The following is a 144,179-nucleotide window of genomic DNA, read 5'->3' as shown; positions in this document are numbered from 1 at the left end:
GAAAAAATTAAAATTTCAGAGCGTTGAGATATTTGAACGAAAAATTTGCTTCTTAGTAATTAGGTGTACAAAATGTTCTAAGAATCCCTGACTATTTTACACATATTATGTAATATAAATTTAATGCATATGAGGGAAAGAAAGGCAGTCTCTGTTAATAAATCTCTTTCTATTCCTTCTTTTGATATGAGGAATCAATTTAATTTATTTTAATTAAGCATTTTAATAATAATAATAATAATAATAATATCGTTTATTTGCAAGAATTACCGTTCCTTAAGCTTGTTTCTATAATCTCTAGTCTTTAGTATGTATATAGTAATTACAATTAAGTTTAGAAGGTACACGTCTGTAAGAATCATATTAGGCTACTTATGCCTGCTCATTTCATACAGACACCATCAAGGGTACAGCAGCTAATAGAAATATAAAGATTGTTAATATTAGTATTTGGTTTCAGGTCACAATCAACAAACTGAACAAGACAATAGTGTTTTATGGTGAGTAGCGTAGTAGGAGTGTAGACTGTGAAACAGCTGTTTTCCAGTTTTTATCTTCAACCAATCAATCTAATAAAATTATTAAGATGTAGATGGTAAATGATGTCTAATTATTATTAGTAAGTAATAGGCAAGATACATATACAATTTGCATCAACCTACCATCTGTATGCTTGTAATGTCTGCAAATAAATACATTGATTGATTGATTAAAATGATGAAACAGAAAGCAATGTTTCCGTTTGGGCCACCATTGGTCAACTTTTCTCTTTACGAGATATGTTGTGGCCCGCATGGTAGGGCTGCTGGAAAATAATCGGGACAAGTGTAAATATGTTTGACAAGTAAATAAATATTTTTTTTTAGGTGACGGACAATGCACTTCAAGTGAAAACGAGATAGAGACATCGTCAGAAACAGTAATATATGGATATCCTAAAGTCATTGGAGAGTATGAAATATCTTAAGCCTAGACATAAACATATTGTCTGTGAGCGTGAAAATTATAATGTATTTGAATTATTTTTGGCTGACACCCAAACACATTAAGCATATGGTCCATCTGATGATAAGTGACAACAGACGCCTACAAACAGAAAAGAATGTACTGCAAAGTGCAGCCCTGAGGAGTAACTTTTAAGCCTTATTGGATTGCAATTCAGTGCCTGTATGTGCGTAGGTGTCAAGTGCCTAATAATTATTTACATATTACACGAAACCATTAATTGTATCGTGTACTAGCGAACGCCTGCGATGTAAACTAAACGTTCCTCTTAATTAATGATAAAAATAGTTACGATCCGTTGCGTAGTTTAAAAGATCCAAGTTGGTTTATGTTAAAAATTTACGCATTTGCAAGTTAGTGTAATAAAGGGTGTTTTAAGGATCAAATAACCATCTCTCAAGGTCAGCGACCTGTTGGCATGCTGCACATGGCATGGCATCGCTCGTCGTTTAAGTGAGAAAATAAAATATATACCTACTTTCAGCATAAAAGTGAATCTAAAGTGAATTAAACGTAAACCTTTATACAGTCAGATAATTCGTCTTTTATTCATCATTAATCATTATATTTCGTCCATTCATTCCTCAGATATAATTTTACCAAGTAGTGGTCCTTTAACTTCACGCAACAACGCATTTTTCAGAGATTTATTTCCTTTACATCGGATTGTCAACAAACAAAATATTCAAATAACGAGTAGGTATAATGCCTGCTTACTATTACTACTTAAAGTAAATATGTGGTAACGAATAAAAATCAACCAACAGTTAGGATAGAAAATTTATTAATTAAGGCTTTCATTATTTGTAATGTAAAATATAGTTATAATTGAATTTTTTAAGATTTTGGTTTTAATGTGGAAAATATTGCATTGCTGTTTTTTAAATATATAAATTATTATGTATACACTAGAATGTTTCATTAAATCACCTTATCTATTAGTTTGAGGAAAAAGTTTCTTCTTATTTTATATAAAAAATCAATAGGTTTTTTTATAAAGTTTATTTACATTTGACTAATACATGTAGGTGCCATTTTGTTGGATATCTTTTTGCATTTTGTAGATAGGGACGTGATCCCATTGCTATAAAATTTTGGGATTTTGATAAAAAAATTGCGACAAGTGGTTTTGGCAGTCCTCTTGTGATGTTAACCTAATACTGCCCAAGGAAATACTGTAAAGACCGAAACAAGTGAAAATCTGAAGGTGCAAGGTCAGGACTATACGGCGGATGCTTTAACACTCAGCCAGCTAGCCAAACTCTCGTAATTTTGCTGAGTGGTAATAAAGAGTAACTTTCCCCAGAAATATCTCTCCCGAGTATGTATGTTGAAAAGAGATATTTTTAACTATTTTTCCACGATTTTCCGCATACACTGTAATTATGTCAAATCTGTCGTCAATGTATGATCTCGTTTCGATCAGTCATCAATTGATGGATTTCCGGTAAAATGTGTCGAACTCTACCATCAAACGAATAGGTGGCCAGAGGAAGTGCTAAACTAACCAAGATGACTCATTGAATTTGGACGAGTTGGCAAAAACACTTAGAGCACACATGTCATACATGTCTTATATAATATTAATTTATTTGTTATTCTCTAAACTTATCAGTAATATATCCCGGTAACGGCATTAGATACAAGACTTTGTTCAACACAATTATACCCAAAGAAAAGGCAAAGGAAATGCCCAAGTTAAAGTCCATATTGAAGTCGCCCATCTGGTAGATGTCACCTGCGAAGTTCTTTGCAGTAAACCTTTCCGCTAGAAAACTCTTTCCACTGGAATACCTGCAATCGTAATGGTTTTTTTATCAAATTTATTTATATATATATTTTTTTAATTCTAACAACGTTAATACAATATGAAATATAATACAAAACACTTAAAAATTTATTAAAAAAAATTAGCTCTCCCGTTGCGAGACATTTGAGTGTCCAAGCAACCGTTGGTCACAATGGTCAGGTCCTCACAATACGCGCCGTTTAAAGAACCACTGCCTTTTGTATCAGCCCGTTAATCCAGCAGTTATCGAAGACCATTAATGAAACTACTATTGGAACAATAATAGTTGACTCAACATTATGCACCAAGTTTAACTATTATTTATATTAACAAAACTACCATAAAAAAAGGGATTTTTAAAGGTGCACACGGAAGGGGTTAGAGCGATAGGACGTGGCTAGCTAGCTGGCCAGGACTGAGAGTTTCTGAGAAAATAGTTACTTTGGATTCTGTAACTATTTTCTCAGAAACTCTTAATGCGGAACTCTGTGACATTCTCAAGTATTTAAATAGAAACCAGTCAAAATAAAGTTAATACAGTAAAGGTACAATTCTATACCTGCAATTGTCGTTGGCGTGCGCGTTGGCGTTGGCGGTGTGGATGCCGCCGCCGGTGCAGTTCTCGCGCTCGCTGTAGGGCAGCGCGCTGTAGGCGGGCGCCGCGAAGACGTGCCGGTGCAGCAGCAGCGAGGCGTAGCGCGTATGCGTGAGGTACGTGAGGTAGTACAGCCACTCCTCGTAGCCGCGGTACGATCTGCACAGCACATGGGCAGTGGCCACAGTGAGGCTTTTGCTTACCTTGATATTATATTACTACTTAGGTCAAATCTAGGAAGCAGAACCACTACTTCTAAACTTGGAACTTAGACATTTTGAAGTTATAAGTACTTGTTCAGTTCTGGTGACGGCATATAAAAATTATATATAACTTGATGCTGCAGACAATAAAATACTCTCAACTCACTCAACGTTTCACTCCGAAGCATCTTCAGGAGATGAGTCTATAATGATTAATTGCGAAATTGACTTTGCTTTGACGCTTTTTGCGGACAACTGAGAAAAATAATAAATCATTCACTGTTTATTAAACAACATATAATGCAGACAACGGACGGGACACGACGTGACTTTGGCGTTAAAAGTCACACGGAGCACTAGCAATCGCGCTCGACTCGAATGCGTTGGCTGGGTGCGGGCGTTAAAATTAGTGTTCTGGGCGCTAACGGGATCGTCTCGCCCACAGTGCGAGCCTACGCCACGTCACCGTCCTATCCTGTCTGCTGTCTGCTCGAACTTTAATAGCACGTCACCTCAGTACGCCGCTGGCCAACATGACGTAGATGCAAGTGATGTAGATGTTGACGACGGCGGCCACGAGCCCGTTCTTGACGAACATCATGATGGCGATGGCTTGCTGCTCAGCGTACACGTAGCTCGACCACAGCACTAGCGCGCAGTACACGTAACCCAGCGTATCGGACAAGTCGCCCACTATCCTGGAAGCGAATTGGGTTTGTCTGGGCTATGTCTACCACCCTGCTTCTGCACCAAGTAGCATTGCGGTAATTCAATATTTTATATAGTTACAAAAAAGCAAAAGCCAATTGCAAATACTGTTGCCTATAACGAAGCAGCACTTCGATGTACATACAATTAACATTTTTTACAAAGTGCTTGCACCCTTTAGTTTCAGGCCTAAGCCTGAATTAGCCTCAAACCATACCTATCAATAAAGAAAACCAAATTAGTATCCTTCAGCGGTAGTTTACGCTGCCTAATTATTTACGTCATCCGGACTGTTTCGTTCTATTCACAAATCTAATAGGTTCAAATGTTAACCGCGGTTAGTTTCGTAGGATCTTAGAGAGTCACTGCACCCCAATGCAATGACACTTTGCTTCAACTAGCCTTCGAGTCCTCTTGTAGAGAGTTCAGTGCTATCACAAACTGTATCGTGATGTTTTTGAGATGCCATTAACTAGCCTACAACGTGCACACAATCAGAAAAAAAATATTTTGTTTATTTTCAGTGTACTCACGGATAGATAATAGCAGTGGCAGCGAAGGAGGTGAGTAAGGAGAAGGGCAGCGACACCAGGTTCCAGGCCAGCAGCAGGCTGGCACCGCTGTACAGCCCCTCCTGCGACTCCTGGTAGTAGCGCGTGCGGTACGGTGCAACTGCAAACAGTTGACGAGCGTTCTTTTACACTTACCCTGTTAGGAGTCGTATGGGTGTCAATGTTCAATCGTGAAAGCTAAATTAGAAGCACTTGCTCTCTTTGGTATATTTGCGTATCTTCGGTCACAGTGCAATAAGTAATAATTGTCTACTGTGAAGCTGATAGATAAATCTACCGAATCTGGGCTCATCTTGTGCAATCATTTTGCAAGTTATTATGCTTTGATTTGTGATTTATATGAAAGCCTGATTTAAATATCAATTTATACAAGGTATCGTCGCCACTAAGTTTAGTAAGGATTCTTGCGGTAAACAACAAAAGAGAATTGTTTACTTACAAAGGCAAATAGTATTCATGATACTGATAAAGTATGTCCCCACCATCGCGTTGAATATAAGCCCACTTCTGGTCACAAAAGCGCGTTGATAATCCTGGAAAATGATAAAACGAAAGTTTTAAAACAAAATCTAACTAGGTACCTATAATAAAAAAGGAAAAACCTGAATTCTCGAACGAAAGCCCGGGCGTACGTTAGAATGTAAATTCTGGATTAATTATTATTTAGAATACCATTTCAGGTTCATTAAATAATAATTACATTTCGTCGCTTCATTCTTTAGATATAATTTTACCAAGTAGTTTACAAGCAACAACGCACGTGTCAGAGATTTATTTTTTTTGGACCGGATATCAACAAACAAAATATTCCGCCGCTATGTCGCTGCAAACAAACAAACAGTAAACAAAACAGCGACAAAGGTAAATACATAACGGGATAAGACCTTGGATGGGGTGCTATGTAAACGCCACGCCATCGTCCCGTCCGTGCCCCCGTGACGTAGGTACCTGTAGGTTGTACTACATTTTCGGATATATTTTGTATGAAACGTAATTTTCATAATCTTGTCTCATCCCATCTCAATGAACACGTTACGTAAGCATGCAGCGAACTTATTTGTAGTTTTGGATTGATATTATGATTGGACTGACCTTCGATTCATTGTAAAAGATCCACAGAATGAAAAAATATATCGGCAACGTGAGCAATCGCATCGCCATCTGCTTGATGCCGTGACTCTTCACGTTGAAGATCGACGCCAACATTCGCCTGAGAGGTAGGATAAGGGGAATAAGACATTACGATACACTCACTGCCTATTACTCAAAGCTGCCTCTATTTGTTGGTAAGTCATCAGCCGAGGCGGTTACATATCGTGTGGTCTCAGGGTCAGGCTTTGGGCTATAAAATATTGGAATTTTCTTATTTTTCAAGATGTTCCCAGTAGCAACAGGGTTGTCGGTTCAGTTTGGAAATCTGTGGTGTTAGGTAGAACCCTGTGCTTCGAAGAGAACATACTAAAGGAGAGAGAAGGTTTTACCTAAATGAGGCTGATCATGATTTATTAACAAACAATAATTTCACCATGTAGGTATCTGCTTCTCTGTAAAGCTACAGGCACACACAGATATAGAAACGGTACATAATATTCCATCTTTTTAGTCAGGAGTTGAGTAGGATTTATCTTACAGGTACAGCATCCAAATAGTCCTAAACCCGCCCGCCTTGCCGTAGTTGAGCTGTATCTTGTTGGGGTTGATGATGCGGCCGTGCTCTGCGAGCTGGCCCTGCATGACGGCCTGCCCCTCCAGCTTGAACTTCTCCACCAGTGCCGCGATCTGCTGGTTGGACTCTATGAACCGCTCGCGGGAACGTCTGTCCACTGTCGAGAGGCATACTGGAAAAATAAGGCAAAGTTGTCATCATAATCAGGATCACCAGCTGAAACGTCCATTACTGGTCATTGGTGTTGACCATTACTGGTCATTACTGGTCATTTTTAAACACCACTGTTGTATCCAGCGACTTCCTGCAGCTTGTAATAAAAGAGGATGTACTCACAGTAATACATGAGAGGGTTCTCCAGCTGCGGACAGGGAAAGCCGATGCTGGCGAAGTAGTCCAGCAGGTTGCGCGTGGGGCCCGCGTACACCACGTCGCCGAGGCACAGGTACACCACTCGGTCCAGGAACGGGAACACATCTACAAACGTCGTCACTATCATCAGTATTTTTAATGCTTGCACAAGGCAGAGTCTCTACTATATGATATGGTGGCAATGACCAGATTCCGGTTGGAGCGCGCTTGCCTGGGAGATATCTATTGTCTCAGGGACATATTATGAGCTCACCATTCGGTGCAATACGGATTTATTATGTTTTAATAGGGTAAGATAGAATTATAATAGTTGTAAGGTTGGAAGGAAAGAAGGATAGTAATTTCTGAACTAAACAAGACACACCCATCGAGTTTAGACTCATTTGTCTTGACAAAGCATTAACAAATACTCGGAAAGCTTATTATTTTAATCAGTTATTATTAATTTATGATTTCAAGTAGTACTCATAAGTACCTGATCGTGGTTTCTCCATGGTGAGAATGATGGTAGTCCCGTACTTCTTGGCCGCGTTGGAGAGGATGGATACCACCAGATATGTGTTCAAGGGGTCCAAGTCCCACGTGGGCTCGTCCAGCAGCAGGACGACTGAAACACAATTACATCACGCATAAAATATTCAGTTTTTCTAAGTCTTTATTAAATCACTCGTCACTCCGCCATTTTGCTCAATAAAATAAAATATCGTTGCTATTCATTATGTTAATGTTTAATATTTACTATCAAAATTTTCGTGGTATGAAGTCAAAACTTGACAACATTCGCTTGGCGACTTTATATACGAACTACGATATGACTCTGTCTTGGGCCGCGAACTTTTTTCTCGCAGTTATAACATATCTACAGAAGTGATCCAATTGCCAAGCGATTTAGCGTTCCGGTACGATGTCGTGTAGAAACCGTAAGGAGTGTGGATTTTCATCCTTCTTCTAACAAGTTATCCCGCTTCCATCTTAGACTGCATCACCACTTACTATAAGGTGAGATTGTAGTCAAAGGCTAACTTGTAAAGAATAAAAAAAAAAAGATCAATCAACCGGACCGGATTCGAACCTATGCCCTCCGAATCGAAGGCAAAGGTCATATCCTCTGGGCTATGACGTCTCTCGTAGATCTGAGTATGACATCGAAATGGCCCTAAAGTAATTTATAAATCTTAAAAAGTGAATAAAGCTAAAACTGTAGGTACCTACTTGGATCTCGGATGAGTTGTACTCCTATCACCAGCCGCCGATATTCGCTCTTCGTCAAGCTCGTCACGCACTTGTGGGCCACCTGCAGGTGAGAACACGAGCGTTACGCAGGTACCTTCAGGGGAATCACTTATGGCTCAATGTGGGCTTGCGTGGCTCGCCTGGTTGACAACCTCGTGCGATTGGCATCGTTCACCGCGTCTCGCTACTCTTTGGTAGAAGGGACAAGCAGGAACTAGATTATGGAGTATATATTCTTTGAACTAGATGGTGGAGTTCCTCACACCTCCAAAGTATAATATTGACGGCCTCCGTAGCGCAGTGGATTTTAAAGACGAAGGTTCTGGGTTCGATCCCCGGCTGGGTCGATTGAGGTTTTCTTAGTTAGTCCAGGTCTGGCTGGTGGGAGGCTTCGGCCGTGGCTATTTACTACCATACCCGCAAAGACGTATTGAATGGTATAGTTCTGTCACATATCTCCTGAATGTCGCCCAACAGTTCCGGCAGGCGGCACCTCAGTTGCAAGTACTACCTGTTGGTTCCCATTGGATATTCTGTTGGAGCATACAAAGTCGCCTTCTGTGAGTTTGTCGAAATGAACCCACTCGGGGTTCTTAATTATGAGCTTGTTAACTTAGTGTGACTAAAACCAAGCTTGGTTCCACTAGTTCATTACATTTGATTCGTTCACTATTATGGTAAACACTAACTAGTTCAAGTATTAATAAATTCATACTCACTTGTGATAAAGCTAAATCAGCCATGACTTGCTTAACTTTTGATGACTTTAAGTATCCAGAAATCTGAAAAAAAAATCCTTTATGGCCCATATCTTTTTAATATTATAAATTTAAAAACATATTTTCCTAGAAAATAACAACGTCTTGCTTATATTCACATTCACCTAAATTTGAATTTTAATGGAAAATAGTAATAGGTACATAAGTAACTCCGTCACTAAGTACAAGTACATTTGTCAAGTACCACAAAAGCAACATAACAATCTAAAGCTTCACCTCAGCTGGGCCATTTTCTAACTTTGGTGGCTTTCATTTTCTAAAAGCAACTATTATTACACAAAATAAAACGTTTGCACAAGGTATTTTCATAAACATTTTGTAAAGCACTTTTCCTGTTAATTTTGCGACACAGAGTTTTTGTTGATTTTAGCTATACATATTGAGAACGCAAATCACCTTGGTGAGCGACAGCGCCAGCGTCTGCTGCACGCTGAGCCCGGGCAGCAGCTTGCTGGAGTGCCGCACCAGCGCGCACGTGCTCCGGAAGTACTCCTCCTCCAGGGGCTCCCCCTCCAGCAGGATGTGGCCCTTGGAGGAGACCCTGCGGCTGATTACATCCAGTAGAGCGCGTTTGCCACTTCCTGGAAAGAAGAAATATATATCATAAATATAATTATTCTATCTAAACATATGAATGTTACTAATTGGTAAAAATAAGAATATGATGAGATCTAAGATGAGGTGATCTTGCCTTAAAAATGCCTGTTCACCCTTTCCTTGATTCATTCATTATTATCATTAGCATCTTATCTGGCACTGATAATTGCAGAGTCAAACCCTAATTAACTATTCTATAAGCTCAGTCTCAGTTCCAAACTCCCTTTCCTAGAAGGAGTACTGCTACCTGCTGACCCTGGCATGTGGCAGTCAAGATGATGATGTAAAGTTGTACCTTTAGATCCCAATATGGCGGTGACTTCGCCGCTGTGAGTGAGGAAGGAGACATCCTTGAGGATCACTCCGGTCTTCACGTCTCCCGTCAGCCGCTGGAAGAAGCTGCCCGGCTCCACCTGCAATCGTACTAGTGGGATGGCTGCACACGAGACAGGGCGGCGCCGGCTGGTGCGTCGTGTGCACAGTACCGTCCCGTGCGCGCTCCGTGATGTGCTTCCGTAGCGTAGTCCGTACCCGTATAAACTATCGCGAATTTTTCAACGATATTTCAAATACGTCTCATCCCGTCCGGGATAAAACACGTTACGTAAGCGAGTTTTAATAAATATTGGAAATTGATACCTATTATTCAAAAATGTCACCCCTTATCTTAAAATTTTAAAATTAATAATCTGTAAATTTACGAATAGTAATTTTATTGAAGGCCATCTTTTGAACAACATCTGTCAAGTATCTGTAAGTGCTAATTTACACTTTGTTTTATTTACCAAAAATAAATAATTTTACAATTAATAGTAAATAATAAACAAATTAAAAATAAAATACAAACATTAAATATAAAAATAAAATATTTTTATGAAAAACAAATAATAGGTACGTTACTTAGTACCTAAAAAATGAACAATTTCCCGAGCCCCATACAAAGGACATCAACGGGCGCCGGGCGCAAGGAGCGCCACACACTGCGCCGGGAGACCCTCACTACGGTGCACTTATTAACAACAACAATGTTATTAAAATATCTAATAAAAAACATTATTTTATTATAATTGATAAGTATTAATTATATTATATAATGTATGTAATAGTTATTACTTCAATATTCAACTAAAAGAAAAATCCCTTTTTGCAGAATTGCTATCTCATTCCAAGCTACAAAATTAAAATTTAAAATTATCTTCCACAAATTAAAAAAAAATAACATGAATCAAATTATCTACACTAATATTATAAAGATAGGTTTAAATAATCACCACTATCAGTGAGTAGGTACTGCTAGGCGAGTGAAACCGCGGCAATCCGCTAGTTGCTAGTAAAACTAACTAGCACAAATATTTCACATAAGATTTAAAAGCTACGGTTTGAAGACAATGCTGGAAGCATTAATACGTAGGACTTACTTGGCCCGAGTGGAAAACATTGCACAGCTCCAAAGTATAATCACTACCGATCATCTTAACCCCGGAAAAACCTTTCGAAACAGAACAAAAGTGTAATAAATAAATACAATCACATCATAAAGTGATACAGCCTCCCTCAACGACTGATCGCAAACTAATCTTCCGCGCCAACTTCACGGCGCACCCAGCGCTTGCGGCGTTGCCTGTCGTGTGCTGCTAACTTCTGTAACTGTACTTGACATTACGTTTCACGTTAACTTGCAATTATGAACTTTATTTGTGCATGTTAAGATTGATTCTTGATGAGAGACAACGAACAAGTGACTTTTAAGGGGATGACTACCATGTAACTTTATAAAATTCGTACGATACCATTGTTTGAAAATCAAAATGTCTATGAATATTAGATCTGTATGCATTTTGCCGTGATATCCCAGTGGATATGACCTCTGCCTCCAATTACGGAGGGCGTGGGTTCGAATCGGTCCGGGGCATGCACCACCAACTTTTCAGTTGTGTGCATTTTAAGAAATTAAATATCACGTGTCTCAAACGGTGAAGGAAAAACATCGTGAGGAAACTTGCACACCGGAGAATTATCTTAATTCTCTGCGTGTGTGAAGTCTGCCAATCCGCATTGGCCAGCGTGGTGGATGGACTAATGGCCTAACCCCTCTCATTCTGAGAGGATACTCGAGCTCAGCAGTGAGCCGAATATGGGTTGATAAAGAAGAAGAGAAGAAGACATTTTACATCCCTAATACTACTACTGGATCTCTGATCTTTTCTAAAACCTATTATGATATTAGTTATAGTATTCGGAATTTCGAATAATAGGTACTTTTTCTGATAAATGTTATATAAGATGAAAAAAGTAGATACAAATTATGTTTATCACCTACATAAACTAAGTTTTCGTAGATCTTAGTAAGTAGAAATTTGCTAGCGTAGGTAGGTACTTACCTCATAGGTACGTAACACTCTTCCTTGCAGATAGTATACTTATCTAATGTACCTAATTAAGGTATTTAAATATAGGTGCAAGAAATTACGGATTTACAAATATATAATGTATTTATAAGTTTCCAAAAAGAAAACCTACTTATATATTATTAACCTACTCAAAATGACTTAAATTAAATTATATATACAATTACAAAATAAATGAGTTATGCCTAATTATAAAAAGCACACTCTTTAGTTAACAGTGATGATAAGTAGCAAAGTATAAACTTGCCCTTAATGATGAAAGCCTCATTTTTCCACACACCTCTACGCATCGCTGCAACACATATGCACCGCATGAACCTCAGCTGTGTTTCGTCCTTTTTATTCTTATGTAAATCCGGTGTACACGTGAGATGGGTATACTCAAAGTCATGTTCACACATTCCAAAGGTTAGTTTTCCTTTTCCCTCGTACCTCTCTAACTGTAGTTAGAAAAGGAGAGCGCGTTGCGCAGTGTCACTGACAGTTCAGTAGCGAGCGGTGCGGTCGCCGCTGTAGGCTATTCGTCAGTACAAGGTACCACCGACCGTAGATTGCTAACGAAACGCGGTTTTATAACGAACGAAGGCATTCGATTTTTGAATGTTACTTTTTTAAATATAATAAGGTGTTTTAAGTGTCGTCGGATTGATGTACTTTTTTATGTGATCGAGTGTTTTATGGTGTGCAGTGTTGTGCGCTTTGAACGTACCTAGAGGTAGAGGAGTCCCGTTGTCCGGCGCGAGTAGTTTACCAAGTAAGTTGTTGTACACATTCTGGTATTTGTGTAGGTGGTGCGAGGAGCTTTTATTGGTTGTTCTATGATACTAGAAAGAATATTAACGTAACAAGTTCAAAGGGAGACTAAAATGTAGCCAACTGTAATAAACTTCACTTATGTTTTAGCCTATATATAGTAGGCAAACATGTTACATGGCTATTTTTAGCCGACTTCCAAAAAGGAGGAGGTACTACATTCGGCAGTATGCATTTTTTATGTATGTCCAGTGATATTTCCGTCATTTGTGGACCCGATTTTGAAATTTACTTTTTTGTTTGGAAGGGTATAAATTTATTTTTTTGTTTAGAAGGGTTCCATATTTTTTATATCAGGATCTGATAATGAAATCCTAGAGAAATCGAGGGGAACTTTCAAAAATCGTAGAGACGGTTGGTGCGTTTGTTAGTTTATACATTATTTGTGTATACTCAATAATTTCAATGATATTATAATTATGTAAGTAACTAGGTATATTAGAAACTAACTCAATACAGATTGAAGTATTGTAACAAATTAAACATGAAGGCAGAAAACGTGCAACTTTGCATACTACGGGTACCTACCTAATTTAAAATCATGTTGGTATTGTTTTTTACCCGATTTTAAAAAAAGGAGTTTCTCAATTCGAGTCTATGTTTTTTTTAATAAAAAATATTAACTTGTATTATATCTAATAAAATTGCTCTAAGCTAATTAATTAAAATTATCATTTAAACTATTTTTAAATGACTAACTATTTATACCCCATAATTTTAATTTATTTGTTGATAAAAATTAGCTCGAAGTTCATTTATATTTAACTGTAGGTAGATATATATGTATTATGTAGGCACCTACCAAAATTAATATAAGAATGAACAGTAAAGCAGACAAAGCCGAGGGTGATCTAGTTATAGTGTACAAAGTGAAATGGTAATCATTGTTATTTGTTTATTAATTTACAGTTTGCGTTAATTTCGTTTCACCTTAATCATCATAAACATTTTATTGACTTTCTTTTTTTACCTGTTTATTATTGTTGCTGTGGCGCAGTGGAATGCGCAGTGGATTTACAAGACGGAGGTCCTAGGTTCGAATCCTGGCTGGGTACGATGTCGTGTAGAAACCGATAGGGGTGTGGATTTTCATCCTCCTTCTAACTAGTAAGCCCGCTTCCATCTTAGACTGCGTATCACTTACTATCAGGTGAGATTGTAAGCATAACAGAGGTGCCTAAGTTAAGAATAGTTAACTCAAATATGAAGGAGGTAATGGCTAGACAACACGGAGCAACGGCCAAGTGTGAGCAAGAGCTGAAGCAAAGCGCCGAGACAAAGGCCGGCGGTAACGACCTCAAGTGTGACCCGATGACCTCACGCTTCAGTCACAGTGAGTCAGTTTTGGGAATTCGCAGTCATCCGAGCGGATACATTCTAAAAGATCCGGTTATTCAGATTCCTGGTTGCGTTTACCTATCAACCTTACATGCAATTATTTTTATTTTATCTTTTTACTACCCAAAGCGCCTTGAAAACCATCATAAATTTTTCAAGTAATTTTATTTTTTGCGACTTTTGTCAAACATTGATTGATTTGATCGTTGCCAATGCCGTTAAATTTCGAGAAGGAGGTGAACCGTCGAATCCAACTCGGCTGGGCTGCATTCGGGAAACTTCGCGACATCTTTTCGTCCGAAATTCCTAAGTGCCTGAAGACAAAAGTCTTCGAACAGTGCGTGTTGCCAGTGATGACCTATGGTTCCGAGACTTGGTCGCTAACTATGGGCCTTATAAGAAGGCTCAGAGTCACACAGCGGGCGATGGAACGAGCTATGTTAGGAGTGATCTCTGCGTGATCGAATCAGAAATGAGGAGATTTGCAGAAGAACCAAAGTCACCGACATAGTTCAGCGAGTTGCGAAGCTGAAGTGGCAATGGGCGGGGCACATAGTTCGAAGAGCCGATGGACGTTGGGGTCCCAAAGCGCTGGAATGGCGACCCCGCACCAGTAAGCGCAGTGTTGGCCGACCCCACACCAGGTGGACTGACGACATCAAGCGAGTCGCAGGGATTCACTGGATGCAGGCGGCTCAGTATCGTGATGTTTGGAAGTCCCTACAAAAGGCCTATGTCCTGCAGTGGACGTCCATCGGCTGATATGATGAATGCCGTTAACTGTTCTTCGTGGGTTCATACATATCGTTGAGTTGCCAGTGCGAGTGTGACACGCTACCTCAGACCCACCAGCACCAGCGCCAGCACACAGCGCCAACATCACCGTCAGGTGTTCATTGGTAACAACCGGGAACGGTCTAACGTCTTCCAGGTACGCGAGCCTAACGCCAACATACCAACTCCGGGCTGCTAATAAAAACATGTCTGCATAGATAGAACTAAAGCGACTTAAAACTCTTATTACTGATTTTTTTGCAATTGGTTGCTTGCGTAACTGAAACTTGGGTCCGTTATATATTATACCCTGACCGAGGACCTCAAACCACGACTTTACGATTCGAAGCCACATGGACAAATGAGGCAGAAGATAATATACTAAATACTTGTAGGTACTAAAAAAGTACCAATCAAAGTAGGTATTTATATAACACTTGATTATTTACCTAACATAAATTAAACATTATGTAAAATACATGTATAAGTATTTGTATAATTTTGAATTTTATAGTTCAATAAAATCAGTTACAAAACAGCAATTTCGCTGTGAATCACACAGTTTATGAACTGATCGATAGCTATAATAATATTATCTAATCCTTCATCTATATGCAATATGTTATATGTAACAGATATAGAATATTTAAGTACCTAGGTAGTTTCTAAAATACGATTAATTAATTCGAATATAACCGACTGACTGGATACGACACCGGCGCAGTGTTGTACCTGCGGCTCAGGCTGCAGGCTTACCCCCTGACCTGCGGATCTTGGACCAAATGGCTTCAACCACGAAACGGGCACATTACCCGAGCGGGGAACACAAGATTCTTAGCGAAGTCTTCCGCGGGCAAGAGTTTCCTCAAGACTTGTACCCTGGACCCTCACCTGATCGGACTCAGATGTGATGACCCTTCTTCTTCTTCTTCGGCCTCGCCTTTTCCCGTTTATACGGGGTCGGCTTTCCCAATCATGTGGCGCCATTTTGTACGCTCCTTTGCGTCATCGTCTGTCATGCCCTTATCTTTCAGGTCCTTACGGACCTTCGTTAACCACGTTGTTGGTGGTCTTCCCTTCCCCCGCTTCTTAGTATCCATGGAAAGGCACTTTTTTACGACATGGTCATCTGGTCTTCGCATCACATGACCGTACCATCTCAGCCTGGACTCTTTTGCTTTTTCAGCTATTTCTGCGACCTTGAAGCTCCCTCTTATGTGTTCATTGCGCACCTTGTCCTTGAGTGTCACTCCTCCCGACCATCGCAACATACGCATTTCTGTTGTGTGAAGTTTCTGCTCATGGGTTTTTTTTAGAGCCCATACTTCGCTGCCGTATAGGAGTGCTGGTCTGACGGCTGTCTTGTAAACTTTGCCCTTTGTTCTTATGGGAATCTTTTTGTCACATAATACTCCAGTAAGCGTACGCCATTTAGTCCAGCCTGTTGATATTCTGTGAGATATATCCGCTTCAATTGATCCGTCATCCGAAAGTATAGATCCTAGATATTTAAACGTTTTCACTCTAGGCAAGCTCGTATTTTCTATCTTTATGTCTGCGTTGATGTCATTACGGTCGAAGTTGCAAGACATATACACTGTTTTAGTTCTACTGATGCGTAAACCATTAGTTTCTAGTGACAATCTCCATTGCTCTAAACTTTCTTGGATCTCTTGGATGTTATTTGAAATGAGGACCACATCATCAGCATATAAAAGGTTCCAAGGAGTTGGCCGTTGTATATTTGCTGTCAGATAGTTTATGACTGCATTAAATAGCAGAGGGCTGAGAGCGCTGCCCTGATGGACACCAACAGTGATATCAAAGGATTTAGACAATCCCGCTGGGCTTCTCACGCACGTTTTGACATTGTTGTACATGTCTTTAACAAGTCTTACGTAAAGTTCAGGGACACCATGAGCTCTTAAAGCTTGCCATATTATCGCCCTGGGTACGCGATCAAACGCCTTTTCCAGGTCGATAAACACTAGCCATAGATTTTGCTTATTCTCGCGAGCTTTTTCCATAACTAATCTGACAGCATGAATAGCATCAGTGGTCCCCTTTCCAGCAGTAAAGCCAAATTGATTTTCGGTTAGGAGGATATGACTGGTGAGGCGCTCACTGAGAACTCTTTCCCAGATCTTAAGGGTATGTGATGTTAATTTGATTCCCCGGTAGTTTCCGCAGTCACGAACATCGCCTTTGTTTTTATAGAAAGGAACTAAAATACTATTTCTCCAAGTATCTGGCATTTCTTCACTGGATAAGATGTTATTAAATAATTTAGTAAGCCATACCTCTCCATCAGCTTTTAGTGTTTTCCATATTTCAGTCGGTATTTCATCTGGACCACTTGCTTTATGGTTTTTCATTTTGCGTATCGCATTTTTGACCTCAGCCGATGTGATTTTATTGATGGGTCCTAGCGTCATTGGTTCCTTTGTTTCTGACTGTCGCGGGAATTCATCATTTAACAGATGATTGTAGTATTCAAGCCATCTATCACATATATCCTTATCATTTGTAAGCAATATCCCTTCGCGATTTTTAACATACTTGGTGGTTTGAAAATCTTTTGAGCTATTGTGCCTTTGTCTTGCTAATTTATATATTTCAGTGTCAGTTGCTAGTTCTAGGCGTGCATGAAGGTCCTGCTCTGCTTTATCTCTTTCAATAGCCACTGTTCTTCTGGCTGCTTTCTTGGCCACCTTGTAGTCCTCTCTGTCTTTGTCTGAACATGTTTTTTGCCAGATTTTGAATCGACGTTTCTTTTCAGCCACTGTTTCATTGGTTTGGTTGTTCCACCATTTTATATCTTTTTTGTTATTTAAAGCTCCTTTACTGATTCCTAATAGATTTTTGGCGTTACTAACACAGAAATTTTCAAACTTTGACCAGGTGGTATTCGGTGTCTCACAGTCACAATGGTTGTCACAGAAATAGCTCCTAATATTGTCTATAAGTTTACTTCCTTTATCACTGGGGAGGTTGTACCATTTTATTTTGGTAATTCTAGCCTTCTTTTGTTTAATAGGTGTTCTAAGTTTCATGGCTGCAAGCAATAGTCTATGCTGTGATGTTAGAGGTTCGCCAGGAATTACCTTACAGTCCTTTATTTGCCTGAGATTACGTTTATCTATTAAAATATAATCTATTTGGGTTTGTGCATTTCCACTTTTGTAAGTGATGAGATGTTCGTCTTTCTTTTTGAAAAATGTATTTACTATAGCTAGGTTATGCGCGGCTGCAAATTCTAGTATTGTAGTTCCCTCATTGTTATGGTTTCCAAAACCGAGCCCACCGTGTTGTTCCTCAAAGCCGCGCCTGTTGGCGCCCACGTGGCCGTTTAAGTCACCACATATAAGCTTTTGCTCTTGTGCTGGGATAGAGGATAAGACAGTATGCAATTCCTCCCAGAACTCCTGTTTTTCGGTTTCGGGACAGCCAGTTTGTGGCGCATACACTGAGAGAATGTTCAAACATGGCTGCTTGTCCAAGGCCAGTTTTACTGAGATGATACGATCACTTGGTCTACTAATATCAACTACTTTTTGGTTAAAGAACTGATCCAGTATTATTCCCACCCCATTTTTAGTATTCTCTTTCCCGTTATATATTAGTTTAAACCCCTTTCCTATTTGTCGTGATTTGGCGCCTTTCCATTTCGTCTCTTGCACACAGCAGATGTTTATGCGACGTCGATCAAGGATACTGCTTAGTTCTGCACTGCGTCCAGTCATAGTACCAATATTCCAGGTGGCAACCCTAACCTCGGACATTGTCACTAAGCTGTGTTTTGCTCCTTCGTCGCTTGAGGGGAACGCCCTAGGTTTTGTTGCAGCTCCATGTTCTTCGTCGCTTAAGGGGGACGCCCTAGCCTTCATCGTTACTTTAGTTTTGTTGTGCCTCATGATTGGTATGGTTGTTTTGGCTTATGTTTTACGGTCGGTTGCCACCTGACACCAAGGTCGTAATCTTCCTGGAAGACTTGAACGTTGCCGTTGGCCCTTGCGGGCTCTTCCGCCGCCGCTCTAATGAACGCTCCGACCTGAGCGCCCATCACAACCTAGGACCTCTTTCGTCGAATATGTCGACGGAGCTCCGAGGTTGGGTTTGTTAACGGAGTTTTCTCACCGGCCTTTTTGGTCCACGGGAGGTATTTTACATCTCCTACCCTTCAGCTTTCTTGCCAGCGGGCATTCCCCTATCCGCCACCTTGGGGACGCACTCTCTAGGGTTAAGGCTTCCCTGAGAGAACACACAATTATAGTGACCGTTAATATTTTCTAATAAAATGCACAAAATAATTTTCCATATAAGATCATACGACCTCAAACGTACGAAGTGTGTAACAAATAAAGTACTCAGTGGTAGCATACGTAGGATTACGAGTACCGTTCGCTTACAACTTTATGGTCGAGTTCATAAAAAATACTAAAGTAGGTCGCTATCATGTTTATTTACTAGCCTTCGGTATACATCGTATACCGTAACTGTCAACTTTCATTGCAATTTCTTGGATAAAGTAGATAATATCATAAGGATACATAATACAATGTGGGACAACCATGTAATATGAGGGACAACATTGAAACTGTAGCTTTCGCGTACCTACAACATGGACCTGGGTTAAGGATAAATTACATCGGCCGGCACACTGTGCCTCACTAATGTATTCCTCGTGTTCTTATATTTAATTTTTCATTCATTTTCTTCTATTCTTATTACTCTCTGCACTCTCCAGACTGTAAAGCCGAAGTGCCGCCATTAGCATACGTCAAAGTATCAGGACTACCTAAGTCAGTCAGTATCAGGCACCAGAGAAGCGTTGTTTCACAACAAAAATACCTCATGGACGATGCGCATCCAATCGCAAAGTACGGTGTAACAACCTCAGTCACGCTCGCAGCAGGTAAGCTACAACATGCTCCCGCCGGCTAATGCAATTGTGACGTTTGTACATCACTGCTGCCTACGCAACCTTCGCGGATTACAAGGATGTTTCCAAACTGGTCATACGTGGTTGGAATACATGCACGATAACGACAGGTTAATATAGATACATATACATCATTCGGATGTCATGTGATGGATCCGAGACTTTATCGCTAAGAGGTTCATTAGAAGGCTCAGTCACCGCTGGCAATAGAACGAGCTTCAATCGCAGTATCAAAATCACTGACATAGCTCGACGAGTCGCTAAGCTGAAGTGGCAATAGAAGTTCAATGAGGTTGGGTTCATGAGGTGCTGAAATGGCGACTCGTGTCTTAAAGCGAAGTGTTGGCGCGTCTCCATCTAGCTAGAACGACGGTATCAAGTGGATTGTAGGGAGCCATCCGCCGCTGGATGATGATGGCTCGAGGTAGAGGCAGTATTTACATAACTCCCTTCAAGAGGCCTATCTATATTTGCGCTCATGATCAGGCGTGAAGTTGCAGCCAAGCGCTAACCTAGTCAATGTAAAAACGGTCTCTGAATGGCAGAGCATTCCACACTCTCGCTGTTCGGGTTAGACACGTTAAACATTAACGCTAAAAGACTTTCCGTAAGGACTTCCGAATCCGACGATCATGTGCCGCATCAGTATAAATAGAGATAACATCTGCGTTGTTGGACTAATGTGTTATCACCTCACAGATGAGTATGTCACATCACACCGGTAATGAGCTGTCCACGAGCCGGGCTAGGACGCGCTGCGCGCCGGCCGGTGTCGTGAAGGCGACGTCGGGGCCTTGCGTCCGCGACTCAATGCCGGACAATTCGTTATCAGTTCCAGGCGTATTTGTTTTACACCAATATGACACCAAGCGTCACCAAGCGTTGGTCAATGTCAAACGTAACTACCTATAAATTATCCTTTTTACGAGTTACTTAAATATAAATCACGCCAAACTTGAAATGATTGATAAACGTGGATGAAGTAAGACTCGCAGTATAATTATGTTATTAGTATGATAATCAGGGTAAGTGAAGCTTTGTATAAATTAAGGTCCATCACACTTAAGAATTTAGCTAAAAAGTGTCCATTTGTAAGTTCAGTAATCTGAATCTGTAATCGATATATTATAGTTCTAGATATCTGATCATGGCGATAGCTTATAAAGCACCATCGATCACCTAACTCCAGATTACTACTGAAAATTTGTGAGAAGAAAGAAAAACGCAATAAGTCCGATGCGAACTCGCAAGCTAACGACGCTCCACTGTCGAGGCAGCGCCTGCTCAAATATTCCCGGCGCCGGTGAAGCCGGAAGCGGCGTCGCTGCACACAGCAAAGCTTCCGTCGCTGACACAATGCACGCAGCGGTTCTGGTTCATTGGACACTCATGCCGCCGCCGAATGCCCACCGGCTCTAATGTCAAATGAATGTAAATTATTGATTGCGTACGATCATTAACTCTAGCTAGCTCTAAACGTCACTGGATGGTAGCAAATAGCAACAATGGCTATTTGCTTGTGTTATTAAATGAATCCATCTCCCATTTGTAACTGGGTTTAGTCAAAAAGTTTAGGATGGAAATAAATGAAAGCACCAATCTTTAAAAAAATCTAAGTCAATTTTAATGACTAACTAGCTGACGCTGCGCGGTTTCACACGCGTGGTTCTCGTTTCCGTAGGAATACGGGGATAATATAAAGTATAGCCTTCCTCGATAAATGTGCTATTTAACACTAAATGAATTTTTCAAATCGGACCATTAATTCCTGAGATTTGCGCGTTCAAACAAACAAACAAACAAACAAACAAACAAACTCTTCAGCTTTATAATATTAGTATAGATAAGAGCCGAATACTAAATATCCACTGACACTATTTCCATATTGGCCTCTAACAAGCAATAAGCAACCTACCAGTACCCCGATAATAAATGTATCAACAATTAATAAACGTCCAATTGCTCCACAGTTTTTACGCGCCATTGTTAGTGTAGTAGCGAACGGTGTGAGATTCGTTTGAATAAATAAATGAATGGAAATAGAGAGTCGTACAGAATAATAGTGTGTGCTGATTGTGGGAACGGAGCAGATCAGACCGCGCGAGAGGGACGGAGCACCGATACGAGGCCTCAATGAGGTCACTGGAGTAACTCTTGACTCGTGCAGTATACATGTAGAGTACAGTAGTAGAGCTTTCTGTGATAGAGTTCGTCCGGAGGAGTACTACCGCTGTGCTTGTTTCTGCCGTCATGTGTTTCGTTTTGAAGAGCACAAGTGTCATGAGGTTTAACATCTAGCCTCTAAGTGGATGGAGTCAGGGGTCACTTATAGGATGTGTACCGCCAAGCGATTTAGTGTTCCGGTACAATGTCGTGTAGAAACCGAAAGGGTTGTGGATTTTCATCCTCCTCTTAACGAGTTAGCCCGCTTCCGTCTTAGATTGTATCGTCACTTACCATCAGGTGAGATTGTAGTCAAGGGCTATCTTGTAAAGAAACGTGTACCTTGCTAACCGTGTGAAATATTTCTTTGTTTATAGGCGGTGATAATCCATTTTCCGTCAATGATTACTATAAAAATTGATGTTATAAAAACTTAATATTAAATGTTTAAATGATATACCTACGTTTTTGTAAAAAAAAACGATCCTGCATTCAAATAATTTAGCTAGCACATGCATCCGAACATGAACAGCCAGACAAGACAGACAAACAGAACAGCAGTTATTGAGAAACCCGTATACATTTGAACGTGAACGAATACCCACGTATACGTGTACAGTTATAAAACAGAAATTCCTTTTTTAAAATATGAAGTTTTTAAAGATATTGGAACATTGGTGTTGAGAAGATTTGTAGAAAAATTCATATTAGGCATCCAAAATAAGTTAAACACCTACATTATTAATATAGTTGGATTAAGTGAGATATTTAAAACAATTACATTTACCAGTGAATTTTGTATAAAAATGAGTATTTTATAAAATAAAATGATTCTAATATGATAAACATATATATTTCGGTAAGGTTAATGTTCACGTTTTGCTAAATTCAACACGACTACACGCGCAGACCTCGTGCAGAACAACCAGTGCGGAAAATATGCACTTCGACGTTAGCAGCCGATCGAGAGTACTGGCGCCTTACCCACGTGGCACGTCGATTCTCTTTCTACAAACGCTAACGCTTCGAAAACGTACCTACAAAATGTATGGGAATGACAAATCAGATAGACAACTTTATCACATGACTTGTCGATAGCAAATGTCATTCCCATACATTTTTTAATTTTCGTAGCGTTTGCTATTGTAGAAAGAGAACCGACTTACCACATGGCTACTGGCCCACGCTACACTACAGCGCAAACGGGCCACAAATTGTGCTGATTAGTGTACCACATGGTGCAACTAACACTGTGCAACTGCGCGGCCGGGCGGAAAGCTATTGTTTTCCACACGAGTATTATCTGCGGATCCGAAACTGATTTGTGTTGGTGTCCGATTCTAATTCGCTTTTGTGCTGTATTGCTGAACTCTGAGCTACATTCGCTCATGTAGGTAACCTTGTCGGTCGTATTTCACTGACTATGGTATTGTTATTATCTGAAGAATCTGTTTTGGATATAAGTAGCGCAGTGTGAGTAGTCTGTAGAAGATACGAAAGAAAGCAAACATCAGAGTTATTTTTATGATCGTCAATTTTCCTCAATGTTGCTCGTATGTTTGGCTTATCTCATTCGAACTGTACAAAGATGTAGACTTACGGTATTCGGACCTACTTATTGCGTACTTAATACTGAATCTAGTTCAAACTTCAAAATGCATAAATTAAACGGCGCTGCATTATTCGGTTAGCAATGATCAGAGTCATTTCGTTCCATTAAATTAATTGTAACTTTTTCAATTGTAACTCGACGTTGTACGTAATTTGGAGCGTAATTAAAATGATGTTGGTTTAGTTTTAGTGAGTAGATCATAATCGGAACGGGACTTTAATTGTAATTCGGAGTGACTGTCCGGCAGCTGTAACGGTAGCGCAGCAGCAAACTATTTAGGACATGTAGTTGTAGGTACAGAAAAGTTCTTTGTATGATTTCGTTCAATTATTACCTATAGATATTAAGGACACCTTTATGAACAAACATTGCGTTTTTGAAGCACCTCCGCTTTGATAGCAGGCTCTCAGATATCTGATATGTACCTATTATTTTGGCCATATTGACATCCGCCTTCCCGATAGCTATAAATAAAAAGACAACGCGGCCGGCTCTTTTTGGAGGATTCTTGTCTGCTAGCAGACCTTCCACGGTTTCACCCGCGATGTTCTCATTCTCCAAGGAATACAGGGATAAAATATATTAAGTTTCTCGCTGATGATGAAGCTTTTCACTGGTGAAAGAATTTTTTAAATCGGTTTAGTAATTTAGATGTAACGAACAAGCAAGCTTATATTCGCATCTGAGATTCGCTTCTACAGTACTATTAAGAAACTTTGGCAGGCATCTGGGCTGTTGTAACAAGGCCGTCTTCCTACCTAACCTCAATGTCTAATGTCTACTAGTAGTCAATAGTAGATATAGAACATGAAGCAAAGCAGCCTTCCCCGTTACAAGGAATGCGTGGACCGTTACGGCAGCAGTCAGCACTTATATCATTACATCTGATCTAGTTTGCGATGTTACTCGCTCAAACTGTACCAAGGCGTTTGACTCATTACATACTTTCGATCTTATATTTAATTATTACAAAAACGGAAAATGGATTTCGTTAATAAATAAAAGATGGTTGGTAGGTACATACTTTACCAAGGATTCTTTGATATTTCATTGCAATTTGAACAAAAACTTTATTAGCCCGAATTTTAATATTGCCTTAAAATCAGCGACGATGTATATAATCAAACTAGCTGATCCTGCGCGGTTTCACCCGCGTGGTTCCCGTTCCCTTAGGAATGCGGGGATAAAATATAGCCTGTAGCCTTCCTCCATAAATGGGCTATGTAACACTGTAAGAATTTTTCAAATCGGACCAGTAGTTCCTGAGATTAGCGCGTTCAATCAATCAAACAAACAAACAAACAAACTCTTCAGCTTTATAATATTACTACAGAATACATATATACACAGGTATAGTTTGTGGCTGGTGCGTCGCCATCGCCTGAGGAAAGCGGTCAAAGAAATGATGCTACCAGAGAATTATAATGTACTTGTACCGACTCTTAAATCTATGGATGCGACACTGTCACGTGTCACCGCAAACGCTACGCGGCGGCTGAATCGTGTAAAAACAGAGACTAATGCACCGCGGAAATGACTGATTGTTCTCAAAACCGAGTGGAGGTTTTGTCGTGGCTAAAATCTGCTCATTGTTGAAGATTAACCTACTTCTGGGTTTTCTGAATGAAGTTAGTTGAATTCTATGTTAATTTTTATTATCTCTATAAAGTATTGCATATACCAAAATACACACTTCAGATTAGTCAAATAAGTCAGTATAAATGAATATCGAGGATAAGAGACGGTGCTGCAGAAGATTGCCAAAAAATTGGGAGTTCTGAAATTAAACGTAGTAAACTACAATAGGTACCTACCTACTTCAAGACTTCAGGTACATCATACTTCAGGACAAATATCGGATCCTGCAGCGTGTAATACAAGGCTGCATGGCAAGGAAGTCAAAGATCTAGCACTGACACACCTCCTGGCCCAAAGATCTGGCCCTGACACACTTCTTGGCTCAAAGACCTGGCCCTGACAAACCTCCTGGCTTAAAGATCAGGCCCTGATACACCTCCTGGCTCAAAAATCTCCGCAAGTACTACGGGCTGAGCAAGATTTCATTCTTCCGAGCTTCTTGTAAAGTTTGAATATCCTCCAATGGTCGCCGACCTCCATACAGGATACGGCACTTAAAGAAGAAGCAGATCAATTCTTAAAAATATCTTTAGTGTCGTATGAATAATAGCGGTACGCATTTTTGGTTAGGTTACAGTTTTTGCATCCGCCAAGCGTCTGAAGCGCCACATGTGATTAGGAATTAGGAATTATTATATTGACAACATTGACAGAAACAGAAAGTCGACCGACAACCAGGAACTTCTAATTGTCTAAACAAACCGTGTCGCCACATCTTGGACAACGAAAGCGAAACCAAAAACAATACAAACCGACGTACGAGCACGACAAAACAAACACCAAGATATACTTGAGTCTAAAACAAATAATTTTAATGTTTCAGTGACTCATTTCTCGATACATTTACATATTTAAAGTATTACTCACTCTATGTAGATATTTAATTATACTTTTGTAGTATTGAGTACATAATGCGATATTTATATTATTGTTGCATAACTAATTCTGTTTGTCGAGCCACAGTCATTAAATAAATGTTTACTAAATTGATTCAAGTACAATTTAAACGTTACTTTTGCTTTCATAGAATTTACCTACAACTGCGTGTGAAATTCTATGTTTATGTGGGTACGTAGTTTGTAACTCGGAATAGGTAGTCTTACTTCAAAAACTGTGGAACTAGAAAGTAAATTATGTTTCCATGAAATCCGAATTTTTGTTAATAGTAAAAAAAGTAATCTTTTTAAGCCGTAAAGTAAAAACGTTGGTTGGTTTCACGAAAAAAAAGTAAACATAGGCTGGAAAGAATCGAGATCGCTCCGAATACCCAAATACCAGATCGTAAGCCGCACCTTTAATCCGTTCGATTTTCAAATTGCACAAAATTGTCATTCAAGACGAGACGCTCCAAAGAGTAATAAACGTAAACGTTCGAAATTTGAATCGCTTCCAATGACATTGGCAGTGTGCCGACTAAGGTGCCGGCGCTTTCTTCGCTCGTATCAAGGTTGCTCCCACGCGGCTCGCAAGGTCTCGCTGAATCAAGAAAATTGAAGGACTTTTCCAACAAACTTTCTACCTCTTGTCTGATTTTATTTTCGCGACAAAAAGTATCCTATTTATCCTTCTTCTTTCTAGATTTAAGTTTGCTTGTATAAATAATGACGATTTATTAATGATTTAAAACACAAAAGGTACTATATCTGCTAATTTATAGAAGATATAAGGATATAAGGTGTCGCGGAATTTTTTGTTGAACTTTTAAAAGTACATAAAGCCTCCATACTTTAATTTGAATTTCACACAATGGTTAAACAGCGCCTGCGAATAAGTCTGTTTAAGAGAGGAGTTTTGGTCCGACTTGTAGCAAAAACTGTGATAGTCTAATATGATATAAAACATAGCATAGCAATACCCGATACGTATCATTCTAGCGTAGCATTACGTAGCATTCTACTGGTGAAAGGATTTTTGAAATCGGATCAGTAGTTCCGAAGATTACCCCTTTCAAAGAATGTTACGAACTTGCAAATTTTACCTCTTTATAATTTTCAGAGTTTGTATATTTTTGTGATTCAATAAGAGATTTAAGACAAATCAACAATGTTCACGATACCTTTTTTGAAGCAATGATATTTTTTGGTAGTTTTGTTATTTTTTTTGTAAACCTGACGTTTTCACAAAAGAAATGATAATATTGATTGTTACTATATAAAAAAATTGTTAAGATAAAAAAAAATCGAGGTTACTTCCCAATAGCGCTATTTTGTAATGAACTTCAATTCGTTTCTATCTCTCTTTTTGTAGAGTCATGTCGAGAAACAACGCCAACACAAAAAGTACCTATTTTGGGTAAAAAATATAATATTTAATTTTGAAGTTATTGTTTACAATAAAATCTACAATTAAATTAAAAAATGGCAACCCTAGTGTACGTACGCTGAGCTCATGCTGAGCTCGACCGTTGAGCCTCGATGTCCCCCTTTCGACTTTCGAATTCTGCGCGACATCACATAAATGACTAAAATATTATTCCACAGATTATTATTACTTTGAAAGTGAAAACAAATTATTAGCTATGGTCACATTACTCTTACTTTCAACACAATGAAACGACACACAACTAACACTAGCTTTTGTTTGTGTTGTTACATTTGACACCATTTGTTAACTCCCACCACGTTCCGCCCACGTTGGTTTCCCTTATTTACTAATTGTATAGCTTATGTTTATCTACATAGCCATTATTATTAAGCTAAAGTGGAATTAAATTTGAAATATAAGGAGTAGATATTACAATTCATCAATGAAGATAGAATCCAACAATCTCTTTGCCTAAACAGTGATTTATTACTAAAAGCATTTTAGTCAGGCTAACATACTCGCTTTCAGACATAATTTAGTGTAGCGCAATTCTATTTGATCATAAAAAATAATTTACGAGCTGATTCAATATTGATCAGTTGCGAGCGCCATGCTCGTGACCGTTAGTGGGCGCTCCGGCTGTTGCGCAATTGACGAAACAACCGTATTCGTCCAACTTGTGTACAGTTACACGCGCGAGTGCTGCGGTCGGCTACAGCGGGGCCATATGTATTGTAGCCGCGACAAATTGTACGCGGGCAGTGATCGTTCTATAGTACCTACATCAAATCATACACGATGCATTACACGCCCGCTGGACAACTGACTGCTTGATTACAGATTTTGACTTGCCTTTGTTTTAAGTGCCTCATTGGTCCCGTGGTTAGTTTGGCCACGGATAATTACGAGTCTCGGGTCAGCTCAGCAAAAAAAAAAGAAATAGTAGCTTGGGGTCGTTGTGGTTGGTATACACACCGTGTCTCGGAGAGAGGAGGAGGAGAAAGTGAATGAAAAGAGAGTGCACGTGTTGTGTATGCACTTGTGCACTATAATAAATTTCCTGCGTATATGGCTAGTCTCAATATGAATTCGGTCGAAAAGGAAATTCAAATATGAGGCCCGGCTTGTAATAAGATTATTGGATTTTAATTTGTATTCAATATAAGTAGCCCGAGGTATGGAAGCTGTTGTTACAACAGCCCGTCGATCGGTAATTATCTGACAAGTTCACTAAACCCCACCTTATTACAAGTGTAAATAATCTCCAAAATGTAAGAGAGAGAAGAAACTTTTGCCTTGTTGGCTTGGCATTGGCTGAACATGGCAATGAAAAATATTAAACATCAACGATTTGTAATTTGTTTAGATTCTTAGTCAATATTTAAAAAATAAACATTGTTCTAGATATGTACAGACTCAAGGTGGGACCAAGGACCTAAAACACGAGAAGTTATTTGGTTGGTTTCATATAATTGAGATCTAGGCTTTAAACAACAATAGGCTACATGTTTTCGGACACTGACAATCGTGAAGTTCAGCACAGTGTAACTGTAGGTACTCTGACTGTAGTCTGTACCGTAACCGTAAGATAACGGTGGCATCTGTAACCTTTTCATATTTCGTAGTGCGCGGAACAAATGTGTGCTTTTAGGTTCGCTCATTATTCACAGCAAAAAATTAAAGCAGATTTTGTCTAACATTGTGATATCATCGCAATGCCGAAAATAATGTATGTGAGGTATATAACACTCATTTATTTAAAAATAGCCTTTTTGATCGCATCCTGCTTTAAGCTTTATGTAAGCACCAGAGACTCGCCAAGAAAAATCCAACGAGACCAAACATGACTTTTGCCTTATTCACTTCCGAAGTTCTTATGTTATGAACATCTTCAATTATCATTGTGTTTCATTATGTAACACCAAAGTGACCACTAATAAACACAAACTCCTTGATATGTTGTTTAGTTTAAGAGTTTCAGGCCACCTTCTGAGTCCATCATCAAAAGAACTGCCATACTGTTGAAAAAGTGGTTCTAACGTATCTCCCAATATTTGGCTCATACATTCTAATAAGGGAAGTAACGAGCGTACTACGTACTACGAGCTAATAATTTGGTGATAGCTTTGTGACCTGCCTTCCAAAGTCCACACTATAATACCTAGTTACCTGCCGTACGTAGGTAGCTATAGTAGGAGCATGAGCTGACGAACTTTCAGCTATGATAAAGTGGAAATTACGAAAGTCACAAGACATCACTAGCTTTCACTGTAATATGACTACGAGCTGCACATGTCTGTCACTCGGGTCCTAGGCACTATTAGCGTATAGGCTGGGTATTATAAACTCATTTGCGCAACTCTCACACGCTCGGCTGTGCGTTTTGTCTGCAGTGTATAGTTTATTGTAGTCTGCTGCGATTGAGTTATTTTTTGTAACACTGCACTCAAAACATTAGGTACATTAGTTCCCTAACTGAGCCCGTAAACTTCGATATTAATTTTAGAATATGGATTTTTTTGATTTTTCCGATGTTCATTGAGGATTTCCCTATTCTTTTTCTTTCGATTGGAAAAAAGTAAACATGTAATGTTGCGATATTCAATTAAATGTTCCTTTATTATACTCTTAAAATATATCTAAATGATTAGAATGACTCATTGGCCGCTAAGTAACTCTACTGAAAGTATCAGAAGTGGGAAAGCATATCGCTCATTGCGCACAACCTCGGCGCCCGCTCCCACGAGGTTACGCGCGGCCAAGGTAATTGTGTCATCGGCGAGACTCTTTACTCTAACTAATCTACACTTCGTTTTTGATGTTGTAACACACAGACAAAAATAGAAATAAATTCCAAATCTATTAATTATCGTATCCATCAAATTTATCTCCTGGATGTTGACTTCTTTGGAGAACAACAATTTCCTGATTCCGAATTGTTGTTACCTTTCAAATATGACCTGTATTCTTCTTTCGTGAGAGCCGTGATAGCCCAGTGGCTCTGCCTTCGATTTGGAGGGCGTAGGTTCGAATCTAGTCCGGGGAATGCACCTCCAACTTTTCAGCTCTGTGCATTTTGGGAAATTAACGTGTTTCAAATCGTGAAAGAAAAACATCATGAGGAAACCTGCGTACCTGACCATTTTCTTGATTATGTGCATGTGTGATTTCTGGACCACAATCTGCACTGGACCAGCGTGGTGAACTATTGGCTTAACCCATCTCATTCTGTGAGGAGACTCGAGTTCAATAGTGAGCCGAAAATGAGTTGCTAATGATGATAACGATGATGATGATGATAATGATTCTCCTTTCTCTCCACTTAGTCGTAAAATTTTGTTTGAGTGGGACCGACAATAATTCGTGCAGAGATCGAACTCTTGACCTCAGGACGCTGAGTCCAGCCTCTCAATGAGATCATTATCGGAAGATTGCTTTTATGTCGATACTTATGTCACTGTAAAAATATTTGGGTAAAGGAAGATATTATTTCGAAACTGAAATATCTATTTACAACATAATCATAATGATAACATCTTAAATATTATTATTATTCTTGACCAGTCTGCGTTCGCGTCGTCATTTCAGTCAGTCAGTCATTCTAAAGCCTTTCAACACTCCATTACACGTCGCTCGGAACTGGAGCCATAAATGTTTATCAAATATGTGAACTGGTGTTACGTGTGTGTGCGGTACTGTATCAGCACAGACTATATCTCCGTCACAAGACACAACCCAACGCGTGCAGCAAGCGACGAGCAGTCCGTACGCAGTGCCAGCGCACAGAACAGTGTGAGCTTTTATAGGTTTCCGTACCTGAAGGATTAAGATGGGACCTTTTCACTAAGACTCCGCTGTTCGTCCGTCCGTCTGTCTGTCACCAGACTGAATCTCATGAACCGTGATAGCTCCCTACCAGAATATTGACTATCAGAATTTTTTAAAAAAAAAACATAATTTTCTCATAAACTGTAAGCTTTTCTTGTATTGCATAGGGTCTGTTGGATCTGTAAAAAAATGTGACTTTCATTTTGGTAATTTGTGTACACAAATGTTACCTTAGCAGTATACAAAATTAAATAACTTTTTATAGGCAATATCAAAACAATTAATCGCGGAATGTAATGAAACAATATGGCCCGACGAGCAAGTGCTGTGTGTGTGTGTGTGTGTGTGCGTGTGTGTGTATGTGGGTCAAGAGCCGGCGAGCATTTGTGCAACAGTTGCAGAAGAGCCTCTCTACGCTGTGTGCTCGCCGGGTGCCTCTGTGTGCACTGTATGTATTTCATATATTTGCCATACATTTCGTTAGTTTGTGTCACTAATTAGTATTGGTATCAGATGCTCTTAATAGTCACTGCGATTCGTCCGAAGGAAACGCTTTCAAAACTTTTATAGTGGAGCAACTATTCCTTCATACACGACTGTTACGTAACTTCGGCTGTTACGGAGCCTTTGAAAGAGATATTACTTATTAATCTTACAATTTGTGTCGATATGTTATGGACTATCCAACACAAAAACATTTTATTCTGACATATAAGGAAATTCTGTATTCACCCTAAATGACATAACTTGGGAAAACCTGCTGAAACGGTTTAAGTTTAAATTATTTGAATGCGCATTTTTAGGAAAGGTTTGAGTAAGTGCTTATGTTATTTCAAGGTAAATCCCCGTATTTAAATGGTAATGGAAACTACGCGGGTAAAAACGCAAAATTCTGCTAGTTTACAAGAATTTTCTAATAATTAATATTTATTCACAAAATTAATGATGAATGTTTGTATTATTTCTATCACCCAACTAATAAAAGATATGATGAGCGAGGAATATGTAGAGCGCTGGCAGATGAAATTGATAATAATTGATAATAATAATGAGTGATTACCGGCTACCGCCGAAGCGTTTAATCGTCGGCTTGTTATGAGATGTCAGTTCATTCCAAGTTATCGCAGAACTGAAGGAAATGATGTCTTTCTTTTTAGCTGAACCACTTAGTCACTTGGCGGTAAATCTCATTACTTGGTCTATTATTGCATTCTTTTTGTTGATTCATTTCCCATGTTCGGTCACATTATATATATAAAACTTTAATTACTTGACCGCTTTGTCTTCGTAAAAATATAAAAAACGCAAAAGTTTGTGTGGATGTATGTTTGGATGTTTGTTACTCTTAAACGCCGCAACTACTGAACCAATTTGGCTGAAATTTGGAACGGAAGTAGATTTTACGATGGATTAACACATAGGCTACTTTTTATCCTAAAAAATCCATGGATTCACGAGATTTACGAAAACCTTATGATTCTGATGGTATGAGTGTTTGTTACACTTGCACGCCTCGGCTACTGAACCGAATCGCCTGAAATTTGAAGAGATAGTCTGGAACACATAGGCTAATCCACACTATAATCTATCTCAATTTTTTTTTATCCCGAAAAAATCCACTGATCCCGAGGGATTTGGGAAAAAGTAAATTGCACGTGGACGAAGTTGCGGGCATCCGCTAGTATTAGTATTATATATATTACATGGTTCTTTATAATAGAAAAAAAACAAGAAAGTAAAATAAATAAACAGCCCGGCCGAGATTCTGTGCAGACATCGTAACTTGCTACAAGACGAGATGCAGTCAAGCGTTGACGTGTCGTCAAAAAACCATCCTAATTTCCCGAACGGTAAGAAGTGATGTATATCATGAATACATGTATCTAATCACTTTATTACGTCTCATTAGTGATGCATCGCTCGGCGCCGTGATTGATAGGAAGTGGAGTACTGCACTGCACCACTGCACGCAGATGTTGTTCACGAGAACGCAGTAGCGTTATGTCATACATATTACAGGTTTTCCTACTGTTATAAATCAGCAATCTCATATAAAAATTGTTGAAGTGTTCCAAACCGGGTAAAATACAATCTGCAATTAAATAAATTAAAATTGAAATTGAAAACAACAAGTAGAACTTCTGACTAGTGTACCTACCTGTGTACCTGTGTAATAATGTACAACCTTTGTTAAAACAAATATGTAGGTAGTGAAAGATATGTATTTAAAAGCAGTTTTTCTAAAAATGCTCTACAAAGAAGTTAAGTTTTATGTTTGTATTTCTAACAGATAAAGAATGCGCCCGTAAGTAACTAATCCTAGTTACAGCATCGAGTAATAGAACCTGCGAACTTTTAGTTTAATTTGGAAATTTGCTAAAAGATTGGACCCACAGATACACACCTACAGGGCAAGTTTAATAATAACTTGTAAAACTATATAGAGATGCTCTGGCATTAAACCGCCGCAAAAGCAGATTGAAAACCGAATCCTAAATAAACGGAATCCTAGTAATATACGGCAGCCTTGAGCACAATTAGGTACCTATATATTACGAACTACAGAATGTAGCAGACCCTGCAATGTTCGTCGTAGCTAGTAGGTACCTGTGACTGCCGCGACGCAATCAGCGCAATAAATGCTTCCTCTGCTGGATTTTTTTCTCACAAACTTAGTAGATGTCGAAATTAATGAGTTTTTAATAAACATGTACGATCCCGGAGGAAATCCGTTAACGTGAATATGCCTACGAATATGTCGTCAACCACTTCCACTACAACTAAATATAGTCAAGAATCGATTATGTTCAAAATCCTGTCATTCACTCATTAATTTAACCGAAGGTAATGGGTTAATCATTAAATAGAAGTAAATCAGGGAATAGCTATGCACAGTTACTTCGTCGGCTCACTCAGAATCATTTCCAGTCAGAATGAGAAGGATCAGTGCCGATAGTACAACGCATTCACCAGAGAACAAGAAACTATTTCTATGGTGTTCACCCACGAGAAGAATTCGAGAATATGTTAGAGCTTTCTCATGTATGAAGGTTCCTCACGTTGCTGTCCTTCACAGTTCAGCAACTTAAATAATGAATCGTTTATCTCTCACATATCTTCGTAAGTTCCAGAGATGCGCGCGGGCATTTATCAAATAAACCTGCAATCCCGCTAGTTGAATCTGTCAAAATGACAGAAAACTTGACGGCTGTTTTGTAGGGGTTCGTTACTCATTTACGGCTCATGGACGAGTCTAACTCAGAGATAGAGTCTGCAATAGTAGGGACATTGAATATTTTTATTTTCAAAATTTCCATTGAAAATGAACGTCGCTCGATGGAACCGTAGAGCGCAACTGGTTCTGTATACAAATAGAATATGAAAACAACAATACTAAGAAACGTGGTTTCTATTTCTTCAACCGTTTTTATTATTATTGTTGGTTTTTAATCCATTAAATATATTTCTTAGTGTAAGTTACGCCATCGAACTGGAAGGCCTCCAATTTGGGGCAATTTTCATTTTGTCGAAAACATTGAACATTTTGTGGCAATCTGATTTTTTAAGTGAAATATATTTCTTTGTTCTTAAAGTGTAATTTGAAACAATTTTTATATTAGGTTGTTAGACTAATTTTATGATTTATCCATTGAAACAATTTCTTACAATTTCAAGTTGTTACTCATAACCTGTCAAATTGTAAGAAACTCTAAATCATCATCATCATCATCATCATCATCATCATCATCATCATCATCATCATCATCATTAGCAACTCATCTTCGACCCACTATTGAACGCGAATCTCCTCTCTGAATGAGAGGGGTTAGGCCAATAGTCCACCACGCTGGCCCAATAGGGATTGGCAGACTTCACAAACGAATAGAATTAAGAAAATTCTCTGGTTTGCAGATTTTCTCACGATGTGTATTTTCACCACTTGAGACACGTGATAATTAATTTCTTAAAATGCACATTGCTTAAAAGTCGGAGGTGCATGCCCCGGACCGGATTCGAATCCACACCCTCCGGAATCGGAGGCAGAGGTCATATTTACTGAGCTATCATGGCTTTTCAAAGCATCAGATGAGCCATTTGCTATTACAATTAAAACTAAATTGGTTAAAAACGCCTCCTGAGTGAAGTCTTAGCTGGAGCGTTCACACACACACACACACACCCAGGCTCACCAGTAACAACGGAACCAACGTGCCAGCTTCCTGTCCTCTAGTGATTTACAAAACGTGATATCTGAGTGAAACTATTTTAGTAATAAAAGAACAAAATAAAAGCGAAAGTTGAGTCATGGGTAGTGTCATATAGTCGTTTGTTTGCTAAGCGGCGGCATTTGGCGTGTTGTGTGTTATGTGTGTTGTGTGTGCTGTGTCGTGTGCACAAAAACTGGCTGACCCAGTGTCAGCGACTGTACCGGTGCGCGCCGACTGCGGCGTGGGGAAGGAATTCCGCTCCTGAGAGCTGGTTTGACCGCTGATGTACCGTTTTTAGCCGAATTTTGATGAGATATATAAGATATACCTCTTAAAGATTCTTCTAATATTTTATAGATGAAAATTTTGTATTTTAGTACGTAAAGAATAAACTCACAACTACCGGACCGATTTGATAAATTCTTTCAGAATTGTATTAGGGTTCTGGTGATGAAGACCAAGTACTGTTAAGGAAATTCCTCGACGGTTCATAGTAGCTACTTTGTGTTTGAGCTAGATAAATTTGTATTGATGAGAAATTTCCACCTAGATGGGTTGTGCTTGTGACTGCATTAGGGATCTGCTAATGAAGACGAAGGACAGTTAAAGGAACTCCTCATGGGTTAAGATACATGTCACGTTTTTTCGGATATTCATATTGTGCATGGGGAGTGAAATTCTGTATGCGAGTTAGGGTAGTATTTTAAAAATTGGGATTGTAGGTCCTTAGTACTAATCATAAGAAAAAAATGTTTTAGCTAATTTCTTAATATTTGCTTAATGTTTGCTTACACTCGGTATGTTGGTACTAAAAATGAAAAAAAAAATTAATAAAAAAAAATCAACCGACTTCTACACAAAAATTAATATACAATAATTGTGTTTTAGCGTCTTCGCGTGTATATTAATCACTAAATCAGACAAAATCGGTGTAGTCGTTAATCTTATATCGTACAAAATTTGAATAATAATCCCCTAAAAACTCGCAAGAAAGCCTATAATGATAAATATACATTATACATACAATATTAATATTTAATTTATTAAAAATAGCTTTTACTCATTTACGCACAAGTATACCTAAACATAAAGTAGGTAAGTGTGCAAATGGTGATATTATTCAGTGTGGCGGAATGTCTTTCGACCGGACGCGGCGCGCGGGTGTCGCCGCGCCGTCACTACGAGTCACGACGAGTCAACGAGTCAATATTTGTACAACACACTCATCTAACAGCCTAATTTATGCATCGGGCTGAGTTATAGAGAGTTATGGTTATAGTGGAGTTAGATAAAACAAAGGGCAAATAGGATCTGTCGCTTTAGCGGAATGTCATTGTTATGTTGAAGGCGGCGAGGCGGCCGAGAATGTTTTGTTTGTTGGCCCAGAAAACTGACAAAGATCTGTAAACATGCCTGTAATTCCTGTTGAGTCAAAAGAATTTTTGGGTAATTAATGCAACATAAGGCATTAAAATTACTTTTGGAAAATTATAATAAATTATTATGGTTCCTGACGTTATGATAGAGCATTTCGTGATAAATCTACTTGTAATTGGTAGCGGTGGCCTACTCGTAGTCATATAAGCTCAAGGCGTTCTAAATAAATCCTTTGCATCAATTAAATAATTTGCAATTGGATTTACTCTAACAATTCGTGCGGCGATATCCTTAACCCCTGTTTCGAGTTCTAGGTTGAGCTATGAAATATGTAAACGACCTAATGGTTTTAAACTGTTTTGTAAGGATAGGGATTTAATTTATATGTAGTCAAGGTTTAATCGTGTGTAGGTACATTGAAATATGATTAGTAATAATATTGAAAGGTCTTACTTTGTAGGAGTATATTCCATAGACGTAGCAACTAGAATTACTCGATGAGAGATGAAGTATATAAATGTTTGAAGCATTGCGTCACGTGCTGTAGGCGGCTGATTGTTGCTGTATGATTGTATTCGCTACTTATTATTGCTTACTCATATAATTTATGGGTTACATTGATATTTCTTACTATGAGTAGTTCATTACTTCCTTTAATTACTAAAAGTGTTTGTCACTCCGATTCAACGTTTCTCAAGCCTTGCTTTACAAGGGTAGGATATTTTGTATGAAAATGATTACTTTGATTTATCTAATGTTTATTATCTGTACGTCTAAGTAATGCAATTGCCTCGTTCGTCCAGTGGATCGCGTATGCAACTTTAGAATAATTCCTAGATTAGAGCTCTTTTCTCTTTTTCAAAATATTTTAGATAGATGGTGCAGGTGGTGGACCCGTGCTGGGTCTGAGCATACGAGTAGGTCTAGTCGTTATTCAATTGGTATAGAGTTGGCTCTGTAGTGCGACATTTCGAACTTCTGTTTAAGCTTAAAAGCATGCGTTGTGTTACTAGTACAGGCTTTTCGTTTAGTAGTTGTGGGGTGAGAGGCTACTGAGGGATCTCCGGAATGTTGGATTAAAACTCGTACGGATATGTTTATTATAAACTCGGAAATAGTTGTAATCTTTTTTTATTAAATTCTTGCCAGTTTTTAGATAATTATTACTTTGTGGAAACTTGTAGATGTTAATTTCTATCACTTACATAATTCTATAGATAGACCTTGTAATTCGATTTGTATATTTGAAAACGTCAAGGCTTCCTCCAAGAGCTCCTGCTAATGTCACACTAATCATAGTCGCAGTCATCATTGTCGCATTTCCTGGTACGTCGGTCGTCGTGCCGGCACCTACTGCGCTCGGGGTCGCGACATTCGCTTCCTTGAACATGATAATGATAAGTAATCTAATGAAATAACCACTTGCAAATCCTTCCTACAAAATTACCTAATTTACAATCAAAACATGATTGTACATAATTTTATGTCAAATGACTAGCCGGTCTGTACCTAGGAAAAGTTATACTCTCTGCAAGATAAGATACATCTATAGAATCTAATGAAATAACTATTGAAGTCCCGCGTAACGGAAATATTTTACCGTATGATTGGCTGAATTACTTATTGTTTGACCTCTTTTCTAATTTAATGAAATGATACTTTGTGTGAACGGACTTATAGATATGACGGAGTCACTGCTTATTGTTCTCAATGGCTAATGTCTGTAACAAAGTCATTCAGTTACTTAACACGTTTCCATTTGAAATAGGTAAATGAAAATGACCGAGGAAAATATTATCTACGACCTACTCTCCTCGCACTACAGGCATTTAGTTATAACCACAATGCGATACGGGCACTGCGCGTGCGCGGAGTGGAAATTAGCTAGCTTATGCAGCACCCGCGATAACCTGTAGGTAAGTAGGTAAAAGACAAAATACATTGTTAAATTAGAGCCAGTATTGTTGTCTCTATTCCTCTCGAAAAGTAATGTGTTCAAGCTCGATTTATTAGGTACTTACGTAAAGTTCGCGTCAATTGGTATCGTTTCCGTTACTAAGTATCTGGTCCACCGTCAGCAGGAAACCTTCGCCTGTAAACGAGGAACACGTCGCAGACCGAGCTAGGGAGTACGACGTAGTGTATCAAGCGTCTAAAAACATGCAAGACATTGGCGTGTGAAGATCCGACTTCTGATGTCTGTAATAAATTCGACTACCAACATATACTTCAGAGTGGAACAGCAATACTGTTTGACCACAGAATGGTTATAGAACTTCCCCAGACGAGCGCCATAATACTTCTACTACGAAAAAATATAAAAAGGACCTAAAGCATACACTAAACATAATATAAAATTAAAACCAGCTCCTATACATAGGTCAGTTTATGCGAAGTAAGATATCGGGGTATTGCAGCGTTAGTCACGTCAGAGTTGGTCTTTGTTCCACAAATGTGCGCGAGTTGTACAGAGGGCCGCACTCCGCGGTGCTACACCACCGGAGGGCCGGGCGACGACCTCTCGGCGCCGCGCGCATACCGCGGGGTAAAAATAGACCTCAGGCTTGCCTCGGCCCGCGCAGATTTGCTCGGTAGGTCCTTGCTCCACGTCCTAGGATCTGTCTACGTAATAGGTATGTTCTATAGTCTAGAGGCTTGTGGAAGTGGTGGATGTTATTGATTACACACGAAGTTTTAACGAATGGGTGCTACTTTCACTGCATGGAATGCTGTACAATAACATGCTTACACTAACATTGTCATTCTTCAACAAATTCAAAACAATGTAAACATGTAGTACACTCTCGTGTCTCGAAGCACGGTCTCGTTCATAGACCATCCTGTAGTGAACCATTAAAAGTTTGGCAACTATGAAGATGATAAGCTCGTCTATACCTACTGCCTACATTACAAGTTCTAAATTCCCTCTCTAATAAGGAAGGAACTGGTCATTTTAATAAGCAATGTAAGCACGCACACAGTCAAGGAATAAATAAATCACTTCCTGAAAGTGGAAAACAAAACTGATAACGTTCCAATCACTATCGGCCGAGCATCGCAAGACGTGCCGATAATCACAAAGGCTGTTATTAGACAATCAAAGGCTGCATTAATAAGTCACGCAGCTATCGGAGGACGTCCCGCGCGGCGGCGTGACGAAAGGCCTCGCGTAAGCAATACATAATCGATACATTTACATACAAAGGCCGTCCCAGGAGACAACTCTCGACACGCCAGTCGCCATGTACGGCGCACATCTCAGCCGCCATTTGTAGAAACTGATCTGACGTACAATGGCAATAAGTCGATTCGATCGATGGTTAATTTTAATAGCACGGAGGATTTTTCTATAACTTCATATTCGTCATTGATTGTGCAGAACATGCAGTTCTTTCTATAAATTCTTGTATAACTATTTCAATATTATACGCCTGCATATGTGAAACGGCTATTTCGATTTATTTAAGCCGCTGGATACGGGCGCCTCAATACCGCGTTATTTGGACTTTTTTACAAGAGGCATATGTGAAGCAATGACCGTTCAACGACTGATTATGATGATGATTATCTTATTATCTTATAAAACAACTGAGATTCTATTCGATATGACAAATTGATCCATGCGTCAGGTGACTCAAAAGCTGGTGCATTGTTTACTCAAAGGATAAGTCTTGCCATCAAGAGAGGTAACAGCGCCAGCGTATTGGGTACCTTGCCTCTGGGTGAACAATTAGATAGTGTGTATTTGTTATAATTATTTTAATTATTTAAAGCCGAGAGACTATTAATTAATATTACGAATAGATCCTTACACACACATGAAATTAGCGTTTTATCATACTGGCTCTTTGGTTAGGAATTCCAATTTCTCACAAACGCATCAGCTATTGACTGATGCGTTTGTGTTTTGGTTTTTTCTTTGCGTCACTCAGTTTACAAAATGGAAACCTTAAAATATCGCGTTCTTTACGAGTATTAGTTCCATCGTGTCACCATGCGATGCAAGAGCGGCTCGAAGGATTAATAATGTGACTTTAAAAAAATACTTGTGAGCGTTTGGTGGTGCAAACCGTGATGGACAAGCTAGCTGCTAAACTGCTGCTTCAGGACAATGTTAGACCACACACTGCACAACAGACGGCTACTAAATGCAAAGTTTAAACTAAAAGACTATTCTGGCTGCAGCATCAATTTATTCTATACTTTTTATTTAATAATTCAGCACATCCAATGAGCATCGGTCGAGTCGTTCGTTATTTCTCTCTTCGATTAGTTATTATCTATCTACAGGATAAATAATCACCAGATTACTACCTCCCGCTTATACCTACTTCCTGACATTAAAGAATGATTGCGAATGAGTGAGTCATTGATAAAAAGTTCGCGTGGTAATGTAGATTTTAATAACTCTGACACGCAATCTGAACCGGTTACCCTTGCGCGGATTCAGGTGAGGGTCCCATCGGCGCGCGGCGGAGGTACGACTGATTGTGAGCTTGTACTCGCGACTGGTGATGGCAGGTCATTGCTGTTTGTTGGCAACACTCAGCTGTGACTGCGGGGGCCGGGGGGACATCGACACCCGCGCCGCCACCTCTTAGTAGCTACCTCTGTTGAAGAAAGTTGCTAAATGGGGAATTATAATACACCTTTCGATGTAAATGATTTGTAAGATTAGTGAATTTATATTTTAAATACACAATGTAACTACGGGCACTAGCTGTGCTCATAGCGTTGACCCCGTTCCCGAGAATATCTAGATTGGACGTTGCCTAAGTGATTAATGATTAGTCCGAATTAGTAGGTAGGCACCTCCAGACTAGACATAATTTATCTCTGTGCTAAATTCGTTAAGCCTTTCGGGAATTATCAACTGACCCGACGCTGTGGTAGAAGATAATTTTTCCATTTAAAATCAAATCACCCTTCATCATCATCATGATCTGATTTTAAATGTCGACGTAAGAAACAGGCAATCTGCTTGTTCTACACCGTTTCTACAGGGACTTTCTTTTGTAGTACGCACGGTAGCTAACAGTTAACACTGCACATTTACACCATGTTTGCCTATTAATGCGGTCATTATGAAATAATGAGCCATTATGCATTGTCGTATAGTTTTATGTATAAATCGCCTGCACTTGGTGATTTAGTTGTATTGTTGTAGAGAATAGACCGAACGCACAGCGAAGGCATAAGTAATAGGTAGGTATAGGACACGTAATGCAGGAGGCAGTGAGATCGAAACCGGTTGAAATGCTGCTCGGAATGCCTGCGGTACCGCGGCTCGGTCTGCGAATGTGTGAGATGCAAAGTATCTGTAAGCACGGAGGCAAAAACCAGTGGGCGTAGATACGAGCACGTCGTAGGCTGTGAACAAAAAATCCGGCCTCAACTAGAGAACTACAATTTTGCAATACGATATGCTAATTGAAGAATTTTTACTGCAAAAATAACCGACGGTGGGTATGCATTTCTCGAGCGAATTACTTCGATGTGCTGCAGTCAATTTGCATTTGTAGTTTTTTAGCTAAACCGATATTCATAATTTAGCCGTAAATGTCAGCTAATGTAGAAAGTGCAAATATCATCGATATAGCTTGTTTTTTTTGTCTTTAAGGTTAAGACAGAGTAGCTCGTCTCGATGCAACTTAGTCGTTTTAATGTTTTTAATCTCTATCTGAAAGTTTCTGATATCTATCTATGTATACTTGGAACTATATTATATATTGCATATTGCAATCCACAGATTTTCCCGGGTTAACCGTGCGCCCAAATATTGGATATATCATACATAGGTCACTGTCATATTTATTTTAACCAAGCATTTTTGTTTCTCGAGCAAGAATATTTTACTCTTAATTTGGGCCCCCAACTAATTTTGATACTGGGCCCCTCCAAGGCACGCTTCTGTTACAAGTTCCTCAATTACAGGTGATAATAACATTCATTATTTATGTTATTGTGGAGGGGAGGTATCAGTGATGACTTGAGCTCAGTTGTTTGTTAGGCAGCATGGACACCGTCACGCTGCCAGTCACGCGTTACTGATTTTGTGCAATAATGTTTTGCGTTGTAATTATTGATAAAGTTTTGTGTTGTAATTATTGTTTATCATAAATTGTTTAACCTTAAAGGTTAAGGGTTTGGCAGGGAAGGTGAGTGTTTTCTGAAAGGATCCTTTAACCCTACTCTCAAGGTCACAAGTCTTGGGACCTGCTCGAAGTGTTTCCTCTACCACAAAATAATGGTACAATCGTAGTCGCTGCTACCCGTCACGGCACACCACACCACTGTTGACACTGCCCTTCTCCGCTCATGTCGTTGTTGCTCCGTACTCGGCCAAATTTGGAAAATGAGTGCTCTAGCTACTACTGATGACACTTCCATTTCCTACTATTGCGAATAACACTTCCATTTGCCTGAGCTCTCATCAACCGTCGCGCGACCTACGACAAGCGATATACAACAAGACGGGATAACCTAACTTATCACAATGGTGTCTATCACAAAACTAACAACTTTCTATCACATAACCTCAATAGCTGTAAAGTCATCTGATTTATTAAATAGAAAAGAAACTAAAGGCTAATATAATATAACAGACAAAAGTAAATAAAAAAAGCCTTACACCATTGACACACAAAAGGCTTTAATTTCCCGCCAGCAATGTCTGTGATGATTTCATTCCGAGCATGTGTGAACAGCGCGCTCCGGATCGGCGCAACAATGGCTCTCACCGCGTCTGCGCTCGGCGCTGAGGTCTGGTTCAAGGCCTGAAGTGCTGCGTATGAGTCTTTCCTGCTCATTGATTGTCACTAGGAAACCGTCTGAACAACAATTATGTGATTATGGCATACGTTACATGGCGTAAGGGAGATGGCATGCTGGTTAGATTGTAGGTGTTGAAACAATGCGTTAGGTTGTGCAAATGACCATGGATGTGGAATTCCTTATATGTCTTTATCGAATACGAGAGCTAGTTATCCAATAGGTACAATTATTATACCTTATAAGTAAATTTTTTACACTAAATAGGTATCAGTTGGTACGTACGCGGCGTGCAAAGCAAGCACAAGCACTTTGCCTGAGGCTGAATATTGGCTTATGATCTTGAATTCATTCAATATGCGGGCCAAAATTACTACAGACGAAAGAAAAACAATAAATGAAAAGAAAAGTTGCAACCAACATAAATTATGATAACAAAATATTACATTTATTGTAGGTACAATATAAGTAGGTATGTAGTTGCATTTTTAATAATCAATTCTCACTGTTTGTGTTTGTGAATGTCTCATGTCCGTTAAATAATTTCACCCGCCCAATATGTAACCAACAACTAATATTCTACCTACGGATTCTAACAATAGCTTTTAACAACCATCTTAATGAATTATACATTTTACAGAATAAAATACGTAAAAGGCAAAAAAAGAAAAAACATTATGGTTGAACATAATAATCAAATCGAAGTTGTCATATTATGATTTACGAATTAATTTATGACAAAGTTGTTTGGAATTTATCAGATCTGCTTTCACAAGATTAATAATAATTTGTTAAAGATAAATGTGAATGGTGATTATTTACTAATATAAGTTTCTAACTAACGAAACAAGAACCGTAGAGTTTGGGCACAGTAAATGGTTTGGACTCATTTCTTGCAAAACTTCTCATTTTTTTACGAAGACGATTAATGAAATTCTTTAAAAAAGTTGAACATGTACCTAGTGTAGGCTTAGGTACACTTTAAAAGTTCTATGTTTTAGCCCCTCCCCCCGATTAGCCATTCACCCGCGTTGTTTCTCGTTGCCGTGAGAATCCTATATATCCTAATATTATTTAATATTAATCCTAATATTAATATCATAAACGCGAAAGTTTGTGTGGACGTTTGTTACTTCTACTACTGAACCGATTTGTCTAAACTTTGGAATGGAAATAGATTTTATTTTGGATTAACACATAGGCTGCTTTCCTTATTTTCATCCCGAAAAAATACATGGTTCCCGAGGGATTTGTGTCGTGGATTTATAGTGTGAAAAATATTTTCAAAATCGGTTCAAAAGATCGGACCCCCACAATACCATAAATTTTACCTCTATAACATATTAGTGCAGATCCATTTTTCTCTCGTTGTTGTCATGTGCAGACCCACCTTTAGCAGACATCATTCGTTTCAATCGGTAAAGAACAATGGTATCCATAATCGAGTTACAGAGAATGCTCATTGACAACACTTTTCATAATACAACAATGGCGCGCAGATTGTGGCGATAGCTTCTGTGACTGTGCGCTGTTCGAGTCACTCACATGACGAAAGTGATGGACATGACGAAACTTGACATCTAACAACTACATTCATGAAAGCCAGGGTAACAATTTGGTACAAACAATGAAAAATTAAGTAGAGTCAGCAAATAAACTGCAACTATCGAATAGGTATCTACACCACGATACTGTATAGAGATAAATAGAAGGATATAAGGTTGTATGGCGATTCTTAACATTACGTAATTTATGCTTTTGTTCAAATAATTAAACATTTACAAACATTTCGTTTACAAACCGACAGGTATTAGGTTTAAATCTGGCTCGGGTCAGTCTGTGACTGCGTTGCGTCGTCACAATAACATGGTTTCAGCGCTAACTTGTTTTCAGATTATAAACATGTTCTTTTATTAAAATAATAATCGTTATGATTCAATATTATGAATAAAGTTAGCAAGTGACAGGATTTCCAAACTATTTAGTTGTTGTATGGTTAGGTGAACATACTCGTATGTCTCGTCACCACATGAATGCGATGAGCAAACTATCAAATTACACAAGTTGGCAAATATTTGTTAGAAATCAAGTTGCTTTGCTTATTATTTTAAATTGCTTTCCGCGCCTTTCTAGCGATATTGTGCACTAGTGGATAGCCGCGACTATATTTACTCAAGTTATTTTTGTGAGTACCTAATCTATGAGATAATAATATTATGAGTAATGCGTGATTTAATCAAAGTTGGTATTTCAGGAAGAAAACAAACAAAACTTCGAAATCGTACGAGTAAGAACGCTTATGTTGTTGCGAGTAGATAGTAGGTACCTATAGCACATTTATGTTTTCTGTGCCTACAGCTATGTACGAGTACCTGTAGGAACATTTCGTCAAACAATTATTTATAAACGATGACATTTATTGTTCTATTCTTCACGAGCAACACACTTCTTTGAATGAACTGGTGTCTGTCCGGTGAGGTGTATGTGAATTGTGAGCAATTTGTAAGTAACAAACAAACTCTCAGTTCCATTTCCCATTTATAATAACATGGGTTATGAGATATTAGTGATCAATTTGTAGAAAGTTACAAACCAGGCTACAAAAACATACGTATCCAAAATTTGAATAAGTAATATATTTTAATTATTGGTTTAGAAATCTGAAAGGTGAATATGATTTAGTTGATTGAATTTGGAAACCAATTTGAATGTCGTGTGTGTAAATTATTCAAGTCGATTTGCAAGCTTTGCGGCGTCCGTTGCCCAGTCACAGATGAAAGTGGAATCTATAAAGGATTTACAAATGTGGCGCTTCCATATATTATACCATCGATGAGCTCGATGGACTCTTCTTTCGTCGAATTAGAGCATACTCATTCCAAAGTAACTAAAACACTGAAATAAACAAAACCAAACTTAATTAATAAATAATAGGTGCCACCCAAAATATATTTCATATTTTTAAAAATAAAGTTGAAAAGTTCTTAATATACGAGTAGGGAGCCTAGTGTGTTATGCGACGTGCATTATTGGGTTTTCCAAAAAACTTACTTACTTAAGTTCTCTGATTTGCCAAAAAGTTGAAAGTTCACTCCCCAACTCCCAGACTTCCAAAGCTACATATAACGCAAATTCTCAATGTGTATTGTATATTATCTATAGTTATGTATCTACTCATATGGATTATATATGTTTTATTTATTTTCTTAACGCAAGGTATTACTTAGTTAGCAGCATTTTTAAAATACGTATAATATTGTAAAATCTAACTTATACTTGATTTGCCTAAATAAGAAATAGCCCGTTTCTCGATCTGTTATTTTTTAAATAAATATTTTAATGTTAATCATCTAAAACCAAATACAATTTGAATTCCTTTTTCATTATTCTATTGGCATGTGTGGGCAGCGCTACCTTAACACACGACAGTCGGCAGTCGGCAGTCGGCAATCAGCAGTCGGCAGTCGGCAGTCGGCAGTCGGCAGTCGGCAGTCGGCAGTCGGCAGGCCTCAGTCGGATGGGATGTGTGTTAACTGTTCAATGCCGAAAATGCTGAAGGTGGAAGTGCCACGGTCCGTCGGTCCGTCGGTCCGTCGGTCCGTCGGACTGCGGTTTAACATAAACGAAAGGTCGCGCTCTAATTTACGCGTAACACTAATTATGTTATAGAATGGTTTCCTTTATTTCACTGATCCGTACTAATAATAAACAAAAATTGAAGTTAGGATTGTAACTTTTTCACGACAGAACCGATTTTGATAAAAATCACTCGCTGGAACATGTCCGTTCCCTGTGCCCATTAGCCTCATGTGTGATGTTAGTAAAATAAATGAAAACTGCTATAATAATCTTCGAGCTCGTGCAAAGTTAAGTTAAAGTTAACATTAGGGCATTAATATCAGGGTAAGGACGGTCGTCCATCAACTGATAATTATGACGATTATAATGAACTTGACTACAGCGACTAGGATAATGCACGTCAAGGATAAGTCTTGTTACCTTCCAGCCCGATGTATGTATCTACAGTAAACGTGAGGTGAGCATTGTTGGCTGACGATCGGTTTGCTTGTTGCAGATGGCACGTGAATAGCATGTTCGCCACGGGGCGACCGGCGGCTGGCGGCGCTAACTCTCTCCACGCACTCATGGGATGACACAGGTAGGTAATTAACTCCACCTTCAGTGTTATAATGTTACAAATTGTTCGTTTATATAAAAACCTTGGATATTAATAAAAAACCGATTTAGCTAAAACTCCTGATTCTACTTGTGAAAATAAGAAATTGGAACCATGACGCTAACTCATGTTAAAATCTGTGATAAAGGAACTCCCTGTCGAACTCCGTTTTTCCCTGGGCATCCGTGCTTTAAGTACAACATTAGCTGTTGTTTCAGTGAGCAGCATGTCAGCGCTGGGCTTGGGCGGCGAGCGGCGCTACTCCGTGCCGGCGCACCCCATGCTGCACGACCCGCGCGGGATGCACTCGGAGGACCTGCACGCCTGGTCCATATACAGGTCAATGTCGTCAGCTAACTCTAAGTGCTTACTCGTATCGGGAACTCAAAACTGCATTGACAATTCGCACTATCGGTTACAAGAACTTTCGATTTGATTCCTCTTTCCTTTAATTTAGTAAAATGCATTTTATTGACAGGCAAAACCTGAACTCTGACTTCACTGACAGCGCCCTGGGCAGCACCGACAAGAGCCCGCTGCCGTACGGAAACTTCCAGCTGCGCGACACCACCGTGCAGTCTATCCTCTCTCACCCCCGATACGGACCCAAGTACGTGCACACCAGGCCCCGGAGCCGACTTGCACATCGATGCTCGTGCCACAAAAACTATCGCTTCGAAAACTAAAATTAGATGTGTAATTTGGCTACAAACCCATCATTTCTCATTTTTGTCATCATAATATTCTGGACGGTTCCTATGAAAGTGTTTAAGGAAGAGGTTTTGAAGATAGTTTTGTGTCCCAGGTCAGCGCTGGGCTCCAACATGTACACGTACCTCAAGTTCGGACTGCCGCGCGTGTTCCCGCCCAACCACAACGGCTCGCAGCGCTCAGGAACGCCCAAGCCGAAGACGTCCATCGGGAGCGGCATGAAACCTGTGCCGAGGTACTGGAACAATTATATTTTGACGTCTATCTTGCCATGCTTGTTTCTGTTGCCAAGCGGCATTGTCGTGTTGTGGGCTGGTTGCCGGTGCTTATAGGTAGGTACGTGTGGAAACACTTCCACCTCATATTGATGGACGGGACGCACTTTGTGCAAGTCGACCCTTGCATGTTGCGTTGCTCTGTCCTTAGGCGATAGTTTTTCACTTACCGTAAGTCTAAAATGCGCACCAAGAAATAACTAGATAATTTTGATATGTAGACAAATTCACTTGGCTATAGTTGTTTACTCCCATTTCAGGATACAGCGACAAAGCCGCGGGGTGCGCGAGACGTCGTCGGGCTACGACAGCTCCGACAACGAGACGTCCACCAACTACAAGCACAGCCGCAAGTACCGCTCCGACCCCGACTTCAGGATGCAGAACCTGCATCCTTCCTATCAGGTTTACCATCCATCCATTTAATACATATTTTTGCGGGAAAATATTGTCGTTATTCTTTCGTATTATCGGAACTAAAGAGAGAGCGACGTATAGAGAAATATATCTTTTGAATGTTTAGAATGTACTTATACGAGTAGGTATGAACATGAACTAAAGTTATCATACTCTATGTATTTCCCGTTTATAAGCAGCACTTATCTACTGCTACAGTACTGCTAAAGTCGTCGAAACATATTTTATTGTATCCTAATTCATAGTTATCACTAGACGATCTTACTTTCTTAGTGTAGAACGAACTTTCTGGAATGAAGGAGAAAGTGAATATCAAAAACTTGAGTACTATCTGCTGACAGGCACCGATCACACTAAGAGTTAGTTACGTAAAATGTTCACGACTTCGGACGGACATGCCATAGACATTTGATAAAAAACGTCTTCGTATGAAATATAAGTTGTCACAGCTAATGTTTGTCATGATTTTCCATTTTCCCTGTCAGCACGCCACCGGAGTGCCTCTCGTGGCGATGCAGCAAGCCGGCATACAGGGCAGAGAGCCGCACTCGCACTGGACCAACTCGCGGCACAAGTCGCACAGCGAGGCCAACCTGCTGGGAGTGGTGGGCGGCGACTCCAGACCCAGCCGCTCGTACAACAGAAGGAACAGTGTCGCCGATTACGTTCCCGACAATGACCATCAAAGGTATATACTTCTATAAACGGAATAGAACCTTGTATCACGACAGAAATATTTATTAGGTGAATAATGCCTGAGACTTCGTCCGGCTCTTCCACAGAATCCGTTCTCAGCGGATGTTTATACAAGTTTTACCGCGGTGCCGAATTTGAACTTTGTACGTCGCTGAATGGTCGATATTTTGTTATGCCTTTCGCTTTCATTCATAAAAACGGTAGGTCCTCCTATGCTGTAAAATTACTGTTTGTAAGTAACGTATCTTAGTTGAGTTTAGTTTGTGATAAGGTTTTACCATCCAACCAGCCAGTGTTGCGATGACAACTGACTCTATCATACAAGTACAGCGTATCTCTCGCTCCAGAGAAGATAACTGTGTTTCACACGTGAAGTGGTGCCGAGAGCGCCCGCAGTAACAGGCCGCCTGTCGCAGCTACCTGCCGGCGTCGCTCGCGGGCGGGCGCGCGTCCAAGGCCGGCAGTCAACTGTCGCTGGCGCACTCGCGCAAGCTGTCCACGCTGCGGCCGGCCGACCAGCTCGACGGGTACACGCACTCCGCCTACATCTATCCTAACTATTATGTGAGTGACTGTACCACATCATTGCGATATTCTCGGAGCATCTCTGTGTGATCCAAACAACGTGTTAGTGCCGCAGCTCGACCACTCCCTGTGTACCGGCCGAATAGTCCGAATGATGATGGATGTTGGATTCCCGAAGCGTTGGTCGTTGGAATGGTAACCTTTATGGGAAAGACGGACCATCAGTTAGTCCAACCCAACTTAACATTAACCTAACCTTAACTTGTTAATCAAAAACAACCCAACTCGTCGGACGGATGCGGGACGACATCAGTCAGACTTCCAGTAGTCCAACAAAGATCGTGCGTTAGATGAACTGATAATGACGAAAGATGAACTTTGAGTGTAATTAGAAGCAAAAGTGTAGAGTTCGTTACGTTTAAAATCTCGTCAAGGATGAAGAATATTTTCTTATTGCAGTCCCTCTTGCAGGTCAATAGTTTAGAAATAACATCCCCCGAGAACAGGTCGACGCTGCTGGTGTCGGGGCTGAGCTTCGAAGTGAAGTCCGGCGAGATCCTGGCCGTGCTGGCCACGGCGCAGGCGGAGGCCAGCGGCCTGCTGGACGTGCTGGCCGGGGCTAGAAAGGTATTTATCGTGATGTCATTACAATAGAACGTAATTAGGAAAAATAGCGGTCAGCTATTTTCTGTCTGTCTCGTCTTTACTGCATTTCGAAATTGGGAGTGCTTTTGTGTACTCACACGCACTGGCGCGAAGAGCACCTCAAGCATTCGTCGCCCGCGGCGCTCGTCACAACACGGCAGCCTGCGCCCGCCGCCGTGGTACACGTGCCTATATTGAGCCGAAGCTCAAAAGTTCCTCGCATATTTATGAAGATGCATGACCTGTGTTTGCATTTGCAGTGTATCGTTGAATATATGCTGATGTTGAAAAGCGTAGTGCCTATCCTATTGTACTTTAGTAGTAAGGTAAATATATTTTATTGCGAACAACTAAACTTTCACAATATTAGTAATGGTTTCGTTGAAGTTTACATTGGAAACACATATGAAATAGTCGATAGATTATTGTGAAAGTGCCTCTCTGTACTGTGAAAATTTCTCTAACAAGTATGTACGACGTACGTACCTACCGGCCGGTCGCGAGCGCGACACTATCTCGCTGCGCGCTCAGTGTCAGGCCGCCATGCATGACCTCTTATTTTGCTGTCAATCCTAGTTTCTTACGTCGTTACTTTCCTTTCCGTAAAAGTCAGAGGAAAGTTGTGGGTCCTATTATGCTGTACAAAATAATAGTAAAGGTAGATAATGACTTAACGTTGAATGAAATGAGAGTCAGGCTGTGCAGGTTTAGCGTGTTACTTTTTCTGAGAAATAATAAAAAAACATTTATATTTCCTTCCTTCATCGTTAAAAATGGCACCAGCAGTTGATTTAAAATCAGTATTTTGTTAAAAGCTGGATCTTTTGACTGCATCAAACTTTTTTGTCGCAAAAAACTATGGTGGTTATACCTACTGACGGGACTGTGGAGACATTTTGGCACATAACAGAAACATAATATAATACTGACACCTTAATGCAACCTGAAGCAGCATCATATGGCGTATCTTAAATCATCTTGTGATAGAGGATACATCTGAAGCAGGTCCCAGAACTTGTGACCTCGGGTGTAGGTGTAAAGGGTCCTTCTAGAACGCATTAACACTCCTTTCCCCTGGCTGACACGTTTCCCCCACACTAAACAGTTTGTATCACTATCCTATCGCCCTACTCGATGAGTACTGTTTATCAACAAACAAATTAGAAATTAGGTTCCCAAAATTGAATGGAAGAAATCGCTATGTAGCATAAGGCCGCCTTTTGTATCTTACTTCTGTGCTATACTTTTTTCTATCTTAGTAGTTGGTTTTTTCTTATGTTGTAGTGTACAAATAAACTATAAAATAAATAAATGAAGGCAGAAAACGCATGTCATTTCATAGCTTATTTCTTTTAAGTTATATATTGTTTGTTTATAAATGTTATTCAAAATGTATCAACTATATCTAATTGTTCACGTAGAAACTCGTAAAAGTGATGAGCTTGAATTCCAAATTTCTGTATTGAAAAGACGTTACTATAGGCTAGTAGGACTGGCCATATTATCCAACGAATCACTAGCGGATACAGGGGGGGGGGGGGGGGCTAGGGGGCTCAAGCCCCCCCCAAAAGGATCTTAGTGCTCCCATGAAAAATCTTTAAATAAAATTATGATAGGTAGTGTTTTCAAATGTTAATTTTCTATATTTGTTAACGTGACAAATCTAATCGTTCGGTAGCTGTACTCTGTAGTATCCTGCCATCCGTGTGACAAATTCATACCTATAGTCGGCTGTATGTTCAACCCACTGGGATTTCTAAAATATTGGTCTGACAGATCCAAGAGTTAGAGCTAATGGTTACAGAATTTGCTCTTCTTTTGGTTTTTTTATTAAATTTAAAAAAATCTTTAGTAGTTTTTCAGATATTTGAAGAAAACTGAACGGCCTTTTCAGGGTTCAATCCACAAGAAAACCTTATAATTTCGTCATGTCAGTCTGTCTGTCTGTCCGTTCGTCTGTCTGCGATTTAGCGCAGAGACAATTACTACTACAAAGCTGTAATTTATCATTAAAAATGTCGACAAATTCTAAAAACAAAATTTTAATTTCTTTTTTCAAATTACCCCCTTACATGTAAAGTGAAGATGATTTTTTTTCACTTAGTGTTGGAAATGTCTTTAAAAAATAGTGGGGGTCTGGAAACACTATTTTCCGATTCAGGGATCCGTTTGTAGTGTTCCAAAAAACTCTTTTGCCCTACTTGTTAATACTCGGACTCAGTCTTTTTTAGAGCTCGGCAAAACGTTTCAAGTCGTAAAAAAGCTCGAGCCCTTTTTCAGAAACCCAAACAGCCTTTTCAGGTTTCCGTAGTACACAAGGACTCCTTATAGTTTCGCTATGTCCGTCTGTCTGTCCGTCTGTCTATCCGCGTTTTAGCGCAGAGACTATTATTTCTAGAAAGCTGTAATTTACATGAGTATAACCATTAATAATGTCGACAAAGTGAGAATGTTTTTTTTTCTCGTCTATCCCATAATGTGGGGTATCGAATCGGTATTTTTATGCATTTTATGATCTACTAGCTGACACCGCGCGGTTTTACCCGCGTGGTTCCCATTCCCGTGGGAATACGGAGATAATATATAGCCTATAGCCTTCCTCGATAAATGGGCTATCTAACACTGAAAGAATTTTTCAAATCGGACCAGTAGTTCCTGAGATTAGCGCGTTCAATCAAACAAACAAACAAACAAACAAACAAACAAACAAACAAACAAACAAACAAACTCTTCAGCTTTATAATATTAGTATTTATGATCTATAAGTAGTGTTCCAAAAGACTGTCTCTTTCGCCCTACTTGTTAAGACTCGGAGTCTTTTTTAGAGCACGGCTTATGGCCGACGCCTTCAAAAAGACTTGAGTCGTAAAGAAGTTCAAGCCCTTTTTTAAACTCAAGTCTTATTTTAGGGCTTAATGACTTTGTAGCCGTTTAGACTCTGGTTTTCTGGTTCTTTTAGGCAGTTTACTATAAATTGGCAGAAATAGCCATTTAATATTTTTTGTACCTATATATGGGTGCGTTTGACGATTTGTCCGAGTTTGACGTGTAGGTGAGTTATTATTAAAAAAAACCGCTATTTTATTTTTTTTATTCCTGCACTGATATCGTTCAAAGTCGATATCTGGATATTACATGATTAATAAAAACAGATTTTGAAGTAAAATTCAAAATTTCTTTCGTGCAGTTGAAAGAATTTTTTTCATATTTCCATTTCATACAAAATCGATATCTAGGCATTGCAGTGCAAAACAAGTTCTGAAGTAAAACTTAAAAGAAAGGCCATCATTTCTTATTCTTGCACCGACTTCGTTTAAAATTGATATCTGGGCATTGAATGAATGACGAAAACAGACTCTGAAGTAAAAATTTAAAAACAGGCCACCATATTGAAAATTTTTATTCCTGTACCGATTTCTTTCAAAATCGATATCTAGGCATTGCGTGCGTGCGTGCGAGTAAAAATTTAAATTCAAAGAGCGCTATTTTGGATTTAGAGTGACGTAGTTATTTATCGAGCTGCTCTAAGCAAGCATATACACTTTAATCGGAAATCTATAGAAATCACAATATTTTTTGAGTTACACTAAGCAAGCCCTTACATTTTTATATTTATTTTGTAGAAGTGCATAATATACTTAGTCTGCTATGTATAATAAATCCACCATATTGGATTTCGAGTGATGTCACTTTTATTTTCGAGTTATTTTCAGCAAGCCCTTTCATATGATACCCATAGCTAAGCATAAAAATCTTAATCCGCCATGTTTAGAAAACCACCAAATTCGATTTAAAGTAACGTCGCATTATTTTTCGAGTTACACTTAGCAGCCCTTTCATTTGATATCCATATTGTAGAAATGCGTAAAATACCTACTTAGCCCGCCATGTTAAAGAAGTTCGCTATATTGGATTAACAGTGACGTTACTTTTGTTTTCGAGCTTCTCTCAGCAAGCCCTTTCATTTGATACCCATAATTGTAGGAGTGCAATAAGGATACACGTAATATCCGCTGTCTTGGTTATTCCACCACATTGTTTTAAAATAACGTCACGCAGCTAAACATGCATTCTCACTCATAGTAAACGTGGTTACAATATTTTTTTTACAATAAAAAAAACATAAACTCTTAAATAGGCTCTGCGCGAGGGCTCAGAGCTTATTCGGCTTTTAGCCTTTTAGCCTATCTAAAAAAATGTATTTTAGCCTAAGACGCGAGCCTTTTCAAAAAGCCAGTCAAATATAAATATTAGGGCTCGAAGTTCTGAAATCTAAGACTAGTAAATACAATTAGACTGTAGGCTAAAGAGCTATTTGGCCTTTTAGCCTTCAAGTGGCCTAGAAACAAAGAGAGTCTTAAAATAACAAAATCTGGCCAAGTGCGTGTCGGGCCACGCGCAGTGTAAGGTTCCGTAGATTAAGTAAGCACTTTAGTACCTTATATAATTCACAAAAAAATCCGATAAAGATACTCCACACCATGGGATAGCCGATAAAATATTCATTCCCACTTTACATGGATCCTAAAAAAATGTATTTTGCAAGATTTTGTTTTATGACTTTGTTCACCTTTTTAATTACTTTAACTCATGCTAATTTCCAGCTTTCTAGTAGTAATTAATAGTATTTGCGCTAAACCGCGGATAGACGGACGGGCGGACCGTCGGACATGGCGAAACTATAAGGGTTCCTTGTGGACTACGGAACCCTAAAAAGAGCTAGAAGACTCGAGTCTTTTGAAACATAACCTATGTGTGCTAATTCAATCTACGGAACCCTACACGCGCGTAGCCCGACATGCATTCGGCCGTTTTTGTATTGTTTTCCTTGATAAAACCTCATCAAGGTCAAGCCCCCCCCCAAATCAAAATCCTGGATCCGCCACTGCAACGAATCAACGCGCATCAGATGGTACGGTACAGTGACGCCCTGCTCGCCAACAGAAGCTGTCGGGAGCCATCGTGCTGAACGGGCAGGCGGTGGCGGCGCGCACGCTGCGGCGCGTGGCGGCCTACGTGCGGCGCGACGCCGCGCTGTGCGCCGCCATGTCGGTGGAGCACACGCTGCGCTTCCACGCCGCGCTGCGCACGCCGCGCCGCCACCGCGCACACGACAAGATGGACGACAGAGATCGGGTATTGATACTATAATAACAAGATCAAGGAGATCAACGTGGTGGTGGAACACCATTAACAATCAATTTTGGAAAAAATAGTCTCGTGATGTTAATTTTGTATTGCTTGATAATAATAAGAAAATAATCACTGTAAATGAACCTGTAAATGCTTTCGCAGTCTTTTTTAGTATGCTATAAGTATTACTTTACAAATTCACTGAATGACTCTTTAATTAAGTTTAGTTCTAACAATTTATTTAAACTTTAAATGTAATAAAGTAATTGTTTGTTTAATATTCCAGATAAACATATTAATAGAAGAATTAGGATTAGAACAAGTCCGAGACACCAACGTAGGCAGACTGACTCGATCAGAAATCAGACGGTTGAACGTGGCGTGCCAGCTGCTGCTGGACATGGCCGTGCTCATCCTGGACCAGCCCACCAAGGAGATGGACATATTCGACACCTTCTTCTTGGTGGAGTATCTCAGGAACTGGGCCAGCACGGGTCGTGTGGTCATTATGTCGCTGCATCCGCCTACTTATGAAATTTTTGCGATGTTAACCAAGGTACGAAAATACTTATTTTTGTAGAAGTTCATACGTATTTACCTTAAAACAAAAATTAAAACAGCAATAAAATATTGACATTTTCAATAGTATTGTAATGCTCGTAATGTTGCAAGTTTGATTTGAATGACTTTTGTTTCTTGCAGGTTGTTCTGATATCGGCTGGCCGAACAATGTTCAGCGGATACAGAAGAGACATGTTGCCATATTTTGCCTCAATAGATTACCCGTGTCCTGCTTTTAAGAATCCTTCTGATTATTACTGTGAGTATTAAGTTCTTCAAAGTACGTAAGTGAAATTAGATGGTTTTTGAATGATCTAGGTGACGTCTTTTCGCGACGAATAGCGAAATAAAATCAATTATTCACTCATAATATTAACAAAATTTAATGTACATCTAATTCAATATTTAAAAGTGAACAATATGCCTTTAGTTTTCCTGTATAGGTATCGCAAGTTCACAAGTATCTGCTTTCCGAAGCGCCGGTAAAGTCAACTACTACAACTAAGTACTCACTAGGAGAGTTGAAATGCAATTAGATTCGTTTGCAGTGGACCTGGTGACGCTGGACGACCTGTCGGCGGCCGCCATGCTGGAGTCGTCGGGCCGCATCGAGGCGCTGGCCGGCGTGTTCGCGGGCGCGCAGTCGGCGCCCGAGCCGCCGCCGCCGGTGCCGCTGCCGGCGCCCGTCGGCCGCCCCAACGTGTGTCTGCAGGCCTTCGCGCTCATCGAGTGAGTGCTCCTCGCTGCTATGTACCGCTGGAACAGTGGCTGCCTGAAGTCTGCCGGTCGGTCCGACAAATACGAAGTAGCCATTCGGTGTAAGCTTGTGTAATCTATTCTGACTAGTGTGTTTAAACTAAATGAATCTTAGCGTACATTACAATCATTTTATAAATGTTTTGTCGGTATAAAAAAAAACCCGCGTTTTATGTTTCAGAAAAAGTTTGCTGTATACCCAGATGACCACGCTATCGAACGTGATCACCAGAGTGATCATCGCAGCGGTGATGTCGCTGGTCACGGGGACTATATTTTGGGATCTGCCCTCGACAGACCCTAAGGTAAAGCTTCTTGTCAACGCTTCATTGTAGTTGTAAGTGATTTTATTGAGATTCATGTAAGACTACAACTCACTGTCAATTGCAAGTGTGGTTTTAAATGGAATGGATGAAATTGATCTGTATAATTGATTAGTAGGTACATAGAATTATAGGACAACTATTTAAGAAAGTGACATCTGCGCCGCGCCGCTGTACCTATTCTATTTTTTTTTTACTTTAACTTGACCCTTGACCCTTGACTACAATCTCACCTGATGGTAAGTGATGATGCAGTCTAAGACGGTTTCTACACGGCATCGTACCGGAACGCTAAATCTCTTGGCGGTACGTCTTTGTCGATAGGGTGGTAACTAGCCACGGCCGAAGCCTCCCACCAGCCAGACCTGGACAAATTAAGAAAATCTTAATCTGCCGGGGATCGAACCCAGGACCTTCGTCTTGTAAATCCACCGCGCATACCACTGCGCCACGGAGGCCGTCAAAAAAAAATTAAAGTAGCTAAATTGCATCTACACCTAAAAGTAGTTTTTGACGTGACAACGTCTTATAATTCGATGAAGCCAGATGCAAACTCGAAAAAAGATGGGCATGCGTCGTTTTCTCGCTTTAGGGTTGCCAACTTTTTTTACAAGATATAATTATAAGTATTCTGGTCTATGAAGACTATTAAACAGTATTTTAGAAAAACGAACAGTATTTTATTGAAACGAAACTTATCGTGCACGTTGCGAAAGGGGGCTAGACTTAAGATCAAAAAATTGTAACAACACTTTTTGCTATACTTAGTACTTTGTAAGCCAGGGTCCTCCTGTTCCAAGTCTGACTGAAGACTTGACCCCACAACTCCCCTAAACCCAGAAGACCCACAACCCCAAAAAGACCTCCCAATCCCAAAAGACCCCAAACCTCAAAAGACCCCTAACCCCAAAAGACCGCCTAAACCCAAAAGACCCCTCAAACCAAAAAAAAAATCACCTTAAACCAAAAGACCTCCTCACTCCAAAAGAACCCCAAGCCCAAAAGATTCCCTGAATCCAAAAAAACCCCTCACCTCAAAAGACCCCTCAAACCCAAAAGACCCTCTAACCCCAAAAGATCCCCCAAACCCAAAAGACCCTCTAACCCCAAAAGACCCCAACCCCAAAATACCCCACACCCCAAAAGACCCCCAAACCCAAAAGACTTCTTAATCCCAAAAGCCCCCACAACCCCAAATAACCCCCAAACCCTAAAAAAAACCCTAAACCCAAAAGACCCTCTAGTCCCAAAATACCCTCAGCTGTAAATGACCCCTTAACTCCAAAAGACCACCCAAACCCAAAAGTGTCTCTTACCTCAAAAGACCCCCAAAACCCTAACCCCAAAAGATTCCCCAAACCCAAAAGACCCTCTAACCCCAAAAGAATCTGTAACCCCAAAGTCCCCCCAACTCCAAAAGCCCCCCTAAACCCGAAATACCCCTAACCTCAAAAGACCCCCTCACCCCAAAAGACCCCTAAACCCAAAAGACCCCCTAACACCAAAAGACCCCTCACCCCAATAGACCTCCAACCCCAGAAGACCCCCAAACCCCAAAAGACCCTAACCTCAAAAGACCCCTCAAACAAAAAACCCCTAAACCCAAAAGACCTCCTAACCCCAAAAGACCCCCGAACCCAAAATACCCCTAAACACCAAAAGATCCCCCCCAACCCTAAATGACCCCTAATCCCAAAAGACCCCCAACACCCAAAAGACCCTAAACTCAAAATACTCCGTAATCCCAAAGGCCTCCCCCAAGCCTAAAAGACCCCCTTGTTCGCGTTTGGCTTTGCTAGGAAAGGAGGGGTGAAGGACTTACTGTAAAACTGCTTCTTATCTTCACTCGCACTCACAATCACAGCCAAGTTTTATCACATACATCATTTGGTAGTATAAAAGCGTAACATAAAAACAGATGAATTGTCGCGGCGCGTGCGCATAAAGCGTATATAGGTTGCGGTTGATTACGTGCGACTATTAATTTAGTTTTTCAGCGGCGTTTAGGAATAACGGGGATTATGCGGGACAGAGACGTACTTATTGGATGCATTGGAGTAGGAGAGGGATAGAGAGCGTTACCTTTGCGCGAACACCCCTAACCCCAAAAGACCCCTTACCCCAATAGACCCCCAATCCCAAATGACCCCCCATACCCAAAAGACCCGAAGAATTTGATTTAAGAAATAAACAATAATCCAGCAGACTCAACAACAAAATATAAACAAAACATTTAAATAAAATAGAATCCCAAATTCCCAAACATGTGTTTCGTACTTAAGTCAATTATTACTAAAATTGAGCCTATAAATATAAAAAATAAAATATTATTATTATTATAAAAAAATTACAGTTCCATCACTTTATCACAATTAATCGAAAGGAACTTCGTTCCATTCGGATGTCCCTTGACACCTCTCTATTTTTATTTAATTTTCTTTTGAAAAATGCAACCATTCCATCAGTATTTTCTGACGTTGTCACGTTAAACTATCGACAGTAAACCGACTTTACAGACAACCGGTTTTTTACTAATTTTGCGGCTCTGGTGGCTTTTGTTCTTTTGTAGATTATAAATTAATAAACTTACTGGTCCGTAGCTAACTCAAAACGACCGCATCGGCTTCCACTACGCAGTGATGTGCCTGTGCGCGTGGCCCGTGCTGCTGTGGCTGAGTGCGCGCGAGGCGAGCTCGATGCGGCGCCACGTGGAGCGGGACATCGCTGTCGGCCTGTACTCGAGGACCATGTTCATATTGTTTGATGTGAGTACATCGGCTCCACTACGCAGTGATGTGCCTGTGTGCGTGGCCCGTGCTGCTGTGGCTGAGTGCGCGCGAGGCGAGCTCGATGCGGCGCCACGTGGAGCGGGACATCGCTGTCGGCCTGTACTCGAGGACCATGTTCATATTGTTTGATGTGAGTACATCGGCTCCACTACGCAGTGATGTGCCTGTGTGCGTGGCCCGTGCTGCTGTGGCTGAGTGCGCGCGAGGCGAGCTCGATGCGGCGCCACGTGGAGCGGGACATCGCTGTCGGCCTGTACTCGAGGACCATGTTCATATTGTTTGATGTGAGTACATCGGCTCCACTACGCAGTGATGTGCCTGTGCGCGTGGCCCGTGCTGCTGTGGCTGAGTGCGCGCGAGGCGAGCTCGATGCGGCGCCACGTGGAGCGGGACATCGCTGTCGGCCTGTACTCGAGGACCATGTTCATATTGTTTGATGTGAGTACATCGGCTCCACTACGCAGTGATGTGCCTGTGCGCGTGGCCCGTGCTGCTGTGGCTGAGTGCGCGCGAGGCGAGCTCGATGCGGCGCCACGTGGAGCGGGACATCGCTGTCGGCCTGTACTCGAGGACCATGTTCATATTGTTTGATGTGAGTACATCGGCTCCACTACGCAGTGATGTGCCTGTGCGCGTGGCCCGTGCTGCTGTGGCTGAGTGCGCGCGAGGCGAGCTCGATGCGGCGCCTCGCGCGATCCTTTTAAAATTCATTAATGATCACCCCCGTGACCGGCATGTTCTCAATGACCACACTAAACAATTAATAATAATCAATTAATTACACTAGGTACAAAACATCATCGCACAAAATCTGTAGCGCAACTAGCAGCGTGACTGCGTGCGCGTCGCTTCGGGCTTTGCGCAAGCATTATCATTTGGCGATTATTTTTTTATCTAAATAAATGTATGTTACTTAACTTTCAGCAATTCCTAGAAGTATGGTCGGCGATACTGACGTGGCTGGCGTACCTCGTGCCGGCCTACGCCATGAGCGGCCTGTACGCGCAGGCGCCGGCCTCCTTCGACGGCATCTACGTCTACTTGGGTACGAGTGCATGCACGGTCCACACGTCACTGATATCTTTGTGTACGAGCATTGTTGGCGAAAATAACGCTGGATTATGTTTCAGGCTACATGCTGTTATATCTGATAAGCATACAAATGCTGTGTCGAGCGTCGATATTCCTGGTGCCCATGGAGAAGACTGCGTCGGTGCTCGCCGGCTTCTGCCTGCTGCTGGCGACGCTGGTGAACGGCGTGATGCTGCACCAGCGGGACTTGCCGCCCTACGTGCGCTGGCTGGAGCTCGTGTCGCCGTCGCGATGGGCGCTGCCGGAGATCCTGCGGAGAGAGCTGACCGAGATCGCTCTCAAGAGCAGTATAAGCAAGGACCTCATGTGTACCAACAAGCAGGTTAGTACAACTTGTTTAAGTAATAATTGTTTGAAGACTATATGTCCCATGTTCTTCTGCTGTAAGGTCCGATTTATCTCTATAATATAATTAGTATGGGTGACTACTTAGTTCCCGTCACGCCATATAGTCAGAACGACCTAAGGATTTTAGTTATGTTTTTAAATAATGTTTTGTAATATTTTGTTGAAGGTATTTAAAGTTAGAAACATTACTAAAATTGGAAAATGGACTAATTTGTCGAAATAAGTCGTTCAATTGAAAGTTCTGGTATAGAACATGGATCACGTTTATCCCCACCTCCCGACAGAAATGAGATCCACAGTGGGGAAGCAGACGGAGCTCAGACCGTAACTAATAAAGTTTTTTCGTTTCAGAGACAGCACCCCGACATCATAGTGCAGTGTCCGCCGCCCAACGGCACCCAGGTGCTGGCCGACTTCGGCTACGTGCGCGCCGGCCGCCCGTGGGAGGTGTCGGACGACGCGGTCCTCGTGGCGCTGGCCGTATTCTACGCTGTCTTCGCCTTGTTGGCGATGTTCGCATTCGTGTTTGACTGTACTAAATACGTTAGGAGTAAAGAGAAATCCTCGAAGAAAGGATACAAGGTCACTGTCAATACTCCTTAGAAACCAAAGGTACGGCATACCTATCTGATACATGAGCAAAAAAAGAGACAAATATATGTAAGGTGCGTTACTTTTCGCTCAATTTTGATGTGCCAGTTTTTAACCTTAGATATAACTCAGGTAGAACATTTTTTTAATACACATCGTGGTGTGTAAGGTGCTGTCTTTTTACATAAACACCGATACTGGTGCTCATATTGAAGACTCGTAATATTTACATTTATATAAAAAGAGAGAAGAGTATCTATATGTATGTGCCTTGACATGGGTTGTGAACTTCTTTGGGCTAGTTATCATCAAGGTTCGATGTGCATGGCTCGGAGCACTTTAACGCTAACATTTTGTAAAGGCTTCGGCGCGGTCCGTTCGATGTCTCGTAGGTAGCGATAGGGTTTGTACTAAACAAACTGTAGCCTGACATTATAGCGCGTTACAACAGCTCGCCATCGCTTCATTCGAAATTTGTTTCTGAGTCGATCGTGTGCCGTGTCCACGACTCGGTTACGATTTCCTCTTTAAAGAAGTTAATATTTTCTTTAAAAAAAATGAAAGTCTTAGTTACACAACAGTTGCTCGACTTAGGGCACTTTACAAGTCACCGCGACACCTGATGCCTTTAGTTTACAAATACTGCTAACGATTGTCAACTATTTCTCTTTTATGTAAAATGCTACGATCAATGGAGTTTTGCGTTTTTATTGTTGAGTTGCGATTTTACTATTCTATCAATTTACATATCCCGTATAATGAGATAGGAACAGTGTCACAGTTTAACTGCATTTCTTATACATTAGAAACTAAGGAATTTTTTTTAAAATATGTTTTAGTCTTCTATTGATTGTTTGTAAGTAAACATAAATGCATGTATTAAACGGGAATTCACGATTTCAGTTGTTATATATTTAAAGTTAGTACGTTTGAGTTTAATAGTTATGTCGAATATCTACGAATTGCTGAAATATTTTAACAATTGATAATTACGTACCTTTCTATATTTAAGTAGGACAAACTTTTTAAAAAGTAAATATGCCTATATACAGACAAATTTAAAACCTTTTCTTTGTTGAACTTGGTTAAAAAGGTCAAATTTTCTTTAAGATGACTAACAAATTGTATATAAATCGAAATAAATCGTTTACTTAAAAATTTGGAAAACTTAAAAAAATCGATAATTTAGCAAACTAAACTTAGATATAGGTATTCATAATTTTAGTTAACTAATAAAGAAATAACTATAAAAGTAATTAGTTTGATTCAAACGGACCATTATAATCAATGTACAAACTGATTTATATATAATGAGTTATTATTGTACTGGACACTTCAATACATTCACGTAATGCATTTGTATACCGCGGCGACAACAACTGTAGCACCAGTCGCTGGTGCTCATGTGGGAGAGGAGACACCGCGAGCACGTCCGGAACTTGCGGCCTCAGGTGTGGGACAAGCAGCAGGACGCTGTGCAAACTTGCACAGAAGGTGTGCAATTGTACACGGTACAAACAATTTACGTATAAATCTAATTTTAAGTAATTAAATTAAGAAGGCCGATTGGAATGTCTTCCATCATTAACAAAATTTTACTTTCTTATTTATCGTAATTTAAATTTTAATGCATGTTTATGCCATTATGTATGTATCAAGTATGAATTATAGGTAATTTTGATTGTACAGATAATTTTATGTACTTACAATATAAATACAAAGGTCTCTATTATACCTACCTATAATAATTCTCTATCACAATTTTAGTTATAACTTCAATGTAATATTCAATAAATAAGAAAGATACATTAATGTAATAAAATTGTTAGGTAAATATAACGAATGTTATTATAAAATAAATATAGCACAGAAATTGGCTAATTCTTAATTGATAAGTAAATATACTTAATTAAAAATTAGTCGATTCTATAACGTTTACAAGAACTGCGCGGGTGTATAATATTCTTAAAAATGAAATGTAGTGTTAGGCGACGAGTGGCTAGACAGTGGCGTATTTTAATTTTTAATGTTTAACGTTAGCTTTTGTAAATATTCGAGAACCGAATGAGAAACCGGTTAATAAATAAATGAATAACACTGCCTCTTGTGTTTGCTCATACAACATAATTCAACCGCCAATTTTGTTTTACAGAAACATTAGATAACTACGAGGATTTGCTAAAAGGTGCATCATTCAGCTCTGAATGTTAATCTGTAAATCTCTCTCCGCGTCGGCGCCTCCCTACTGAGGGCGACCTGTGGCTGCCTCACACTCACGGCTGTTTCTGTTTGCTGTCGCAGTGGATTGGGGTTTTCTTGGGATCAATAACGTGGCGCCCAGATCCTTCCACAGCAGTCTTTTATAAGAGTTCTATCTGTTTGTGGGCACTGGACACCGCCGCGTGTCGGGTTCATTCACCTCTTAATAGACCTTTAAATAGGTACCTGATAAATAAGTATCTTTAAAGTTGTTTTTAATTGTGACCGATTAAATTAATTAATTAAATGACACAAAAATCAGTGGAAGTTCAGTGACTTTTATGTACAACAGAATTGGTGGATACTTACAAGGTATTAATGTATGAAAATTAAATTGAAGTCAGTCAATTATTAATAATAATAATTTATTAATCATTAATTAATAATATGTTTATACGAGTTTAAATGTTAAAGACAAGCCATAATATTAGAAAATATTATTATTAAGTTACCTTTGCTTACAACAATTAAAAAAGTAAATAAAAATAGTTTTAATATGGTTTCAAAATGTTTTATTTCTATGAACACATCGATTTATTACGGTAAGTACTTGATAATAAAAATAACAAAATAAACAAGTGTAAAATTGTTTTAGCATGATTCATAACATTAATATTTCATTTAATATGTACACTGTGAACAAATAAATAAATATTCATTTAAACAAAGAGGTACAGCGCAGTATAACAATAGTTGACTTTTAATATTAAAATCCATTTAATAAATTAAGAAAAATTCAATAAAAAAATATAATATTTTTTATTCCATTGCCTACCAAAGATTTTTCTAAACAACATTCATGACGTCAATCAGCTTTGTTCATTCGCATGGAACAATTCGTGATACTTCCGACATATGTCACACACGCACGCAGTCGGCGGGCGGGCGCGTGTCGGCGGCGCGGGGTCTACGTACCGGCTCTCGAGCAGCAGCTTGTGTATGTCCTTCGATGAAGAGCTCGAATCGTCGATTCTGTAAAAGATTTACCTAAAAATATCTAACTTAAATATCATTACCAAAAGTACTACCTACGCGTTTACGTCGAGTCAGTAGACGCCGCTACAAATATTGAAGGCGGGCACCGTGTCCACCTTTTATAATATGGCAACTGGTGTAGACTCCGTCACGCTGCCACCGACACAGACGGTGACGGGGCACATGCCATGGGAACTTAGAAGAACGTGAAATATTTATGAAGCAGCGCCATCTACATCCTAGATTTAAGATTCCAGGATAGTAAATACAATTACATAGATGTGTACGTACTAGAATGTTTTTAGAGATTAAACCCGTGTAAGTACGGAAAAAAAACCGAAAAAAAAGAATTATTTATCCTTTTAATTTTGACGCGTAATAGAAAGAATGTGTTTGTATTTCTAAAGCAAAGGGATTATTAAAGAAAAACAGTAAGTGTACATTAATTTCAACGATTTACCACATAGTCATTTGGCCTATATAGTGGTGCATAACAAAGGTACAATATGATAATCCTGAGTTCGAGCCCGGGGGTAACAAAGGAAAACTTTTTGTCTTTTTTTTTTTTGTTTTTCTCAATTGGTTTCTTCAACTATTACAAAATCAAAAATGTCTCTCCTTTACAAAAAATATGCATTATTATTTTTATACTTTTTACTATACTAAAAATACCGTATCTAGTCACTAGATGGCGCTATCACATTCGTTCCGAAAAAAGTTCGAGTAGCCTATCTATTTCCAATAATACACTGTAATCTTTGACGGGGCACACGGTGTACTGGCGACACGGGCGCGCGAGCGTGCGACGCCCCGCGCAGTTACAATGTACGAACAGTCACCTGACGTCATCGTGCGGGCTGCGCTCGTGCGCGTCGCCCCGCCAGTAGGTGTCGCAGGTGGTGACGGGGCACACGGTGTACTGGCGACACGGGCGCGCGAGCGTGCGGCGCCCCGCGCAGTTACAATGTACGAACAGTCACCTGACGTCATCGTGCGGGCTGCGCTCGTGCGCGTCGCCCCGCCAGTAGGTGTCGCAGGTGGTGACGGGGCACACGGTGTACTGGCGACACGGGCGCGCGAGCGTGCGGCGCCCCGCGCAGTTACAATGTACGAACAGTCACCTGACGTCATCGTGCGGGCTGCGCTCGTGCGCGTCGCCCCGCCAGTAGGTGTCGCAGGTGGTGACGGGGCACACGGTGTACTGGCGACACGGGCGCGCGAGCGTGCGGCGCCCCGCGCAGTTACAATGTACGAACAGTCACCTGACGTCATCGTGCGGGCTGCGCTCGTGCGCGTCGCCCCGCCAGTAGGTGTCGCAGGTGGTGACGGGGCACACGGTGTACTGGCGACACGGGCGCGCGAGCGTGCGGCGCCCCGCGCAGTTACAATGTACGAACAGTCACCTGACGTCATCGTGCGGGCTGCGCTCGTGCGCGTCGCCCCGCCAGTAGGTGTCGCAGGTGGTGACGGGGCACACGGTGTACTGGCGACACGGGCGCGCGAGCGTGCGGCGCCCCGCGCAGTTACAATGTACGAACAGTCACCTGACGTCATCGTGCGGGCTGCGCTCCTGCGCGTCGCCCCGCCAGTAGGTGTCGCAGGTGGTGACGGGGCACACGGTGTACTGGCGACACGGGCGCGCGAGCGTGCGGCGCCCCGCGCAGTTACAATGTACGAACAGTCACCTGACGTCATCGTGCGGGCTGCGCTCGTGCGCGTCGCCCCGCCAGTAGGTGTCGCAGGTGGTGACGGGGCACACGGTGTACTGGCGACACGGGCGCGCGAGCGTGCGGCGCCCCGCACAGGCGGTTGGCGACTGGGGCTTCGATGTAGCTCTGGGACGTTTGGATCATCATCAATCACTTTATTTCTTTGATTATTCACTACCTATCCTGCCCCTGTAGCCAAGTGGAACGTCGTTTCTCTTTCTACGATCGCAAATGCTTCGAGTACTACAAAAATGTATGGGGATGACAGATCTTCATCACGTGACCTGTCGATAGCTAATGTCATTCCCATATATTTTTATAGTTTTCGAAGCGTTTGCGATCGTAGAAAGTGGCTACAGGGACTGATTCCCAACTAACTATTATCTATTTTAAAATACTTGTGCTATGTGTGCTTACGAGATATTACGATAACGATACGTGGGGATGGCTGCCGAGGCCTGCGCGTGGTCGTGTTGCGAGCGCGCAGCTCGTGCACGCTACGCTGTCGGCGCTGTCAGAGTCAACACGTTACGAGCACCGTAGGTACACGCGGAGTGACAAAGCGCTTATATTCACAGCGGATCCACCAGATCTACATTCCCTACCGGGCGGCAGTGAGCCACGAACGATGGTGATGGTGGATGACGAGCACTCACCGCGCGCGCGCACACGGCGCGTCGGAGTCCGCGCTGCGAGCCGAGCGCGAGCCGACCGAGTGCGAGCGGATTTTGGACCGAGACAACGACTTCTGGTTGCATTTGCTCCTGACACAGAAACATAACACTTCTTTTAAACTCTTACTAATCTATTATTACCTATTGTAATAGCGTAGTGCAGTGATAGTGAGGCTAGGCACCGGCACCGTCGGTCACCGTGCTACAGAGAGAACTACGTCCGCAAAGTATTTGAGGGATAAAGTTCAAAATTAAGTGACATAGCTCTCAGACGTAGTGTCTTAAACAAGCAATCGGCTGACCATGTCTGGATGCATGGAGTCCAATGGTCGTTGGAGTCCTAAAGTCCTCGAGTGAAGGAGGTGGCACCGTTTGGATAAAAAAGCCAAATTTCACTATTTGCCTAGCTGCTCAAAAGAGGTTCATAGTAGTAAAGCCTATCGGCCCGCATCGAAGCGTCGGTGGGGCAAAGCTCCCCTCTCTGCTGCAGAGCCAGGCCTGCTGCAGAGAATGAATGGCATCCCTCTGCGTCCCTCACCTGTGGTACTGCGAAGAATGGCAAACTTGTTTTTGTCGCGATCCCTCCGACTCATTGGGGCAGTGGCAAGTCTCCATTATTTTGCTGATGCTGTTGTTTGCTAAACATGTGTTCCATACTTCATCTATACGCACTTTTGTTGATATCTCTATCTTAGGTGAGAGTATACCCTGAAAACATTTATATTATGCTGTATTGATTTATGTCTGTTTATCTGTTTGTTTGCGTGAGGGACAGGCCTAGGCGAGGAGAAATACGAACAATGAAGGTGAATTATGCCTAGTCGAAAGGGGTCGAAAGTATTGTGTTTTAATTAAAGCTGTTTCTGAAAGAACCACAGAAATTTTGTAGTTTAAACGGGTTTAATTAAAACATAACTGGCTTGGCACCGCCTTCAAACTGATCAGAAGGTAGCACATATACAAGATGTTATTTTTTGCTTTTTAGTTTAAGGTAATTTTTGCGCTGGAAGTCGGTTGAATTTTTTTATTAATTTTTTTTTTCTAGTAACATTCTTGGTGGAAACTGTGAGACTTGATAGTCTTCTATACAATAAATTGTGTTGTGCTGTTGTGTTGCGGCATGCTTCTCGCTCTATTTGAAGTTTGTTTTATTGTAATCGATTGAGAAACAAAACAGGTGACGTAATTGATAAAATATACGCCACTCTTGAAACGCGCTTCGGTCAATTTAGTTGATACCTTAGTTGACTATGTTGACAATTGCTAAAGTTGAGAAGTAGGTGGTGTTACACCTCCGTCCATCATGGTCATCAACATTACAGCGTGACGCAGCGGCCCTGGGCGCGGCTCTCGCAGTGACGAGCGTGACACAACACAACACTCACCGGGAAGTGCTCGGCCCGGCGCATGAGCAGGTCCACGCCGTCCGAGGAGCACATCTGGGGCGGGAACAGCACGTCGCCGAGCGCGCCCAGGTACAGCGCCAGCGTGACGCAGCGGCCCTGGGCGCGGCTCTCGCAGTGACGAGCGTGACACAACACAACACTCACCGGGAAGTGCTCGGCCCGGCGCATGAGCAGGTCCACGCCGTCCGAGGAGCACATCTGGGGCGGGAACAGCACGTCGCCGAGCGCGCCCAGGTACTGCGCCAGCGTGACGCAGCGACCCTGGGCGCAGCTCTCGCTCCACTGCACCAGCTCGCAGTATATTATTTCATCCTCTGCAATATCCAAATAGTTTGTTTTTTTATTTCTGTCCATGTTATCCCTATGGTTTCCCATGAGTGACCTCATCTCTGAAAGACCTTGGTGTACTAAACATAAATAAAGCATATTTAAAATATACTTAACTGAGCAGACAGCAAATGTTGTTTAACGCACAACTCTCCTGAAACCTCTTCCGGAAATAAAACACATCCCGGAATGCAAGTGGAAAGATTGGCGGCAAGTAACAGGTCTGGTAACTAGTGCCCAGGGCGAATACGGTGAGGGACACCCGGCCATCCTGGCACAACCACACTCCAGGGCAAGACACCTGTAAAATAATAATGAGAAATAAATTTTAACACTAGGAAGACAATTCTAATAGGGACAAAATATATATGTGTTCAGATCATGAAGTCGTGAGTTTTAATGAACGACTTGGCAGTCAGCAGTCCGACGTTGGGATGTCATGGTTTTACCCAGAATCACATGAAGCCATTTGATATTTGATTATCATTATCTGATAGTGAGCAATACAGAAACATACATCAATCAGCTGTCCAACCATATTTCCGTAGCATGGTGGGTCATAGCGTGAAACTACTTCTTCTACAAGACCTGCGCCAAGCAGAGGACCATTACAACTGAGCTACACTGGCTAAGCATAATTTTAATGATGTATGATGTGCTAACTGCTGAGATAGTGTATAAGTGCCCATATGTCAAAGTGAAGCTTGGTCAGCTAGTTTATAATAAATACATAATAATAAAAATAGAGTGCTAATTAAACAAAGTATTTATAGCACTATCACAACACAATCACACTTTATTTGATGCTTTCCTTAAAATATGTAGATAATGTTGTGAATATGACCTTTCTAATTTTTCTGTTGCTTCCTTATAATATTAGAAGATACCAGATACCAGATAGATACCAGAACAACTAGTGGTTGAGGCCTGCAACTACACTTCCAACCTTAACGCTAACTTCAAGCAGAGGCGTCCCAAAAACGTCCTTTACGATCCAGATGACATGACGACCGACAATGCTTCCAGGGCAACACAATCACAAACAACACAGCGTCTTCGCCGGCGAAGACGAGGTCCCCGATATCCAACGTCACCCGGACGTGGGTTTTCTAACTCACGATCTCGGGGGCGTCCGGACTGATTCACTCAGATCACGGTTACACCCTCCCGAATGCCCCCCTAAGCCGGTCCGAGTCTCATAGGAGACGCCCTTAGAGAGCCGTTCCGTCCTCTATCTTTATTTCAGCCTTCGGGTCTCATCAGGTGATGCTTCTGCGCTCGCCCAAACCCCCCGGTGACGCCGTAGTGGTCCCACATGGAGCCATCGGCACTTACTCAACACGTAAAAAAACAGATCTATAAAGGTAAGATTTTTGTAAATCTTGATTGTTATACTATGTGCGCTGTAGCATGGTGCGGGTGACAGTTGCCTTATGAAGTTCTTAATACGTACTATTTTTGTAAATCGCGGCAAACTTTCGTGAGTGAAATGAACTATAGATGTTGTTATATCTATTTAATTTTGTTTTACCTTTTGAACTTCAATTTCTATAGTCAACTCAATAAGTTTGGGCATGGCTATGTCTCAACCATCACCGTGTTTAGTCAGACATTTATTTAATACACATTTTTCATCTTCATCGCCTTACTCCTCGTAAAAAATATTCTGCAAAATAACTTTTCAGTGCGACAACTACATTTTTTCGTAAATAAATAAAAATACAGCAAATGTCTGACTCAGAACATCACAGAGAGTTTCCTGTTTGTCTTTGTTGTTACTTTGTCAGCAAGCGGTTACCATGGTAACGACAACGTAACTTTTTATCTATGCTTTTTTCATATAAAGCCTGAGTCAGGTGTCAAAGAAAGTCACAGACTAATAGAAAAGTGATCTGTGGCGGCAGCTTTTATGAAATATGAAAATGGATGAAGAAAAAGCACAAACGACTAAATAAGAGAGATAGTAACTTTCACTCATGTTTATAATCAAATAATTATTAATAATACCTACTCCATAGACGTAGCAGATCACTATAGACTAGAAAAATTGAATTGAATAAAGGGCTCAAACCTGTGGTTGCTCGAGTCTCGAGCCCCCTTTATATTATTTTACTCTTTGCTCGAGCCTTACTAAAGCCAGTCACACAGACGAGACGATAAATGAAGGCCCTCCGTTAGGAGTATTAGTGTTCTGTGGCCAGTCGCCAGATGACACTTGACACTGACAGGTCAGATTAAAAAAAAAGGCGAAACAAGTACTAAGTAGCGCAGAGTTTCGTTTCGCGGTTTATTTAATCAAAATAAAAGCTCAGCATTGTAACCATTATTTTACAATATTTTTAGTTAAGTAAAATGACGAAAGTAGCATCAGTTATCCATTGGTTTCGTCTTGATTTGCGTTTGCATGATAATCTCGCTTTGCGGAATGCTATAAACGAAGTAAGTACTTAATTTATTTTGTGGATAATACTTCTAATAATATGTTAATAATATCAATAAATCTTTTAATTGTTAACAGGCAGAAAATCGTAAACAAATTTTGAGGCCAATTTATGTTGTAGACCCAGATGTGCAAAATAAAATCGGGCGAAACAGGCTACGGTTCCTGTTTCAAAGCTTGAGAGATCTCGATGAAAACTTACGTAAAATTAACACACGATTATTCATTATTAAAGGGGATCCTGTGGTATGTTTGCCGCAACTTTTTGAAGAATGGCAAGTGAAATTTATAACCTTACAAGTTGATATTGATGCAGAATTAGTTAAACGAGACGATGTTATAGAGAAAATATGTGAAGAAAAGGATATATTTGTAGTCAAACGGGTTCAGCATACTGTCTATGATTTCAACACTATCCTGAGGAACAATAATGGTAATATTCCATTGACTTATCAAAAATTTCTTTCTCTCGTATCTAATACTCAAGTTAAAGATACTATAGAAATTACTAAACAAATTTCTAATGATTGTAAGGCACCAGAGTTTGATTCTCAAGATAATGACATTTCTGTGCTTGAAGAATTCAATTTCAATGAAGCTGATTTAAATGACTGTAAGTACCCGGGTGGTGAGACCGAAGCATTGAAGCGACTAGCCACATATATGTCAAAAAAACAATGGGTTTGTAACTTTGAGAAGCCAAATACTTCACCAAACAGCATAGAGCCGAGCACAACAGTATTGAGCCCATACATCAGTCATGGATGCTTATCTTCCAAATTATTTTATCACAAATTGAAGGAAGTCGAAAATGGAATGAAACATTCTTCCCCCCCAGTTTCACTTTTAGGTCAATTAATGTGGAGGGAGTTTTACTATACAGCTGGTGCAGGCACTAAAAATTTTGATAAAATGGTTGGAAATTGTGTGTGCACACAAATACCCTGGAAAAAGAATGAAGAATACCTAAAAGCTTGGGCAGAAGGTAGAACTGGATATCCATTTGTGGATGCCATAATGAGGCAGTTGAAACAGGAAGGCTGGATTCATCATTTAGCTCGACACATGGTTGCATGTTTTCTGACAAGAGGAGACTTGTGGGTGTCCTGGGAAGATGGAGCAAAGGTATTTGAAGACTACCTCCTAGACTATGATTGGTCATTAAACGCAGGAAACTGGATGTGGCTCTCTGCCTCTGCATTTTTCTATAAATATTACAGAGTCTACAGTCCAGTTGCGTTTGGTAAAAAAACTGACAAAGAAGGCCTGTATATAAGGAAATATGTACCTGAACTAAAGAAGTACCCTGCTGAGTTTATCTATGAGCCTTGGAAAGCTCCTAAATCAGTTCAGACCACTGCAGGATGTATTATTGGTGAAGATTATCCAAAAAGAATTGTTGATCATGATAAAGTGCATAAGGAAAATATCCAAAAGATGAATGCAGCATATAAGCTTAGCAAGGAGAAAAAGGCATTAAAACGTAAAAGATAACATGCTTAATGGATCATATTTAAGTGAAAACAGCAAAAGTAATATGTATTTTGCATTTTATAGATAGACTTTCAAATCACATTAACAGTACCTGATATTCAAATTACAATTGAATCACACAACTGAGGATCTGTACAATATAACTAATTATATGATTATAAGTCGAGATAAGTGAATATTACATAAATGTGCTGAGGGTTCATATTTTTTACTGTAGTTATCTTATCAATAATCAATGTTGAGTTTGTAATATTGAACTATATGTGTGTTGGAGAAATAAAGATTTTTTGAGATTTGAACATATATTTAATCTATTTTTAGAATTTTAGATTATTATTAAGGCCCAAGCCCCACTGAGTTGTTTTTTGCAAGCAAAATTCTTTGATAATGCTTTAAACTGAGTTTTCATACTTTGTTTCATTTTCTTGTCAAATAACGTCTGTATTTGGTCTCAGAGGACTTAGAGAGATAAAGGATAACAAGCACCCCATGAAGCACACAAGTAACTTTTACAGGCTAACAGGCTGTACTGACCACAAACGTCAATTGAGGGTACTGTCTCGAGTCGAGAATGCATTACTTTTTGAATTTTGTATTTGGGGTTGCTACAACACCGTCGTCAGTCGTGTTCCGTACGCTCTATCTGCCTATTATTATTTATTGATTAATCTGTGGCTGTTACTACAATATCTCGCACTAGTGAGTAAATATGTTCCTTGATCTCGCATTAGCAATGTACGTAGTATCTATTAATATGTGCATAGGCATAAAAGTGTAACTCTTTACTGAAAGTGGGTTAAATCTTTAAATGAACTTTGGTTAGTGTCTCAAACGAATGTTATTACCGAATTGGATAATCCCCGTTGGTAACGTTGTTCTTCACATGGTTTGGTAATATCAGAGCTGAACGAGAGTATTTTTAAAAGTTATGTACTTAAATTAGTTTACTTTAGCTATAGATTTTTTTAGCAGGCCAATCAACGGTCTATTTCTTGCTTAGTCTACGAAACCATCTGTCCTTTATCTTTTTTTTTTTTTTTTTTTTTTTTTTTTTATTGTTTACAAGTTAGCCCTTGACTACAATCTCACCTGATGGTAAGCGATGATGTAGTCTTAGATGGAAGCGGGCTAACTCGTAAGGAGGAGGATGAAAATCCACACCCCTTTCGGTTTCTACACGGCATCGTACCGGAACGCTAAATCGCTTGGCGGTACGTCTTTGCCGGTAGGGTGGTAACTAGCCACGGCCGAAGCCTCTCACCAGCCAGACCTGGACCAATTAAGAAAATCTCAATCTGCCCAGCCGGGGATCGAACCCAGGACCTCCGTTTTGTAAATCCACCGCGCATACCACTGCGCCACGGAGGCCGTCGAAAATCTGGACACACCATTAAGTATTTTCTGTGTCCATTCACTACACACAACTTTAAATTTGACTCGCAATACACACACGCGTAATTTTTACACACACTAAGAAACACATTGTGCACAGTAAAAATATATACAAGCAGAATACTCGGCCGTATTTTTGAAATAAATACTTACAGCGCGCGGTACGTAAACATGTGATAGGGCTGCCTGCCTCCAGCATTTTAATTACATTTGCCAACTTATAAAATATTTTGTAAATTGTAGTAAAATAGGAAGTGATCAATAAAATGCGTGTTGTTTTTTGATTGGTAGATTAAAATAAGGCTGATACTAATCAATGACCGAAGGATAGGTGGTATTCATATGTTTTTTTTGGTGATGCCATCTAGGTATTACCTCTACACTACGTGACCAAATATTAAAAAACCGGTCAAGTGCGTGTCGGGCCTCGCGCAGTGTAGGGTTCCGTAGATTATGTTAGCCCTTATTATTCCTTACATTAAACAAGTTTTAATTTTTTTTTTCTGTGTTAGTAATTAAGTTACTCTCATTTATTTATTACTTCTTTTTTAAAATTTTTAACAATATAAGTATAAAATACAAAACATTATTAAAAATTTATAAAAAAAAAATCACCCTCCCGCTGCGAGACATTTGAGTGCCCAAGCAACCGGTGGTCAGGGCTCCAGAGTGAGGAACCTCCTCACAATACGCGCCGGTGTTGGTCGAAGCTTTTCGCTATAAGACCATTGACTGAAACAACTATCGGAACAATAATAGTTGACTCAACATTCCACATGGCGGTGATCTCGTGAGCAAGGTCCAAGTATTTTGATACTTTTTCCTTTTCGGCTTTAACCAGATTATCGTCATGTGGAACAGTAATATCAACAATTATTGCACGACGCACTGACCGATCGATTAGCACTATATCAGGTCTATCGGCTACAATATACCTGTCAGTGATAATCGTTCGGTCCCAGTAGAGCAATGCACTGCTATTTTCAAGAACTAACGCTGGGTCGTACCTATAGTAAGGCATCTCAAAATCGATAAGGCCATATTGAAGAGCAAGCTGTCGGTGGATTATCTTGGCTACTTGATTATGTCTGTGCAAGTATTCGCCGTTAGCAAGGTGAGAACACCCGGACACAATATGCCTGAGGGACTCCCCAGGGCGATGACACGCTCGACAGATGTCTAGAGTGCCATCTTTCATAATGTGTTTCCGGTAGTTTCTCATCTTTATAACTTCGTCCATAATTGCACAGACAAAACCCTTGGTTTAGTATATTGTTATAGTACGCGCGTTAACAACTGAGTCTTAGGGCCATAAATCATTTCTCTATATCTATCTCGCTTGCACTTATGGGTCTTATGGAGCCGTCTAGTGAAGGGTGTAACAATGAAAGACATATTATCGATAAGTAAAGTTTATTATCGTATCTTGTTCACAAAATTAAAAAAATTAACAATATTTGATTTAATATAATACATATTTCATATTATATAATTATTAACTAAATAAAATTAATCTTCATCTGAGTCTTCATCATCAGAATCTTCGTCTTCTGCCAAATTTATTATAAGCGGCGCGTGATCTCTAATTAGAGCTTTTTGTAAATCTTTGTTTTGAAGTTCTTCGGCATGCCTAACACATTTGGCCCAGTCTTCTCGTGTGACATTTTCTATGGCTCGGTGGAGGTGATTTTCGACATCTGCTATCTTGAAGGTATTATTATTCTTCGCAACTTCTCCCTTTACTTGTGCCCAAATTAATTCTATTGGGTTATATTGACAGTGATATGGAGGGAGCCTTATTACTTCATGACCTCGTTCATTTGCCAGATGGTCTAAAGCGTAGACCTTCTGCGGGTTACTGGCTTTTACTTTTCTTATTAATTCTTCAATAATTTCGTTGCTGGAATATGGAATCTTTTTCTTTGTCAACCATTCTTGAATTTCAGCTTTCCTCGTGTTTCTTGTGGGTATCTTTTCCAACTGTATCGAATGATAGCTTGCGTTATCGACAATTATAACTGAGGGCTCTTCAAGTAGATTCAGGAATTCGGAAAACCATGCCATATATGTTTCGCCATCCATTTCTGTGTGGTAATCAGCATCCTTTGATTTCACCGCTTTAAATATTAGCTTCGCATCTGGAACGAAGCCAGTCCTTGCAGAACCCGCATGGCAAACTATTAATCTTTGGCCTTTTCCCACAGGCTGATTCTTGAAACCTCCTTCATCGTTGCTTCCAAGCCACATCCTCTTTCTTGCATGGTTTTGATTAATCCATGTTTCGTCTAGATAGAAACGTGGTCGCTGATCGTTAGTTCTTCTAAGTAAATCCAATTTCCTTAAAAAGTCCATTCTAGCACAAACAATATCAGTTCTTTCCATTAAATATTTACGTCCTTCGCTATTTTTCTTATACTGGAACCCAACCTCCTTCAGTAGTATTCTCATTGAAGTGTTGCCGCATTTAAAATCGGGTAATTGTTCACGGAATTTTTCTAAAATTTTCGCCACGGATGGATACTCTCCATTCTCATAAAATGAAGCTACAGTTCGCTTCAACACACTTTTATCAAAATCGTCAATATTAGTGACGGTTTGTGGTTTCTTAAAATTTGTTCTTGGTATACAGGTACTGCCTGATTGTGATACTTCCGTCTTGATTCGGTCCACTGTCGCTCTGCTCACACCACAAACAAATGCGGCCATTTCACGTGGTTTGTTGAAATTTAGAGAAGCCACTTTATTCGGATCACTTTTCAATTCATTGAGAAACAGGAATACGTTGTGAATCAGTGTTCGAGCTTGAGGGCTAATATCGCCATGTAATTTCTTCAGATCAACGTTAGAAAATAAAGTATCCATAGTGCGCAACGAGTAACACATGAATGTATTTATTTAATTGCAGTAAATTTAATTATAGTGTATCTGTTTTAAGTTTAGTATGTTAGTGAGTTAGTCTTATTTCTAATTAATAAAATCTAATTAACTTGTAAGTTGAAATTGAAATTGAGGTATAGCTCGCGTTTCGACCTCTAGTATGAAGTCAAACTACTGCTTGCATATTTACTGTGACATTGCTTAGACTATCCACAGATTAAATACATAGAATATTCGATTACTGATCGATGTTTGGCTGTTTCGTCAAAAGAAACGATTATTTTTATAAATTGTTTTTATTAAAAATTTGATAAAATTAAGGTTTAAATACTTTCAAATGAAACGTTACTCCATCTTTTACTAAACTATAAGTTTTTGACCGTTTTTTATGCCATTTAACTACACAAACCGGCATTTTAGGGAGCTCCTTACACGACGAAAACGATTACAACAATGAAACATCGATTCTATAGCAACAGTTTTTATAAACGCATTAGATCATTGATCTTTGCCAGAGGGGTAACGGTTAGCGAACCACGTCCAGTTATTAATGGTCTAAGCTGTTTGATACACAGATTTACAAGTCGGTACAAGTGTTTCAGTGTTACCAACTCTCCAAAATATTTATCCCTAAAGTTTGTGTCAAAAACCCTTGAAATCGCCTTAATTATTGAGTTGTCCCCCTAAAAAATATAAATTCATAATAATTTTGAAATAATATGCTGTAATATGTTTCAAAAGTCTATATTTAATACAGACAAAATACTACGTCTTTATCCGAAGATTCAGATTTTTTGAAATCATACATGTTGACAATGAATAAATTTAACAATTTTTTTTATTCGATGAAAATTGCCGCCAGTTGCCTCAGAGTTTGTGTAACAACAAAAAACCTTGTTATTAAAGACCTTATCTTTTAAACATTTATAAAACTATTTACAGTGTAAAGTCTGCATCTGTCAACACTAACAGTGATACAAAATGCAACAGGTTATTCCACAATACTCTAAGCTAAGTTGTGACAGAGTTAATTTATTATGTGTCACAAGTCCACAACTTTAAAACTTATCAGATATTCAAACTCATCAAAGGAAAATGTAAGCCCATGTGATTACAATAAAAGCTACTGTTATGATAGATTCATATATGCGTTACTGTTGCTATTGTGTATGCAAAATAAAATGAGTCCTTCCCCTCCCTTACACCGAGCTGTGCTCGGCCACCGGCCACACCGGCACAACACTTCACCGGCAGGTTCCCACTGCGGACACGAGACAGTGACTGACCCAATGCAATATAATACACATCTCTGTAAATATTTTGTATATTTACTTTGTAGAATAACGTATTATATATCGCTATAAGTCGCTAGGTCAAGAAATAAATATTAAATTTATCATCAATTTAAAAATATTAAAGAGTCAAAAAATCCCTGTAAATACCCCTAAAAAAATCCCATTTCACTTATTTGCCCCCTAAATCTGAGGAGGAAACCCCTAAGTTGGGAACCCTGAAGTGTTTGTTACTAGATCTCTCCTATATTCAATGCATGTCATGGGAACTTAGAAGAACGTGAAATCTTTATGAAGCAGCGCCATCTACATTCTAGATTTAAGATTCCAGGATAGTAAATACAATTACATAGATGTGTACGTACTAGAATGTTTTTAGAGATTAAACCCGTGTAAGTACTGAAAAAGAAACCGAAAAAAAAGAATTATTTATCCTTTTAATTTTGACGCGTAATAGAAAGAATGTGTTTGTATTTCTAAAGCAAAGGGAAACAGTAAGTGTACATTAATTTCAACGATTTTCCACATAGTCATTTGGCCTAGTGGTGCATAACAATGGTACAATATAATAATCCTGAGTTCGAGCCCGGGAGTAACAATGGAAAACTTTTTGTCTTTTTTTTTTGTTTTTCTCAATTGGTTTCTTCAACTATTACAAAATCAAAAATGTCTCTCCTTTACAAAAAAATATGCATTATTATTTTTCACCACTAGGCCAAATGACTATATGGAACATTGTTGAAATTAATGTATGGTTACTATCTTTCTTTAATAATCCTTTTGCTTTAGAAATACAAGCACATTCTTCCTATTGCGCGTCAAAACTAAAAGGATAAATAATTCTTTTTTTTTTTTTTTTTCCATACTTACACGGTTTAAATCTCTAAAAACATTATAATACATACACATCATAAGTAATTGTATTTACTATTCTGGAATCTTAAATCTAGAATGTAGATGGCGCTGCTTCATAAAGATTTCACGTTCTTCTAAGTTCCCATGGCATGGTTAGGAGTATTATTGTTCTGTGATGGTAAGGCATTAATGACAGAATCCATTAATTAAAATGACAATGACATTGACATTTGACAATGACATTTGAAAATAAAATAAATTTAAATTCCATTTATTTACAGTTGTTAAATAAAAATGTAAATATGTAATTCAAGCAAATAATTATAAAAAAGATGTTGCCTAAACAAATAGGTTAATTCTATAGTGACGGGCGACGGCAATGAGACTAATTTATTGGAGAGAGGTAAGTTCATAAAAAATATTTTTTATTTTATTGATAATGTTTACAATGATTTCATTCTTTTTCTCGTTCCTTAACTATTCTTGCGAATTACGATGGTACAGATAGTAATTTATTTACTTAACCGTTTTACGCCTGTGAACCCACACTCCTACAAACTAAACTTCTACATTCTCTCCCTCCCACTCCCACTCCCGCTATTCGTTTAAAAACCAAATTAACTTTAAAAAAAATTATCTAACTTTAAAAATAGAATAATTTAATAACTGCACATAGGCACTCATGCACTTTGTACATTTAAATTAAGTAAGTCTGGTGCAAGCAATTATATTTTTATACTTTAAATAGGTTATGTGCCTACAAAATCACCACAAAAAGTGATCCGAATTTAGCTACACCACTGAGCGCACACATGCACAATTTTGTGTTGAATTCCATGATATATTTATGTTTTTACACTTCTTGAACACAATAAAACAATATTTAAGTAATAATTTTTTAGTTAGCGTTCATTGTTTAATTAGCGATTAAATAAAATTAAGGCAAATTATACACATTTGTCTGCCTCAGCTTTGATGCACTAGTACCCATCTCTAGTCTTAAATATTATTGGGTGCAAGTTTTAGACTTGTCTCCAGTCTCATAGTATAAGGATTCATCCTTCTGTTTTTCAATTATGAAGGCAGATCTGGTAATGTACAAAATGCATGTCTCCATACAATACTTGGTGATAATGAAGTGTAAATGCATCATTCATAATTGTAATTGCTTGAATTATTAATTAACCTTTAAAAATGGCCTACAGTAATAATAAATCCTGTTTAATGATATGAAAATTCAGATAACTAATTAATATGGAACAGTTTACTTTAAAACATTGTATTTAACATTAATTGAAGTTTCCTAGCTTCACCTGTTTCTATTCTCCAATGTTCAATTCAATTCAATTCAATTTATTTATTTGCAATTGTACAGTTACATTAGCTGGTATACAATAAATGTTGAAATAGGTACATTATACAATTCGCCATATACTGGCATGCAAATTTCTTAAAACACTATCTAAAAATCACTAGTCAAAATAAATACAATATTAAATTAGTTTTTTACAATATCATATGCGCACTATTCTCTTATTCTCTAAAGTGTCAATAAATTACGTCAAAGTTTATTAAAAAATGTCAATTAAATAATCTTTAATAGAATAATAACATTTCTTGAGCAAAAATTCTTTGATCTTATTCTTAAATCCGGCAGCACTCAAGTTTCTGTCGGCTAACTCTGGAGGCAGTTTATTGTACAATTTAGGCGCCATGTGAAATATGCTATTATTATATAAAGATGTTTTATGCCATGTGTAACAGATTTTATTTTTTCTGCGTTTACTATCTGAATATTCAAACAGTTGACTATTAGTTTTCATAAACACTAGTACCTCATAAATATACAGGCATGGGCAGGTCATAATTTTAAATTTTTCAAAATATGGTTTACACGAAACTGTAGGACTTAAATGCCATATTGATCTAATACACTTCTTTTGTGCTTTGAAAACTTTATCACGGTCAAATGAATTTCCCCAGAATATGATACCATAGCGTATATTTGCTGTAACATATGCATTAAAAGCAATTAACACAGCTGACTGATTCACTACTTTTGAGAGCATATACAGAGCAAATGAAAATCTATTCAATTTTGTACACAAGTCTTCAATATGGGTTCTCCAATTCAGGCAGTCATCTATATAAAGACCTAAAAACTTTGTGCTTGTAGTCTCTGCTATATTTTCTCCTAAGTAATTTATATTCAATGTCAATTTATTATATTTATTTCCAAATGTTATAATTTTAGTCTTGTCAAGATTTATAATTAGATTATTTACTGTCAACCAATTAACAATATTTATAATTGTATTATTTATGTCATTTTCAAATGAATCTTTAGAGTCACCTACAAAAACAACTGTACTGTCATCAGCGAATAAGTACGTTTTATAATTAGTAACAGATGGTAAGTCGTTTATGTAAGTTATAAATAGCAGTGGACCGAGTATACTCCCTTGTGGAACTCCATATGACACGGTTTTTTGGTCTGATATATATTTTGTTTCTATATGGTCAGTTATATTAGTTATTTCAGTCATCTGTTTCCTACCCGATAAATATGAATTTACGAGTTTTAAAGCATTCCCTCTAATACCATATCTACTTAGTTTATCTATCATTATAGAGTGGTCCACATAATCAAATGCCTTGGTGAGATCCATGAAAAGAGCACAAACAGAAATGTATTCTAATATTTATTTAAAAACCAAAGCATTATCTTAGGATTATTTGGACACAGTTTAAAAGTTAGAATTAATTATTTTATGTAACTATAGTGATGATTTTAAAAGAGTAACTGTTGAGATTTTTGCTTCCTTCTGAACTGGTGGTGGAGTCTCTACAAATAGTCCAATTTGACCTTTTAAGTGCTTTTCCAAATTTAAGCCTACATATTATGGCCTTTGGTTAATAGTAGTAATTCATTCAATTGTTCCACTGTGATGCCCGGTCAACAAAATGACAGACAGACAGGCAGACAGACAAAAAAAAGTATTTTTGGCGACAGGATCAATTATTATCTATTGCCTTTCAACAAAATTTTTTAAATATCTTCAATGTACAAAATTAGATCTCTTACAGTTTTATTGTAAGTAGAAATATATAAGTTGTAATTAATTTAAAAAAGCATGTGTTTGAAAGCATGTGTTGCTTAGCTGCACGCTCACCTTTGACCCTTGCATTGTTGTAGCGAAGTGACCATACTGCCGCTCAATATTTGAATGATTAATTTATTCAAATGACATAAAAATTGGTGTTAACATGTGACACAGTATATTTCCATACAAATCACAATAGAACATTTTACTTAAATACTTAAAGTAAAACAAAGTACCCATGCAGGGCCAGCGTGTGTCCTGTAACTTGATATGCCACGTTCGGTTGAAATGTTGGAAGATGTTTGCACACTGCTTGCTGCTTAACAAACTCTAATTACAAGCTTCTATGTAAATAAGTGTGACATTGCATGTCTTCAACGATGGTGGCTCACGGTGGAGTCTGAAGGTGGCCATAATAACTCTTGGGCTTATTGAAGTAACTCCTTAACAGGTATGCCTTTTTATTTTGGTAAAACTGTTTAAATATACAGCATACCTCCAATAACAGCTTGATTTTTCCTGACTATGGTGAAGCCAAAAGAAAGGGTAATTGGCAGCCTATGTATGTATGTATGTGCTTATATTCCACCGTAGCGCCTAAACTATTGAACCGACTTTAATTAATGAGGTGTCGAGATTCGTAATAATGGCTGGCGTGCAATAGGGTATATAAATTTTATATGACGGAATTTAGACCGCAGATTCTAACCTCTAAAACATTAAACTGTGATAATCCTCACGTAATTGGCATCAAAAGAAAGGTTTTGGCGAGAAAATGGGCGAGCTGACATTTTTTTTTTAAATGGTCTTAAATAGTTCATTATCGTTCTACTAGATTGAAAAATTTTTCATATTTTTTGAGACATGATTACATGAAAATTTTAGTTTTTAACCGACTTCAAAAAAAAGAGGTAGCACATACGATGTTATTTTTCGCTTTTCAGTTTATTTTTGTGATTTTGAAGTCGGTTTAATAATTTTGTTAAAAAGCTTTTATTATATTTTCTAAAATATAATTCAAAAACCGTGTTTGTTTTATTTCCTACGGGAACGGGAACCACGCGGAGTCAGGTAGTATTAAATATTGACATTACATCATAGTTATTTTGTGTAATCTCTATAATTATCATAAATGTATACTAAATATATATTATGCAAATTATGATAGATATTTTTGCAATTAACTTTTTGCGCGTTGGAGTTATCAATTATCACAACTAATTTTATATAAACCTACTTTTTTGTGGCTATGAATATGCGTACCCTGACCCTAACTAACTAACTATTGTATTATCTACGAGTACATCGTACTAATTATATACTTAAATACGAAATAAATATATCAGTTACCTGTAACTCTTTATGTAATAGGTAAACCGCTGAACCGATTTTAATGAAATTTGTTACAAAGTTAACTGGAGAGTAGAACATTGGCTACTTTTTATTGCGGAAAAGATCCAACTGAAGAAATACATTTTGACTTCGACTGTGAGTATCACGGCCAGAGTGAAGTATTGAGGCGTTTGCGTATGCGAAAGGAACAGTAAGACGTAAGACGCAGTCCTCATTGCACGACGCACATTGCACGAATGTTGTCAACACATTAGGAAATATCACCGATAAGTGTATTCAGTTTACAACCGTTCCGCCATTCGTCACGTTCAGTCCACGTGGCGCGCGGCTGACTGCCGCTGAGCCGCACCGGCAGGCGGCAACACTGAACACTTGCGTGTTGCCGCCGACCAGCACCGGCGTGGTGGGTCGAAGCTTCGGACCCCGTAACCTATAATGAGGGCGCCTGCTCTTGATGGTGGTGATGTCGGATGAGGATTATTACTTTTTAGATCGTGATTTTTCAGAAGCCGCGTTTCAGATTTTGCTGCAATTTTTCTAGAACATGGGGTTTATTTGAATCATCAGGATATGTCAATAACAGTTAGCAATAGTTAAAAAACGTAAAGAACAAAAAAGCATTGAATCAAAATTTTTGTATTTCAACGGAAAACCGAGTTATGTATGAGTTATTCGGCGGAAAATGCGCTTTTGGTCGAAAATTTGTAGTTAAGCTTTTTTAAACTCCCGGCGTCATATCCAAAATTTAGCGTTCTCGGTTCATTTGCATTTTTAAGCCGAATTTTCCGACATTATGACTGTAGTATAAAGATAAATCCTAATAATAATAAATCCCAAATATTATGGCTAGCGGCGGAGTATATTTCAAAACGTTGACAAACTACAATTGTCCAATTGTGGACGAACTCTCTAATGTAATCCATGCGACGGCGGCTCGAGATGTGCTCGCGGCAAATTACTTCCTCCGCCGATTGCGCCACCGGCTTCATGGATTTCAATAGAAAGCCCTTATGTGTTGTTGTGTTCTAAATATAGGACGGGACGGCCGCGCTAGTGCGAAATAATGTTAGCTCAGGATTTTTTTTTTCTCGAAGTCCTTTATATTTTTTTTTAATAAGACGTCCGCTTCGTCAGCGCGGGGGGGGGGGGAGGGAGGTTTGGAGTGCAAGTGCACGAGCCTCGCCTGATGGGACCCGAAGGCAAAAACAGAGTAAATGGGCGGAGAACTTCTCTGAGACTTTGTCTCGAGCAGAATGTGTCCTTATAAATTCCCACTGGCTCAAGTGTCGAGTTTGTGTTAGTTGATTAACTAACACTGGGATTCAAGCAGAGCAATTTAAGCTATGACCAGAACATGAAACATTCCTCTGAAGCATTTTGTTTATAAAATGGCTGTAAAATAGGTAAGTTTGTTTATGCTTTGCGATAACATATAAGAGTGCAACGACAAAACGAAATGCTTTCGTAGTCGTGTGGGCGTTCACCCGCAGGTGTTTACTGACTCTCGTGTCGTCAGTTCAGTTTGAGTTTAGTCAACTTTTGATTAACAATCAATAGTTGACTAAACTCATATACAAAAACAAAATGCACTGTAGTTTGTGCACATTTTAATGTAAATATACAGATATTATATTTTTTGTACAAAAGTTGTAGTAGGTATATGTTTAGTGGGTTATCATATTTTTTAAAAGTGTTTTTGGAAAGAAGTATAATTAAACGAATATAATTTAAAAAGAATACGACAGGTCGCTAAAGGTGTTCGAAACACTGTAGCTCGACTAGTTTTTCAAGAAAAACCAAACGTTTAAATATTTGTAGGAGCTGTCTGGCGAAAGTGATACTTCTGTGGATCTCAACACCTTGCACTCGGGTCAGTTTAGGATTTTATATTTCATAATAGACGGGTCTGGTCTATTTTTAGTCTTTACAATAATATATATTTTATTCAACTGGAAATTCACATAGTTTTCCATACAAACATGTAGGGAAGGATAACCAATAGGCGATAGCTCATATTTAAACTCTATAATTGCAAAGCTTAGCAGTATCTAATGATTTAAGTACATATATGCACGTACATTTTTCATAATATTTTAACTATTGAGATAGAAAATTATTTAATAACTATAAATATCTATAAGGCAACGGAAAAACTACTTTTGCAAAACTTCAATTTAATTAATTTCAAAATAGTCCATGTACAGTCCAGCAGCACCAGATCAAATTTTATCTCAGTCCGAATTTCACCAAAATATATGTAGTTTCTGCGTGATTGAATAACATACAAACTTTCACATTCATAACATGACTACTGACTGGGTGCAGCTGCCGTGTGTGCAGCCGCATCGCGGCCGATGAGACAGTCGCGTCGTGTGACGTGTCGTGTCGTGTGTCGTGTGTCGTGTCACTCATGTTATCAACCGCTTGACGCCTGGCGCGACACAACACGACACATGACAACCGCACTGAAGTGTCAAGGGTAAAGTGATAATGCTATCGCATATCAAAAGTGCCGCCGATTTCAAGGTGTAGGCAACACCTTTATCCCAAACTCTGCCAATGGGAGATGGAGATGGACGGTATTAGGTTTCACTACGTAACAGTTTCGATCACTCGGTTGCCCGAGCCGATGGGGAGGACTTCCGACGTTGGACCTCTTCATGCACCTCCATGACCGTATCAAATGAAAGTCACTTTAGGGTTCCGCAACCATAGGTTAAAACGGGACTCTACTACTAAAAACACTACATAATACATAATATTACGTACGAGTACTGAGAATCCGCTGTATCTAATGAGCCGTAAATGTTAGACAGTTGGAATTTTTGCAGAACCTATCGTACGCGGGTCCGACTCGCACTTGGTCGCAATTTATCAATCGTTCGTTGTCCCTGCGACAGGCATGAAATGGTAGCGTGTGCTATGTTGATCGACGTTTCAAAAATGCTTGAAATGTAGGCTAAGCCACAGAATACATACGCGTATATGTGCGAGCTACTCGTAAGCCTGCGGGAACTAAACCAATTTCAATTTGGTTTGGTTTGAAGTAGCGGCCTCAACGTCCTACCGCTGAGCGTGACGGGGATGTCACGCTGTGCAGCTGGATATAATAGGTTAGGTATATCATAAATAAATAATTTAATTATAATATTTACACAGTAGGTGTTTGAACCCCGCAGTGCGCACATTGTGCAAGTTGTACTGTAGTTAAACACAGTTATCGCTATGTTTTCATTCACGCCGCCGATAATGTTCACATCTTATGACTTGGTAAAAAAATATAGCGATAAAATAAAAATAAACTCTACGCACGGTCATAGGTTATGCTGAAAGTTTGTTTTTTTTTACCTTATAACTTATACCAAACTGCAAAACGTGTCTGAAAACGTGCACGTGCATCCATATCGCTTTGTTGAGTTTTAATTCTACTCGCCCAGCCAGTGTGTGTGTCGAATATTGTAAGCAATGAACTAAGTGTAGAACCACTTCCTCGCAACTTAAGTTTACTTGTTGACCCGCCGAACCTAGTGATCGTTTCGTACCGGCCGCAGCATGGCTCCACAACCGCTGTGCTGTACGGAGGGAGCTCGGCACGAGAAGGCTGACAATGATGAAATCCACCGATAACCTCCAATTCGTCCACGTCCGCTCTGAGCGATGTATAAGTTTTTTTGTTTAAATAAAGATTTGCCATATCTTTTTTTAAATATAACCGATATTCCCATTTCCCTCCAACTAGTCGGGAGTGGGTACGACAATAGACCAATCGGGGATCGAACCACCGCCACCGTTTGTGTCTCGCAGGTACACAGTTTCGTTAATGAACAGTGCTAGTACATTTGTGAGTACATGGCGCTCATCACATTGCTGATTGCCATGAACTTGAGCAGCAATCAATATCGGCAGCAATCGGCAGCAGCACCCGGCACTTTATAACAATTTGGAGTTCGCGCTCGGATTCGTTACTCATTACCAGCTTATTTTGATGACGTACTACAGAGCCTTCCTCCTTATAGTGGAAAGGATATGGAGCCAACCCACCACACTGCTTCGTTACTGGCTGGCGGGCGAGCGGGTTATTTGTTATCATCGGCTGACATTATTTTAAAATAAAAGGAACAGTCTTTTCATAGGCTGGGTATTTTTCTTCGAGTTTTATGGAAACAAAAAAAAACTCACGGAAAAATTGCGGGCAACGGTTAGTTAAATAAATAAAAAATGTCGCATTCATTAATTTAAAACAGAGCTCTGTCTATTTAGATGGACGATGAGTTGGCAAGTTTGCGGCAGTATTGGGAGCAATTAGCTCCATGATTGTGTATCTGAGGCCTGCCCTCGGCGTGTTCGATAAGTAAAGACGTCAACATATGAATTTACAAGACGGAGGCCCTGGGTTCGATCCCCGGCTGGGCCGATTAAGGTTTTCTTAATTGGTCCAGGTCTGGCTGGTGGGAGGCTACGGCCATGGCTAGTTACCACCCTACCTACAAAGACGTACCGTCAAGCGATTTAGCTTTCCGGTACGATGTTGTGTAGAAACCAAAAGGAGTATGGATTTCATGCCACTCCTAACAAGTTAGTCCGTTTCCATCTTAGATTGCATCATCACTTACCATGGTGAGATTGTAGTCAAGTGCTAACCTGTAAAGATTAAAAAAAAAATTCTTTCGGCTTCCGAAAAATAAGGATTTTCTTATATGTGTGCGTCCGCAGTGAGCGGAAAAATAGCTCACTACGCGTTGTGGTCACAGTAAAACATCCTCCACACGGCGAAATTCATGTTATGGCTCTAAGGAAAACGCGCACGACGCGTTGTGGCAATCACAGATAGACCAAATAGCAAAATTCGTGTCGTCGCTGACTGGTTACTGACAAAATTGGTTAATAAATGATGAAGTTATGATGAATGGTAACAAACATTAAAAAAAAACATACGCTTCAAATTGAGAACCTCCTCCTTTTTTGAAGTCGGTTAAAAATATATATGATATTATTAGAAAGATGATGTCGAGTAAATCTGCTACCACAAGAAGTAGGTATATAATCGCTAAACTGCACCGTCATTGTCCCATGGGTCGGACTCTGCGTGTGGCGTGACTGTGTGAGCGCCGTGACGTCATGTGTTTCTTAGACGAGTAGGTGCTGTCATTCTTGACATGACAGCATCTACCATGTGACGTCATGTCTAGATAGGGACAGATCGACGTTTGCAGTTTGTCGATAACATGTTCGTTGTTAGACTCAGATTATGCAATAGTTGTTATCAAATGCGTGTCTATTTACCCGCTTCTCAAAAAAGAAGAGTTTGTTCATTTTAGAAAAATAATTATTAAAAAAGCCGATAGATATTTTTTAATTCAGATTTTGCGTTAATTAATCCTTAGGCTTAGTTTATAACAACTTTTGGTCTATTTGTGGTCACGCTACGGCGGGTTAGAAATATAGATTCTGATGAGAAACTTTTTGTGTATCACACTTTGCCTTATCCTCAACGTTTGCTCGTCACCAAATTGTACAAAGTCACTTGCCGTTCTCCTGTTGGACATAATTAGCAAGATAACGAATGAGAGTGAGCGCGGGCTGCCAAATCATGACGATGCCGAAATGTGAGGTCAGGAGCGCCAACCGGATCGATAGGTTATGAAAACTTTGATAAACGTAAGATGTTGCGATAACTGCTTTTTTGTTGTAATTAACTGCGTGATTGTGCTTATCTGAACGAAAACATGCGCCTACGGCTGCGGCTGTAGGTATGGAGGTAGGTATGATTGTGTTCGTTTGGTCGCGCCTCGCGGATTCGTTAAAACTCCAAACCAATTTTCATGATTGTAACTAAAAAAATTTGACAAGGAAAATTTACTAAGTACTTAGTAAGTAAAAATATTAAAAATTATAAATTTTAATAATGGACAGCCTCAAATCATATGTAAGCTTGAGAACATGGCAGACTTACAAAACTACTACGACCATCATATCGTAGTATCATCATATATGTACTGATAAAGAATATCCTTTGTTTCCGAACTAGGTTTTAATACTAACTTATTACTTCTATAGACTTAAATTCCCTAACCTCAGGTGTAGAATTTCCAAAAGTCATAACATTACACTTGACATGTGACCGATGTGGAGATGCGATGTAGGTACATGTACCAATTCCCACAAAATGTAAAAATTATATCGTACTTACAACAGTTATATTATATTAGGTACATTAGATAACAACTCGCACGAAGCACTTTTATCCAGTTTTGGATTATTGTTGTTGTTGTCATTGTGTTGTTGTGTGAAGCTGTACGAATGTGATTTTCGGTTGATTCCGCCATTTTACACTCGTCGACGTAATATTCGCCTCTAGGCAGCTTTTGTTACACTATGAATTTTGTTTCCTTGGGATGACAAAAATGAAATGTTAATAACAATGAAGTTTCCGTGGAAACCGACGATGCCACAGCGCTGTAACTTTACAGAATGTGAGCTGTTGTATCGGTACACGCGGGACTATTTCGTTAAGCATTCCTCGGCCACCAGCGCTGCTCCCCTGGCCCCTACTCTAATGAACCGCTCCACTGTCACAGTATACCGTACATGGAACACCTCGTCCGGGTAGTGTTGTCGTGCCTGCTTGACCAGTCCAGTCTGAAGGCTATGTCCTCGTGTGCTGCAGGTGTTGCAGAAGCACATGGGGCTCAGTGCTCTGGCGATTGACGTTCGGCAGCACTGTATACGTGTGTGTAAGTGATGTGAGCGTGCCCGGCGACACGACACTATACACCGAATGAAACTGAGTGCCGCTTGATGGTAAACTGAATGCGGCTGTAACATACTACATTCATTAGCTCATAATATGTCGTTAAACCTAAATTGACTTCATCATCATTATCAACCCATACTCGGCTCACTGCTGAGCTCGAGTCTCCTCTCAGAATGAGAGCGGTTAGGCCAAAAGTCCTCCACGCTGGCCCAATGCGGATTGGCAGACTTCACACACGCAGAGAACTGAGAACTGTCTAGTGTGCAGATTTCCTCACGATGTTTTCCTTCACCGTTTGAGACACGTGTTATTTAATTTCATAAGATGCACACAACTGAAAGATTTGAGGTGCATGCCCCGAACCGGATTCGAACCCACTTACTTGAACTATATTGACTTACTTTGTTTATATTAATTTTGGTTTTTATTTTGAAATCTTGTGATGATCTATAATGCATCAGATGTTTCATTATTTATCTCTTATCATAAATTATCAATTTTATTTACGATTACAAAATACTCTCGTTGGGGATTTTTTATCTGTCCAGAGGTTTGTAGCAATTTGATATTCCCCACGTAATAGTCGTCGTTAACCTCAATAAAAAGGTTATTTGCTCGATTTCTCAAACTTTCAATATTTTTAAACAATATTAATTTGTTTTTCCATCTATGTATGGAAATCGCATCTCGCATTATCGCAATCCAGCGAGTAGGTTGTTCAAGAGATTAGCGCGGACTGATGGAAAACGTCTAGCGCTGGCCACTCACCATCCGACGAGCGCATATGCCTGCAGCGCTATCGGCGTGACATCCGATAAATCTGATCGTGTTTTGGGCGCGATCTACATGATGTCATGCAAATTGCGACCAATACACGATTAAACTTTCAGATTCAGATTTGACGGCCTCCGTGGCGCAGTGGTATGCGCGGTGGATTTACAAGACGGAGGTCCTGGGTTCGATTCCCCGCTGGGTCCATTGAGGTATTCTTAATTGGTCCAGGTCTGGTTGGTGGGAGGCTTCGGCTTGGCTAATCACCACCCTACCGACAAAGACGTGCCGCCAAGCGATTAAACGTTCCGGTACGATTTCGTGTAAAAACCGAAAGGAATGTGGATTTCATCTAACTCCTAACAAGTTAGCCCGCTTCCATCTTATATTGCATCCTCACTTAACACCAGGTGAGATTGTAGTCAAGGGCTAACTTGTAGAGTATGTAAAAAAAAAAAAGATTTATTGGCTATCTAGCCGTTCGCGCTGTAGGCATGTGGACTTATTGTATCGTCAGTAGAAGTTACATTACATTACGGTGTAACATTATTGGACATTTCTGTCATTTTCTTTTTTGGTTACTTGTAACAAACAGAGCAGCAAAATACACATAGCAGAGGTTGCAAAGACGATCGGATAGGTTTTATAGAAATGTAATAGAACCTTGACCCTACCGTTCGTGAGCCGCTCACCGATGTGTCAGGAGGTAATGGATACTCCTACGTTCGTCTGTACAACACTTGGAGTAGGTAACGATTTGCCGACAAGTTGTGCACTCGCGGTGATGTGTGTATTATCTAATCTAGTTCATTGCCGAAACTAAACCGCACTTGAGTGTTGAGGTTAACGTGTGAGTTGCTCGGCCGACAGGCTCTGTGTCTACTGTCTGCCGCACTGGTACCTTGCGACGCAGCGCGGCGCGCGCGACTCGCGGCTAAGCTGCTCAAATGGGGAGAGAGACAGGACATACGCGTAGCAATACTGCACGTTTAAACTTTGTATGTGACACTCAGACCAATTATAGAAGGACCTGTATCGCACTCATAGTCACGAACAAAATTGTCTGTCATTTTCTGAAGAAAACGAGCTTAGATTTGGTATATCTTATACTAAACTAGAAGTTTTTGCCAGTTCTTTACACAATTCAATTACACAAAAATATATTTTTACGAAGCTCTTTAACCGACGAACACGATTACATCTATTTAACATTAATTCTATAGAGACAGTTTTTATAATCACATTAGATCGTTGATCATATACTTTGACAGAAAAGTAACGTCTAGCGAGGCAGGTCCTATACAATAATTGGTCTGAGATGTGCCATGATTAATAATGAAATTTTCTTTTAACAATGACAATTTACTTTAAGAAAATTACATATTATCAAATGATAATGTGTAATTTTCTTTTGTTACAATTAAATATTTGTAAATGCTCTTCAGTATGCCACATGTTGCAGATTTTGAACGCACATTTAGACAAAAATATATAAGTTCTTCAACTTCATGATTTATCATTTTAGGTACACTAAAAATAACTACATCGAGTATTTATTAGTTACTATACTTTATTTGTGTTTTACAAATTTAGCTCATTTTGATATTTGACTAATTTAATAAAAATTGATAATTGTTTCGAAATATACGTTGACCAAAGAAATGCTAGTATTGTTAGAAACCTCTAAATGCTGTTATACGAAAAACATGTAGTAATTGTAAAAGTGTTTCATCATCATGTGCAGCTAATTGCAACACGGAGAGTGATGATAATAGCTACGAGTGCATGTCATGGGTTCCTATAGAAGTGTTGAGTTTTGCACGTCATGCTGCATGTGTGACTTCCGTCTCTGTCTAACGCGGGCGGGCCGGTGCGGCGCGCGCGCGGGCTCTGCTGTACACCTGACCGGCCAGCAGGCAGCGCTCGGCGCCACGGCCGGTATAACTGAAGCCGACTGGATGCGCTGTTATCACTCGCTGTTACGCCGTCGCGCGGGATTCTCGTCTCTTTCACATTGAATCCCTTAAATTATAAATTAAATAAAAAAAATTATTTATAATAGATATCTTTTTCTTAAATTCAATATTTTATAGTTGTTTGCTCGTTGTGAAGTGTTACTGTGGACAGTATTCCCGCATTGCAGTTTCTGTTGACAGTTGTACTTTCCTTTTTTTTGATTGGAAAAATGTGAGTTAAAACTTTTTTAAATACATATATTTTTATTACGAGGACACTTATTCGGCATTGAAAATTAAGAATGTGAAATTTTTAAAAATATACATTCCGAATTTGAATGCCGAATGATGGTTTCTTTATTTCGAAGTTATTTACCCTACTACAGTATTAAAAAAAGTTCTTTTGAACTTGTCCTAAATAAATAAATGATAAATTTTTTTAAACAATTTTTAGTGTAATAACTACATGTGTAAAATTATACATATTTGAAATATTAGTAAAGATTTTTTTTATTACTCAATGGGTTTTTATTTTGAATGTATATTTATTTTTGTTTGACGTATAAATTGCCATATTGGATTAATCATCACGTCATTTGATAGCGATAGTAAGACGAAATCGATGACATTTTTTTTCCGATTTGTCCGCCGTATTTTCGTACGCATTATGTTGCCTTGTTAGCCCAGTGGATATTACTTCTGCCACCTCAGCCTTCGATTCGGAAGGCGTAGGTTCGAATCCTGTTCGAAGCGTGCTCCTCCCAACTTTTCAGTTCCGTGCTTTTTAAGAAATTAAATATCACTAACCTCCTGAAGGAAAAACATCGTGAGGTAATTTGCATGTGAAGTCTGCCAACCTAGGAGCCAACGTGGTGGACTATTAGCCTAACCCCTCTCATTCTGAGAGAAGACTCGTGCTCAACAGTGAGCCGAATAATTATGGATTGTTAATGAGGAATTTTCATACGATTTTAAGTTTCCACTTTAAATGCTATCGTCTCAAGCAGTTTACCAAAATAATTGAAATTTGCATAGATATTAGTTATTTATAAACAGCTACATCTAATTAGCATAGATAAATAATTACATGCTCGTATTTTTATTCGTAAATAGCGTTTTATAATTGTGTTGTGACAGGAGAACTGGTCGTCGCGTGTGATGCAATAGGCAATAGCTAGTTTTACAAATATCTCATAGGATAAAGGAACTTAAGCGAACCAATAAGTTGTACGTTTATAAAATCACGTTTAAAAGTTTTTAATTTCTACTTTGGAAATAGTTCGAAGAAGTATTTTCTACGGAGGGAGTAATTGAATTCGCCTCACGCCGTCGCCTTGACTAATGACTTCACGCCATTGTTGTTTAGCCGCGCCCGATTACTGCCACTGCGGCTACCGGCCGCGGCTCCTGCAGGCTCCTGCTCCTGCTCCGCTGCAGCAGTAGAACAACACAACTCGTTCGATTGATGTATTGAAAATGGTGTTTATTTACTAACAAATACACAAATACATACTTTCATAATAAATACGTAAGCAATCTGTCTGTCCATACTTGTATGGCTTACTGTCACCAAACATTCTCTGTTTTTATTTTTCAAATACTTGCCATATATTTTAAATATGACCGATATTTCCATTCCCCTCCAACTAGTCGGGAAAGACTGTATCAGGAATGGGTACGAATATAGTCCAACGAGGCGGGGATCGAATCACCGCCCCTCGGTGATGAGTCCGACCGCCGCACGGTTGAGCGATTGGCTCTAGCGCTCTGTTCACCCGGTCACTGTACTGAGGTTGTACGACTGTACGTGTACACTACCATCAGCTGCTTGTTTCGTAAACTGAAAATAAAATTACTACGGAACCCTAAAAAGAGATTATTGTTATTCATAGTTTACTCGTATGTATGTATGTAACATCGATTAAATCTATGACCTTGTCCATTGTACAGAAAACTCATTTAATTTATCTCGTGTCAACTTAAAATCGTGTCACTCTTATCTTTATTTCGAAATGGATGTCACCTTTTTACCTGATATGTGTGCAGTTGTAATTTAACCTTAATAAAAAATTTCACCGACATCGATACTTATCGCATCCAACAGTTGTCGCGTTACAAATAAAAAGACCTAACTAAAGTGTGTAAATGATATTCCTCGTTTAGTGTCGATTCCAGTTAGCGAGTGTCGTCTGAACTTTCTAAACTTTTATGTAGTCTATGTTCTACGAGTGAACAGATCAAAGCAATGAAGGCCACACACGTCACGGTGTGACTGAACGGGCCACTTGACCAGATTGATCTGAGCGTACACCTCGTATGTTAGTCTGTGTGCATTCAACTGAGGCAAAAAGAAAATCTATCCGCAATGCCGCTCATTAATAAGTCCGAGTGGAAACCATTACTTGGAAAATAAAGTAGTTCTGACAGCAAAGAAGCGTTCGTGACTCGAAGGCTGCGATATCTTAATTGTATAATGTTATACCGATTTAATAAAAAACAGATGTACTTACTTACAAAAAATCATATAAAAATATGTTTTATTTTTAACCGACTTCCAAAAAGGAGGAGGTTCTACGTTCGGCTGTATGTATGTGGGCGGGAAAGAACAAGTCAAACATATTGAAAATGAAGATTTTACACACTCTACGACACGACACTCCTATTTGGCCACTTGTAACTTTTCGTTATAAAGGTTATTATTATGCCCTCATTACTGTATTAATTTTTTTTAATTTTTAAAAATGTGTGCTCACAAATGCTTTTCCATTAAATTCGATCTAACTGTATAAGTAAATCAATATTATCATTGTTGATAATATTATCATCTGCGGATTATCCGTACATGAGTTGTGTATAGGTACTGTTAGTTTCGGCTTATCGGTGTTTATAAAAAAAAACACTTTATTAACTAAAACTGAACTTTATTATTTATAATTTAACTATAGTTCGACAACAAACTCTTTTACTGTGGATCACTATGTTTCGCGACTCGCGAGGACCTGCAAAGGGTCTATAGGCGGCTAGTATTACCAGGGGCTTAGCCTTGTTACTTAGTCCAGACCGGCGGGCATAAACCAGGTCCGTAGCTGGACAGCAATTCGGCTAATCACCAGAACGACTGAATGTTTAGAGGCAGAGCTACGGTTTATAAAGCATATATATTGCTGACAGAACATTTATATCTGTGTCACAGCTCTGCACTATGAATATAGAATTTAGGGATGTAACAGTACGTTGGCTTTTCAAAGTTCATTCAATATTTAATTTCCTCCTAATACTACCTGTTAGGGAAAATGTGCAGTGCATTCATTGATGACGTGTGATGAGTAAAACCTGCTGCGCTTGGAAATAACGCACTGATGAATGTGCACCGAGCGCCTGCGGCTGCCACACCTAACTCATTTTGTTTTCGGAACGAAGCGTATGTGCCTCCCACAGGTAAATATAAGATAGACAATTATTGAGTTACAACTGTGGTGTGGTAACGTAATTTTTTGATATTTTCTATTATTATTTTTTCCTGTACCTACCTGGAGTCATGTCGCGGCGCTAAACCATTAGCTTGGTGGCAACCATTACAGTTGTCAGATCTTTTCAAAAATCTTTAATGGTGATTTTCGAATGGGTTGCCGCTAAACTATGTGACGGGCGACTCGGGACATGGTTTCTCATATTGTGCCGATGAATATAATTTTAAAAATATACGCTTCAATATATCGCAGGCTCTCGGTGTAATACATAGCATAGCACGTGGTAGCAGTCGCTGTCTGTGCAGTGTGCACTGTGCAGTTTGCAGTGTACACCTACACGGAAAGTAGAGAGAACAATTGCAGCGTGGTTTCTGTTTATGAGTAGTTTTCTTTGTACGTGAAATTAAACACTACGTCAGCGGTTCCTGCCGTAACCCCGTCGATGTAGACAAATAACTGTTTGTCAGGTGCGTGCAATGCGATTGTTTCCTTACTAGTCCAACAAAAACTTACATACAGCCGACATAACCTACTCCTTTTTGGAAGTCGGATTATTAATTAAGTTTCATCGTTATTAAACTTTTTTGTATGAGAGTAACATATGAGAGAATATGAAGCTTAGACCCATCATGCTGCTCCAATACGGATTGGCGGGCTGAGGGTGATGATGTTAAATTTTTTAATTACCTTCAAATGCTAATGATGATGGCCGGGACCGAGTCAAAGAGGTATGACACCAACAACTTTCCTACTCCGGGTTAACTAATTTTACTTCTTTAATAGAAGAAATAAAAACAATGTATTACCACCACCACAGATTACATATATATACTATGTACAAGTACAACAGAGCCCGACACAGACCTGATGATCCACAACCTCAGGCTGACCACTGGACCAATGCGGCACTTTACACCACGGAACACAGCAAACACTTTGCCAACCCTATACTCTGCGATAATTAAAAACCGATTACACTGAAGTACATAAAATTTGGTGCACATTTAAGCGTCCCAAAAATACCAACGGAAATGTTGTGCATTTAAAATAAATAATTTATCACATACCTAGTGTAATGTAATGCCAAGGTTTCGCGTAGAACGGATTTTTACGCCCTTACGGTTGCATTAAGGCTAATCCCTTCTTACATTCGGCGTTGAAGCACCATACAGTACTGTGGACTTGTCGACGTGGTGTGTACGAGTCTTTATTATTGTTTATTTATTTAGTACCTACTTGATGTTACAACAATAGCGTTTAACAACGGAACAATAATGGCTCATAATTCTTGTTTTTATATTTCAGTAGATGTACTCAATTATGTAGATGCAGTCTTTTTAATGAATAAAGAAATAATTATGTAAATATAAAAGCAATGTTTTTAAAGTAAGCGTAGTCTGCTAGAAGTAGGGCGGAGACTCACCCTAGAATTAAATTTATCAAGAAACTTAGTAGGTAGCGACATTGGAGCCTCTTATTTCAAATTCAAAATTCATTTTTTATAAATAGGCTTAGTTTACGAGCACTTTAAAACGTCAGTTTGCAGTGACTCTACCACCGGTTCGAAAGGAAGGCAGGAAGGCTTCTACCCAGAGTTAGTGTTTAGGAACTTTGTTTTTGTAAAATATTTAGTGGTTTGTTAAGAAAATAGAATGTTTTTCAGTCAAACATGAGGATTGGATGACAGTTCACATTTCACGGGTAAACATTGCTTTTCATGCGCGACCTGGTGAGTAAACATAGTAGTGGCAGTTAGCATTTAACCGCCAAAACAAACACAATGTAACTCTGCGGTTTATTCCTGCGCTGCCTCAGGCAGGCAGCCAAAATAATTTGGGCCACTTACACTAAATAATTGTGCACTTTTTAGGGCCGACAGTGTAAATAATTTCTAGTATTTGTTTTAATATTTTGTTAAGAAATACAATCCGCTCTTTTCAATGAGTAATATCGAACAAGACCACAAATTAATCACTATCCGTACATACATATAAAAATACCGTTTGTCGACGATGAACTTTAATTGTAATAAAAATTAATGAAATCACCGTAAGCAGCAAAAGTACCAAAGCCATTCGTACAGTCAAGTGGAAAGCTCTTTTGTACGGATAGGATTTGGACAAACGGATTAATGAAGGAATTGCACTCGTTCTATATTTATTATATAAAAATAAATAAATTAAAAATAAAATGTATATTGCACATTGATTTTTAAAACCATAAAAAGCATATTTAGTCGAAACTACTTGCAACATTTATTCCCGTGTCTATACATTTAGTATAGACACGGGAATAAATGTCGTATTTATATTGCTATCATAATATAATCATAATGCACCGAATTTACTGCAATGTTAATGCGTCCCACAAATGCATCCTAAACATTGTACGAATGAGTCATGTGTTTACGTGTAGAGGTGGTCGTCCACATGCGTTGCTTACGTGTAACGTCACGTAATGTAACGAGGCTATGATGTGCCACAGTGGGTTACACTTGACAATTCAATAACAAGGCAACAGAAAAGGTGTGTTCCAGTCTAAACTAAAAGGCTATTGTCGCTGACAAAAACCACCCCTAGAACCGGAACTCCCAAAACAATCAATATAGTACCCCAGCGCACAATGTCGCGCTGTCGGGTCGAGGTGGCAGAGACAATAAATCAGTCGTCGGTGTGGTTCGATGGAGGCTAAAATTCGAATAGACAGTTTATGATACGAGTACTTAAGAAGAGCGACTTTGTTGTCACAACTTTGAGTAATGAAACGAACGGCACTGCCGTATTTGGTGACAATCTCTCTAAAAGTTTAAATGGTACAAAATCAAAGAACAGTATTTTCTTAAAAGTTCAGATGAAATTAATTCTAAAACGAATACGAACGAAAACGTTGTAAAAATCATTTTTAAGTTTTGGTAACAAATCTTTACAAACACCACGCATATGGGTAAGCACCTTTGGAATATCTTCATGAAATAGGGTGTTCAGTTTTAGTATTTGGGTAATGAATAGTGCAGTAACTGCCAGTGGACCTGCCAGGACGCAAACGCTCAAGGTTTAGTGCATTCCGCACCATCAGAGAGTGCTCGTGCGCGTGCGGCGACTGGCGCCCACTGCAGACTTGGTGCGTTGTGCCTGCGAGTGCTCGCGGCTCAGGAGTCGTGTATTTGGGTATTTGTGCGACTTTTATGAAAAATCCTATGACGTATTGTAAGTAATTATTTTTTTTGCTGTCAAAGTTGATTTATTTTATTTTATAGCAAGGCTGAATAAATGAATTTAATAATAATAATTAATGAATAATAATCGCATCTTTTTTAACACCATCTCGTATAATAATCAGTAATTGAATTAATAAATAATAAATGTCAGTTTTTTTAATGTTAAATATTAAAACCAAAATATCAATGGAAATTATTTTGAAATACGTTGGCACTTTTATTTGCATAGTCGATGGATCTGTAGTGGTAGTGGTAGCCTACAGTAAGAACAATAAATAAAGTAATTCAGTTGACTCAATATTAACACGCCGACATTAACAAGTGTTTAACAAATAGTGCTCGCTTTCGCAGACAAGTACTGGAAACATTCATAGAACAATAATATATCATAATATCTAATTCGTAACATATACAGTAAAGGCTGAATCATGTCACAAGCTGTCGTGTAACTTGCCCTGTTGGCTCCAGTACGGGTGGATTTTTTGAAGTTTTGCCATGTCTATTAAATAGGACTATATTCCCGAGTCATCATTTATCATCATCATCAGCTCGGTCCACCTAGTTGGGGTCGACCAACACTGCGCTTTCCGGTGCGGGGTCGCCATTCGAGCACCTTGGGACCCCAACGCCTTCGGCTCTTCGAACTACGTGGCCTGCCACTTATGCTTTGCGACTCGCTGAGCTATGTCAGTGACTTTGGTTCGTCTGCGGATCTCCTTATTTATGATTCGATCACGCATAGAAACTCCAAGCATAGCTCGCTCCGTCGCCCGCTGAGTGACTTGGAGCCTTCTAATAAGACACATAATTCCCAAATGGGTTCGACGATAGTCCAGCGGACGGGATCGAACCCAACAGCTCTCGGTGCAGAGTGCGAGCCCTTTCAGCTGCTGAGGAGTATGCTAGTAGCAGTTTCCACATTGTATTGCTATACTCGTAGTTGATACGTTCGGTTCGATGGCGGCGCCATTTCTTGTACCTTGGAGCTGCTCTGATGGCACACTCGCAAGTCAATATAAATAAATGGGAAGTTGTAAACTACAGAAGATAAACCGTCGGGTTTGGACTCTGTTGTTACATTTTAGAATATTTATATAAAATGTTGTTTTCAAAATTTCATTTTATTATTACTTTTTCAAACGATACAAATAGCAAAATTGAAAATTACCAGAAAAAGTCATCCATCATTGTTGATATAAGTCTGGCAAATTCGTTGATAACACTCTCATGATATGCGGGCGACAGGGGGAAGACTGCGCAGGTGTAAAATCGTGCGTGCATCAGGCGTGGGTTTTTCATACATGCCCCCCGGCCCGCGCGGAACATCGGGAGAGTTACGAATAAAGTTACCAAGCTATACATGTTGTTACAATGACACGTCCGTCGAACCTTTCAAAATAGTCTGATTAAAAAAAGAAATGCTGAAGTGTGGAGGCCAGCGCGCTACATTAACTTTCTTATTTTTTATGTTTTTGTATTACTCAGCTTTAGTCTTGCTTCATTAACTGCAGTTATATGCTCCAACTTCTATATACTGTATTTAAATAAAAATTACGTAGATATTCTATTTTCGGAAGGTGATAGCATAAATGCTTTCGTGTGCCGTGTGCTGTGCGCAGACTGCAAGGGGAATTGCGTGACGTTTGATACAATTTACCAAAAATTCATGTTTTTGATTTGCTGACGGTACTTTAGTTTCACATACAAACGTACGTCAAATGTTTGTTGCTTTCAAAGAGAAAACAGTTTTGAACGTATCGCCTGTTTGCATTTGCTATTATTTAGACGTGTCGTAACTGATAGACGAACGCGCGATTCATAATTCATATAAACAGTAGATAATATGGTAGAGTTTAATGTGGTTTGTTGTGAAATTTTTGTTTATGAGTATGTCTTCTCACTTATTTCTCCTAAAACCCTCTCTCGCACCAGCATGGAAGCACTGCTGGCTCGCTACATAAGCCTAAGGTTCTTTTATATACTTTCCCACGCAGAGAGGCCGGGCCCTGCAGTGATGATGATAATACTTAATTCATAGTAAAGTTAATAAACACAATTTGTTTGACAAAATGTTAAGCCTCACGTTTAAAATACGATCTTGGATTATATATAATCAAAGGAGTAGGTATATTGATTGTCGTCGGTCCTAAACTAAATTGTCCACGATTTTGCGGCAATTTAGCCTTCTCGTTGTGACGTCACCTCACTAGCCTGTAATTGACATAAACACTGTCGTTTGTGATACAATAATATTTAGTTTTCCGGCTTATAGCGCTTTACATTGTAATCATTATGATTGCTATTCGTATAATACTTTCAAGGTAAAACTACCTTCAGTGATATATTGTACACACATGGATTCATAGCTAAATAATCTAACATTTAGGCTACATAACAATGCTTAGGGTGAGGGGTCAGCTCATTGGTATCTCAACATGTTTGATAGACATGAGGAGATCCACAGAAGAGTCAAAGGTTCAGCTTTTGTTACCACTCACACGACTGCTGTGTAATCAAGGTAGAGGGTACGGTACGTGGGTACGTAGAATCGGAATAGTGTCCCTGCATCGGAAATAATAGGTCGACTTTCCCCTGAGTGGACCGACGACATCAATCGAGCCGCTGCGTTTAGACGGCTTCAGACGTGTTGTCTTACATGTATAGAAGCTAAAACTATCGAATATAAAATGCTTATAATGACATCTGTGACGTTTAGGCATTACGCAACATCATTAAGCATTGTATGTATAGCGTGAACACTCGTACAGTTACAAACTTGTGTTGACAAAATCCACGGTTTATCGGCTTTTCAAAATATTGACATAATTGCACCATTTCGACGATGTTATGCGTTCGTTGCGTCAACATTGTTGCAATAGACGCCTTGTTTATGGATTTGTAACATCATAATACGAGTTTATGAATCTGGTACTTTTAGATAAATGAAATCTATCAATCACTATGATTTGCAACAAGTTGCCTACGAGTAAGAGACAAACAAAGTAGTAAAGTTGAGTGCGCTTCGCACCACAGCAACGACGTGCCATCACGATAACTATATATGAGTATCGTTGATCAACTTCTATAGCAATTAAACTGTTGAAGCGTAAAGGTCGCCAGCTACGGAAAGAGTTGTTGTTGATGTTCTGTGCAATTATGAGTTATGTAATGAAAGAAAAACTTGTTGACGTTTGCGCAGTTTTTCAACAAAACTCACCTGCCTCGGTGCTAATCATTAGGGCTGCCAACTTCTTCATGACATTATTTTCTTATTCTAGTATTTAAAAAAAAACACTATTTTACACTTAGTATTTATTGCGTCGATTTTCCGGTAATGTTCAAGTTTCTACCTTTTTATTATTTTTTAATATTCTTACCCTTCTAACCTTACTGTCTTATTTTACTGTGTAAATTTTATTATGCGAAGGTGCTGTAGTATGTCAATCAGACCGTCAAAGTGTGATGGACTGACTGACTTCTACATATGTATAGTTATCTAATATACCTACATAAAAGTATATACACTACATTTGTTACAGAAACGTATGACCTTAAATTGATTATTAGTTTTTTGGTGCCTAAAACTATTGAGCAGAACAATTTTATTTTTTTACTTTCAACGCGAGCATTCAGCGTAAGTACTGACTGTCACATCGACCGTGGAGGTGTAGCAGCTTAAACGTTATGTCAGTCATGTATGAACGACTGTCAGCCCTAATGACAATGCGTACTTGATATTCGATTAGTCAGAAAATCGGAATCTGTTGGAAAGTCGTCCCGTCGGAGCGGCCCGCGCTGCCCCGTGTAAAGGTACTTTTATATCTACAGACATTTAGCGTGCCAGACACGTGCCGTGGCAGACAAAATAATATTCTTCTATACAGTGTTTATTAATATATTTCTATCTCTCGTAACGCGACCACGCAGACGTTGACAGACACGGACTGCGTCTGGCCAGTATTCGCGGAATAGTAGATTGTTAACCGAGGGTGGAAAGAATCAATTCCCGAGGTATTTAGACGCGCGAGCGTAGCGAGTGCGGCTATAGTCCGAGTAGGAATTGATTCTTTTACCCGTGTTAAGCACTCTACTTTTCATTTCGAATATGAGGAATTTTCATTTCGATGAGCAAATTATAATTATTGTCTATTTATTTGGCCCGCTCTTGGAACGTCGGTAAAGCAGTCGTCCAATTTGACGACTGCTTTACCGACGATGTGACTACCCCCGCTAGGTGGCTCTCTCTAAGGAGAATGACTTACGTAAACCTTTTCCTTTGGTGGAATACCTATATTGCTTATTGCAATATAAAATTACTGGTTCACATTTGTATGGTTTTTAAAATAAACCTTTAGATAGCACTATGCACCTTAAAAACGTCTTGTTTAATCCACCATCTTAGGGAGAGAGAAAGAGAGAAAGCGCGAGAAGAAGTGAGACGGCAAATAGTCGTTCGGAAATAACTTTAGACAAAATTCAGTTTAGATTTTTTTTAATATTAAATACTAAATATATAATATTTAAAATTAATTGTCGTTATATTTTTTAATCATTATCTATTTATTTTAGACTCCGTCACTGTTATGTAACAAATTAGTATCCCGCCAATTTATGTCGACTTTTCAAATTTTATTTAGGGAACTCAACACATTATTGTTGCGGCTTATTCCGATTAAGAAGTTTGCGCTAAATTTACACTGGCTGTTTTGAAACTCACATGGCCGTAGCATTTTTTTTATAATTACTTTACTTTTTACATAAAACTTTTCCTCTAGAACTTCATTGACGTCTGAACAGACGGTATGGTCAACGATCTTTGTCTGTCCCCGAATTTAGTTAGAGACAAATTAAAAAAAAAAACATAAAACTCTTCACAGCTAATGACAGCAGTTCTATATTTAAAGTTCATTCCGGCCCTTAGGTGGGAAGTAATTTGTATGAATTATTCCCTCCCTGTGTGGGGAAGCAGCATTTTCCACCCAATACTCAGATCAAAACAACACTACTTTCCGAGTATGAGAAATGAAAAGAATATTTCGTCTGTGCGGTTCTAAAATTGACAGCGCCTTATACAAATGACAATAAGACCGCCATTACCAAATGTCAATGCGCGCCATTAAGTCATTAGCGCCGCGTCTGGGGGACTTCTTTCATGAAAAGGACCTTTAAGTGTCTCTAGCTACCTGCTGGGCAGTGTGAATAGTCGGTGTCTGCCACGCTACTTGTCTGTGACGCACTGTGTCGGTAGATATAAACGGACCTTAAAGCTGCAATGATGTCGGCGCAGGATGTGCGCGCTGCTGTCATGTTGATGATGTGAGAAACTGTAGCCGCGGGAATAACGGGGACGCGACGGGCTCGGTGACTAGGTTAACTTGTACGATGTATATGTACACAAAGACGTAATTCATAAACCGTTTATTTCCTGTATGTTCATAACACAAATGTTCACACTAAGTTACAAAAAAATAGTAGTTCTTTTAAGGATAAATATACGGTTTTATAATAAACTGTCACATGAAGCCACTGGCATGTCCTCAAGGCTCGCGTCCGTCTTAGACTATACTATTGTACGTTGGAAACGGTTTTTTCTATTTGGAAAATTCCCCATGTCTTTTTCTGTATACCTGACAAAATCTGAGAACTATCAGTTGAGTAGAGAATTCCTTCGAACATTAGCATCATTTTCAGTCCAACAAAAATCGAATTGAATGATTCGATCTTCGTGAGCGTCCCGTTAAGTACTTTTGCACAATAGCGTATTAGTTATTATTATTACGTGATCGCCACGTGTGGGCGAGTGTCAATCAAATGTAAATGACGTTGTTGTATGCAGAATGTTTTGTCGCAATTTATACTATATCGACTGCACCGAGAAACAGACTGCAAAATTCAGTAATGTATGAAATATTGTGGAAAAGACTATTTCCAACAAAAATCTCAGTCTTAAGTTTAGTAAATTGTTATAGGTTTATAGAAGGCTGAGTAGAGAACCCTACTAGTCTTTACGCAAAACGTGAGCATCGCGGAGAGACGTCCACACTCGGTAGTTCGGTACAGCCGGCGAGTATGGGTACACACCTAAAACTGCGAATGCGAATTGTCACTGTAATGTTCACAGAACATCGCTACGTTGGCTCGCACACTGAAGACATCTGTACATTGGAGATATTTTGAATATTTTGTTTGGGCTATTACACGAGTATAATCGATACTGAAGCCAAAAATGTATATTTTTAATTTATCAATTGTCTGTCTGTCTTTTTTTTGATGTGTGATGAATTTTGTACACCTACTGTAGGCTATATCTAGGAACAAAAGTAAAAAACGTGATTAGAGAAAGAGGAAGTTTTTGAAAATTTTGGCGTGAAATTGACTAATAATGTAATAATCAATCATATAAGTAATAAATTGTACTCATTGACCTTTTAATTAGAAATGTAAAAAATAGTAGTTGCATAAAATTATCATAGTTTGTGTATAACAGTGAGTATCCTGTCTGTTCACTCTATAAGTAGTAGTGTAATCGCAATGCATTGCGACGACAACGACCACGTACTCGTATGGGACAGGTAAACGTAAGGTGATGTTTATCTTGCAGACATTGAACCCATCAATTAGTATTCTTTATAAGAATTAGTTTTAGTAATTTGGTTTAGTGTATAATTATACAAATTACCAGGATAAATTTAGTCGTAAGATCTAATTGATTATACCTACTATTATTTACTATTATTTACTATTGAAATTTTGGGCCACCACACACTGCTCTTAAAATCTAAATGAGATGACAATGTTTCCGAAAATCGTGCCACAATTTTTGTGGGAGGTCCGATATCCCCGCAACTATTCCTAAATGACAAGTGGGTCAGCTTATTCCTCGTTAGCTCGCAGGCCCCGACTGATTGGACTATTCAAGTTGTGCACAATGCGAGGCGGCTGTTCAACTCGAAATTCAATAATCACGTCCCCGTTAGCGAATCTCGCACTCGAGTTCGACGAACCGAGACGTTTTGCTTTTTCTTCATGGTCATTGCTCAGTGCAATGTCGCGTGTGTTTGGGTTTCGTTGTCTTTTAGGCTATAATTAAGGCGCTTAATAACTATCTAAAGCACTTTCGCTTTAATGACAAGGCGGATTGCATAATTAGCAACTAAATTTAAAGTATCTGAAATGGTTTTGATAATTTTACTTCGTATTTGTTTGTCTTATACTTTTACTGTATGAAACATGGACGGTACAAAAGCTCAACTTCAAATTCTGGATCAAGATTTTCCATGTGCATTTTCCGCCATCTTGTAAAAACTACTCAAAATGTGTTTTCCGACATAATAACTGTAGCACTTGACATCACAATATTTTGCTTTTATGGAGAATGTCGTTTTTTTGTTCTGGTACCGGATATCAAATATTTTCTTGATCATTTTTCATATTTTTTCAAAATAAAGGCGACGCGACGTTTTCGATGATGACGATGATATTGTATTCAAAGTAATCTCTAACGACTCAGTACGTTGCAGTGTTCATCATTGTGTAACTTGTTAACAACATTCAATTACTGTCTATTATGTTGCTGTTCCAATTTATTAACAACCAATTAAAAAAAAATAAAAGCAGGTTACTTTTGGTGTCGGGTAAAATAAAATACAGTAAAATACAGCGCCTTGTTTGTGATCGATTGTATCGCCTGGCCGATATAAAATGGCCTAACTCATGATACGATAAAAACAAAGTGGTCAGTAGGAACGCTACCGTAAGTAGCAACAGTCCGAGCGGGCTCAAGTCGCGAAAGCCCGCGCTTTCCTCCGTGACCGGGTCAGGCAGTTGGCGACGGGCTCACTTCATTCATTCAGAATGTGCATTTACTCGTTTCGTGTGTTGTGCGCCGGCGCACCCATCCTGCCTCGCTGCCTGCCTCGCTGCCTCGCTGCTTCACGCGCCCGTCGCGGCGAGTTTCTACATGATTAGCTCGCTCCTTATACAGTTCTGTTACAAAAAGTGAAAGAAGGTTCATATAATAGTTATTTACTGGATCTTAATGGAAACATGCATAAAACTGCGCAACGGTTTTGATGAAATTTAGCACAGAGGTAGATTCCAATCTGGAATAAGATAAGCTACTTTTTATACCGAAATACTATAATGTTCTTGTACTTGAAGTCACGCGGACGTGGTCGCAGGGTTAGTAGGTAAGGTATATACTTTTATTTTGCTATTTTTACTATGGAAATGACATTAGCATCAGTGACGTGTCTATAATTTTTTTTTAAAGAAAAATGAAACTCCGCTGAAATGTTCTGATTGCACACCGTTGGTAGAGTTTTGAATTTGAAGCTGTAAACATATTTTATATATTAGGTTTTACATTGAGCTGACAGTACGTTTACGGACAGTACCTTTACTTCAGATGTTGAATTATTTCTGCGGAAAAAAACGAAAAATAAAGTGTAGTCGTTATTTACATGCGCTATACTTATATACTTACAGCTATCAGCTGTGATGTGATTCAGGTCTGCGTGTTGAGATAAGCCGCTTAAGCCGTCCTAGATATAATTGTGTATCATTGATTAATTACTCGTGTAAAGATTTACGATACTATGCATTGACATTGTATTGTGGTAGAAAATTAAAGAAAATACTGTAAGTCGCGTCTAATCGTTTTTGTGTAAATAAAACTAAAAGTTAAAATTGGCAAATTAGATGCATTAAATGTTTTTTTTTATATTTATCGAAAAGAAAGGATAAAAATAAGGTAGTTTTAGTATTTACATATTAACTGTTATTGTACCTATGACACGTGAATCCCAATATATAAATTCATCACGAAAGTTCATTCCTCTTGAATCGTCAGGATTTTGGGATAGGGCCGGATTAAGGAGGTCTATGGTCGGACGAAGTCGCGGGCGTCCGCTAGTTTACTTATATGAGTTACGAGTACTTTCATGATTGATTCTCGATTATCTGTACGATCTTTGCTAACATATTAAGCGTTTGTCCTAAATACTCTTGCGTATTGACGACCAAGGTCCAATGCACCCTGAGACCGACACAGAAATCTACTGTATCGAGGGACGCCTATCTGATCACATTATTATCATGAACGATTATAGTCCGTATTGTTAACTGAGTAGAGGTGACATCTCCGTCGTTATATCTATAAATGGATGTCGATTTGGGCGACTGTAATGGCTGCGGATTAATTCACGCAATGTCATATGAATTGACAATTATAAAACGGTTGATTCTAATTGATCACGGCATCACGGCATCACGGCACTGAATAATGAAGTAACATTGTTTGTGTCACATTAACAAGTTAACGATTACAATTATTATTAACTAAGATTAAAAATTCTATCATTAAAATTCACTTGATGTAATAGTTTAAAATGACTATGTTTATTATTACTACTACTTCATTTAATTAAATATTGCGTATCGAATGCGTCTCTCTGTCTGTTCATGCAAACGCTCTTGTAGTTTAAGGTCATAAGGTTTGTCGTTATATATTTATTCTTATATCTAATCTTGAAATTTTCTTAGAATGACAAGATGTGTGGCATTTTTTTCTTGTTTATAATTATTTTGATAACGTTAACGTATGGTGACGTAATGATTTCTTTTTTACTTAATAATACTCATCAAATTTTTTTATCGCTTGTTGTTATCTCAACTGGAAGATCTTTAACAATTGAAGCGTTAAGTAGATACTTCTCACAGACTTTGTTGTAGATAAACGTCGTATTATACTTTAAAATCTCTTAACGATGTCTTGCATAACATTTATTTAACTTTACTGAGTATTTTGAAAATCATTAATAGGTTTAATCTGTGTTTTACGAATGTCGTCCAAGATCCATTGAGTCGTTTGGTGGTAGTGTCACGTGCCATCACAGATACAAAAATTCACATTTGTAATCATTTGTTGAGATTAAAAATAATGTCCTATAATTTAAATACATATTTACCTTTATAGTGATATTAGGGTGGCTCAAACTTACAATACTTAATATAAGTTTTTTATACACTAAATAAAACGTTTTTCCTTAATACGTTAAGGAAATAAAATTTTATCTTGTTCTTTATCTAATATTAATACATAGTAATATTATCTAAGTATAACGAAAAGAACCAGTTTGTCGTTGGCTGTTGAGGCTACAATAAATAATTTCGTTTAGCATTGTTCGTTATTATTATGTATTATATTATTAGAAAAGTAATAATATTATAATTATTATTCTATAAAGATAGTTACTTCTAATGTCGTTTTGCAGACTTGTTGGCGAGCTAATACGTTGATAAAAATAATGAATGTTAGAATATTTGACATCATTATGTATCAGATCTGAACGACATCGACCGCGACCGACGGCGCCACGTGCCCCGGACCACAACTTACTGAATATGTGTTTCGTGATTAAATCTACGTTCGAGACTTTAAATAGTTGGTGTTCTAGATATTATACCTATATCACAAACAAATTAATTACTCTCGTAAACCCGGTTTTTGCTCCTGTCACACAAAGAGGCTTCATTCGCGCGTAGCGTCCTCGTGAGAACGTTATCTCCGTATTAAAATTCCTCCGCGGCGCACAGCGTGCGCGATGAATAATTGTATCGACTGACGCTTACATGAGTATCATCTATATAATCATTATTATCAGGCTGTTTTAATGTTTGAAAGCCAAGCGTATATGAGAAGGGATTCGGAGCTTGGACCCACCGAGCTGCTGCCTGCGGGTTGCCGGCCTTTGACTGTTTCGATCGCTATCAACAATGACCGCGGCGGTAAAAATATATACAAATCGCGGGAATCGTGACCGCTGGACCCAGGAGGCCTACCGACGACTTAAATTAATTTAATATTATTTTGACAATTTATAATATTAATTATTTATGTTATTTATTTATATTGCAGAATACAAAACGGTTACGTACCACTGCAATTAATAGGAAGTAGTCCGCGGGCGCGCGCTGGTGCTGGCACAGTATTATGTCGATTCATATGATGATAAAAGTGTGGCACTGCTTAATCGATGTAAAATTCCTGTGCCGTGTTTGACGTGCGTGCCTTTTCAATAATAATTGGTTCGATAAGTACCTGAAAAAATATGGTTGTCAAAATTCCATAACATGTTGTTAATATTCTAAATATTGTAATTTATATTTATTGTACATATTATATGAAAACCACTGAACGTAGAAAGCACTAAACTTACCGCTTTAAACTATTTTTGTATAGTTAAACTATACAAAAACTATTTTTATATAATTAAACTATTTTGCCCGCCGGCAAATACAATTATTTTTTCTATTACCAACAAGCTAAACAAAAAAGCTAACGAAACGAACAATCAAACCAACCATAAGTTTTAAATAAATGTCGTAATACTCGATCTCTGCACCCGTCGGGACAAAAAGATGAATAAAAAAAAACATTGTAGCAAACTTTTTTTTGATAAAGTATTTTTTTTTATTGTACAATTGATAGCTTTTTTAGATATACTCGCGCGGCTGGTCAGGATAGTGCATGCCCATGGCCGGGGTGGGCGATTGTTCAATTGCCTTTGGCGGATTTGGTTCTTTTGTTTGCTCTTACAAAACAGCCCGCCTTAGATCTCACCTTTTTCCTTATTGATGACTTTAATTTGAGATAATTACGAAGATTTTGCCTAATGCGTCCTAACAAAACTTGATAGGTTTATAAAGTTTCGTTTCACGCACAACCCTGAGCACAGAGACGTTGTATTGTTGTCGGAATGAAATAGATGCTCCGAAGATAACCGTTTCTGAAACTCTTGTGGCATTGTAAATATATTGTTATTCTTTTGTCCTGTTGTACAAAACGATTAGGTATCAGAAAACGCTAGGCGCGGCGCCCGCCTCGTGTGCCTTGACAGGATCTGTAGGTTCTGAGTACCTATGAGTACTTACGCGGCGTCGGCGCGGAATTTAGATATCCGGTATTCGAGTCTTAATCAACGGTTAAATATTAAAAAAAGCAATGTAAAAAATCTATATGTACTCTTCCGTATGAATTGCTAATTGTGACTGAACCATCGACGCACAGCCGAAACATCTGCGGATATAGGTACTCGTCCACCTCCTAGGAACAAAAATAATAATCTGAGGTGCCCATACAATATATAGTCATCAAGTTAGGCATTTGTTTTGCGAGCACATGTTGTGTTACATTTTGATACATTTAGTTTGTGCTGTTATGGCAAAATACATAAAAATACTACTCATTCAACTTGCGGCTTTGATCAAGTTCACTGATCATTGCCATTTGCGACACATACCGAGTCACGAGCCGAGCTCAATGTTAACCGACTTGTACGACCGCGTCCGACCATTGCCGATTGTTATTCAATCATTATCTCTATTACAATAGCTGACAATTTCAAATTGTGTAACACGTTAAGGACAAGTTGTACGATTTACTGTCAGTTGTCAGATTTTTTAAATCCATTACCTTCTATAAGTTGTACGGATTTTGTTTCCGGTATGTGGTTTAGTCTTATCTATCTTTATTAATTATAAACATAAATATGTATGTTACAGAATTGACAAGTGTTTATTGGAATGTACGAGGTTAAAATAAGTAGCCTCTGTAATACCGCAGACTGTTCATTAGCCGAAACGACTGTTCAAAAATAATCATAATGTATAAATCATAGCATAAGTAATTTTGCATTGAAGGTAGGGGTTTTTGTTTTTTTTGTACAAATTCAATAGAACTTAAAAGCCATAAAATTTCGGCTAATGTGTACAAAAATAAAACCAAAATAGATTTTTTTTGTACTACATTGTGACAAGAAGAAGTTTAAATAAAAAAGATACAGCGTTTAAATAAAAAAGATACAGCGTACGTAGAACCTCGTCCATTTTGGACGTATAAAAATAAATTGCCTTAATAAGATAAGTGTTAAGTTATCTTCGAAGCCCGAATCACCGATCGGCAATATTAAATCGTGAAAGTGTCACACGAACGAACACATTCGCATCAGTGGTATTACGAGTAGGTATTAGCGTGATTAACATTCGTTGATATTTTTTTGCTACGTTACGCGTAATACATGATAATATTATGCTTATGACGGTACGGTTGGTTCGACTGGAGCCGGTTTGAGTTTGCCTGAGCGAGTGGTGAGCGGTGACACTGTCAGTGAGCAGTGAGCAGTGAGCGGCGGACGGCAGTGAGCAGGGGACGTCCGTGTGTACAGGTGTACGGTGTCGCACGCTGCGAGTGTTTGCGAAAACATTGAAGTGCAAGTGCAACTTCTGAATCCGGTCGCGTCCAGTCACCAGTGACCACCGACAGACCACAGACGTACAGCACAGGTAGGCTACCTGTGGCCGCTACCTGTGGCCTGCAGGTGTAGGTATTGTGAATATAGACTTCATTAGGAATTATTAATTTGAATGATGTGTACGTACCCGCGTTACCTGGCACATAATAGGTGTTTAACCGTAAAAAACGGATTCTTCTTCTTCTGAAATAAATTATATTATTATTAGGTTCGTTTATCTGTAGATCTTATATTTAGGTATGTGTTTTTTTTTATAATTATTAGATTTTTTTGTGGGTGAAATTAAGTCTCCAAATTTAATATTATTTTAAATAAATAATTTGGCTGGTGGGAGGCTTCGGCCGCTGGCTAGTTACCACCCTGCCGACAAAGACGTACTGCCAAGCGATTTAGCGTTCCGGTACGATGTCGCGTAGAAACCGAAAGAGTTGTGGATTTTTATCCTCCTCCTAACAAGTTAGTCCGCTTGCTTCCATCTTGGATTGCATTGTTTGATTGATTGTTCTTTAGTATAGGTATATCTTCTATACAAAAAAAACTTATATCTTTAAACGATTTACTTTTAATAATTTTACAGGTTATATATGTAAATTCTTAATATTCTAAGACATTATTAAGATTTTAATGTTAATTGCTGCCGGAGAAAAATATTGTAACCGTTGCGTTTGTACTTATCTACTGCATAGTTGTAAGTTGTATATTGTGACTGGTGTGGGTACAAACACTGATCTATCTGCGAACCGTTTGTCCTATTACAGCGGCCTTTGTAGTTTTTGTTCCTTTCTCGCGTACCAAATATTATTATACCTGCGAGTGAATCACTTTGTGTGCTGGGAGTGTGTCGTTGTGCGCGATACTTGTCTAACTGATGACTGGTGATTTGTCAGTACACAGTGACTTTCTTTCACTAGCCATGTTTACTGTTTGAAAGTTAGCAACCAAGAACATGATACTTATGAAGTCCATGACTTCTGCTCATTAGTCGGTCAACAGTGTACACGTGCTGTCCTAATTTGTAAACAAAACAAAGAATTTCTCAGCTAAACCAATCAAAGCCATGTGATTTTGGCGTTTCAGCGAGTTTGACGTAAAAGCAAGTGACGTTACATGGTGTTTACAGTGTATGTGGAAATTCTGTTGTTAGCTGTAATTGATTTCGGTGACTGACCAAGTCACAACCTTGAGCTGATGCTGTAGCATAAAACTGACGCTCCATTCATCAGAGTCCTGCAGCAGACGCAGGTGTCGCGTGATGCGCAGCTGTTGCTCTCCAGAGTGATCATTTACTCAGTATTTTACATTTACAAGAAGATTTTTTTTATTTATTTTACGAGAACAGAGCAGTTTGTTGTTCAAAAGAATCATCTATTTGAATAAAAGCGTCTTGAAATGAAATCCGCCAACGGTTTGCGAGCACCTGTGGCTAACTTGTACGACGTTTCAGTTCTTACATGCGATGGTCACTTTTATCGTCGCTTTTATAGTTGTTTCATGTATCATAAAATTATGTTTTTATTGTAATGGAATTGCAGAGGAGGTTATGTAGGTACACTGGTACATGGAGTACTAATAAATGTTGTGTTTGTACAAGTGGGCGGGCATTGTGTTGTACTTACATTGTTTTCCATTTTTATAGAAGTTTGAGAAAAGAATTTTCACGCCGAATCATTATTATTATATCGTCTGATGAGTCACAGTATTGTTTGAACTTTGAGGCATTTATTTGCTGTATAACATCACAAGGTGTTGAACTGAATACCTGGCTGTTGTCAATCTGCCTACATTGTTGTAACTTTTTAGTTGTATACCTACATTGTACTGTCGCTTTCGGCAGAGTAAAGATATATTTACCGTGCTTTCGGGGTCCTCTTGAGGAATTTTGCCTTGAATTTTTGTCATCTACTTGACAATCTATTTCTTTAAAACCCCTATGATGAAGTGGGTAGATACATGAACATCACTAGTACGCTATATATATTTATTATAGTTTTCATTATCAGAGAAGATTTTCCTAATTATAACAACAGATTTGACTTGTTCACAGATAAATATATATAACTGCAAGGATGGCGCTCAAGTCGTGTTCCGGGGCTGCCGGGTCGAACACCCGTAGGATAAGCTATTGTTTCATAGCCATGTTTTTATTAGGTAAGTAAATATAGTTAGGAATTAGGATACTTATTACTCATTTTAAAACAAACGTTACTGGGTAAACTATTTAAAAAAAAACCGGTCAAGTGCGTAACGGGCCACGCGCGTGTAGGGTTCCGTAGATTATGATAGACGATAAAAAATTCATCCTCACTTTGCATGTAGGGAATGAACCCCCAAATATTTCTCTTTTCGAATTTCCTTTTTACCATTTTATAGGCGTAATTAATATACATATCCATACCAAATTTCAGATTTCTAATTTTAACAAACTCTGATTTGTCTTACTGACAACTTTATTTTTTTAATTAACAACGGAAGTCGATTACATTTTTTAAGTTGATCGACTATAACTCTTTGAATAGCAATTTCTACTTAGGTGTTATAGTTTTCCTTATAATTTCATTGTACATATTCTACTCTCGAATTTTTTTTACGTATCTATAAACAACCGTTTAGGCGGTAGAGAGTGGACACTTGACTTTTGAAAAGTTAGCTCTTAAAGCTTAATATTTAACAAACGGATCCCTAAATCGAAATATCGAAAAATATTGGCGTGATTTGATTCTAGATGGCGCTGGCGTCCGTTATGCTACGGTTTGCAACGTTTGGTGTTACAAATTGTATAAGTCAAACCTCAAATTGCGAATAAATGTTGCAATTCGACCAGTTTTATTATAAGTATAGATACTCATGCTAATTTACAATTTAGTAGTAATAGTCTCTGTACTAAACCGCGAATAGACGGACGAACAGACGGACATGCCGAAACTATATCTAACGGTTCCTTGTGGACTACGAAACCCTAAAAATAATGTTTTGTAATCGTTTTTTGTATACTAGCTAAATTGAAGTTAAATTCCTGAAATATTTATGTTTCTGTACCTGGACGCATGTCATTTTGTTTGTTTTAAAATATTTTTTAGAGTTCTGAACTTCTGAACGTCCGAGTACGCCGACTAAACTGAACCCCTGTACCACTCGTTTGTCCGTCGGTCAGTCAATTTCGTTTTCGTTCATTTCGTTTAAAAGATAATTCTTTTTTATTTAGCTTACAACGGGGGAATATGTAAAATATTACAAAAAGGAATGATTCCACCTGCAGGTTTGCCGGTCGCGCGGCCGCAGAGCAACGAGACCATGTACGTCAACATCACCGACATCAAGCTGCTGGTGGAGGAGACCTTCCTGTTCCAGCTCGTACAAGTGTGAGTCCTGCGGCACTCCTGCGCGCTAGATGTTATGTTCTGTAATATTTGTAACATCATAGGAATCGAATTTAACACACGAAGTATAACGCGGCGGAAGAATTGTACCACCATATTGTGGCAGACAAAACATCTCGCTGGTCCCAGGACTTGGGCAGGCGAAGGATCCTTGCAGAATCCATTGACAAACACCACTCCTGTCACACATGTTCTACATTCATGCCCATTGCCCACTCTAAACATTTTGACAATTATGTTACAAAACATCATCGCACAAAATCAATAGCGGAACTAGCAGCGTGACGGCGTGCACGCTACTCAAATAAAGAACTGAACCCAATCACCCTCTTATTCACACTATCGCTGCCACAACAACAATACATGTTCATAATACTAAGACCATTTTCAGAGGAGAATACAACACGACACTGAACGTGTCCGCGCAGATCCAGCACCCGGACATCGTGCAGTTCTTCCCGCCGGTGGTGACGGTGCCGGGCAGCGCGCGGCCCAACGCGTCGGCGCTGCGCACGCACGACATCTGCGCCTACGGCCGGAGCCCGGGACATTCTGACGTCACGTTCAATGTCACTCCCACCGGATTCGTCAGGTCAGTCCTTCCCGCCGGTGGTGACGGTGCCGGGCAGCGCGCAGCCCAACGCGTCGGCGCTGCGCACGCACGACATCTGCGCCTACGGCCGGAGCCTGGGACATTCCGACGTCACGTTCAATGTCACTCCCACCGGATTCGTCAGGTCAGTCCTTCCCGCCGGTGGTGACGGTGCCGGGCAGAGCGCAGCCCAAAGCGTCGGCGCTGCGCACGCACGACATCTGCGCCTACATCATTATCATTATAGACTTATCTAATTTTATAACATTTGGTAATGAAAACTAAATACATTCAGTTTTCTTTGCATTTAAAAGCAAATTATTTTCAGTGAATCAATAGAATAAAAAAGGACTCGGAATTGAACCCTGTGGGACTCCCATTATGGTAGTAGAACCGTGCGACTGTATATCATTTATGCCTTTTGTGTTCTATCACTGAGATAAGAGGCAATGAGTTCAAGTGCAACACTTTTGATGCAATATTGGCTTAACTTAAGTAATAGAGTGTTATGGTAAACCCAATCCAATGCCTTGGACAGATCACAGAACACACCAATAGCATTATTAGAACTTTCCCATGGTTCATAGATATGTTTTAAAAGTTTAGCACCTGCATCAGTTGTATTGTGACCTTTTGTAGAACCATACTGTTCAGGATGAAACATTTAAATTAAAATGACTTAAAAGTTGATTTAAAATGATTTTCTCAAAAACCTTGCTAAATGTTGGCAATATTGTAATTGGTCTATGATTATTAAGATCTGTTTTATCTCCTGATTTGAAAAGTGGTATCAATTTGCCATGCTTCATTAGGTTCGGAAAAATACCTAAGTCCACACATTCATTAAAAATAATAGCTAAGCAATGACATCAATGATGTTAGATACACTACTTTGACAATTACAATGACATGCCCCACAGATGTTCTGTTCTTTTTAATTTTAACAAATCGAAAGAAGTTTTTATATCTGATATAGTTATGTGATGGAATTCAAAAAGAACGTTGCATTCTTTAAATTCCATCACATAACTATATCTTAAAACCGCTAACCCGCATAGGGGCAGCGTGGTAGGTATAACCTCAAAAAAAAGTCTCCTCTCCTGCACGTAAAGGAGGATGACCTGGCCCTGTAATGAGGAACCATTTACGACCAAGTAAACTTAAGGTGTGAAGGCTAAAGTGACCGTAGCGTGTGTCCCGCAGCCTGCAGAACGTGTTCCTGCGCGTGACGGTGATGCACTCGCAGCACATCTACGTGCTGTCGTACATCATGGGCTGGATCTACTTCGCTGCGTGGTCGGTGTCGTTCTACATGCAGATCTACATCAACTTCCGTCGCAAGAGCGTGGTGGGGCTCAACTTTGACTTCCTGGCGCTCAACATCATGGGCTTCACCATGTACTCGCTCTTCAACTGCGGCCTGTACTTCTCCCAGGCTATACAGGTGACAATTCTGATTCAATACTGGTTTCACTTAAGTCTAATATTTGTTTCAATGAATGTCTATGTAAAAGAAAACTTTAATCCGTGACTGCGAGTCGTCAAGTCTTAAAATAATATTTTTATTGTTAATTGTTTTCAAGTTACTGGTAGTGCAAAAATGTCTCAATTAGCAATGATTCAGCTATGGCTGCGTTACAGTGTGCACTATATAGTACGTTTGCGCAGGCCGAGTACTTCAGCCGCCACCCGCGCAGCCACAACCCGGTGCAGCTCAACGACGTGTTCTTCTCGCTGCACGCCGCCTTCGCCACGCTCGTCACCATCACCCAGTGCTTCATATATGAGGTGACAGGAATTATGTACTTATATATATGTTCATATATTCATATATTCATATAATATATTTAAATTTTAAATAATTTGTTACATATTAGATATACATATTTACATATTTATTTATATATGTCGGATTTAATGGGTTTGACATCAGAAGCGGTTGTCTGCAAAACACAATTATTGAATGAAAGTCTATCAGGCCTAACAATTCCCACTAAGAATGTAACCAATAAGCCCTGAGTGACAGAGAATGACCTTAAGCATTATTCCGTATCTTAGAGTTGATATGACATATCCAAAATGTGAAAGGGACGGATAGTAAACGAATGCATGTGAACGAAATGCGTATGTTGAGATGGATGTGTGGTGTGACAAGAATAGATAAAATAAGGAATGAGTATATAAGAGGAAGTCTGAAGGTGGCGCCAGTGATAGAAAAATTGAGGAGTAGAAGGTTAGCTTGGTATGGACATGTAGTGCGTAGAGAGGAAAGTCATATTACTAGAAAAATGTTGAATGTGCAAGTGGAAGGTCATAAGAGGAGAAGAAGGCCAAAGAAGAGATGGTTGGATTGTGTGAAAGAGGACATGTGTGTAAAAGGAGTGGATGATGAGTTGACAAGTAATAGAGACGAATGGAAAAGATTGACATTGACATATTTTTCCGACCCCACTTAAGTGGGATAAGGGTAAGGAGATGATGATGATGACATATCCAAAATGAGCCATACGCAGTGTTTCAATATTAGCTGATTTCTTACACTTACACAGTGCGTAGGAAAATTTAAATAATTTCTTATATACAACGTGTCCCAAAATTCAACGATAAGCGGGCGCCAAAAGATTGACCTGCTCATGAGCACTTAAGGAAAAATAATAAAAAAAATATACCTAAATTTTTTTTTTAGTTACAAAATAAATTTTAAAATTCTTTGAAAATTTACACCTTGTATGATATTTTGAACTACCGCAGCTACAATTTCTTAAATATGCTTAAGATTTTTTTTGTATCGGAACCTAAGTAGTACTACTATTCACCACAACTCTTAAAAACACCACAATGCCCGCAGTTTTTACACAAAAAAAAATCAAAATATTTTTTTTCCCTCAAATTTTTAAAGATTTTTACTTTCAGTCTACTTTGACTCATGGTCTTGCAAAAAAAAGTATGAACACCGCTATGGCAAGTTATTTTCAAAGTTGACGCAACTAATCAAGATTTCAAAATAGTATAATACCCTAGGATAACTAGTCACAAAAAAAAATATGCGTACCATTTGTAAACAAGAAGCAAATTTCTTAATTGTTCTTGTTGTTAGTAATAAATTTTACTATGTTCCAAAAATGTGTTTGTTATTTTAATTACACAACATTAAAGTAAATGTTCGAATTGTTTTCCACCGGCATTAATACAGGCACGACATCGCCTTAAAAACGACCGTTTTATTTTTCGCGCATATCTTCTAGCATTGATATGTGCCGCAGCCTGAGTGATTTTTTGCCGAAGCTCGTCCAATGTCGTAATCGGTTTTGCGTAGATCCTGTCTTTGAGACAACCCCAATAAAAGAAATCCAGGGGGTTTAGGTCGGGTGATCGGGGTGGCCATAGGATAGGACCAAGTCGCCCGATCCAACGCCCCGGATACTCGTGGTCTAGGTATTGTCTCACAGGACGAGCGTAGTGAGCTGGGCAACCATCATTTTGATACCACATATTTTGAAGGTCGCTTAGGGGGACGTCTTCTAGTAATTCTTGCAAATCATTTTGTAAAAAGTTCAAATAACTGTCCCCATCTAAGTTTCCTTGTAATTCAAAAGGCCCAATCACTTTTCCATTTAAAATGCCCGTCCATAAGTTGACCTTAAATTGATATTGGGATTTGTCTTCTCTCATCAGGTGCGGATTCTCATTGCTCCAGCTGTGTAGGTTGTGAAGATTTAAATAGCCATCTTTCTTGCAGGTTGTTTCATCCGACCATAGTACTTTATCCAAGAACTGAGGATCTTCCCGATGCTTTTGAAGCATCACTCGGCAAAATGCGATCCGCAGTGGATAGTCCCGTGATAGTAACGTTTGTACACGTCTGTAATGATATGGGTGTAGCCGATGACGTTTTAGTATTCGATGTGCTGAACTTTTTGGGATTCCCGTAGCTGCTTCTATGGCACGCACTGAGGTAGTTGAATCAATGTTTATTTCATTGAGAACTTCTTCATCGCATTCCGATCTAGGTCTTCCAGCGTTTCTTCTAGCTGACGGCAAACGACCCTCCGAAAACGCTTGATGCACATTCATAAATACCCGATAATCTGGATATCTTTGAGCGTTTGGGTACCTTCCTCGATACAATCTGCTAGCAGCGTTAGCATTGCACCGACATTCTCCATAAATGAGATGCATGTTAGCGTATTCCATCGGCGTGTATGGTTGCGGCATGATAACGCTAAACAGTCCAAAATACACCAAAAGTCCAATTCACAAAACACAGGCACAGTCCAAAATAATGCCAGGTCAGTTCAGTTTGCAGATCACTTAAGTCCAGTCCAAAATGCAAAGCCAAAAGTCGTTAGTACGAGAGCCACGTCAATTGAATACGGAAAGTTGCGCAGTAAACAAAGGAGCAGAGCGTACTGACTTGCTGGGAACAGGATTTTCTTTACCTGCATCATTGTCATTCAACAAAGAACATCTGTCTATCCCTCTCTAACGTATACTTATCGCTATCTTTCTCTCTCTCTCTCTCTCTTATTTTTAAATGTTATCGTTCGTTCCATTAAAATTCTAGGAAATTGCAACGTATGACTCACATCATTTTGTGCATAAAGTAAAAGTGATTTCTAGGAGCAAAAACATTTTAGAAATTTAGTTCTTGTTTACAAATGGTACGCATATTTTTTTTTTGCGACTAGTTATCCTAGGGTATTATACTATTTTGAAATCTTGATTAGTTGCGTCAACTTTGAAAATAACTTGCCATAGCGGTGTTCATACTTTTTTTTGCAAGACCATGAGTCAAAGTAGACTGAAAGTAAAAATCTTTAAAAATTTGAGGGAAAAAAAATATTTTGATATTTTTTTGTGTAAAAACTGCGGGCATTGTGGTGTTTTTAAGAGTTGTGGTGAATAGTAGTACTACTTAGGTTCCGATACAAAAAAAATCTTAAGCATACATACACGTTGTATATATACAACGTGTCCCAAAATTCAACGATAAGCGGGCGCCAAAAGATTGACCTGCTCATGAGCACTTAAGGAAAAATAATAAAAAAAATATACCTAAATTTTTTTTTTAGTTACAAAATAAATTTTAAAATTCTTTGAAAATTTACACCTTGTATGATATTTTGAACTACCGCAGCTACAATTTCTTAAATATGCTTAAGATTTTTTTTGTATCGGAACCTAAGTAGTACTACTATTCACCACAACTCTTAAAAACACCACAATGCCCGCAGTTTTTACACAAAAAAATATCAAAATATTTTTTTTCCCTCAAATTTTTAAAGATTTTTACTTTCAGTCTACTTTGACTCATGGTCTTGCAAAAAAAAGTATGAACACCGCTATGGCAAGTTATTTTCAAAGTTGACGCAACTAATCAAGATTTCAAAATAGTATAATACCCTAGGATAACTAGTCGCAAAAAAAAAATATGCGTACCATTTGTAAACAAGAACTAAATTTCTAAAATGTTTTTGCTCCTAGAAATCACTTTTACTTTATGCACAAAATGATGTGAGTCATACGTTGCAATTTCCTAGAATTTTAATGGAACGAACGATAACATTTAAAAATAAGAGAGAGAGAGAGAGAGAAAGATAGCGATAAGTATACGTTAGAGAGGGATAGACAGATGTTCTTTGTTGAATGACAATGATGCAGGTAAAGAAAATCCTGTTCCCAGCAAGTCAGTACGCTCTGCTCCTTTGTTTACTGCGCAACTTTACGTATTCAATTGACGTGGCTCTCGTACTAACGACTTTTGGCTTTGCATTTTGGACTGGACTTAAGTGATCTGCAAACTGAACTGACCTGGCATTATTTTGGACTGTGCCTGTGTTTTGTGAATTGGACTTTTGGTGTATTTTGGACTGTTTAGCGTTATCATGCCGCAACCATACACGCCGATGGAATACGCTAACATGCATCTCATTTATGGAGAATGTCGGTGCAATGCTAACGCTGCTAGCAGATTGTATCGAGGAAGGTACCCAAACGCTCAAAGATATCCAGATTATCGGGTATTTATGAATGTGCATCAAGCGTTTTCGGAGGGTCGTTTGCCGTCAGCTAGAAGAAACGCTGGAAGACCTAGATCGGAATGCGATGAAGAAGTTCTCAATGAAATAAACATTGATTCAACTACCTCAGTGCGTGCCATAGAAGCAGCTACGGGAATCCCAAAAAGTTCAGCACATCGAATACTAAAACGTCATCGGCTACACCCATATCATTACAGACGTGTACAAACGTTACTATCACGGGACTATCCACTGCGGATCGCATTTTGCCGAGTGATGCTTCAAAAGCATCGGGAAGATCCTCAGTTCTTGGATAAAGTACTATGGTCGGATGAAACAACCTGCAAGAAAGATGGCTATTTAAATCTTCACAACCTACACAGCTGGAGCAATGAGAATCCGCACCTGATGAGAGAAGACAAATCCCAATATCAATTTAAGGTCAACTTATGGACGGGCATTTTAAATGGAAAAGTGATTGGGCCTTTTGAATTACAAGGAAACTTAGATGGGGACAGTTATTTGAACTTTTTACAAAATGATTTGCAAGAATTACTAGAAGACGTCCCCCTAAGCGACCTTCAAAATATGTGGTATCAAAATGATGGTTGCCCAGCTCACTACGCTCGTCCTGTGAGACAATACCTAGACCACGAGTATCCGGGGCGTTGGATCGGGCGACTTGGTCCTATCCTATGGCCACCCCGATCACCCGACCTAAACCCCCTGGATTTCTTTTATTGGGGTTGTCTCAAAGACAGGATCTACGCAAAACCGATTACGACATTGGACGAGCTTCGGCAAAAAATCACTCAGGCTGCGGCACATATCAATGCTAGAAGATATGCGCGAAAAATAAAACGGTCGTTTTTAAGGCGATGTCGTGCCTGTATTAATGCCGGTGGAAAACAATTCGAACATTTACTTTAATGTTGTGTAATTAAAATAACAAACACATTTTTGGAACATAGTAAAATTTATTACTAACAACAAGAACAATTAAGAAATTTGGTTCTTGTTTACAAATGGTACGCATATTTTTTTTTGTGACTAGTTATCCTAGGGTATTATACTATTTTGAAATCTTGATTAGTTGCGTCAACTTTGAAAATAACTTGCCATAGCGGTGTTCATACTTTTTTTTGCAAGACCATGAGTCAAAGTAGACTGAAAGTAAAAATCTTTAAAAATTTGAGGGAAAAAAAATATTTTGATTTTTTTTTGTGTAAAAACTGCGGGCATTGTGGTGTTTTTAAGAGTTGTGGTGAATAGTAGTACTACTTAGGTTCCGATACAAAAAAAATCTTAAGCATATTTAAGAAATTGTAGCTGCGGTAGTTCAAAATATCATACAAGGTGTAAATTTTCAAAGAATTTTAAAATTTATTTTGTAACTAAAAAAAAAATTTAGGTATATTTTTTTTATTATTTTTCCTTAAGTGCTCATGAGCAGGTCAATCTTTTGGCGCCCGCTTATCGTTGAATTTTGGGACACGTTGTATATATATATATATTGTCAACCAGCTAAGTTTAGTCTTCTCTAAATTAATACTTAAATAATTTTTTACAAGCCAATCAATTACTTGTTCTATGGATATATTAATATCATCCTCATAAGTTAATGTATTATGACGTTCATACAATTGTACAGTCGTCTGCAAAAAGGACCATAGGTTGAGATAATACCGATTAGAGGTCATCAATATATATAATAAATAATAATGGGCCTAGAATGCTCCCTTGTGGCACTTCATACTAAACGCAACGAAATGTTGATCGATAAGACATTTCTGTGACATTATCTACTAATTTCAGTTATTTGAGATCTATCAGTGAGATAAGACGTCAAGAGATCTAACACAGTCGTTCGAACACCAGGCTCAGAGTCACACAGCGAGCGATAGAACGAGCTATGCTAGGAGTATCTCTGCGTGATCGAATCAGAAGTGAGGAGATCCGCAAAAGAACCAATGTCACCGACATAGCTCAACGAATCGCAAAGCTGAAGGGGCAATGGGCGGGGCACATAGTTCGAAGAGCCGATGGTGTCCCAAGGTGTTAGAATGGCGAACCTGCACTAGAAAGCGCAGTTTTGGTCGACCGTACACCAGGTGGACTGACGACATCAAGCGAGTCAGAGGGATTTGCTGGATGCAGGCAGCTCAGGAACGTGATGTTTGGAACTCTACAAAAGGCCTATGTCTTGCAGTGGACGTCCATCGACTTATATGATAATGCAGGTGAAACATTGTGTGGCAGGCAGAAATCTCCCGAGCGGTTCTCAGGACTTGTGACGCGGGTGTATATTTAAAGGATCCTTTGATGACGCATCTACACTCGTGCTCTTCCTTCAATGCTCGTGTTTTATCTTCTTAAAACAAAACTTATATGTATAAGTCTTTTCTACATTTTAGAGCGTTCATATTATCTTATCATTTTTTGTATTTATATTTATATATGTATTTATGAACAAATATCAGCCATGTCTTTAAAATAAAGTAGCAATACTTTTCTCACCCTCCATGTAAGCGAGAAGCATCTGCTTAAAGTGGGCACGTTTCTTCTTGTTTTTCAGAGAGAAAACCAGCGAGTATCCAACGTGGGGCGCGCGATCCTGGGCGCCTTCGTGGGCGTCATCGTAGTGACGGCGAGCCTGGGCGCCGCTCACAAGCTGGCCTGGCTCGACTTCCTCTACTACTGCAGCTACATCAAGCTGTGCATCACGCTCATCAAATACGTGCCTCAAGTGAGTCGCAGTCGCTCGCACCGCGACGGCGAGCCCGGGCCGCGGGCGCCGCAGGGCATTGAGCGAGTTGTTCATCTTTGTCATCATAAACAAAAAGAATTGATAACGTGCCGTGTTGCAGGCGTACATGAACTACAAGCGCAAGTCGACGGTGGGCTGGTCCATCGGCAACATCTTCCTGGACTTCACGGGCGGCTTCCTCTCCATCCTGCAGATGACCCTCAACGCGTACAACTACAACGACTGGATCTCCTTCTTCGGAGACGCCACCAAGTTCGGCCTCGGCGCCTTCTCGCTCGCCTTTGACATCTTCTTCATGCTGCAGCACTACGTGTTCTACAGGTGCGTGCCTACCGCCTACCACCCTCTACCACTTCCCACCAGTTGCTACTGGCGGTTCTCGGTGTTGTCATGTTCCAATTATAGTAAAAGATAGGCGTTTCGTGGAGTATTCAAAGTACAAACAAGTCTACAGTCAGACTGTGACTGTTCATCGCTTTTTGTTATTTCTGTACTGGACGCTTTGTTGCTGCTTACATGATTCTGACAATATTCCCTACAATAGTGCTCATTGCAGGCAATCAGTATTATAAAGCTATTTAAGTTTTTTTTATATTCGTGCTGTATGACTTTGGTATAGTTTCTAAATTAGTTGAAGCATTGTTTAATTAACTTAATTTTGCATGTCTCCAAGTGTGCTAAAAAATGTAGGAGATTTTCATTTTCATTGATATTTGACAATGATTAAAACTGTCTTTGGTTATTAAATATTTCAAACAGGTATTAATATCACATGACAACGCCGAGATAATCTTCGTGTTTCGCCTTTTGGGTCGCTTTTAGAGGATATTGAGCCAGACTTTCCTACTACTCTTGGTTTGATATCCTCGTGGCTTTGGGTCTCATTAACATAGAATAAGTAGGGGCTCATTAATCATGTAAAAGTTTACCTTATCTGTGACTGTTTTCTAATTCAATATTATCGATGTGAAGAAGTATTCAAGAAACTAAAGACAATCACGAAGAAACATCTTAGAGAACAATATAATTAAAAACATATGAATATCAGAAAAATGAACACACTCACACTGACATTAGTACTGAAAACGTAGCAATCGCAGTAAGATTTGGATTAATTAGACAATGCGAAATTAAAAAGAAGAATAGAAAACGTAAAAATAAATTGATATGAATATCGAAGACGCAAGCAAAGGATGATTTAAAACAATCATTTAAAGTTCAAACAAGATAACAAAGAATAAGGAAACAAAGAACGAGAAAAAAGAAATATCTATAACAAGGAACAAACACAACAGAGAGTGAATTTTAACACAACAAAATCGTTTTAATTTGATTTGTGTTTTGGTATATCATCGCATTAAAACCATTGGACGTAGCACATAATAATATATCTTCATCCAGCAACCGTTTAAAAGCGAAATATTCAAAACAATCATCACATTATTATAAAATGTTTGCAATGTATACAGTCTGCAAACAATCATCATGGGACATCGCTTGGGGACATCGACCGGCCCGCAGGCGCGGGGCGCACGCACGCGCGCACGCACTCGTACGGGCGCATTCGCTGGGACGCTACATCAAAGATGGCTCTTTTTTTAAATTCTTCCAAAAGTTAAAGACGAACGTTTTTGTGTGGAATTTTCAGACTGGACAAGAAGTTTATAATAGTAGACAGTAGCGACGACGGGTCCGCGCTCAGCGGCAGCGGGGACTCCGCCGAGTACTTTTTGATTAAAACTTGGTATGTATGGAAAATCTGCGGTCCGGCGCGACCGAGGTTTTGTTTACGTTGTTTTGTTTCTTCCGCTCTCTTAATACTTTATTTTTACTATATCCTTTTGTTTTTATTGCTTGACATTCATTATAATTCAATAGACAAGCGAATATATAGTTTATTGGTCGATACTGTTTGTCGTTTTATTACGAACTATATTGCACACAACTTGTCTAACAAGTGTTTAATATGAAGCTCGTGTTCAATCTCCGTTGCGATAAAACGGCCGGAAGCTGTCTGCAGTCTGTATGTTCGCTCATCTGTGCGATAGTGCTCGCCACCAAATTTGAAGTCAAGTCGTCGACTTCAACTCAGACCTGGCGCCCCCGTAATGATCTTTGCTACGTCTGATGAAGTGTCCTAACCGTCTGTATATAGTTTATTGGAATGTTACTAACAAACTGAATAGATAACTCGAATTAAATTTTTCTTAAAAGACGCTTTTGGATTTCAAGTTTAGTGACGAGTATTGTAGCGAAGGTCGCCGATGTTGAAGCACTTCACTAGGATCTATTTTTCTGTTTGTAGGCACGCCGACGCGAAGAAGTACGACCTCGAGGCGAAGGCGTGAGGCGACGCTCCGTAATGTATAACGAGGCAGTAGAAAAGGCGAGTTACACTACAAGTTCAGAGAGAGCACTCGCCGTGCGGTCCAGTGGCGAGCGCCGGCGGTCCATACGTTTGTGTTCCAGTTCAGAGGAGTACAAGTCGACGCGTCGCAGTACTTCTATTGACTCGTTATGAAGAGTTCTATGATAATTTGAATTCATTAGTTATTTATTCGCAATTTAATTGTACAAGTAATTTTTTATTATTTTAGTTAATTTTATGTTGACTATTCCGGTAACGGTATTCCGGTTTCCGGTTTCATTCGACGAAGATCCGATGAGCCGGACGATGCGACGAAGCTTCTGATGTATCGCTAAAATGCAAAAACCTTTTGCACTTCAAAGCTTACACTCCGCTATGTATTCATAAATTAAGTTCAACATTTACTAAGATCTGATGTGTAGGCAACCAAAGTATTAAATGACATAATATTCAGCTTCAATTACATGACAGGTCGAGTGGTAATCGAGCAGGTACTACCTAGATTACTTGATTTGCACTACTGCGTCCGCACCAGCGCTCGTGCGTGCGTGCGTGCGCGTGCGTGCGTGCGTGCGCGTGCGTGTGTGTGTGCGTGCGTGCGCGTGTCTGTGTGTGTGTGCGTGTGTGTGCGTGTGTGTGTGCGTGTGTGTGTGCGTGTGTGCGTGTGTGTGTGTGTGTGTGTGTGTGTGTGTGTGTGTGTGTATGGAGTGTTAGGTTACAGTGATCTAGTTATAGCTACAGTAAGATAATATACACCGTGAAGTTTCCTTCGTCTTAAACCAAAATCACACACCATGTACCCAATTATCAAGTATTAAAAAAAACCAAAGTATAATTCAGTTATGGAGTTACGGTAGTAACAAACATTAAAAATCGATTATTTTTAAAACATTCTGTATTTTCAAACACCATCCTATTCGCGGGATGCCGCTATGCGGCTCTACGGTGCCTTTGAGGTCATTCACTTTAGCTTAAACTGGGTCAAAGTCCAAAGATTTTATGTATAGGATATAGAACGGAACAGAATTTAACAGGATCTTAAAAAAAATTAATTATGAATTTTGACCTTGAGGTCATTTTTGATATTGTTAAGGGATTTCTTGTATTGGACTAATTACTGTCGGGGCAGCTTACAGACGGTGAAACTAGCACGGTGTACCTTTGACGCAGAATAGTTATTGTAGAGAAAATAATTGTTTGCTTTGGTCTCGTACCAAACTACAGGCTAAAAATTCAAATAATTTAAATTTTGTACGACCATTTCTAAAGATTTGTCGATATATTTCAACTTTTTGAAAGTATACAAGTAATATAAGTATAATATATATGTGTGTGGTTGGGAGCGTGGACTGCTATTGTATAAGATATTGTTGGTCTTTATTGTTTATATAAAAAGATAAAGCTTCGATGTTACGATGATCTGTGATGAAGACACATTTTATATTAAAATGTGATCAATTCCAATGCATTTTGATTTAAATCCTGTCATACAGCCAATGTAAGGGTGCAAGCACACTTGTAACGTCTCCTCTCACACAGCCAATGTAAGGGTGCAAGCACACTTGTAACGTGTCCTCTCACACAGCCAATGTAAGGGTGCAAGCACACTTGTAACGTCCCGCAATGCAGCGACTCATTGCTGCGTCACACAATCGCAAGTCTAGTGCTTTGGTATCTCAGTAAACAAACCCTGTCTGATAAAGTTTTCACTAACACTGAGTTAGCTAGTTCGCTTCTAGCACATCTGCTCGAGGCGCTACACACTTGTTGACTGAGATGGTGCTCATTATTAATAATGAACAGCACTCACTTTACTGAGAGGTTATACTGTACCTACATTGAGATGCGTTTTTAATCACATCCCAACATGCAAACATACATACATCTAAACAAATCAGCACAATTTAAGCGAATATACTGTTCATTGCAATAGTGCTAATTCATGGTCATCAAAACATTTTAAAGTAAACGATTTTGTCAGACTGAAATTAGTATCCTTTTAAACTAAGTATTGAAACATTTACCTTCCTACCTGTACTGCCGGCTGAAGTGCTAGGAGAATGAACTACCTCTCCTCTACCAAATGACGTCGGCTTAGTGTCCCCGCACCGGATGGTAAAGGAAATCTCTAATATTACATCTGACAATTTAGTTTACGATGTGTGTACTACACATTGTGAGTACTGTTATGTTACGTCTATTGTATTATATTAATATTTAAGACATAAGTATTTTTAGATAATAAATTAATTTTGGTTTTGCTGTGTTTCATTTCACTCCATTAAACAATTAAACAGTTTGTTTATCTCCAAAAAAATAAACATAAAAGAAAGGTGGTGATTTTAGTATATTTTATGTCGCACTATACTGTATAGAAAAGTAAAAGAGTAGAAGTTAATAAAAATAACTAATTAACTTGCTGTGTGGCAGCACCATGTTTGCTTACATCATTTGCACAAATATCTCTCATTAACTAATTATTATTGATATTTTTATCAGATTATTAAAATCATAGTTGAAATTCGGATAATTACCAGACGAATTACAATAAAATTTACTTGAATCTATTTAAATTTATTAAATTGGTACGGACGACTCTTGTAGTTTGCCCTGACACGGTACGGACGGCTGTTGAGGTCTGCTCTAACATGGTACGGACGGCTTTTGTAGTCTGCTCTGACACGGTAAGGACGACTGATATAGTCTGCTCTGACACGGTACGGACGACTGTTGTAGTCTGCTCTGACACGGCACGGACGATTGTTGTAGTCTGCTCTGACATGGTACGGACCAAGAGCCGACGATGACCTCATTGTAGGAATGCTGAAAGTTTGTTGGCCTATGATCCTACCATATGCAAGTGGGTACAGTAGCTTACTAAGGAGTTAGTCTATGGCGGCTTTGGAAGATAGCCGGTTCCAAAGATCCAGACCTTCAACTTTACAAGTATAGAGCTAATATTTTCAATAACTCTTTCCCCTCTAACTAAGCTGGTACACATGTATAGTCCAACATGCTGGAACCTTAGACTTAACGAGTAGTAGTAGCAGCACGCTGTAGTGAGCGGCCCGGCGGAAGCTGTCGCTGCGGAGGTCGGCAGGTGGTCGGCAGCGAGCCGCGGCGCACATGCATACGTCATCACTTTCTCGTCTTTTGGTAAACCTGTGTCGATGTCACACCGCACACGTTTCCTGTATCAATCTAAATATTTAAATTTAAATTCAAAGAACGTCAACAACAACGCGTTGTTGATGTTCTTTGAGTTTACAAACTCAAAAGTGCCTGTGCTGTCACCAGTCACCTGCTGCCACATTACAGTGATACATTTGCTACGTTTTTGTACATAACCTTACTAGCCGACGCCCGCGACTTCGTCCGCGGAAGTGCGAGTTGTGCGGTAACTATTCCATGTCATTCCAACTTTCGTATAACTTTAACCGACTAACGGAAGCTCTCAAAAAGAAATTGTTTGCAATACTTTCCATTGATGCTCCGCTCCTGTTGATAGTAGATGTTGATGATGTGCACAAATAACGTGGCTTTCTATTGGTAAAAGAGTTTTCAAAATCGGTTCAGTAGATACAGGGATTACCCCTACGACGTCTTCAACGTCACAAACTCCTAAACTGTCTTTATAATATGTATTAGTAGAGCCACAGAATAAGTTTGTCTTGTCATAATTATCATCAGCCTATTTTGAATGACCTTATTTACTGAGGGGTTTGGAGCTTAAACCTACCACGTCACTCCGATGGGGAGCTGATGACGACAATGTTCGTGTCTGTGATAGTCGTCATCACTATGATGCGTGTGGTGTTGAAAATTGAGTTTGAAAACCAGGAAATTACAAAGTGATAATTTTGTAGTTATTTTTTTTCAACATAATCTCCTCAGAGTTCAACACTGGTTCTTTATCTTCATCTGCACCCTCAAAAACGCATAGACTGCATCTTTGGCTTCATCATTATATTAGGGATTATGGGGTGAGGTAACAATTCAACACTGAACTGATGAATTTCTTTCAACCGTCGAGTGACACGCACGTTATCCTTATAAAGCAAAACTTTTCTTCTGAATAATCTTGGCCGTTTTTCTTCAACTTCTCTTCTGAAGCATCGCAGCATATTTGTATAGTAAACAGAGTTAATAGTTATACCTTTTAGTTAAGTTTTAGTTAAGTAATCCACTGTAATGACATCCCTCAAATCTAAGAAAACTGAGGCCATTACTTTTCCAATGGATAAAACCGCTTTTGACGGAACAGCAGATCCTGGTCGTGTCCACCTTATAGAGGGTACCTTTGTTTCTGAAGTATAGCAATATACCCAGATATTATCCACGGTCACAAATCTTACAGAAAAGTCCAGTGAACCTGCCTCAAACATGTACAAGCAGTTGCGAGAATTCCTTGGTTGATCGCGTATTTGTTCAACTCACCGCAGCCAAGGCAGCCATCGCTCAGACACCTTGGGACTGTGTATATGATTAAATAAAACTTTTATTAAGAGAGATTACAATAAGGCTACTTAAGCTAACTTATCCTAATAACTATACAAATCATGCCCACGTGGAATGGTGCCAAGGACCCATTACGGTCCATTACGCAAAAAAAGCCAGCCCTCCTGTCACCTGTCGAGGCAACTAGCCGCGGAGAAAGGATTCGGTGAATTTTTTTGGCACTGCGACTTCATGGCCTAAGAGTCTCTACGGCAAAAGGTACAAATATGTAACTCTCAGTCAGAGAGGCATATTTGTGCCACTTACCGGATTTTTCTGCTGTGGCTCACGGACTTGATTCTGTCTCCCTGAAATGGCACGGTGCTAATGTATCAACGCAAGTAGCGTCCCACATTTTCCAGGGAACCAGCGTCTATTGATCAGGTCTCTAGCCATTATGCCGACTTATTACTTCGATTAGCGCAGGAATATTTATGGTGGCAAGAGCCCTTTTTATTATATCACTAAGAGAGCCATGCCAAAATAGCCAACCGCCAGTCCTTTGTCCGTGAAACCAAATTTGCTTACCTCTTTTCCACATGGACATTTGTACTCAAGCACAACACACACACTCAAGTACACCACCCCTAGAGTCCTAGAGCTTCACGATGACTTTCATTATCTAATAAAGTGCCAAGATTTTTCGATGGCAAAACTTTCGGATAAAGCTATGCCTGGTTTGATTTATAGCACTTGTAGATTTTGAACTAAATTTTTATATGTCAGCTGAATTAATAGAGTATCCTACACACAGAGTTCTACACAAAGTTTTTGTGTAGAACGTTCCTTCGGAATGTCATCATTAGGCCATCTGACCTTCCAACTCTCTAAAGCCTCTGTGGCATAGGATATGCAAATTGAACTGGAATGAAGAACACGAGAACTTTGCTCTTATATACACAGAGGAAAGAAAAGCTGGAAGAGCAACACTGAAAATATATGCGATGCCATCGTATTTGACCGGCTACTTTAGCTTGGTTCCAAGACTGATCATCAAAATTCTAATTTAGAATTTTTTCAACTTAGAGTGCCATCCATATTTTCGAGTTTTCCAGGTTTCCAAATTAGGCTATAACGAAGAACGTACATTAATTTATTAAATTTTATTGCCAGTGTTTAAGAATGTACGCTCTGAATGGACTGCTGCCTCACAACCACCTTTACTACCAATCCCTACTTGAATAGGTTGAAACTTTTCCTTTAGGGTAGCGACGATAAGTCTACATGCTAATTTTGCAGCCAAACAGCGGAAAGTACAACCAACAGCGATGGGACGGATCCCAACGTCCTTTTTATTAAGAGCACAAAGCCTTGCACCCTAAAGGAATGGTAAAAAGGATGAACCAGTAAACCTGGCCAGATAACGTGAGATTACAAAATCTTGTAATGTCACTCAGCCGGCAGAGTCACCAGCAGTATCTGCCACAAGATCCATATGATGTGGAGTTATGCCGTCCATGCCACTAGCAGAGCCACTAGAAAATGACATTATCGCAGCGTACCTAAGTCTCATTATCCTTTATCAGCAAAATTGTACGCTTAAGTGGTAGGTGTGGAAGCAAAGAGTCGGTATTTGGTTAGGGATACTTCTCGTTTAAGGCTTCCAGAGCTAAAGTATCAGTAGAAAACCATACGCGGGCGGCGTTTTTAATTTTTAACCGACTTCCAAAAAGGAGGAGGTTCTACGTATGTATGTTTATTTTTTAATGTATGTCCAGCGATAATTCCGTCATTTATGGACCGATTTTCAAAATTCTTTTTTAGTTTTGAAGGGTTTGGTTAGGTCAGGATCTGATGATGGCATCCTGGAGAAATCGAGGGGAACTTTCGAAAATCGTAGAAACAGCTAGTGCGTTTGTTAGTGTTTCCATAAGGTATTTTAAACCACTACAATTTTATGAAGGTTTAGAGTTGGTCTGATGATGGAGCCGAACCACAGACGATGGAACTCCTCAACGATTTACAGCAGGTACCTTTTGTTTGGGTTTGATTAATTTGTGTTGATGAGAACTTTCCACCTAGATGGGTTGTGACTGTATTAATAGTCTGATGATGAAGACGAAAGATAGTTAAGAGAACTCCTCAACGGTTCACAGTAGCTACCTTGTGTTTGGACTTGATAATTTTTTATTGATGAGAACTTTCCACCTGGATAGGTTGTGACTGTATTAGGGGTCTGGTGATGAAGATGAAGAAGAGTTAAGGGAACTCCTCGACGGTTTACAGTAGCTACCTTGTGTTTGGACTTGATTAATTTTATATTGATGAGAACATTCCACCCTTATGGATTGTGACTGCATAGAGAAGTCATCTTTCACGTGTTTCTGAATATTCATATTACATGTGGATAAAGGGGAATGAAATTTTGGCTATGAGATATAGTAGTATTTTTAAAATTGGGATTGTAGGACTTAGATATTTATCATAAGAAAATAACGTTTCAATTAATTGCTTATTAAGTTTTGTTCAGACTCAGTAGGTGTGCTAACACTAAAAATTAAAAAATAAAATTTTTAATAAAAAAATTCAACCGACTTCCAACTCCAAAATTAACCTAAACTAAAAAGCAAAAAATAACATCTTACCTATGTGCTACCTTTTGATCAGTTAGAAGGCGGTGCCAATCCAGTGTCATGTTTTAATTAAAGTCATTTCTGAAGGAACCACAGAAATTTTGTAATTTAAACGGCTTGAATTAAAACATCACTGGCTTGGCACCGCTTTCTAACTGATCAAAAGGTAGCACATAGGTAAGATGTAATTTTTTGTTTTTAGTTTAGGTTAATTTTGGAGTTGGAATTCGGTTGAACTTTTTTATTAAATTTTTTTTATTATTTAATTTCCATAACCTTGTATCTTGTATCTTGTACCAAAATTCCAATTTTCTTCAAATTGTAATTTTGTGTCTGAAATGAATAATCAGGAATTGGAATCATCCAAACTATTTTTTTTGTTTAATTTTTCACATAACGACCCGCTTTCTGATGACAGAAAAATCCAGACTTTTAAGGGAATTTTGATTATTTTTGAGACTATTTCCTTCAAAATAAGTAAAAAATTAACCGCGCTTGTGGCTCAAATATAATATAATTTGTCCTTAACTGACGTACTCAGAAATCTCTTTTGTTGTTAAATCTGTGTTCCTCAAGATCTTAATCACTGCAAGATCCTCCCAAGACCAAGAAGATTTTTTTAATGTTCAAAAATAGCCACGACATGCACGGAATCATAACGAATGCAAATAAATAAATTTCGTGATTACACGAAATGTCGTGTTCTTCATCACAGACGGTCTATCCCACATATCTCAATACCTCAAACGGTTACCCCATACATAGATGATACATTATATATTGAGTTCCATATCTTGTCGAGGGAGGGTATTATCCGAATAGTTTCAAGCTCAATCTTTGTCTGTTTTTTTTATTATCGTCTTCTTTTAGCATTAACTTTTACTTGGAGAGAAAACGAGATATTGGTCATTTGCAACAAATACATATAGTCGGCGTACAAAATTGTACATTACAAAGCTGATTCTTTGACTCTACTCTTAAAAAATTATGTTATGTATAGACTATAATAGTTCTCACATCAAGCGATAATAAAATAAGATTGAACACATACCTTTTGTTACAGACAAGCCAGCTACGTCCTTCTACCGGGCACTACGTACGACTCTGATGAGCTCAACGACGGCGAGCACGAGCGTGTTGACAATACAGAAGACGCGACGAGCGCACCGTACCAAGCGGCACCTACTTAGGCCCCGCCTTCGGAAACTGATTTATCCTGCAAGTTATAGAGCAGCAGCACTACTGATGCTGCTGGCTATACGGAGGTCGGGCGACTAGGTTGGTCACGTTCGCCTGTTTCATTTTGGCAAATGAAATATTTTTATGAGATCTTACCTATTAAGCAATACTTTACAAGCAAGTGATAGACGATGAACAATTAATTAAGTGTCGGCTAAAAAGTGAACTTTACAGTGCAGTTAACAGAACCTACATTGTTTTATTTAGTATCTAAGTGTAATTAAAGGACAATAATAAATATACAAATATAATAACATGTAAAACTTGTTTCTTTGTTTTAAAATCTATGGAACCTTAACCCTAAATAACATTTCTAAAATCTAAGTCAAAATTAAGACACCATTGACCCAAATTTTCTAGAATTAAGACCATTTGTTATACTATAAATTATAATTTTTTTAATTTGTCGACTTTAAAAGACCCTCCTTTTAACTCACCTGAAGCGACAAGTCTTTGAATATGGTTACGCATTGAAAGTTACGTATAACCGCGCTCTCAGAATACGCTAGTTCGAATTTCATAATTTTTGACTTTTGAACTAGGTACTTCGACTTTAGTACCAAAAATATTTCGAACGCACCTCGAGCGAAAAGAGTCTTTGAATATGGTTTAGCATTGAATATAATCGCGCTCTCAGAACACTCAAGTTTGAATTTCATTATTTTCCACATTTGAGGTACTTCGACTTAGTAACGGAAAAATTTCGAACTCGCTTCAAGCGAAAAGAGTCTTTGAATATGGTTAAGCATTGAAAGTTACGTATAATCGTGCTCTCAGAACACGCTAGTTTGAATTTGATAATTTTCGACTTTTGAGCTGCTTCGACTTAGTATCGAAAAACTTTCGAACTCACCTCAAGCAAAAAGAGTCTTTGAATATGGTTTAGCATTGAAAGTTACGTATAATCGCTGTAGTGGCCGAACACGGCGCCCCTCAAACGCAATGCGGGGCCCATGAGCGTACGCGATGGGCGTCCGCTTCCACTAGGAGTCGGCAGTACACCGCGTCCTAGTTCGCCGTCAACTAATATTCGTGCGATCGGTTAACCTAGACCTTAACAATCGGTGAAGCCCTCGTGGGCAACCCTACCAATCTACCGTTCGTTCGCATTTTGAGCGCCGTGGAAACGTCCAACGCCATCTAGCGCGAACAATCGCGCTCTCAGAACACGCTAGTTTGAATTTTATAATTTCTGACTTTTGGGGTACTTCGACTTAGTATCGAAAAAAATCAACCAACACTTATCAGGCCAACACTTATCAGGAGTATGTCGTCTGCGAACGCTTGTAAATAAACTTTCATGTCAGAGGTCTTTTCTAACAGACTGTCGAGCAATAAATTCCATAATAGGGGTCCGCATGTCGAGCCTTGGATGCAGCCTTTCGTCGTACTTCTAGCTGCCCGTTCTCCGGAATACCTAATTTCGATTTTTCGCTCAGAAAGGTAGCTGGACACCAAGCGAATAAGGGAGAGATTCAGTTTTTTGGCAAGAAGTTGGCTCTTGACTGCCAGCCACCACGCATTATCAAACGCCCCTTCTATATCCAGAGAAACCGCCACAGCTATTTTTTTCCCTTTCATTGCTTTCTCTATTCTGGTCACTGCCTCAAAGAGTGCGTCTTCTGTGGATTTTTGGGGCATGAAACCATACTGCTTAGGGTTAATGGCGTTTTGGTTCCCCAGGTACAAGAGAATTCTGTTAGCGAACAGCTTTTCCAGAGTTTTTCCAAGTATTGGGAGAAGGCCAATCGGTCTATATGCCTTGGGGGCAGAGTAGTCAGGTTTTTGAGGCTTTGGCAAGATCTTGATGATTGCAATTTTCCAGATCTGCGGGAAGTAAGCCAACTCTAGGCATTTGTTGTAAATGCACCTCAAAGTTTGAGGGTTAGTTTTATAAGCCCTATAGCATATATCCGATGTAAGACCATCGGCACCGGGTGCTTTTTTTGGGCTCATTCCCTCTAGGATAGAGTCGATCTCCTGATACGTGAACGGCAGCTGAACAGTATCTGGGAGTGCGGTTATCTCCTCCTCTACTTTGTGTCTGAGTCTTCTTTGTTCTGCCGTATCCGTGTTCGGGTCGTCTTCCGGGTAGAAGGTACGAGCCAGTAATTCGGCAGATTCCTTGGGTGTCAGTGTTGGGCCCTCCGTGGTTTCTTTCAGGAGTCTGTCTTCATGTTGCGGCGTTGCCCTCCTGATGATCCTGTACACGCCGTCCCACATTGACTCCCTGTCCTGGCGCTCGCAGAATTTCTTCCAGCTGGTGGTTATAGTGTTTAGGAGTAGAGACTTGTATAAGTCATATGCCTCCCGATATTCTCCTACTACGAACTCTCTCCTTCTGGGATTTGCCTTGCGGATACGACTTCTTTTTGCTAGCATATCCCTCTTCTTTTGCCTTAGCTCCTCTGTCCACCATTCCGTTTTTCCTAGTGGCACCTTTGTGGAGATTTTAGGGATTGCATGCTCGCTAGCCTCAGAAACGCATTGCGTGTATTCTCCAAATATTTTCTCCAGAGTTGAGGTGTCCTTGGTTCCTGCTATGGTTTCTTCTACTAACCCCTGTGATTCCAGGCATTTCAAAAGGTAGTTTTCGAATGCTGACCAGTCTGCCTTCGAGGTATTGTATTTTCTGGTCGAGGTTCGGTTGGTTTCTGCTCTATTGTCTCTTTCATGTGCGTAGTCAAATCGAATGCTCCTGTGTTCTGTTAGCGTCGCTATGTCCTTTGCCACGTGCCATCCTGTGATTTTGTGGGAGATGTTGTTAGAAACCAGTGTGACGTCCACGATACTTGTGCACTCCTGGTTGCGCCTGATCGCTACAAATGTTGGCTCGTTGCCTTCATTGACAACGGATAGGTCCAACTCGCCGAGTAGGTCGGTCACGGCAGATCCCCTGCTGTCTACCACCTCGCAGCCCCACCATGGGCTCTTCGCATTTAGGTCTCCTCCGATTATGATGTTAGTCACCTCTAGGGCTTGGGCAAACTTCTTCAAAGTCTTCAGATCTTCTTCCATATCTCTTGTCCCTTCCAGGTATGCTGATATTACCCCAATCCAGCTGTTCCCTATCCTAATTTTGCACGCAACAATATACTCGGTTATTAAGTCCTGATTTATTATGATTTCCAGATTACGATCAACAATGAAAATTGCGGATTTTACTGGTTTTTCTTTGTTATTGGTTTGCTTCTGCACTATCCTTGCACTGGCCCTTACCTGCGCTTCCGCGCCTACGTAAGGTTCCTGTACGAGGATTATACCGACCTTTCTTTCTTTTGCAACTTGAAGGCACTCTTTTTGGGCTGCGTAGCCTCTCCCTAGGTTAGCTTGGATGAACCTGGTTTTTAAGATTGCCCTAGGGCTACCTTGAGCATTATTTTCCTGGGCAGCTACGGAATCGTCCCAGTCGCCAATTTCAGCAATATTGCACTGAACTTCTGGCTATCCTGTCCCATCTTTGCCACTCCGGGCAAGTTGGGTTGTATGCTGGGTGTTTAGCCTCTTTACTCGTACAATTAGCACACTGTGGTGCTTCCGACTTATTCGGGCATTCCCGCGAATCATGGGCTCCAGCGCAGTGTCCACAGATCTGATGGCTGTGACACTCCTTTACGAAGTGGCCAAAGCCCATGCACCGGAAGCATTGCACAATTGGCGACTGGTCCGAAGCTGGGATAACCTGGGATAGCCTATCCTAAGTTTCTGGTCTCTTAGCGACCTGTGAAGGCTTGGTGAGACTTCTATGACGACGTTACAGATTTCTGTAGTGCGTCCTTTTGTCCGTCTCACCACCCTTACTTAAAAAAAAAAAAAAAAAAGGGGGGTAATTCCAATTGCCGGTGGCCTGCAAATATCAGTGGTGGAAACCGCAGTCCTGTACGACTGATAGTTCCAGAGATATGCGCCCTTGAAAATTTTCAACTAAATGAAACAAAACAAAACAAAATGGCCGACAAAACTTTGAATCCCGATAACTCCGGCCCCTCAAGTCGTAGAAGCTCGCGGAAAATTTCCCTGGGTTGTAACGGTGTCTCTCCGGCTCCCGGAGTTAAATGTTGATGTTATATGTATGCTCATGTTCGGTTGGGTTCGGTTGGGTTCGGTTGGGTTCGGTTGGGTTCGGTTGGGTTAGGTTGGGTTAGGTTGGGTTAGGTTAGGTTAGGTTAGGTTAGGTTAGGTTAGGTTAGGTTTTTTTTTTTTTTTATATTTAATACAACACACTCCTCTGACGTAATCAGAGACCTTGTTGACTAAGTTTTAATTTATTTATGATGGTTATTTTATTTTATTTTTATTATTATATTATTATAATTTTATACCCCATGTTTTGTATCTACTTTAGCTACTATATTTAAGAACACATATAATAAAAACAGAATTATTACTGATGTATAATGTTATATTATTTAGTTTATAGATGGCTATAATTAAATATTAAGTATCATAAGTGGCTATATTGCAAGTGTTTAGGAATAGAGCAGTGCAACGTTATACGAGTAAGTAATTATATTCAATAATATAATAAATACTATGTATCTTTATTGTCTGCTCTATTCCTTGACATTGCTATGTTACCTACTCTATGACAGAATTTAATAAACACGTCTCTACTGCTGATATTTTTTATTATAGTGGGGATGGAGTCCCTGGACAGATTCATCTGCAATTCTTGTTGGAGATCTTCCCGGGCCGCGTCATGTTGAGGGCAATTTAAAATTAAATGTGGTATTGTCTCCTTCGTTGTTTCATTGTAGACGCATCCCGAGCAATCTTTACGTTTGTATCTGTGCAGGTATTCCGCGAACCCACCGTGTCCTGTAAATATTTGTGTTAGTAAATACGTTGGTTGAAGTTTTCGAATGATATTATAACTATTTAGGACATCCGGGAAGAATATTTTTGTGATCCCTGCAGTTTCTCCAGTTTTGTATCTCTGATTCCATTTCTGAAGCGAGTCTTTACGAATTTCTCGCTTCACAAATGAGATCGGGCATAGGTCATAATCGGGCTTTTTCTTACGTTTTCTCGCGGCGTCCTTCGCCAGTGTGTCTGCTCGTTCATTGCCATCCAGACCTGCATGTGCTTTAATCCAGAACAAGGAAATTTCCTTGTTCTGGAGTTTAATGGCTTTGATATTTGCACGTGATTTGACAGCCAGGTGGTGCGTAGATGCATTATTCGCAACTGTTTCCAATGCAGATCTGGAGTCGCTGTATATGCCAAAACTCTTTTGCCGGCTTTCCAGGATTATCTTAGTGGCTTTGCATATGGCTAGAAGTTCCGCCTGATAGACAGAGCAGTACGATGACAGACTTAACTTGATGGCTTTAATCTCAGCATCGCTGTTCCACAGTGACAGCGCTGCTCCGACCTTTTCATCAATCTTGCTGCCATCAGTAAATATTTTTAATGCCTGTTGATTATGGCGATTTACCTGCTCCTGGTCCGTCAGGCATATGAACTCCAAGTCCATATGGTCCGCCGGGTGGGGAGCTTCGGCATATGCTGCCACTTTCTCTACTTCTCTGTCCTTTAGATGTGCCCAGGGTATCCCTCTTTTGGCCTCATATAGTAAAGCAGCCTCTCTTATTCGCAGATCAAGTGGGAGCAACCCAGACAACAACAAGGCAGAGTTTAAGGAGACGGTTCGATAGGCTTTCGTTAATTTTTGAGCAAAGCCTCTTTGCACATTATTTAGTTGTTTCTGAACCCCTAGCTTTTCAGCCGCTGTTGCCCAGGCACTGGAAGCATACATTATCACTGGTTCAACGGTCGCCGTATAAATTAAACTTCTGGGTGTAAGCCCCAACTAGCTCTGGCAGCCCTGGAGAGCTGTTTATATATTTGAACTGCCTTTTTGCATACTTCTGCCACATGCCTGTTAAAGGTCAACTTGTTGTCGACGTGGAGCCCTAAAATTTTTATATATTCGGACATGCCAATGCTGACCCCACCCATCCTCAGCCTTGGGACGTCATATACCAGTTTGCGCGTTAAGGTCATCGCTTTGGTCTTTGAAGGACCAAAGTTCAGCTTGTTATTGACGCCCCAGTTCCGAACATAGGCAAGGGCAGCATTGGCCTGTCTCTCTATTTCAAGAGCCGTATTTCCGTCGAAAACAAGAATGACATCGTCTGCAAAGGCCTGGCAGTAGTCACCTCTGCTCTCAAGTCCAGTGATCAGGGGATTCAGGAGAATGTTCCATAAAATGGGACCGCCAATCGACCCTTGTACACAGCCTTTGGAGGTGCTTTTGGAAAACTGTTCTCCTCCGTAACGCACTGTGACTTTCCTGTCACGTAGGTAGCTGTCAAGGATTTTCCGTATATTAATGGGGCATTTTTCCTCAGCCAAACGGACTCTTATGGCGGG

The 144,179-nt window shown here is 39.3% G+C and overlaps 7 protein-coding genes across 15 annotated transcripts in view; 4 read left to right on the top strand and 3 right to left on the bottom strand.

Moving 5' to 3' along the window:
- LOC112045065 (uncharacterized) overlaps window positions 1–1,913 on the top strand; it is a 3,565-nt gene extending 1,652 nt beyond the window's left edge. The window contains exons 4-5 of the mRNA XM_024081127.2: window positions 461–500; window positions 867–1,913. Of these exons, the coding sequence (XP_023936895.1) occupies window positions 461–500; window positions 867–967 (141 nt within the window). The 3' untranslated portion in view covers window positions 968–1,913. The remainder of the gene's footprint in view (window positions 1–460; window positions 501–866) is intronic.
- Window positions 1,772–11,101, bottom strand: LOC112045063 (ATP-binding cassette sub-family G member 5). The gene is made up of 14 exons (XM_024081120.2): window positions 10,938–11,101; window positions 9,815–9,932; window positions 9,319–9,503; window positions 8,863–8,925; window positions 8,123–8,204; window positions 7,386–7,517; window positions 6,875–7,015; window positions 6,503–6,710; window positions 5,965–6,082; window positions 5,312–5,405; window positions 4,834–4,972; window positions 4,105–4,290; window positions 3,354–3,548; window positions 1,772–2,799 (listed from the first exon to the last, which is right to left on the bottom strand). The coding sequence occupies exons 1-14, from the start codon at window positions 10,989–10,991 to the stop codon at window positions 2,601–2,603; spliced, it is 1,914 nt and encodes a 637-aa protein (XP_023936888.1). The 5' UTR covers window positions 10,992–11,101; the 3' UTR covers window positions 1,772–2,600.
- Window positions 11,102–12,449: 1,348 nt separating this feature from the next.
- Window positions 12,450–65,493, top strand: LOC112045066 (ATP-binding cassette sub-family G member 8). Of its 2 annotated transcripts, XM_052882593.1 has the most exons (18): window positions 12,450–12,681; window positions 47,771–47,854; window positions 48,091–48,211; window positions 48,351–48,482; window positions 48,678–48,818; window positions 49,119–49,263; window positions 49,761–49,963; window positions 50,388–50,535; window positions 50,968–51,123; window positions 56,086–56,277; window positions 56,561–56,830; window positions 56,977–57,094; window positions 57,384–57,564; window positions 57,773–57,896; window positions 60,515–60,679; window positions 61,628–61,748; window positions 61,834–62,117; window positions 62,495–65,493. In XM_052882593.1, exons 3-18 carry the CDS (start codon window positions 48,099–48,101, stop codon window positions 62,744–62,746), a joined length of 2,745 nt encoding a protein of 914 aa, XP_052738553.1. In that variant the 5' UTR covers window positions 12,450–12,681; window positions 47,771–47,854; window positions 48,091–48,098; the 3' UTR covers window positions 62,747–65,493. The 2 variants fall into 2 exon arrangements, with proteins under 2 accessions (XP_052738553.1, XP_052738552.1); XM_052882592.1 differs by lacking the exons at window positions 12,450–12,681; window positions 61,628–61,748; window positions 61,834–62,117; window positions 62,495–65,493 and adding an exon at window positions 24,591–24,601 and having other exon boundaries at window positions 60,515–60,847.
- Window positions 65,494–65,620: 127 nt separating this feature from the next.
- LOC112045064 (uncharacterized) lies at window positions 65,621–71,862 on the bottom strand. Of its 4 annotated transcripts, none has more exons than XM_052882595.1 (7): window positions 71,616–71,861; window positions 70,202–70,385; window positions 69,737–70,071; window positions 68,890–69,059; window positions 68,334–68,441; window positions 66,802–67,803; window positions 65,621–65,965 (listed from the first exon to the last, which is right to left on the bottom strand). In XM_052882595.1, exons 1-6 carry the CDS (start codon window positions 71,658–71,660, stop codon window positions 67,650–67,652), a joined length of 996 nt encoding a protein of 331 aa, XP_052738555.1. In that variant the 5' UTR covers window positions 71,661–71,861; the 3' UTR covers window positions 65,621–65,965; window positions 66,802–67,649. The 4 variants fall into 4 exon arrangements, with proteins under 4 accessions (XP_052738555.1, XP_052738554.1, XP_052738556.1 ...); XM_052882594.1 differs by having other exon boundaries at window positions 66,808–67,803; XM_052882596.1 differs by lacking the exon at window positions 68,334–68,441 and having other exon boundaries at window positions 66,808–67,803; window positions 71,616–71,862.
- Window positions 71,863–72,288: 426 nt separating this feature from the next.
- LOC112045062 (cryptochrome-1) lies at window positions 72,289–74,321 on the top strand. The gene is made up of 2 exons (XM_024081119.2): window positions 72,289–72,523; window positions 72,603–74,321. Exons 1-2 carry the CDS (start codon window positions 72,437–72,439, stop codon window positions 74,016–74,018), a joined length of 1,503 nt encoding a protein of 500 aa, XP_023936887.2. The 5' UTR covers window positions 72,289–72,436; the 3' UTR covers window positions 74,019–74,321.
- A 6,347-nt stretch (window positions 74,322–80,668) lies between these two features.
- LOC112045098 (cystinosin homolog) lies at window positions 80,669–138,067 on the top strand. Of its 5 annotated transcripts, none has more exons than XM_052882589.1 (9): window positions 80,669–80,837; window positions 116,416–116,519; window positions 117,628–117,730; window positions 118,140–118,340; window positions 119,544–119,784; window positions 120,009–120,128; window positions 126,936–127,106; window positions 127,228–127,448; window positions 128,776–129,421. In XM_052882589.1, exons 2-9 carry the CDS (start codon window positions 116,438–116,440, stop codon window positions 129,095–129,097), a joined length of 1,461 nt encoding a protein of 486 aa, XP_052738549.1. In that variant the 5' UTR covers window positions 80,669–80,837; window positions 116,416–116,437; the 3' UTR covers window positions 129,098–129,421. The 5 variants fall into 5 exon arrangements, with proteins under 5 accessions (XP_052738549.1, XP_023936939.2, XP_052738548.1 ...); XM_024081171.2 differs by lacking the exon at window positions 80,669–80,837 and adding an exon at window positions 94,378–94,603; XM_052882588.1 differs by lacking the exon at window positions 80,669–80,837 and adding an exon at window positions 114,223–114,402.
- Window positions 138,068–142,335: 4,268 nt separating this feature from the next.
- On the bottom strand, window positions 142,336–143,280 carry LOC128198262 (uncharacterized). The gene has a single exon (XM_052882609.1). The coding sequence runs from the start codon at window positions 143,278–143,280 to the stop codon at window positions 142,336–142,338; it is 945 nt and encodes a 314-aa protein (XP_052738569.1).
- Window positions 143,281–144,179: the final 899 nt, after the last annotated feature.

This window comes from Bicyclus anynana, chromosome 7 (assembly GCF_947172395.1).
Source record: "Bicyclus anynana chromosome 7, ilBicAnyn1.1, whole genome shotgun sequence".
Lineage (NCBI taxonomy): Eukaryota > Metazoa > Arthropoda > Insecta > Lepidoptera > Nymphalidae > Bicyclus > Bicyclus anynana.
The sequence above is the reverse complement of the archived record's forward strand: the minus strand, read 5'-3'. Positions and strand labels throughout refer to the sequence as shown.

What these genes read in the sequence shown, in the direction of transcription:
- LOC112045063 (XM_024081120.2), bottom strand. Translation starts at nt 10,991, where the DNA reads ATGATCGGTAGTGATTATACTTTGGAGCTGTGCAATGTTTTCCACTCG. An exon ending in TCTTTTACAATGAATCGAAG is followed by an intron (nt 5,406 to 5,964) that starts GTCAGTCCAATC and finishes ATCATTTTCCAG; the next exon opens with GATTATCAACGCGCTTTTGT. An exon ending in CATGAATACTATTTGCCTTT is followed by an intron (nt 4,973 to 5,311) that starts GTAAGTAAACAA and finishes AACTGTTTGCAG; the next exon opens with TTGCACCGTACCGCACGCGC.
- LOC112045066 (XM_052882593.1), top strand. Translation starts at nt 48,099, where the DNA reads ATGTCAGCGCTGGGCTTGGGCGGCGAGCGGCGCTACTCCGTGCCGGCG. An exon ending in GGCATGAAACCTGTGCCGAG is followed by an intron (nt 48,819 to 49,118) that starts GTACTGGAACAA and finishes CTCCCATTTCAG; the next exon opens with GATACAGCGACAAAGCCGCG. An exon ending in CCCGACAATGACCATCAAAG is followed by an intron (nt 49,964 to 50,387) that starts GTATATACTTCT and finishes CGCCTGTCGCAG; the next exon opens with CTACCTGCCGGCGTCGCTCG.
- LOC112045064 (XM_052882595.1), bottom strand. Translation starts at nt 71,660, where the DNA reads ATGCCCAAACTTATTGAGTTGACTATAGAAATTGAAGTTCAAAAG. An exon ending in CATTCTTCGCAGTACCACAG is followed by an intron (nt 68,442 to 68,889) that starts GTGAGGGACGCA and finishes TTTCTGTGTCAG; the next exon opens with GAGCAAATGCAACCAGAAGT. An exon ending in GCGCCGTGTGCGCGCGCGCG is followed by an intron (nt 67,804 to 68,333) that starts GTGAGTGCTCGT and finishes CAAACGTCCCAG; the next exon opens with AGCTACATCGAAGCCCCAGT.
- LOC112045062 (XM_024081119.2), top strand. Translation starts at nt 72,437, where the DNA reads ATGACGAAAGTAGCATCAGTTATCCATTGGTTTCGTCTTGATTTGCGT. An exon ending in TGCGGAATGCTATAAACGAA is followed by an intron (nt 72,524 to 72,602) that starts GTAAGTACTTAA and finishes AATTGTTAACAG; the next exon opens with GCAGAAAATCGTAAACAAAT.
- LOC112045098 (XM_052882589.1), top strand. Translation starts at nt 116,438, where the DNA reads ATGGCGCTCAAGTCGTGTTCCGGGGCTGCCGGGTCGAACACCCGTAGG. An exon ending in CTGTTCCAGCTCGTACAAGT is followed by an intron (nt 117,731 to 118,139) that starts GTGAGTCCTGCG and finishes GACCATTTTCAG; the next exon opens with AGGAGAATACAACACGACAC. An exon ending in ACTCCCACCGGATTCGTCAG is followed by an intron (nt 118,341 to 119,543) that starts GTCAGTCCTTCC and finishes TGTGTCCCGCAG; the next exon opens with CCTGCAGAACGTGTTCCTGC.
- LOC128198262 (XM_052882609.1), bottom strand. Translation starts at nt 143,280, where the DNA reads ATGGACTTGGAGTTCATATGCCTGACGGACCAGGAGCAGGTAAATCGC.